The following is a 142,136-nucleotide window of genomic DNA, read 5'->3' as shown; positions in this document are numbered from 1 at the left end:
AATGGTTTGCATTGGATGGGACTCTTGTCCCCCTCGCCCATTTGTGCTGGACCCTGAGAGTTTGCTCTGTCTCTGCATAGACTGGGCTGATCGGTTTGTTATATTTGTGGAGAGAAAAAAAGCCGTTAGAGGAACCAGAAAGCAGCTCCCCCGGCACGCTCGCCGGGCAGCAGGTAGAGGGAGTCTAAAGGCTGGGCTTTTCAAGGAATCTATGAGAGTTAGATGCCCTGTTGTGAAGGGATTTGGGTACTGAAAACCATTTGGGGTTTACCGCTCCCAGTGTCTTTCATTCCCTGTGGGCCATTCTTAGTGCATTCTTGTGTAGCTGGGGCAGGGCCAAGCCTATTGTTTTTAATAGAGACAAATGGCTGATATTCGATCTGCTCATTTGTCTAGAATCCAGAAAGGGTCTCAGGTCTTGTGTAAACTAACCTCTTGGCTATAAGCACAAACACCAACCTGTGCTTTCAGTGCTCGCTCAGATGACTCACAAGTGCCTCTGCCAAACACCAAGGAGTGGGAAACAATTCATTCATTCATTTGATCCAGAGGAATGTGTCTTGGTGTCATTGGTCCCTCTGGAAATCAATTTCCCTGCTCCCAGAAGAGACGGAGGGTGGATTTCTGGGTTTGAGGAATGGGCAGGGGAAGGGAGGGATTGTGCATGTGTGTAAACAACATAGGACTGGAAGGGACCTCGAGAGGTCATCTAGTCCAGTCCCCTGCACTCAAGGCAGGACTAAGTATTATCTAGCCCATCCCTGACAGGTGTTTGTCTAACCTGCTCTCAGAAATCTCCAGTGGTGAAGATTCCACAACCTCCCTAGGCAACTTATCTACCAATCTAGGGCTGCAAGAGTTACAAGAATATAAATGGTTAGTTTCAGAGTAGCAGCCGTGTTAGTCTGTATCCGCAAAAAGAAAAGGAGGACTTGTGGCACCTTAGAGACTAACAAATTTGTTTGAACATAAGCTTTCGTGAGCTACAGCTCACTTCATTGGATGCATGCAGTGGAAAATACAGTGGGGAGATTTTATATACACAGAGAACATGAAACAATGGGTGTTACCATACACACTGTAACGAGAGTGATCAGGTAAGGTGAGCTATTACCAGCAGGAGAGCGGGGGTGGAGGGGGAACATTTGTAGTGATAATCAAGGTGGGCCATTTCCAGCAGTTGACAAGAACGTGTGAGGAACAGTAGTGGGGGGGGGGGGGAATAAACATGGGGAAATAGTTTTACTTTGTGTAATGACACATCCACTCCCAGTCTTTATTCAAGCCTAAGTTAATTGTATCCAGTTTGCAAATTATAAATGTATTCCATCTGGGCTTTAGCTCTGGGGGTGCAGTGTGGTCTCGTGGTTAGGACACTGGCCTCAGGCTCTCTGGGATCTGTTCCTGGGTCTGCCACTAATGATCTTAGGCAATTCGCCGTTCCGTAGCTTTCCCCCATAAAATGAGGGCTAATGATACTGACTTGTCTTTATAAAGTGCTCTGTGGTCGGCAGGTGAAAAGTACTAGACTGTAAGCTGGACAGCGCCAAGCACAGATGGCTTGTTCCTAGCAGTCCCCACTGCATAAATGTTATTTTGTCCCCTCAAAAGGTTGCTATGTCACTGGTACAAACAGCAGAAGAGTGTGTGCATGGTAAACCCAAAAAGGGACTCCTTGTAATGGAGGGATCTGTTTAAAGCCCACCCATTACCACAGTGTCCGAGCATCTCACAATACCCTGGGAGGTAGGGCAGTATCATTATCCCCCTTTGATAGATGGGGAAACTGAGGCACGGAAAGGCTAAGTGACTTGCCCAAGAGCCCAGCGGAAGTCAGTGGTAGATCAGGACCAGTGATCTTAAGTCCCAGGAAAGGGCCCTCACCACTGGCCCGCTGTTGTTTCTCCTCCTGTACTGGGGGTGGAGGACAGAGGGGTTTCCACTTTGCAATTATCCATCAAAGCCTAGAGTTAGTTCTAATCCTACTTGATACTTATGGGCACTAACAGGCTTATTCTGAAGGCAGGGGCTGTGGGGTGAGGTCACTTCTTGTGCTCTGTTCCCATGCCTCACCTATATGTTTCTGAAATCCCTGGACCCGGAGGTAGCTCTGGGGTTGGGAGAGGGTCATGAATCTAATCTCTCCACATTTAGCAGCTTCATTTGGGTGCATATGAGAGGATCATGCCACAGGCTCAGGGAGGCTGTTTTCCCTTCCCACCAAAGCTCAGGGTTGACGGAGGGCCTGGAACATGGGCTGTGAAGTGCTGCAGTCTGCATCCAGTCCTCCAAATCCTCTTAGGTGCACTTGCACTGACCACACCTGGCCACTAGGGGGAGCCTGATGCTCACACGTAGACGCACCTTTGCACCCAGAGATAGCATTGCCCAGGAATGCAGCTATAGCTTAGATGTGGTCCGGTGTACTGACTCTCCCATGCCTGAAAACATGGGCCGATTCCTGACATTTCCACTCGGATCTGCCTCGGCACATCCTCCAGATTCCTTCCCAGATGGTGCTATTCAGAGATGAATATTTTCCCGATGATCTCCCCCAGGAGTGGAGTTTTATTTGTCTCTCGGTTGAGCCACAACACCCTGCCCAGTGTGTCTTCCAGAAGCCGGGGCAGTGTCCCTGGCCTTGGGAGATCCCCATCCCTTGCACTGGGAAGATGCCTGTCTTTGCCTCTAGCCAAGGTCTTCAGGGAGAGAAACCTTTCCCAGCTGAGACTGAAGTGGCTTCTACAGCGGAGTAGCGGGGTTTGAAATGTCAGTAAAGGGAAGTTTGCAGTGTTGTGATTGCCAGGTTGGTCCCAGGATGTTAAAGAGACAAGGTGGGTGAGGAAGCCAAGCTTTCAAATTTACACAGAGCTCTTTCCGGCCCAAAGTTTGTCTCTTTCACCAACAGAAGCTGGCCCCATACCAGACATTACCACACCCAGGTTGCCTCTTTGGTAAATAGAAGGCAATTTACAGATGCCAGCAGGCCAAACAAAGTCCCCTCCTAGGAGTTAGACCCGTATGCTCCTCAGGAGCCAAGCTGGGGCAGGGCCGACCCTTCAGTCTGTTCTCCAGAGCTGCGTCAATATCCCTAGCTGACACAGTGCTTGACTGGACAATCAAAAAGATACGGTCTGCATCCTCAAAAGGCATTTAGGCGCCGAACTCCCATTGAAACAAATTGAAATCTGGTCCCCATCATGGAGCGCTTAAGAGCTAAATTTCAGGCCAGATCCTCAGCTGGTGTAAGAGGAGCTATGCTGATTTACTCCAGCTGAGGCTGTCTGGCCCTTAGAGTTGGCAGAAGAAGCAGGGATAATGGCATGGAGGGGGAAGGGCAAGAATCAGAGCAGTAAAGTCAGAGTGACTCCCTCTAGGCTTGGGCACATCACAGCGGAGCCATCAGCTGTTATTCCTTCTGTCTGAAGAGGCCAAAGATGAATTAAACTGCCCCCCCACACCCAATAAGGTCTGTTTTATTCTTCCGATTGCAGATGGGGGAAACTGAGGCACAATTAGTGCCGAGACCTGCCAAAGGTCACCCTCTGAGTCACTGGAAGACATGGGAACCCGGGAGTCCTAATTTCCAGTCCCCTTCCTGGTCTCTTCCAGACCTAAGAATAGAACCCGGGAGTCCTGACTTCCCTGTTGCAGCCACTAGACATCACTCCCCTCTCACACCTAGGAATAAAACACAGAAATCCTGAGGTCCAATCCTCTCTTTCAGCCCTGTTCCCCTCCCACAGCTGAGACTAGAACCCAGGCAGCTTGTCTCCCAATCCCCTGCTCTCACTCCTAGACCCCTGTCTCCTCTCCACCGTCCACGCTCCCAGGAGACTGAGATACAAAGGGGTGTCAAGTATCAGAGGGGTAGCCATGTTAGTCTGGATCTGTAAAAGTGGCAAAGAGTCCTGTGGCACCTTATAGACTAACAGACGTATTGGAGCATAAGCTTCGTCGGATGCATGTAGTGGACATTCCCAGAGGCGGGTATAAATATGCAAGCAACAATCAGGCTAGCAAGGGAGGCTGGCCTTAGGAGCAGACCCTGTCTTACAACACAGAGCCGTGGCTGCTGGCAGAGACTGGGATGCTTACAACCCTCCCATGATCTCACGTCTCAAACTGCCCCCATTTCGCCCAGAGTCAAATGTGCAAATCCACCCCCCAGCCCCGCACCCCACCCTTGCCCTCCAAACAATTAGCTATTTGGAAATATGACCTTTTTTGGAAATATGACCTTCCTTTTTTTGGAAATATGACCTTTTTCATTCCATCTCTCTCTGTCTCTCTGCAGCACCTCAGCCCCACCCTGCCCTCGAGAGAGGTCGGTGCTATTCAGAGCTTGGTCATTAATCCTCCGGCTTTCATGCACCCTTCCTTTCAGGACACTTCACACAAGCCCTGCTTTGTTCTCGGCTGGCTGGGCTGGAGGCGAAGGGCTTTGCCAGATTCCGCCTCTAGGGGGAGCCCTGCACCCAGGTACAATCTCCCTCCTGACTGTTTCGCAATTTGTAAAGCCAGAGGGACTCCACCCAAGTCAGGGTTGTGGCAGCCGGGGAACTGACAGCTGGATCCCCTTGCAAATCCCTCAGGTCTAAAATGTGGGGAGCTGCTTCTCCTAGCCAGCATTGTTTTCTCCTCCTCTTCCTCCTCCAGTCCTGGTCCTGGCCGGGTAGGGGGAACTCAGAGGATAGTAGTGGGTTCACCCAGAATTATGCAGGTTCTTCCGTGGCCTCCACCTCCACAGCAAGACGAGCCCCTTGCAATTGTTGATGGGCCTGATTCTGAAGTCACTTTATGCCAGTGTAAATCAGGAGATGTTTCACTCATGTGCTAGGGAGGCAGCATGACCTAGTAAATACAACACTGATCTGTGACTCAGGAGAGTTGGGCTCCCTTCCTGGCTCTGCTGACGGGTGATCTTGGGCAAGTCATGTCACCTTTCTGTGCCTTAGTTTCCCCCGCTGTAAAAGGGGGATAATGATACTGATCTGCTTTGTGAAGTGCTTTGAGAACAACAGATGGAAAGCGCTGTATGAGAGGTGTTATTGTGGTTATCTTGGGAGGAGAATCAGGCCCAGTGAATCCCTGGGAGATCAGGAAGTATGACGATCTTATTGGTTCCATGTGCTACCCTATCTGGTGTCCCTTGTCTTATACTTAGCTTATAAACTCTTTGGTTCAGGGACCATCTTTTTGTTCTGTTTGTACAGCGTCTTGCACAATGGGATCCTGGCCGTGACTAGGGCTCCCAGATGTTACCACCATACAAATAAAGACATAATTGTTCTCACCCTCATTTGACAGATTGGAAACGAAGGTACAGAGAGATTCAAGAGCTAGATTATCATGTTTAAGGAGTCCTTGTGGCACTTTAGAGACTAACAAATTTATCTGGGCATAAGCTTTCGTGGGCTATAACCCACTTCATCAGATGCATGGAGTGGAAAATACAGTAGGCAGGTATGAATATACAGCACATGAAAAGATGAGAGTTGCCTTACCGAGTGGGGGTGGGGTCAGTGCTAACAAGGCCAATTCAATCAAGGTGGATGTGGCCTATTCCCAACAGTTGACAAGAAGGGGTGAATATCAACAGAGGTAAAATTACTTTTTGTAGTGCTAACGAGGCCAATTGAATCAGGGTGGATGTGGCCCATTCCCAGCAGCTGACAAGAAGGTGTGAGTATCAACAGAGGGAAAATTACTTTTTGTAGTGACCCAGCCACTCCCAGTCTTTATTCAGGCCTAATTTGATGGTGTCAAGTTTGCAAATTAATTCCAGTTCTGCAGTTTCTTGTTGAAGTCTGTTTTAAGTTTTTTTTGTTGATGAATGGCCACTTTTAAGTCTGTTATTGAGTGTCCAGGGAGATTGAAGTGCTCTCTTACTGGTTTTTGAATGTTACAATTCTTGAGGTCTGATTTGTGTCCATTTATTCTTTTGCAAAGAAATCAGACCTCAAGAATTGTAATACAAGGACTCCTTATTGATTTTGCTAATTCAGAGTAACACAGCTTCCCCTCTGAAACCTATTATCACATTTATTATCCATTTGCCACCCAGTGTGCTGAAACCTCCAAGTGCCACTTTGAGACCTAACGGGGGTGGAATGGTGATTTTTCGTAAAGCCCCAGATGCCGGAATGAGTTTATTACCTGAGAACAGCTGCTTTCACTTAAAAATAGAAAGAAATTTCGAATCCTCTTGATTACAGAGGAAAGCAGAGAGAAGCAACTGACCCCCTCAATGCTCCAGAAGTAGGAGGCAAATAATAAAAAAAAATCCCTCCGTGCATTTTAAAAAAAAAAAATCTCCTGATTTTTAAGCCCATCTCCTGGTTTATTGGGGAGAAGGTGGAGACGAGACGCATCACTTTTGAGTGCTTATGTTGGCAATATTGCATCTGGGCCCAATTGCAGGTGCTCAGCTCTTGAATCCAGCCACAGGTGACTTGTCCAAGGTCACACGGGAAGCTTATAATGAAGCAAGGAATGGAACAGGGGACACCAATGTCTCTTAGCCACAAGGTCATCTTCACACTCTCCGTGTTGTGCTTAAGCAGCCCATAGCCAGTGCCCTGTAGCCAGTTTCTCTTTGGGACTCTTTCTCAGATGGTCCCTGAACCAAAGAGCTCTTTGGGACCCAGACATAGCTACGGATGGACCTGCCATGTAGCTCCAGATCCACACTTGCCTGGACTTTGACAACATTTGGGCAAGAACTTTGCAGCGTGAGCTCATCCCTAGACACCGTGCAAGGTGCTCCTCACTTGCACAATCCCTTCTTTGAGGGCCTTCTCTCTCCACTTCCTACCTCCTAAGAATGTGCAGCCCAAACTGAAGCTCATGGGATATCTCCATGTTCCATGGAGAAGTTTCATGCCCAGCATTCCCATGCTGTGAGCACTTCTACCACAATCCCAGAGATTTGCTCACTTTCAGAGCTGCTTCTTTTTGGCTGGGAGAGTCTGATCGAGGTGGCTGAGTGGAGCGGGGGAAGATGGGTAGGGCAGATTGGCCTGAGCTGCTAAGTTCTTTGGCGTTTGTCAAGTGCCCATCACCATAGTCTCTAGACTCTGGGACTGAATTATCCATCTGATGCCCTTTCAATGCCAATGCCTCTCAGCTGGATACCTGTTTCCCGTGGGGAGACATTCACAATCAATTCCACGCTCCCAGAATATGGGGACAAATGGCCAGAACCAGATGTCAGCTAGTTTGCTGGGTTTAGTCATATCAGGAGAGTCTGAGCTTAAGGAACTCACGCTGGTTATGTCTACACTACGGGGACTATCATGATATAGTTACGGCACTGTGGCTATGCCGGCATAACTCCCGTAGTGGAGATGCAGCAGTGATGGAAGGGTTTTTTCCACCACTATAGGAACTCTGCCCTAGCTACCATCACTCAGAGTGGTAAAGGAAGTGTTCTTCCATAGACTTAGCTGCGTCTACATTGGGGATTAGGTCGGCACTGAACGCCGTAACTGTGTCGACCTAAATTTTAAGTGCAAACCTTAGCTGATCAAGGAGACAATCCCGAGACAATAATTCCCAGAGGGGCTTTGCAGTATCAAAACAGGACCCAGGCACATGTGTTAATGAGCAGAGGAAAAGTCATGCTGCCTAGCAATGGTCTGAAAGAGATCCAAGGGCATCCAATCCCATGCTCCAGGCATCCCTTAACCTCCAATTGACAGAGGCAGGGACTGGATGACAGGGGATGGATCACTCGAAACTACCCTGTTCCCCCTGAAACATCTGGCCCTGGTCACTGTCAGAAGCCAGGATACTGGGCTATGTGGACCATTGGTCTGACCCAGTATGGCTGTTCTGAGGACTGCTGCTGTAAAACTGTGTCCAGTTTTGGAGTGTACAGTTCAGGAAGGATGTTGATAAATAGGAGATGGTTCAGAGAAGAGATTAGAAAACCTGCATTACAATCATTAATTCAAAAAAATCTATCTATTTAGTTTAACAATGAGAAGGTTAAGGGGTGACATGATCACAGTCTGTAAGTACCTTCATGAGGAACAAATATTTAGGAATGGGCTCTTCAGTCTAGCAGAGAAAAGTCTAACATGATCCAATGGCTGGAAGTTGAAGCCGGACAAATTCAGACCAGAAAGAAAGTGTAATTTTTTTAATGATGAGAGTAATTAACCATTGGAACCATTTACCCAGGGTCGTGGTGGTTTCTCCATCCCGGATCATTTTAAAATCAAGACTGGGTGTTTTTTGGATAGATCCATTCTAGAAATTATTTCGGGGAAGTCCTGTGACTTATGTTATGCAGGAGGTCAGACTAGATGATCTGAGTGGTCTCTTCTGGCCTTGGAAGCGATGAAATTTGGGTGGTTTTGCCCCGTCCCCTCAAAAGTTTCAGCTGATAAATATCACCCACCAGCTTTAGTTGCAAACTTGCAAGGCTCAACCCTATAGCCCTTATGGCTGCTGGACGGCACTCATTCAGTACAACTGCTTGCAAAATTAAGTGCAACTGACCACAAATAAGGGTTGCGGAATCACACCTGTGTTGCTCAGGTGGGCTAGGCAGCACAATGGCAATGCAGTCTATCAGCAGGTACCTTATGCAACAAGCGAGCTACCACCAGTGACCAGGGCAGCATGGGACTAGCAATCAGGAGTGTGGGTCCCATTTCCATCTCCACTACTGACTCGTGGGGTGACCTCGGTTGAGTCATGCTACCTCTGTGCCTCATTTCCCCCATGTGCAAAACAGGGAAAATAATAACTAGCTTCCCGGGACATTGCTAGTTAATTAATGTTAGTAAGGTTCTTTGAGATCCTCAGCTGAAAGGAGCTATATATAGTGCCAGGAGTCTATTATTAACCCCCTGGCACAACCACTGGTGACAAAGGAAAATTCAGGGAGGCATCCTCTGCCCTGCAGTAGTTGGGGGGGGGGGTGAAAGGATTATTTTACCGTATTGCATTTTAATTTTGCATGTGCCACAGGCTTCTCTTGGCCCTGTGCATGCAGTGCTGGCATGAGGACCTTCCCCTGGATTCTGTGGATCTATATCCTATCTTTGCCTGAATAGCCCACATATCTTACCACGAATGTCCCATGTACCTTGACATTAACAGCTCACGTACCCTTCAGAGACCACCCCATGTAGAACATCCCATGGAAACCCCATGTACCCTGCCACAAACATCCAGTGTACCTTCCAATGAAAATCCTTTCGATCTTACCATGAAAATCCCTTGTAACGTGTCATGAAAAACCTACAAGTGCCGCTAGCTAATTGAGGTAGTTACTGTTTTGCCTAGGGAGGTTGTGGAATCTCCATCGTTGGGGATTTTTAAGTGCAGGTTAGACAAACACCTGTCACGGATGGTCTAGATAATACTTAGTCCTGCCATGAGTGCAGGGGACTGGACTAGATGATCTGTTGAGGTCCCTTCCAGGTCTATGATTCTATGAACATTTCATTAACATCCCATGTACCTTACCAGGAACTTCCATTGTACCTTGCCATAACTATCCCATATATCTTCTCATTAACATCCATGAACTTTCCACTGAACATCCCATGCACCTTCTCATGAACATCCCATATACCATGAGAGAGGAGAGCAAAGAATCTTGAGCAACGTGGAGCCGGAGCCAGAGCCAGAGCCAGGATGGGGAGATGAAGGTTTTCTAGCAGTGATGGAGAAAGGAGGCTTGGAAGGCAAGTTGGGTTGGCAAGTTGGGAGGACATCCCCAAAGGAGACATGTGGAAGAGGCTCAGAATGTGTGAGTGAGCGTTTGGAAGGAGTTCAGTCATGGGGAGGTAGATTTTGGATTCATCTGCATAGAATGGCAGTGGAAGCCACAAAAGGTTACCCAGGTAGAGAGGCAAGGGTGGTGGTGGTGGGGGGGAGTCAAGGACAAAACCCTGAAAGCTGCTGAGAGACAGAAGGAAGAGCTTGAGAGGAGTGGTGAATTGGAGGCAGGAGAAGAATCAGCAGAGAGGGAATCATGAAAACTAGAATGGTAGGGAGAGGGGGGTTGGATAATATTGTGAAATTTCCAAATATATATATATATATATATTCCAAATTTCCAAATATATATCTATTTGACCAGTCCAGTGAAAATTTCACAAAACTCTCCATGAAAAATGTTCTTCTTCCCATTCTGGTGAAATTTCTAAACTCAAAGCAACTCTTAAGAAGGAGGAGAAAGTGATCAAAGGAGGAGAGCAGCCAAGGGGCCCATCGTGAACAATTGCCCTTAGCTTGGTGCAAATCAGGTGAGGACAAAGGAGACTCCTAGATGTTATGGCCAGAAGGTGCCACCAGATTATCTAATCTGATCTCCTGCATAGCACAGGCCCGAGATGCTCACCCGGTAATTCCTGCATCCAGGCCACCAGGATGAAACAGGTGTGAGATCAGCATTAGACCCTGTGTCTGCAGGGAGCCCAGCACACTCCAGATGGCTGGGGATGTTCCAAGAAGTAAATACAAATTGCTGAAATTCTGGCATGACTGGCACAGGGGCTGCTCATTAGTAGCTCAGAAATGTGCCTTTGTGCCAGCCTTTCAGTTGACTTGCAGTACTGCCAGCTCATTAATGACTGGGTTATGGTGAGCATCTGGGGCAGGGAGACAGCCTGACCTGCCAGCAGCTTGTAATGCCTTGTAATGTAATTATCTCAGCGCTAGTTAAGCTTCCTCCCGTGCAGAACAATCCTCCAGTGTCACTTGCAGGCAGTTTGTTTCCAGTCAGGCTCTGGATTTAGATTCCTACACCACCTTTGGCAAGTCACTTAGGTGCAGATTCGCAGAGGTATTTAGGGTCTGGGCCTTGCCATCCCTGGGTAAATCTATGCTGCAATGACACCTGAAGCTGGTCTGTGTCAGCTGACTCAGGGTCACGGGGCTCAGGTTACGGGGCTGTACATTTGCGGTGTAGACATTTGGGCTCTGGCTGGAGCCCAGGCTCTGGGACCCACCCCATCATGAAATCCCAAACATCTACATTGCAATTAAATGGCCCCCTAGCCTGAGTCAGCTGACATGGGCCAGCCATGGGTGTTTCATTGCAGTCTAGATATACTCTCAGTGCCCTGTCTGTAAAATGGGATCAGTTGCCTTGCTTGTCTCTTCAGACTGCATGCGCATCAGGGCAGGGCTTTTCTCTCTCTCCCTTGATGTGTTCATACAGCACCCAGTACTGCCAGCCCAGAGCGTTCAAAAATTATGAGTCAGGTCTCCAAAACAAATCACGAGATTGGCTTAAAAATCATGGTATTTTGAAAATAATAATACATTTTGGGTGCTTTTCATTTGCTTTCCAGTGTCGGAGCCTTTAGTGGTAGTCTTTTCTAGCTTTTCTCTGCCATAACAAGGGCTAGAAATGGACTCTTTTTTAAAAATGTAATTCTTACGTCATCACCTGACTCCAGAAGCTGGGGCTTTATGAAAAACACTCAGTATTGTGAGACTCATGCTAAATTGCCCTTCAGCCGCTGTAAATCATGCTAAATTGCTAGAGTGGGCCACACTGAGAAGTAGATTCACAAAGAAACGTAGGCAGGATGACGGTTGCTGGGCATCACCATGTCTAACTTTTAAGCCCCTAGAAAATCATTGGGAGAGATTAAAAAGAGTGGGACTGTTCATCTTAGGAACCAGGTGCTTAATGGGGGAGAGGGGATATGATAGAGATCTATACATCATGAAGAAAGTAACTCAGGAAGTGTTATTTACTCCTTCTCATAACACAAGAACCAGGAGTGACCCCATGAAATCAATAGGCAGCAGGTTTAAAACAAACAGAAGAAAGTATTTCTTCACACAATGCACAACCTGTGGAACTCACTGCTTTGGGATGTTGTGAAGGCCAAAAGTATAGCTGGCTTTAAAAAAAAAAAAAAAACTAGATAAAGTCATGGAGGATCGGTCCATCAATGGCTATTGACCAAGATGGTCCGGGATACAACCCTGTGCCGCGGGTCATTCATTCCCGTGTAGATGTACCTTGGATCTCCTATCTCCCAGGTGAATCCACAAGGCTAGGTCTCATGTTTGCTTTCTCTCCCTTTCTCCAGCCTAATTATTCTATTTATTAAAATAGAGCAGGTGGGGAACTTCTTCTACAAAACATTGGTTTCATTGGAAAGTGCCGATTCATTAAAACTAATTTTTTTGTGTGCCTATCAGTGATTTCTCCTCCCAGTGGAAGCAACCTGGAAAGGCTCCGAATAATGGCTAACCCCACAGGCCAAAACAGACAGCAAGTATTCATGGGCCTGATTCCAACCCCACTGGAATGAATGAGGGGGGTCTTTCTATTGCTTTCAAAGGGCTTTAGACCAGGTCTTACATCTTTTCATGATATTTTTCATCCCATCTCATGTAACGCCGAGTGATCCAGCCAAGAGGAGGGAAGTCCTCCAGCGGGCAGTCAGAGCAGAGATGTGCGGGGCAGGTGTTTTCCAAGGCCGGTGGCCTGGCTTTTCCAGGAAGGAATGCGATCATTCCAGTAAAAGCTCCATGCTCTGATCACAGCTAGGCTGCTGGTATTGTGCAAGGGAGAGTTGCCATGACAGCTGCTCCCCGTGTCGGGAGACATTCTAAAATCGAATAAACGGGATGTCAGCAGATGCATAAAAAACCCTACCTGTGAAGGTAACTCTCAGGTGAGTCAGTGCTGGTGGGAGACCCTCCTTACCCCTCTGAGTCTTCCTGGCCCAGCTCCCCTGTTAAAATCAACGTCTCATTTTCTGTTTGGGATGATGGTATGTTGTAGACATTTGGGTGGCTAAAGTTAGGCACTTAATTCCACAGTAAGGCGCCTCGATCAACACGGCCTGACTTTCAGACTGTCATTTAGATTCCTTACATATGGATTTTGGTGCCTCGCTTCAGGCACCCACGTCTGAAAACGTTGCCCTGAGCTTCTCCAGAGCCTGAAAAAGACTTTGCATGGTATTAATAAACGAGCCAAAGAGATATACCGGGATCTCACCGCCTGTCTGTGAAATGCAGTTGCCTCTGGGGTGGAACACAGCAGCTATTTAACAGCAAACAGCAACACGGCATTACAGGTTAGAGCATAATATAAAGAAGGAGATTATATCCCAGGAGACAGAATTTGCTTTCCCAAGTTAGGATTGAGCCAGCACAGCAGGGCCAATACCCCAAGGGCGGGGCTATATGTAAAGTTATATTGGTCTAATTTACGGTACTAAACCAGTGCAACAGTTCTCTAAGTGTGGACACTTACTTTGGTTGGAGCATAGATTCATTTGGTTGAGTGGAAATAAGGACCAGGCTTAAGCTAAGTCTTAATAAGCCACTCCTAAATGGAACTGAGAGTGTCCACACAGGGGTTGGCGCTGCTTCATTAAACTGGTTCAAGTTTGTGTGTAGGGAAGTCTCTACTCTTATGAAAAGTTCCGTGGCATCTCGAATGAGAGCTAAGTAGTGTCCCGTGGGAGTCCAGGTTGCTACACCCTACATCCACTTCCAGCCACCACCCGTGTTTGGTATACCTTTCCCATATGGTTTCTTGATTTCTCTGTGTGTGTATTTCTTCAGGATGCAGCAGGCTGCTTCCTTGCCAAGGTTGTTCCCAAACTTACTCTTGGCAAAGGAGGGCGATTTTATTATTTGTGGGGAGATGCTGGTGCAGTTTGCAGGGAGGAGGAGTGGGTTGGAGAAGAGATGTCCCACAGTTGTTTCCGAAGAGGTAGCACAGGCCCACCAGGCTCAAAAGCCACATTGCATTTCTTCACGTGTCTCAGGGAAACACAAACTTCAGGGAGGTGTGAAATCCAGAGCTGGCCAAAATAAGGACTTTCTGTCCCATGGGAAATTCTGCGATTTCAGAATTTGGATTCATAGCAACTTGGGGGGGGGAGGTCAGATTTTTTTCACAAAACAAATTCATGTTGATCTTATTGAAATGTTTCCGTTTGATTAGTGTGTTCAACTGTAATCTATGGTACAGAGCAACAAGTCGAAACATTTCAATCTTGTCGGAACAAAACGTTTTGAGACTTTAGACAAAAGTGATACCTTCCCATGCAATGTTTCGATTTTATGGAATCAGCATTTTCTGATGGCAAATTTTCCACCAGTTCTGGTCAGATCCCTGGGTCTCTCCAGGAGACACATTTCATACCAGCGAATGCCAGAGCAATGGTAAGGTTCCCTCCCGTCTAAACTGGTCTCTAGATCGGCACACTGGTGGTGGATGGATTGAGAACACCCGTGCTACTGTTGTTGGGTAGCCCATCAAATACATGGACCATGAAGTCCTGAATCTTCAAGGGTCTAGCATCACTTTATGACATGATCAGAGGCTCAGGGTTGAACTGGACGAATAACATTTATTATGATTGTTATTGGTTCAGAGCAGCAGCCGTGTTCGTCTGTATTCGCAAAAAGAAAAGGAGGACTTGTGGCACCTTAGAGACTAACCAATTTATTTGCGCATAAGCTTTCGTGAGCTACAGCTCACTTCATCGGATGCATTATTTGCATTACAGCAGTGTCTAGCTCGATAAAGCCCCTATTGTGCCAGGTGCAGTACATACCCATAGGAAGAGACAATCCCTGCCCCAAAGAGCTTACAGTCTAAATAGCTGACACAAAGGGTGGGAGGGGAAAAGGTGGGGAAACTTGTGCTAGCCGGGGGCAATGTCTGGACTTAAACCCACCTCTCCTGAGTTCCAGCCCATTGGTCTAGCCACTGGACCCTACTGCCACTCGGAGCAAAGGCCGTATTCTCTTCTCCCCTTCCAAGGAGAGGGCAGTCTCCTCTGAGCTTCCTTTTTACCCCAAGCAAAGGGGTGTCCATCAAGGGCAGAGATAAAGGCTATTGGTGTTGGTCAAGGTGGGGGAGGCTCTTCGTTGAATGAGCAGGAAGGCTAAGGTGGGAATGAAACCCAACTGATTTCTGACAGAGCTGGCTCGATCTTAGCTCCGCATCTGGTCCCTTTTCCCATAGTACCTGACCATCTCCAATGTATTTGCCTTCACCACACCCCAGCCAGGGTAGGAAAGTGGGATGATCCCCATTTTACAGAGGGGGACCTGAAGCCCAGAGAGATAGAGAGACTAAGCGACTTGCTGCAGGTCACACACAAGAAGCCAACGGCAGAGCAGAGATCTCTGCCAATTTGCAGCCTAGCCCCCAGGCCAGCTTTCCTCTCCAGCCACTGACGTGAGTCGATACCCAAGGAACTGTTTCTAGCAGGTGTTGGAATTGGCTTCTGAGAGCAGGATTGTGCCTTAGCTGTCAGCACGCTGTAAGGAAATAATTGACACGCCCCCGCCTTTCCCCTCTTCCGCGCCTCTCAATACTTTATGAAAGAGATGAAGCAGGTCAGAAAGAGACAAACTTTGGAGTTTCTGATGAGCTCTTCTTCAGCTCTGAGTATGCTCGAAAGCCTGTCTCTCCCCTTCCACCAACAAAAGCTGGTCCATTGCAGGATCTGACCTCACTCCCCTGGTCTCGCTAATATCCTAGGACCCACACGGCTATGCTCACTCGGAATCATACTTTAATAACACAGCCAGAGCGTGGAGCAGACGACATGCTGGTTCCACGGGTGCCATAGCAGGTGGCGACCCTACAGAAACATGTGGAAATATTGCAACACGCGTAACAGAACCATAAAAAAAGGGCCTTGCAATTGACTCATTGCCACCAGAGCAAGCCCATTGGCTTTGGCCCTCGGTGGAATGCAGGGTATACTTGAGTCTGTGCAAGAGGGAATCAAATATATACACTAGGCCAGATCCTCAGCTGGTGTAAATTTGGCGTGCCCCCACTGACTTCAATGGGACAATGCTGATGTATGCCAGCTGGGGATCTAGCTAATTAAGTGTAAAGCGACATCATAAGTTATGAAATATATATATATATATATATAATGCTGATTATTCTCTTTAAATGACAACCAATAAACATCCCAGAACAAATAACAACTAACCCCCCACCCCCCGTCGATGCTTGTCTTTTACAGTCGCTTTGGGTTTTTCATAGCCTCCAGGAGCTCTGAGGATGACGTTCTCCCTCATGCACTGTGTCTAATTCAGCATGCTAACGTGAACTTCGAATGGTGTCGCGCCTTGTGCTGCTTCTCTGAAGGGTGCAGAGGTCAGCCCTGAAAGGCTACGTTAACAGCCAGCATGCAGTGAGATTTCCTATGGCAACTGCATGAGCACCCAGCCATACAAGGGGCTGGGTTGAGGCATCTAATAGAGGAGAATTCGGCACCTGGCCGAATTGGGCTCCTCGACCCACCACGAGCCGCAAGTAAAACTGACCCATCTAGCTTTACTGTCCAATTGAGAAGAGTGCACCTGTCCCACCTCCCCCAAACCAGGAGGGATGGCCATTATCAAGCAACACAGAGAAGGACACTTACAAACGTATGGGTTTCTTTTAAAATCTCTGTTACACTAGGATAAACCTGCTGTTTAAATTATTGGAGTCATTCTGGGTTTATGCGAGTGGAAATGAGATTAAAGACAGGCCCTCACGCCATTGACCCAGCTGAAGTAAACCTGTTTTTACAGCACTGTAATTCAGATCAGAATCTGGGCCAAACTCCTTTGAAGTCAGCAGAGTTGCTCCGGATTTACACCAGCATACCTGCGGTCACGATTATTTTATTTTATTTTTAAAGGACACCATCAAGATAAAGTTCCCGCCGGCAACAGGAAAAAACCCTTTGATTGAGGATTCTGGGACTACACAACCATTTCCCCTGAGCAGCCAGAATGGCAGTGGTGAAACGTCACCAAACACAGCCTCTGCCAAGTCATGTGGCTGAGAACGTTCATACGCACCACTTCATCAGCTGGTGAAAGAGACCCTAACGCAAATCCGCACAAACCAAAGAACGAAAGCAAGAAGGAAAGCGAGAAACCTTTTGGTAATACTGGTAAAATAACTAATAATACTTAGCTCTTAGCTAGCACTGTGATCTCAAACCGCTCTGCAAAGGAGGTCAATAGCATTATCCTCATTTCACAGATGGGGAAACTGAGGCATATGGAGGGACATAGCTCACCCAGCAGAATCAGGAATAGAACCCAGGTTTCCTGAGTCCAGCTCTACCCACTAGGCTCCCACGTGCTACCTTCCGCTATGCTGCTACTATCCTTCAGTTTACCATCGTTGGAGCCTAAGTAATAACACTTTCTCCTTCTGCGGAGCTTTCTGTTTGAAGATCTCAAAGCACATCAATGAATTAAGCCTTACAAGCCCCACCTCAGGGAGGTAGGATCAGGATGAGTTTGTCAGCACTGGCTTGAGAATTGGGCACGTTCAAAGAGCGTTCTGCCAGGATGGGGGTCCCGCTTCTAACCAGTTGGAGATGGGAAGACGTAAACGCTGGGAAGAGCTGGTTTGAAGTTGATTCCCATTCTTGGCCCCGCAGACGTTGGCAAGAATTGGGCTTCAGGAGAAAGCATTCTGGTCTCGTTCAGGCGCAGCTGCCAACCTGTCCAGCATCTATTCCGCAGGGATTGACTCCTCATGGCTGTGTTCTTCATCAGACAGCAAGCGATGCTTCGGACGTGCCCCACTGGGCCGTCCTTCTGCATCCCAACTTGCTGAGCCGCTGCTCTGGCTCCTGGTGGGGACGGCTTCTGCCACTGCTCCATTTCGGGTCACCCCATCGGTAGAATTGCCCCTCACTAGAGAAGCCAGCTGGGAAGACCCCGAGAAGCTGGAGATGGATGAAACTGCAGGGAAAGGAGATGAGAGTAGTGGCTTGGCATTTATTTTTCCTACAGCTGCTGCTTTCATCAAGCTATAGTAATAAATGCTTACAGTGCCTTGGGCTGGAGTGGATGCTGCTGACGACAGGGCACGTCAGTGACTCCATGCTGGGAAGTAAAGACAGACGTTAAGAGGCTATGGAACACAGACAGTTTCAGACCCTTGTGCAAAGTGCCGCCCTCCCAAACAATGTTATACCCAGACACAGTGACCCAACTGTCCTCAGGGAGGTTAGATAGGTGGAAATGGATGTAGGACATGATCCTGTGTACTGTCCCCACTTGAATGGGGTTACGTGGGTGGAGGTGAAGACAGAATTTGACACTCTACATAACAGAGTATTGCACATCCCCTTCCAGATCTACGAGCTGACCCGCGTACCCCCTTCTAGATCTACCAGCTGAGTTAGACTTGACAGTTGCTGGGCAACTGAACCCGCGCTGTACGGTGATTGGAGGTGAGGGCTCTGTACGTTAGTGTCTCTGTCTATCTGTGTTCTCATTGGTACATTTTGAAGTGAATTAATTCCCGCATTTTATATAACAAGTTCCCACAGAGTTTTAACGCTTTGTCTGAGTAGCCTATTTTGGAAATGCAACAAATTAATTAATAAAATCCACCACTGCACAATTTCTCCCGTGTGCCCTCCTCCCCACCCCGAGATGTCCCAGTTTGGGACCCCCTGCTCCGTGCTCCAATGGGTTTTCACAGGTGTAGCTGACTGCACAGCTTGGTCCCTTTGTGTTACCCCGCCACCTTCAGTGTTATGTCTGGAGATGCCTCCAAGCCAAAGAGTTCAGGTCCGGATGTGAACACGCCCACATCTGGGGCAGGAGGTTTCAGGCCCAGTGGTTTGGTTCGGCTGGCAGCCGAGACAAGGATGAGGCTCAGGATCTGCTTCTCCATTGACATGAAAGGACATTGGACCCGGCCTTCAAAGAGCCAGACGCACGTGCTAAGTGCCTGGTTTTCTCCTGGGAGGCTCACGCACGTCCTTTCCCCTGCACACGTCCGCCTGACCCACCTGCTCTCCTCGCCTTCCACCAGCTTCCTGTAGGTGAGGATCTCCACGTCCAGGGCCAGCTTGATGTTCATCAGCTCGTGATACTCCTTCACCAAGCCGGCCATATCCACCTTGCCTTTCCGCAGGGCTTCCTGGAGCTCGGCCAGCTTGGCTTCAGCATCCTGGAGGGCGAGCTGGCCGTTTCCCCCGGCCTCTTTGATGCCACCTTCCAAATGCAGGCACTGGGGCAGCGAAGGGGAAGGGAAGCGCCGTTAGGTGGGCAGCGGGTGCTGAGCCAGATGGGCAGCTCCCGCCCCCCAGCCCGTGACTAGGGTTCCTCACCCCTGGTTTTCTGCACAGGCTTTCTTGGCCTCAGTTGATCTCTGGGTGCTTTTCAGCCGGGAGCATAAATGAAGAGGTCTGGGGACTGCTGCTGCTGCAGTGGGTCTATCGGGGGGGTGAGGTGGGGGTCTGAAGTGCTTGAGTTCCTACTTCTGCGAGACTCCCCACATTTTAGAAACAGCCAGATGGGCCAGCAGCTGTTTTCTCCAAGTGCTTTTTGCCTCCATCAACCTCCCTCCACCCGTAATATATCTTCCCCCCTCCCCCAATAAGCGTTCTCCACCGACTTCCCCTCATATCACATCTGCCCCCACCTCCACCCGATCTTCCCCCATCACCTTCTCCCCAGCCCCACTCCCCCTCCAAAGCTCTTCCCCTCCACCCCCATAACACACATACCCCCTCCCACTCACCCTCTATACCTCTCCCGCAACCCAACCCCCATGGCACCCCTTCCCTCACTCTCCCTCCATGATCCTCCCCCATGTCCACCCGATGACATCCCGCACCCGCACTCTCCCCCCATAACCCCCCACCCCAGAACATCCCCACCCCCTCCCTCCATAGCCCTCTCCCACCCCACCCCATAACATCCCCACCCCACTCCCTTCATAGCCCTCTCCCACCCCCATCCCATGACATCCCCACCCCCGCTCAATAGCCCTCTCCCACCCCCACCCTCCCTCCATAATCCTCTCCTATGACACTGCCCCCCAAAGCCCTCTCCCACCTCCATCCCCATGCTCCCCATCACACAAATCACTGGCAAATCACAGCCTCTCTCTCTGTCTCAGTTTCCCCTCCCACCCTTAGGCTATTTAGACTGTGAGCTCTTTGGGGCAGGGACTGTCTCCCTCTGTGTGTCTGTGCAATGCCTGGCACGACAAGGCCCTGATCTCACTTGAGGCCTGTAAGTGCCGGAGTAACACAGAGAATAACAAGAGACTCCCCTGGCAGACTCATCCCAAGTGGGGAGTGATGGGTGTGCGTGGGCACCTGGCTCGGACCTGGGGGCGGCTGCCGTTTCTCTTGTGTTTCCAATGCCCGAGGCTCCCACTCTCCCAAGACCCCGGCCTTACCTGGCTCTTCAGGGACACGATGCAGGACCTCAGCTTCTGAATGTGTATGGTCAGCTCCGCAATCTCCCGCCGGCTGCTGAAGAGCTGGTCCCTGTACGTGGCGGAGTGGGTGGCTCCTTCGTTCAGCTGCAGGGAAGAGTTGAGATGGAGTCACCCCTTCCCCACCTTGCAGCCATGCCTGGGATTCTGCAGGGAGCTGGTCCCTCACGGGTGCCGGGTTCATAGAATATCAGGGTTGGAAGGGACCTCAGGAGGTCATCTAATCCAACCCCCTGCTCACCAATCCCCAGTTTTTGCCCATGACCCCTAAATGGCCCGCTCAAGGATTGAACTCACAGCCCTGGGTTTAGCAGGCCAATGCTCAAACCACTGAACTATCCCTCCTCCCAACCCTCTTGCCAGTTCAGAAACTGTCTAGCTCTTCCTTCTCTCTCACTTCCCCTTGCCCCCCCTTCTTTCTCCACCACCTCGCTGTTTATCTACCGCTCACCGATCACCATGATTCCTAGGCTGGCTCTCTCCTGCTCCCCCGCACCAATGGCTTTGCGGCATGTCTCCCATGAGAGAGAGACGAGTACCTTGCTCCAGGTAAGGGCTTCTGCCTCCTCCCAGCTCCTGAAAGCGAGGGCTTCATACTGCGCCCTCACTTCCTCCACGATGTGGCTCAGGTCAAGGTTGCATCTGTTATCGATCCCCATGACGACTGAGATGTCCTTGATTTCCGCCAGCACCTCCTGAAGCTCCTGGATCGCAGGGAGGAGAGGAGAACTGAGCGGATACGTAGGAAGCAAGGTCACAGTCAGCTGTGCGTGGCCAGCCCAGTCCCTCCTGTACACCGCTGGGAGGTGGGAAGTTTTCATAAGTCAAGGCTCAGGTTTGCAAACCCCACCATGGAGTGGTTTGGCTCTGGTGTCCTGCTTAATTCAACCAGCCCCCCTCAGGGTTTGGGCTGGGGCTCAGAGCAGTGGCTGTGGGTTTGGCCATTGCTGGGATTTCAAATTCCCCCCGATCCTGGGCAAAATTATATGCAGCACGATGTGCGTGTTGGTTGATTTAGCAAGAGTTTGTGGTCATGTCAATACCCAGACACCATGCTCATATGCAGTGAGCACGTGGGGTAGGGCCAAGGGGGTGTGAATTAATCTGAGGGCTGTGGAACTCATTGCCAGGGGATGCTGTGAAGGCCCCAAGTATATAAAAAGCTCACGGAGGATAGGTCCATCGATGGCTATTAGCCAAGATGGTCAGGGACCCAACCCCATGCTCTCTAAGCCTCTGACTGCCAGAAGATGGGACTGGATGACAGGGGGTGGATCACTCGATAATTGCCCTGTTCTGTTCATTCCCTCTGAAACATCTGGTTCTGGCCACTGTCGGAAGACAGGTGTAGCGGGGCAGTCACCCCGCTCCGGCCCTGAAAGGGTTAAAAGCCAGCCCTTGGAGAGGGCTGGGGCTGAGAGCCAATAAGAAGAGGTGGGGAGGCAGCCAATCAGGGCCAGGCTGGGTCCTATAAAAGAACTGCAGGGCCAGAAGGTAGTCAGTCTCTCTCTAGCTTTGGAGTGAGAAGGACCTGGGAGCAGAGCAGAGCAGAGCAGAGCAGAGCAGAGCAGAGCAGAGCAGAGCAGAGCAGAGCAGAGCAGAGCAGAGCAGAGCTCAGCTCAGCTCAGCTCAGCTCAGCTCAGCTCAGCTCAGCTCCAGCCTTGCAACTCCCCAGACTGAGGCCTTGGTAAAGGCCTAAGGAGGTACTGGGGCTGCAGAGTTGCAGCCCAGGGATAGGCAGAGGCAGCTGGTCCAACCCCCTTGCCAGTGATGAGGGGCCATTACAGGCTGCAGTTTGCCCCAGAGAAAGGGGGCTAGATGACAACAAACCACTGAGGTAAGGTGGGCATAGAGGGTGTGGATTCCCCTGGGAGGGGAGACCCAGAGAGTGGGGGGTGCTGCTGTGGGGCAGCATCCCAAGATAAGAGGGCAACGGGGTCCGGGAGGGTTGCAGGGCCTGTGGCAGGCAAGACTCTGGCCAGCAGGGGGTGCTCTGAGGCTGAGGAGCTAATTCCTGGTTGACCAGCAGGAGGTGTCATGCCAGTGAGTCTGCGATCTGCTACAACAGGATATTGGGCTAGATGGACCATTGGTTTGACCCAGTATGGCCATTCTTATGTTCTTTGTTACCTAGTTTGTGCCAGATACTTGCTGACATACTGTGGCTGCCCACAGACTTCAGGGCTGACTCTGGACTGTACAACCCAGCCCCCTGGGACTCCAAATCAATGCTATAGAGAGAACGTGGGTCCACATGTTGCGGCAAAGGCCCCGGAGCACTTAAGAAGAATCGCAACTAACTCCTGAAAATATACAGCCTATGACACACGCCTGCCATCCAGTAGAGGGCAGTGTGGTGCCTGCACCCATTGCAAAGCTAAGGTGGCCATGTGTCCTTGGTGATATATGCTCTCCGTGAGGAAACGGTCAGTGGTGTGGGGTTGCTACCGTCTCATGATTACAGTGTCTAGCAGGTGGACACAGGACTAAGACACTCTTCTCTGGGCATACAGCCGAACTAAAGGGGGATCTCCATTGTCCACCACCCAAAGGATAAATGGGGACTCTGTCTTATGCCTTCTCCCGCATGTGAGAAGGTGTGACTCCATCCAACACTGGGCAGTAGTGGTAGGCACACCTCAGCCAGCATACACATGTTGCAACTCCTGACTCTGTGGTGTTTGTTCTTGATGACTAAGGGGAAGTGAGAACAGATACAGACATGGCTCAGCAAATCAAAAAAGACACCCTAATCGATGCTAGGAAACCACACTCCTGTGCCATTGGTACTCAGACAAGACCAAACCTGAAGGGATTGTAAACTAATGGAATGCCTGATAATCCTCTTTCACGCTGCATCTCGCTGTAGGTCTCATTCCCCTTTTATGCTGGTGTAACATGACTGACTTCAATGGGATTACTCCTGATTTACCCCTTTACAATAAGACTCTGCATTTTTGGCCTTTTGTCTCCGTCAGCGTTCTTTTATTCCACGCTTTTGTGGCCCTTTGTATGGAAGGCTTTGCAAGAAGGTAGGGTACTTATGGCTTTGTTTGCGTTACCTCTCCCTGACTGGGGGAACAATGATTGGGACTGGATGGATGATTTATCTGTTACCGATGACAAATCTTTCCATTAAACAGGTTTTTAAATGTATTTCTTCCCCTTTGAGACTTGATCCCCAGGTAAATTTATAGGGGTTGTTAGAGGAAAGGTTAATGTGGAAGAATACATGTAAATTTCATATGCTGGAGCAGTTTCCATGCATAGAGGGCCTTTTCACATTCATGCCAGTATAAATCAGGAGTAACTCAGCGGTGTTACTTGTGATTGCCACTGTTATAAGGATGAGCAGAATCAGGTACGTGGAGTTACAAGTCTGTGAAACAGACATGAGAGCAGAATCGTGCCCAAGAACTTTTCTTCTAGTGCGGCTGTCGTTACGGAATAATGGAGGAAACCAATTCAAACTAGGAGCTAGGTTGTGTATCAGTTACCTCAGGGAGGACTAGGGGTGGTTCAAAAAAGGGGATTATTTCATGTTCAATTTTTTGTGTAGATTTTCCTGACCTTTTGACAAATCAATTGCAAAGGAAAGTTTTTCATTTAGAAGAGAACCAAGTTTTTCTCTTCCAGTAAAGTACACTCCCGGAGGCTGAAATAGAACGCAGGAATCTTGCCTCCCAAGTCCCACTCACTCTAGGCTGTATTCCCACGGCTGGGGAAAGAATCCAGAAATCCTGACTTCCCCTTGCTCTAACCAGTAATCCAGATTTACCAGAACAGCAAGACCAACAAAAAACCTCTGTAAATTATGATGGAAGTCCCAGAAAACGTTATGATGTTAAAGGGACCTTTCACTATCAATTTTGAATTGTACCAGGGAAAAACTATGCACAACAGATGTATAATATGGTTAGGGTATGTCTAAACCACACACTAAGCCCAAGTTCTCCTGTAGGTGTGAGCCCAAGTCCTCCTCCTGTCCACACACAAATCAGTCTGACTTGCGTCAGCAAGCACTTATGACCCATGTCCTATGACCCTGCTAGGGGTATAGATCAGAGCCCAAGTCCTGTCATTCTTCAGTGTGGACACAACTCTAGCTGAAGACTCAAGGCAGAAGGTCTACGCAGAGTAGTGTGGATGTGTTAACATGACTGAGAGCTGGATCCAGCAATTGTAAACCCAGGTTTACAATTCATTGTGGACACTCAAGCGTGGGCTTGGAAACACAATCCCGGTCCTCCAGACCCAAGTTTACAATGCAGTGTAGACATACCCTTAGAGACCTTCCCCCATATCTCTTGCCATAGAAGAAGAAAGACTAGTTCCCTTGGCCCCTGTAGCTTTGGAAAAGAGGAGACAAAGCGAGGGATCCAGGAAACAAAATCCTTGATGTCAAATAGATTCATAGATTCATAGATATTTAGGCCAGAAGGGACCATTATGATCATCTAGTCTGACCTCCTGCACAATGCAGGCCACAGAATTTCACCCACCACTCCTAAAAAAAGACCTCACACCTATATCTGTGCTATTGAGGTCCTCAAATTGTAGTTTGAAGACCTCAAGGAGCAGAGAATCCTCCAGCAAGTGACCCGTGCCCCATGCTACAGAGGAAGGCGAAAAACCTCCAGGGCCTTCCAATCTGCCCTGGAGGAAAATTCCTTCCCGACCCCAAATATGGCGATCAGCTAAACCCTGAGCATATGGGCAAGATTCATCAGCCAGATACTACAGAAAATTCTTTCCCGGGTAACTTGGATCTTACCCCATCTAAAAACCCATCACAGGCCATTGGGCCTATTTACCATGAATATTTAATTACCAAAACCATGTTATCCCATCATACCATCTCCTCCATAAACTTATCGAGTTTAATCTTAAAGCAAGATAGATCTTTTGCCCCCACTACTTCCCTCGGAAGGCTATTCCAAAACTTCACTCCTCTGATGGTTAGAAACCTTCGTCTAATTTCTAATCTAAATTTCCTAGTGGCCAGTTTATATCCATTTGTTCTTGTGTCCACATTGGTACTGAGTTTAAATAATTCCTCTCCCTCTCTGGTATTTATCCCTCTGATATATTTATAGAGAGCAATCATATCTCCCCTCAACCTTCTTTTAGTTAGGCTAAACAAGCCAAGCTCCCTGAGTCTCCTTTCATAAGACAAGTTTTCCATTCCTCGGATCATCCTAGTAGCCCTTCTCTGTACCTGTTCCAGTTTGAATTCATCTTCCAGTTTATATAAATAGCTCTATAAGGGTTGCTAGGAAAGTGGCTTAAGCTGAATACAGGCTCAGTCTGAGGAATAGCCGGGGCAGGTATAATTTCTTTGCGCGAAGGATGGATTAAAGAATACAACAGGTTGCCAAAGTCAACAGTGTGAATCCCAACAGAAACTAATCCAAGAGGAAGCTGGGAACATAGCGAGGGGCACATACAGCCAGGCCAGTAGGTGCTGCAGTGCATAGGGATGGCTTCCTCCCATCTCTAGTGCATCCTTTTCCAGCAGTGCAGTCCGCACAGGGAGACAGCCTGGCAGCTTATAAAGTCATTCAGAAGGCAGTACGGTCTAGTGGCTAGGACACAGGTCTAACCCTCCGGAAACCTGGGTTTTAGTCCCAGTGCACCCCACCTATAAAACAGGGATAATTATACTGGCCTGCTTTGTAAAGCACTTGGAGCTTTACTGTTGAAAAGCATGGCCTTTTTCAGTTGCATGGTGCCTGATGCACCACTGGAAATCGGCTGCATTCTCTGGGTCAATTCATTGATATTACGGTGCTGACTTTCTTCTTTGTGGGTGGGTGCTCCACCCCTGCTCTGCCCCGAGGCCTCGTCCCCACTCCATCTTTTCCGCCCTTGCTCCGCCTCTTCCCGCCCTGCCCTTCCTTCCCTGCACATGCCCTGCCCTTGCTCCGCCTCCCACCCGCTGCCGAGCAGCTGTTTCGGCAGGTGGCTGATGGGTGCCTCGCGCCCGGTGTGAGTCTGAAGGCGACCGTCGCTCAGCTTGCTTCCGAAACGGAACGGCCGGGCCCGTTCCTTGGAGAGCGGCCTGTTCCGGGTGTTTCGGAGGAAGGTAGAACAGGGTTAGAGGGCACCTGTTCTGTTAAAATATACCATAGAGGAGCGGCAGATAAGGGTGCTGGTTGAGGATTCCATCCCGATCCCAGCTGGAGACAAGTGTATGCCTTGTAGCACTGAGCTTGTAAAATCATCCTAGCTAGCTCAACTGCTGATGCCGTTCTTTTGATCCTAATATGCCTTAATCCCCTTCCTTTGAATCTCGCTAAGCTATTTCCCTTAACAAAACCCTGTTACGAAAATGACACAGGCTACATCTACACTGTGATAAGAGACCCATGGGATGGCCGGGGCTGGCCCGGGGCAGCTGCCTTGGGCTGCGGGGCTATAGAATTGCAGTGTAGACCACTGTTCCCTCTAAGCTGTGTACACAGATCCTAAACCCCATGCACACGGCAAAACACCGCGTGCACAAAAATTTGCACAGCAGAAATTTTTTGCGCACACGGCCTGTCAAAAAGTAGAGGGAATACTGGTGTAGACTTTTGGGCTTGGGCTGGAGCCCGGGCTCTCAGACCCTGGGAGTGTGGAGGGTCTCAGACCCCCAGCTCCAACCTGAGGCCGAACATCTACACTGCAACTGGTAGCCCCTGGAGCCTGAGTCAGCTCTCCCGGGTTCTAAGACTTAGTGCCATGAGTTTTTTATTGCAAACGTATGCACAGAGGTAGTTTGTTCTATTCAGTGGACCCTGAAAACATCAAACGAAAGGAAATTTTGAAAGAAAGTAATTTCAAACGGGGAAAATCCCAATGAGTTCACAAACACAGCCGTGAAATCTGTCAAATTTTTTCAGAATTCTTTTTTTTTGCATTTCCCCCTCCCGCCCAAACCAAACAATTTGGCACAATGGACACAAATTCACCTGACTCTTTGGTGCTGCCAAAACTGCATTTTTCCCCAGAAAGAAAGTATTTAGCTGAAACATTTAGCCCAGCTCCACCAGCCTCATTGCACACGCTTAGGCATCTGGTCTTATTATTGCTTCTTACCTGCTCGTATACGGCTTTCTTTAACTCCATCAACTCTTGAAGCCCGTGCAGTTTGACCTCAAGCTCAGTTCTATGCATGCAACCAGCGTCTAAATCCTGTGGGGCAAAGAAGACATATCAGCACTGCTAACAAATGGTCTGTACGTTGGGCTCTGTTGGGGCTAGAGATCTTCTCCATTGTGCACTGATTACCCAGTCCCAGGAGAAAGCAGTGTCCTTTGGGGATACTATCCATCCATTCTGCAGGATGGTGGATGTTGCTGGTGGGACCCTGTTTTGCTGTTCCCATTGAGGTTGGGTGATATGAGAAGAAGACCTCTAGATAGAATTTCTTTTTGTTAGAGCTTGAGTGCATGAAAGAAAGTGGGGCATAGAACATAAGAATGACCATATTGGGGCAGACCAAAGGTCTGTCTAGCCCAGGATCCTGTATTCTGACAGTGACCAATGCCATGAACAGAACAGGGAATCATCAAGTGATCCATCCCCTGTTGCCCATTCCCAGCTGCTGGCAAACAGAGACTAGAGACGCCATCTCTGCCCATCCTGGCTAATAACCATTCCATAAAAGGAAACAAGCAGGACTGGCCCATAAACAGTCATCTTTTAATCATAAGGAAAAGCAGAGATTGTTGAAAACACTGATGCAATAAACACAAATCGCACAAACTGCCCTTACCAGGCCATGAGCATGCTTGGGAACAACTTGTAATTAACCATAACAATCATTTATGGTGAGCATTCCCCACAGCTCATGACACCCTAGCTTTCCTTGCCAAAGATTCCAAACCCACATACACAACAACTGATTTCCATTCACTCATCACAAGTGCCGCTTCCTCTGGGGTGGAACAAGGTGGCTGTTTAACAGAGCCTGCCTGCACTACATTTCACAGGGAGTGAAGGAGAATACTGTCTGCCACTGGTTTTCAACCTTGGCATACTGTGACCGCATGTAGAGAAATGTTTCAGGGCGCCCCTGAAGGGAAGGTGGTTACGACCCGTCCTTGTGACCCTACTGGATCATGACCCCAGGCTGAGACCCCATGGTGTATGCAACTGAAACTGAATAGGAATCTTGCCTGATAGAACTTGGCCAAGACCTGGCAGGTAATACTCCACAGCATTTGGTGCAAAAGCACAGGATCTTTAGCAACCACAGGTGCTCAGGTCCTCATTTGTCTATGGTTCATTTCAAAATACATCACCTCCACCAGTCTGTGGTCCTCCTGGCCCAGGTTGCCATCTACTGAGCCTATAACCCCCCTGCCTTTAGCACTGTAGGGGAATGGCTACACAGCAAGAGAGCCCAGGTCAACTGGCTAGGGCTTGTGGGGCTCAGGCTGTGGGGCTAAAAACGGCCATGTAGATATTCAGGTTTGGGCTGGAGCCTGGGCCCTGAGTCCCTCCCCCGTTTCCAGGTTTCAGAGCCGAGCCTTGAACGTCTGTTTTAGCTCTGCAGACAGTTGACCTGGGCTCTGCAACTCGTGGCTGCTGGTCTCTTTGTGCTGGGTAGCCATGCTCTAGATTTCCTATAGGGGCAGGTCTCTCATACGAATACAGAGCCAACCCAACCCTCTTCTTGGTGCTTACCTGACCCCGTGAACGTAGTATCTCTGCACCTCACCATGCTTCTACTATTCCCATTTCACAGAGATCTGAGGCCCAGGTCCTCAAAGAAATCTGGCCATCTAACACCCACTGATATCAAAGGAAGTTAAGCACCTAAATACAGTACCTTTGAGGCCCTGCACGAGAAAGACGATGTGACTTGCTCAAGGCCACTCAGCAAGTCTGTGGCAGAGCAGAGATGCAAATCCAGATCTCCTGAGCCCAGGCTAGGACCCTAACCACTAGACACTCCTTCCACTGCAGGTGCATCTTCTCCATAGATGGGCACGCAGCCCTTTATACCGCTGTGAAGATGAATGGCCTCTTACCCTTTTCAGCTCCGTGAAGGTGAATTCCATGCCACTCCGTTTATGTATTTCATCCTCATATCTACGGAGAGAGAAGCAGGTTGGTGTGAAACCCGGCAAGGCTTAGCTAAATCCTGTACTGGAGATCTTGCAGGTCACTTTGTTTAACACCGCTTGTACCAATATATCAATAAGAGTCACAGTGATCCCCAGACAGTTTTTATAATTGGAACAGACAAACTGTGGGAGGGGAAGTTGCTGGTCCAGCTAGAAATAGAACCAAGGTCTTCTGAACCCAAGGCCAATGGTCTCCTCATTGGACCACCCTGCATCCAGGGGACCAAATTCCCCATTTGCCGCTCTCAAAAGGGAACAACCCAACCCAGCCCAACAGTGGCAGCCTTCCTTCAACTTCCATCAGAGTGGGAAAGGGCCATTTTAAAGGAAAAGATGGTAACCCTTTTTTGAAGTTATTGACGTGAACAGTGACTGTATAGATCATTGGTGCAACCAAGGTTATGATTTGCTGGTTATGATTATGCTATCTGAATGCACGTATCATGTTGTATTTAAAGTTATAAGTGTTGGCTCTGTACTGTCTGTATTTCAAACTTGTGCAATGCTTCTGGGTGACACCCCAGACAATGGGGCGTCACCAGTGCCTAGCCTGCTTGATGGCCCATTAAGGACCATCAGCTATACAATTGATCCATTGAGAGAAGGCAGATACACCTTGTGACTCAGCAAGGTGTGCAGGGATGTGCCTATGGACCAAACTCTAAAGTTTTTTTTCATGCCATGTGCTGGGTGGCTTGTGTTTGGAACAAAGGAAGCACAAGCCACATGGCAAAAGGACTAGAAAAGGTAGCTGCAGCACCTCCATTTTGTCTTCAATCCTGCTTCTTACCTCTGGAGAAACCTTGCGACAAACTGAAGCTCTAAACAAAGGACTGAATGACCCAGCTGTGGGTGTATTCTAGAGACTTGATTTGAACCTGCAGTTTATTCCATCACTGCTACAAGCCTGAACCAAGAACTTTGCCATTCCTGTATGTGATTGACTCCATGTAACCAATCCTAGCTCTCATCTATATTTCTTTCTTTTTATGAATAAAAACCTTTAGATTTTAGAGTCTAAAGGATTGGCAACAGTGTGATTTGTGGTAAGATTTGTGTGGGGAGGGATAGCTCAGTGGTTTGAGCATTGAGCCCGCTAAACCCAGGGTTGTGAGCTCAATCCTTGAGGGGGCCATTTAGGGATCTGGGGCAGAAAAAATTGGGGATTGTGCCTGCTTTGAGCAGGGGGCTGGACAAGATGACCTCCTGAGGTCCCTTCCAACCCTGATAGTCTAATGAGTATATTGACCTGGGTCTGGGGCTTGGGCCTTTGGGACCGAGAGAACCTTTTTTGTTTTACTGGGGTATTGGTTTTCATAACCATTCCTCCCCGTAACGAGTGGCGTTGGTGGTGATACTGGGAAACTGGACTGTCTAAGGCAGTGGTCCCCAACCTTTCTGTTGCAGTAGCATATTCATCTTCCCAGAAGAGCATGGCAGGTGCCGGATGACCAGCCGCCGAGAAGGGGTGTCGTCAAGAAGCGTCGCTGCCATAATGCCGCTGAATGCAGTGGCGTTGCCAATCCTCGGCGGCGGGTTGTCTGGCGGCCGCACTCCCTTGTCAGTAGGCGGGTGCACAGAAATGCCCCGGCGGGCATGGCATGGCGCCTGCGGGCACCGCGTTGGGAACCACTGGTCTAAGGGAATTGCTTGTATGACTTCTGGTTAGCCAGTGGGGTGAGACCGAAGCCCTCTCTGTATGGCTGGTTTGATGTGCCTTAATAGTAAAGGACCCCAGCCTTGGGCTGTGACTGCCCTGCTCTAAGCAATTTGTCCTGAACTGATACTCTCAGTTGTGTCCCTCCAGAGGCAGCATCGTTACACCTTTATATTGAGGGTTACCTGCATAAAGAGTTTGCAAAGGGTTAATAAACGCTTCCTAGCGGTTTTAAGACCTGGCTAATCAATTGTTACGGAGTCAATCAGTCGCTCTTAACCCTGGCTCATTACCAGGCTTCCACACCTGTAGTGATGTGCTTTATGGGGAGTGCGCGGGACGTGCTACTCTCGCTTGTGACTTGCTTGGCCACTAACCCTTTATAACCTGCATATAAATGTAGCCTCCATCTGACAACTAACTGAAACGTGCCGGATCCCAAGTGAGCGTAACCCTTGCAAAGGAGACCAATCTACATGGGAATAGAGAACCCAAACTCATCCCACAGTTACTGTGGCTCCTCTTAATCATTGATCGTTCGTAATAATCATTTGCGTTGCGGTCAGAGCGCCAGTTACCACCCAGGAAGATGATCCCTGTCCCGGAGAGCTTACAATCTGAGTGCTAAAGTAGCCGGGTCTAGGGGAAGGGCACAAGGGAGGAGAACAGGGGAAAAAATGACAATGACAGGTGATGCCATTGTTTCTGCCTCGCCCTGGTATTTAACTGTTTCATAAGCCCTGATCGGGAGGCGAATGGGAGAAGTGGTTGGTTCTTCTGGTTTTTCTGCTTCTTAACTGGAATGTCTGACTTGATGCCAGCACACGTATGTTGTTCTTAATTACAGCCTGCCTCTCTCCTGCGCCATCCTCCCCCCCCGAATCCCTGCTGAAAACGCTTCCCTCATTGCAGGGCATTGACATCATGTCACCTACTGCGCAAACAACAATCCTGACAGGATGGCAGCCGGGCTTGTCCGCAACCGATGCTCATCCCCCAACCCCCCCCCATCCGGCTTAGCCAGCTTTTGGCTGGAGAAGGGTGGCAGAGACGCGCCTTCAGATGTGGCGGGCCTGGGAGCAGGGAGGTGACTCGTGAGGGGGTTGAGCGACCCTTTCAGAGCACGGCTCACTTTCTCCGTCAGGACGACCCTGAGGACCTGTGGGGTAGTGTGTAGCTTTAAGGGTAACTGGTCTGGCTATTGAGTAGCAATGCAGCAGGGTGCAGAAGAGCAAAAACGCACTGTACCAAGGTCCTCCTGTCTGAGTCAGTGGACTGGGAGCTAGCTAGGGACTGCTCGACTAATTTCAAATCAGGCATTTTCCAATCAGCAAATTCTCTGTGGGGAAAAGTTGGTTTTGATGGAGTTTTCTGTTGGGAAAAGCAAAACAAAATATTTCGTTGTTTGTTTGATTTGACATTGATCGCTGAGTCCGCCTGAGCACCATGGTGCCAGATGGGAGTCGTACTTTTGGACCCCTCATGCCTCTATTGTCCCGTATGGGACCTGCTACCTGGCCAGACTACATTTCCCATGATGCACCCCTCTCTATCTCTCTCTATATCTCGGTCATGAAACGTTACAATATTTCTAAATTGAAATTCTTTGGACATTTTTGGTCCATGAAAAGTTTCAACATTTTATTCCAATGCAGGACCGAGCAAAATGTCAAAACATCAGAATTTCCCAGAGGACAAAAAGAAAAGGAGTACTTCTAAGGTGCCACAAGTCCTCCTTTTCTTTTTGCGAATACAGACTAACACGGCTGCTACTCTGAAACCTCCCAGAGGACAGAAATTCTGTTTTACAAGCAGCTTCCGCATCAGGAAACCTAGGTTCTAATCCCTGCTCTGCTGCTGTCTAGTGATACCTCTGTAAAATGGGGATCATGATATTTACCCATCTTTGTAAAGGGTGCCCTGAGATCTCTGGATGATAAAAGGTAAGTATTATTATAGCAGCCTGGGGAAATATGAGATAAAGAATAACATTTTCTAAATGCTTGAGGAAAAAAACCTTCTGTGCAAAATCAAGTGCTGGTTGAAGAGTAAAGGAAAGTCCAGGCTTTGAGGCCAGATCCTCAGCTGGTGAATCATCCAGGAGCTACATTTGTTTTCATCTGCTGAGGAACCCGCCCGGAATAAAAGCAGGGAGCTGGCTTCACTATGACTTGTTGGGTCAAATAGCTAAGCACAAATTTGCATGATTACCATTCATTCAAGAAACTTTTCACGAATGCCCCAAAATGCCATGAATTTTTACTCCAGTGGTTTGTTTGGTCTGAATTTGCTCTGCGAAGCACATTCACTGTTAATTATTCACCAGTTCCATGAACCATCCCAATGAGGGAACAGATCAAATTAAGCAAGGTGAGCGGTCAGGCCATTGTGTGAAAATGGTTTGTTCACAGTGTCGGCTGAAAAGGTACAAATAACCAATATGTTCAAAACCCATAATGGTTGGGGATGATTTGTCAATTAACAAAGGGGCTGAATTCAGAGGGGCATGACTCTAACTGAAACTAAGGCTCCTTTGCACCACTCTGACAGTGTGGGCTTAAATTCTACGTAAATTAGATTAAATAATTACAACCACTTAAGTAATACTAATTTTTACATCTGTGCTCTTCTATAGCACTTATCAGTAGATCTCAAAATGCTTTACAGACAAACAGCATTGTTATTGCCATTGCACAGATGGGGAAACTGAGGCACAAGGTGGTAAAGTGACTTGGTCAAGGTTATCAGATAGGCCACTGGCAGAGCCAAGGATAGACCCTAGGACTGCTGAGTCTCTGTCCCATACTGTAACCACTAGGCAACACTACCTCAACTGCCAAAGTGGTGTAAAGGGTTTAAGAGTCAGACTCATAATGAATATTATACCTGATTCTTCTTCAGTCTACACTAGTGTAAATCAGAAGTAACTCCGCTGTAGTTCATGCAGTTACACTGGTGTAAAATTTGCATAAGTGAAAGAAGAATCAGGCTCATTAATAGTTGTAAACCCATAATAACTGGACAATACAACAGTTAAGCCAGGGGTAAAGTCACACTTTCTAAAGTCACAGATTGGGAGAACATGACAGAAGGGGGCACATTTCATAGGGGCTCAGAGCACTCTCTTGAAATGAGTGTATTTTGACACCGAAATGAATACCTCACTCATTGACTTGTGCAAACAGGGCACTTGTGCATTCAAAAATCCCACCACTGTTCATGCAAATGTGATTTTGTGCATGTAAATTGGGTAGACAAGCCCTTAGAATCTCTCTCTCTCTCTCTCTCTCTCACACTCTCCATGGATTTCTATTTGTCTACTTGTCTAAGTTCATTAAGCATGAAAAAAGTGTGAGCCTTATTTTCAGAACCTGCAGTTCTTGTTGAAAGCTCATCATCCCCCCCCGCCCCCCGCCAAATCAGACCCTTGAGGGTTTTGAGTATGGACAACAAGAGAAGAACTCCATGTTATTATCTTAGTTATCCACAGTCCATACTTTTGAAATGGTACCTAACAATAGGCTGAAATTAATCCCTTTATTTCCAAAGACCCCCAACAAACTAGGACAACTGGCACCTGCTTCGTATGTTATCCATGGACTTCAACACCTCAGTCAACTCCGACTCCAGCTGTTCTCTCTCGTGGCCGATAGCCCTTATCTCTTGCTTCAGTTTGCTCATGTACTGGTCGTAGAGGAGTTTGATGTCTGATTCAGAACGGGAATTGTCCTGATCTTTCAGGAAGCTCCACTTGATCGTGAGAATCTTGTTCTGCCGCTCCAGGCATTGGACCTGCAGAATGGAATCCGGAGACATTAGGAAGGTTGATGGTGGAAGGCTGATGTCCACCCCTCAGCCAACACACTAGATGGGGAACCCCAGAAATAAATGCATGAACCTTTATATCTTGGGGGACCCAACTAGGCTCTCAAGCAAGGAGCGGTAAAAAAATTCCATCCCACGCAGATCAGGCACAGAAGGGCATTACATTGACATATGGAGGCTTTGCTTTACATACTCAGTGGTTTCTCAACAGACCATCACTCAAGTCAAATCACAGCTGATTAGCGCATCCTATTGGACATGGCATCAAAACCTGACAACTTAAAGACCAAGCTATGAAGCTCCAACTCAAAGGTTATTTCCGTCTTCACATATGGATGTGAAAAGCTGGAGATCTACCAAGGGGACGGACAATCATCTCAATGCCGTCAAGAACAAAAGCCTTAGAAAAATACTAGTTATTAAATGGAATGACTTTACAATGAATGCTGAGATTTGTCAGAGTTCGACCCCTAAGTGCCAAAGCTTTATACAAAAGCAGTGGAAAATATCTAGGACGTGCATAAAGACTGAAGCCAGAGCTTCTACCATGCCATTGGGCAGCTGAAGGAACACACAAAAGGCCAACCAATAGAACCCCTCCATTGAACGTTAAAGAGGGTAAACTTATGGGAATGAACAACATAGAGGACATGCAAAGAGCGGCCCAGGATAGAGGGGAGCAAGTGTGGATGGCTGCTGAGAGCACCCTCTAGAGAATGTGGCAGATCAGGGTTCAACTAGCAAAACCAACCCCTGGAAATGAATAGGAGTGGAGAGAAGAGGCTGGTAGGAGAATCCCAAGGCAAGGTCTCATGGACAGAATAATACTAATCTGTATTGGAATCTTTCCCACACCATCAGATGTGATTAGGGCATAAACAATACAGGGCACTATCTCCTCTGTGTAAACACCCCTTCTCAATATGAATCTGAAGCATGGATAACATTCCTGTGAGCTAACAGAGATACACTCTTCATCGGCCCATGCATTGAATCTATCCATCCACCCATTTATAGGCGCCATCCCTATTTGATTGCCTGATCCTTCTGTTCTCTGTCCATCTTTGCAGTCTTTCTTTACAAGTAACAACTTCCCTTTTCATCTGCTAGGGCTTCCACACACACACCCCCCACCCCCATTTCAGCCTGCAGTCTGTCTGGCAGCATCTCTGTTACATATGCTGGCAGTGCTTTGATTTCTGTATGGGCTGCGTCCATCCGGCTTCATGCAGCTGGGGATTGGTTTGAGGGAACATGGTCCAGCGAGTAGCACACCACCCTGGGCTGCAGAAGACCTGAGCTCTGCCAGTGACTCACCTCTCTGTGCCTCAGTTTCCCCTCTATTTAAAGTACTTATTTGGCCCCCCATTACTGTAGTATCTGAGTACGCCTCAATCTCTGATGCATTTATTCTCACGACACCCCTGTGAGGTAGGGTGCTGCTATTAAACCCATTTTACAGTCAGGGGAGTGAGGCACTGCGAGAAGTGTCTTGCCCAAGGTCACAGAGGAAATCCAAGGTAGAGCAGGGAAATGAACTGGGATCTCCTGAGCGTCAGACTCATGTCCTAGCCACTGGACCATCCTTCCCGCCCCCCCGCCCCCCCCCCCCCCGCCAGCCTCTTCCCCTTAAGACTGTACGCTCTTTAGGAGCGGAACTGTCTCTTGCTATGTGTTTGTGCAGCTCCTGGCACAAGAGGGGCCTCCATCTTGCTACAATACTACAAATGATAACACTATGATGAGACAATTCCTCAGCCCAGTTGGGCCAGCATGATATTCACTTCCCTGCAGGTATCAGTAATAACTGTTGGTCCTAAAACATAAATATGGGCCTGATTCGCTGCTGCGTCCTTGCAGCGTATTCCAGTGTCACTCCACTGAAATCAGAAGGGTGACTTAGATTATTAGCCCCTCAGGGAAGGGACTGTCTTTTTGATCTGTGTTTGTACAACTAGAGCTGTACTGGGCTGTGACTATTGCTGCTCGGGACTACAGCCATACAATAAATAAATAATTGTAGGCCGACGCTGGGGCAAAACTGGAGTAACGTCGTGTGAATCAGGTTCCAACGTTTGCACTGCCAAGGGCCGTGCACCCCTCTGGAACGACATACAATCACCGCAAGAATTACAGACGCTGTATCCTGTCAGTATGTGTGTGTGTGTGCGGGCATGTTTTTTTTTTGGTACATGCAGGAGGTCGTCCACCCTCCAGTCTAACTTGGCACACTCCCATATTCGCAGCGATAGCCATACGGCTCAGCCTCAAAGTGCTTCCAGTAATGATTTAATTGCCAGCTCTCCTCTCCACGCACAAAACAAATTGCTTTAATTGCACTTAATTTGGCAGGTGACAGCTGCCAAATGCTGTAAAGCGGCCATAAGTCAACTGAGGGGATGGCTCACTCATGAGACACCGTGCGTCCTCTCTGAAGGATAGTAACAGCATCACCTGTGCAAAGCTGCCTGCTCCTGCCCATCCAAGACGTTGAGCAGGTGAGGACTGATCTAACTTCCTTTGCCCAGGGGTAGAAAATTGCACTGGTCCCTGGGAGAAGACCCTCTAATAGAGTGTGTTTTATCGGCTTAGTTTGTCTCTGGTCTGGCGTCTGTCAGCAGTCACAGAACGACCCTCCTGATCTGCCTTCTTCTTTAGGTTACAGTAGTGCCTCGAGGCTCCAGCTGTGATCAGGACCCCATTGTGCGAAGCACTGTTCACACAAGGAGAACCATCCTGCCTTCTCCCATGATGCCCCCTTCCCCCCCCCCCAGGCTTTGGAGGAACTCCCTGTGAACGTCTGCAAAGCCCCCTCGTGACCCACCTTCCAACCCCCAGCTTAAAACTCTCCTTTGCCATGCAGCCTACAAGGAAGGCTGGACAATGGTTAGGCAGTTGCTTTGCTGACATCTCTGCCTCTGACCGATATTAGCTTATTGTTTCCTAGTGTCCCTCCCCAGCCCTGTCTGCATCCATCTGCTATCTCTTGTCATATGCTTAGATTGTAAGTGGCTAGCTGCTAACATAGTACACCTAATCAATAAAATACAACACCTAGCACAACAGGGGTCACTACCTAGCGCAATGGGGTCCTGCTCCATGACTAGGGCCCGTAGGTGCTACCGTAATACAAATAATAAATAAAATAAGAGGCAACCCCTACCCTGATGTGCCTACACCTAAACAGAGAAGCTTACAGAGGCACCACTGGAAACGGCCGGCACAAACACTGAGCCAAGTCCACCCCGGGCCTGTGTGAAAGATCCTCCAGGATGCACTAGGAAAGGCCCTGTTTCAGAGGTACAAGGCAGCAGGGCATGGAGAGCCAACCTGCAAAGTGCCACCGAACAAGTGCTCAGTGGCAGTGCTCAGTGAGGAGGGGTCATGGACAGGGGGGTGGCTCGTGGGCTAGGGAAGTGGCTACCAGGTCCCTGCACAACACAGGGACCCCAAACACCAGTGTGAAAGGGGCATAGCTGGTGGTTGCTGCTACTCCTGTTCAGAGGCTGCAGGGATGGCTGAGACCTTGCAGCCTGGGTGTTCTGGTCCCTAAGCCTTGATTGAGGGGAGAGCATGCCACTCCCCTCCTTCCAAAGTTACTGGGGCTATTCATAGGGGGACCCAAGATTTGACCTATGGGCCTTAGATAATCACCACTGAGCACAGAATGGGAGAACCTGCCATACACGTTATCCCTGGAGGTCTCTTGTTTCTAGTTTGCTAAGTATGAACAGGATGAGAAGCCAGGGTTGCCTGAGATAGCAGGGACTGGTCTCGATGACCCAGGAGATCTCTTCCAGTCCAGCGTCCTGTGTTCCTGCATTCATTAGACTGCAGAAGAGGTCAGAACTGAGAACCCACTAGCCAGCCGTTTCTGCCTCCTCTCCAAACACATGTGAGCCACATCAAAAAGAAACCCAGAGTCAGTAAGAGCTTGATCAGGACTCCTCATCCTCAGCCGCGTGGCAGATCCCAAAGGTGTGTGGCCTTCTGACTGGGAATGGTCAACCCCCACCTCCCAGCTATGGCCACAGCTACTTCCCTGGGGGTTTATGGCTTGTGTGGCATTTGACTGAGGTCATGTGAATTCCTGATAAAAAGACACACTCCCTGTCCAGTGGCACATTCGCAAGTGTCTGTTACGTTTCTCTGCCAATGGGTTGAAATTCACCCCTGTGTAGGAGGCCAGTGGGAGATGGGCGCCATCTTGGCTGACACACCTGAGATCTCCAGAGCTAGAAGCCCTTGAGCTAAAGAGCCAACCCACCCTAGCTAGGGTTGTACCAGACGCTTTGTGGATCAGACACAGAAGAGGCCCTGTAATACACACTCACCAGTGGGATTCGTATGCGCCACTTAAGGCCAGTTTTGAGGGTTTAAGTGGGGCCTGGGTCTCATGTTGGCCTCTGCCCGGGGGTGAATTTCATACACCCTAGATTTCATTCTCAGGGCTGGTATCTGAAAAAGTGCAATGCACAGATGGTCACATTTGCACACTCCAGGGGGCAGCTGGGCCTGCCTGGATGCTTGTTTATGCACGCAGAAACGCGGAACCCTGTGTAGGTGCAGTTTGGGCAGATGCTGTTGAAAACAGAGCCCCACGGTACTAGTTCAGACCCATATTAGCACTGTGGTTTTTTTTTTTTATTTTAAATAATAGTAGCTTGGCATTAACTGCCTACATAATATACTTCAGTGAAGCAACCCTTTCGGGAGATTACCATCTGATTACAGAGTATAAGAGCTTTGCAGGAACCTGCCTCAAGTAGGCGAACTGTTTTGCTTTGAGAAATCTTCTACCTTCCCCTGGATCTTAGCAGATGAAAGACTCTCTGCAGGAGAGCTTTGCTTAGCGGATCCAGCCACCCTTCCTCCCAACCCCCCATCACCCGCCACATTGTTGGCTGGTTAGTTTTCTCTCATTTTAGCCATTAGACAACAAGACGAGCAGGAACCATAGGCTAGTTTACTGATTGCAGCTTCTGTGCTGGTTCTCTGCCCAGCTATAGGTATGAAACTCCTTCTGCTCTATCCTTTGTCCTCACAGCCCCTGTCTTTGCTGCTTACCCCATACCTACTTCTGTCAGTGGCCGAGTTTCCCTTTTCCCAGGGAGATTACTAGCCGATGGGGATGGGCAGGGTCTTGGAAGCGGTGGACTGGGCTACTTACCATAGTTAGCTAATAATCATGCAAACTTTTGGTAAAATAGACAGCACAGGAGGAAAGAACTATCCCCCCAACTGGGGAAATTAGCTAATATTTAGCACCAGGGAATGGCTATCCTTGCGAATCTCTCCTCAAATAAATTGGTTAGTCTCTAAGGTGCCACAAGTCCTCCTTTTCTCCTGCCACAGGCACTTCACAGCCCATCCCCTGCTGGCCTCTGTGGTCACTAGAACCTGGCGCTCCTCTTACCTTCCCGATTAAGGATGCAAATTGGTCGTTGAGGATCTTCATCTCCTCTTTCTCCTGCTTCCTCCTCTGCTGGAATGTGGGGTCCATGTCTAGGTGCAGTGGGGTCCAGAGCTTCTCCTTGCTGAAGACGGATGGGCAAGAGGAAGACGTGTGTCCACCAAGACTCGAGGTGCTGAAGCTTCTGCTGGCTGGATCGCCAGGACTGCTGCAGCCGTAGTATTCGGAGGACGTCACGACTGAGCTCCCCCTGGTCTGATTCCATGATGCCTGCCAAGATGAGAGGGAACTGCTGCTGAGGCTGCTGAATTCATTGGAGTGGCTGGTCATCCTGGCTTGGCAGGTGGTGGGGAGGTAGGGGAAGGTGTATGAACTAAGCCACCCGCTGCTGCCGGGAAAGAGAAGTGTCACCTTGGGGAATATGGTCTGTTTAATTCCTGCCTCCACTGAGCTGGGGTTAGCTAATGCATTACAAACACCTGCGCTGCTATGTTCATAAAATGAGAAGGGCGTGACCGTTGAGGTAATCCAGATCAACCTGTTGGCCTCTTTTTTGTTTGTTTACGTTCCCGCCTTTCATGTGCAGCTTGTTTGATTGGGGAGCGAGCACACAGGCCCTGATACTCACAGGGAAATGAAATCGCTCGCACCCACGTGCCCCGAGCAGCCGACTTCCTCATCCTTAAATGGTGAAGAAACGAGCCAGTGGCACAAGGATCTGCCTCCCTCATACAAAGTGGATAGGTATGTCATTAAGGTAATGGGCAATGATTCACAAGGTGGTGATTCAATTCCTGACTCTACCCTGGGCTTTCAGAGGAGACCAGCAATTTTGGGTGGCTGGCTGGCTGTATCATAGAATACCACGGTTGGAAGGGGCCTCAGGAGGTCATCTAGTCCAACCCCCTGCTCAAAGCAGGACCAATCCCCAATTTTTGCCCCAGATCCCTAAATGGCCCCCTCAAGGATTGAACTCACAACCCTGGATTTAGCAGGCCAATGTTCAAACCACTGAGCTATCGCTCCCTACAAGGGTCTGGTTTTCAGAGGGCAGGTGCTGAGCACTTTCTAAAAATGAGGCCCTTTTAAGTCATCTTAGGTCAGGCACCTAAAATTTAAGGCATGCAAAATCACTAGTCATCAGAGAAAGTCATAGCCCCCTCTGTGACGCTGGGTATGAATACAATTTTCAGAATCATCTAAGGATATATCTGCACACTATGCCCTCGCTCTCACTCGGGTTTGAGCCCCAGCCCTGTTTCCATCCTCACACAGATCACTGTGACTTGGATCAGCAAACGCTCAGGATCTAGGTCCTAGGACTTTGCGAAGGGGATGGGTCAGAGCCCAAGTCCTGCTGTCACGCCGGCCCAAGCCCTGTCATTTTGCAGTGGGGAGGCAACTGAAGCTGCAGACAAATAGACCATCTGGGTAGCACAGTGTGGACACGTTAGCACAGCTGTGAGAGCCGGGTTCAGGTTAACAATGCAGTGTGGATGCTTAAGTGCGTGCTCAGCAATACTGAGTCCACAGACCAGGGTCCCACAGATGTGGGCTTATGATGCAGTGTAGATGTACCCTAAGTGACTTAGGAATTTCAGTCCCATTTACAAAAGTGGCTTGAGCCCTTATGGCCAAATTATTAAAGGTGTTTAGGCACCTGAATACACAGAGAGGTGCCTAGTGGGATTTTTGAAAGCACCAAAGCACCCAGTAGGAGTTTGTCACCCAGGTACTTTTGAAAACCCCACTAGGCATGTCCCTGCATCGTTAGGTGCCTAAAAATCTTTTAAAATCTGGCCCCAAGAGCCTAAGTCCCATTGTCTTTCAATGAAACGTAAGCGCCTAAGTCACTGTGAGTCATTTTTGACAATTTTACCATCTATGTTCTTAGTTCCTCATGAGGCTAAAGTGCTATAGCCTGTCTTCCGCCCTTTGTCTATTTAGATGAGAAACTCTTGGGGGAAGAGATTAGCCCTTACGCTGAGGTGGTTCGAGTTGGCTGAAGCTCACAATGTCCATTCTGCGGGAAATGTTGACATTTTGAAATTTGTTTTCATTCCAAACTGGAACAAAACCAAAAACATTCCAAATTTCCGACTCAACAAAAAGTTTGAAAATTTTTGGTCCATCTGAACGTGTCATTCCTATTTTTTAAATGTCTATTATAATTTACAATTAATACCAAATCAAAGAACCTTTGAAAGGAAAAATCAAAAGGTTCCATTGCGAGAAGTCTGTGACTTTTTTTTAAAAAAAAAAACGAACTTTTATCGAAAGCGACACCGTTCTGCGGCCAGTTTCAATTTTCCGTTTTGCTTTTGATGAAACGGCATTTTCAAAGGGCGACAAACGTTTCGTTGAACAACTTTCAACCATTGTGAGCGTTTTTACGGTGCCTCGCACGATGGGTCAACAAGTTCACACGAGGGCTTTTCGGAATACAAATAATTAAAAAAATAACACAAAGGTTCAAAGCAAAATCCAGACGTAGGAAATGGAGAAACTCATGTCTCTTGAAAGACGAGGCAAGATTACCCAGCCTGCATTGTGGGCTGCTCATTCATGGTTTAATTATAGCGAGAGCATCAATATTGGTGAGGAGAATTAACTACTGAAACATTTTGCCAAGACATCATGGTGGATTCTCCCTCACTGACAATTTTTAAATCAAGACTGGAGTTTGTTTGTTTTTTACAAGCTTTGCTCTAGTTCAAAAGGAATTATTTTAGGGAAGTTCTCGGGCCTGTGTTATACAGGAGGTCAGCCTAGGTGATCACAATGATGATGGGGGCCTTGGACCCTGCCCAGCCTGGGTGAATGGACTTGCATTAGAATGCTCGAGCCCGTGTCCTAAAAACGGCACGTGTGGACACTGCGGCTTGGGCTCCCGAGCCGAAGGGGGCAGGCGGGCTTCAGACCCCGCGCTCCATCTCGAGCTGCTGTGTCCGCCCTATTTTTAGCACGCTAGCTTGAACCCCGCTAGCGGCTGTGTCTGCTCAGGCCGGAAGGCTCACTTCCAGCTGCAGAGTAGACACGTCCCCTAGAGCTCTCTGGTTGCGCCGGGCAGAGAGGTATAGCCCTTTAAGGAGTGCCAGAATGCTCTGCTACCCCCTGTTTCCCTCTGCAGCACCTGTGAGCTCTGTCCACCCCCCGACCCCCTCCCAGCTTCATGTGGGGCAAACAGGGGGTCGGAGGGAGGAGATGCAATTTGGTAAGGGCCTCTTCTCTCCAGCTTGGGCAGGGAGTGCTGTTCTGAGCAGGAACTGCAAGGTACAGGCTCCTTCCTCCCTTCACTCTGCCCTATATGGCTGTGTAAGAGGGGGCCCAGTCTGGCCCTTTAAGAGACGGCACTGCTGTAGGAGAGCTCACACCGCTGGTGTCCTCTCTGGTGGAGCTATTTGCAAGGCTGATACGGGGAGCATCCAGCCAGGGCACTGCTATGGGGAAGCGCCTGCCAGTCTGACCCGGCATTGGCATGGCACTGCCGCTGGGAAGCCCGCAGCAGGAATTGGCATCACTGTGTGATCTTACTGCAGGGATGGAGGGAGCGGGTACCCTGAGTGCCACCAGCATGAATCCTGCTTTGTGTTTGTGTCTCTCCCCTGCCCTCTGGGAGAGGCAGCCGTTCTGTCTCAGGGTGTTCCTTCCCTTCCAGCCGGTGGTATTTGGAGCAATTGAAAATACCTGCCTGGGCAAGGTATTTGGAGCAAGTGAAAATGGGCTGGTCTCTGAAGGCTGCAATCTGCAGTTCCCGTCTATAACACTTGGCACTTTCTGGGCCGTGGAGTCGGGGGTGGGGGAAGGTTGACAAACAAAAACCCAGCCCCTGTGTCACTGCAAGACGTGACAATCCAGCTAGTTCAGACGAACCACGGGTTTCCTAGAAACCTTGCCGTGATTCACCCCCACCACCCCAAAACTGACCTCCTCCGGTTATTGACACAGGTTTCTCCTGCCTAGTGGGGTTATTTCTTAGTTCATTCAACGCTGTTTATTGGGCTATAGGCAGGTTCCCTGCGTGTCACAAATAAAGAAGCCAGCCCTGCCCCATGGAGTCTGAACAACAAAGGGCAGGCAAGAGAGGAATGGGAGACCCAGAGAGGGGAATGGGCATGAACATAACATAAGAACGGCCAGACTGGGTCAGACCAAAGGTCCATCTAGCCCAGTATCCTGTCTTCCAACAATGGCCAATGCCAGGTGCCCCAGAGGTTATGAACAGAGCAGGTCATCATCAAGTGATCCATCCCCTGGCTCCCATTCCCTGATTCTGGCAAACAGAGGCTAGGGACACCATCCCTGCACATCCTGGCTAATAGCCATTGATGGACCTATCCTCCATGAATGTATCTAGTTCTTTTTTGAATGCTATTGTAGTCTTGGCTTTATAATGGCCTGGGTCAACAGGGTTCATTGAAACCAGTTCAGGCCTGTGAGGCGTATGTGAAGTGGGACCGCAGGAGGTTAATCAACGCAGGCATACGGGAATGGCTCGATATCACAGATCTATCTCGGGGCGGGCAAATGCGACTAGGATGGGTGGTGGATAGGGCATTGGGATCAGACCCAGGTCCATGCCATGCAGTAGCCTGTCTGTGACACAGGTGGGGGCCGGGAGGCGCAGAGGAAGGTTTAGAACCCCCCAGCGGGCAGATGTGGGACAACCGACCCTCCCTCTCCCCCCGGGGAGGTCTCATGTAAAGCTCAAATTGTTCCTGTGGGTTAAGCCCTGACTTGGGCTGTGTAAGTGTTTAGCTCTCCCTCCCAGAGATGGCAGACGCCACCATAATAAGGACAGAGGTCCAAGCTGTGTCCTCACTAACACCCCTGAGACCCCACTGTATTGGAGAAGGCTGCACGGGTGTGTGCAAAAGCAAACACTGGTGTGCTTTGGAGGCCAATTCTCTCCCTAAGGACCTGTCTACACAGGGCTGGCCCATGTCAGCTGACTCAGGCTCGTGGGGCTTGGGCTATGGGGCTGTTTAATTGCTGTGTAGACCTTCGGGCTCGGGCCGGAGCCTGGGCTCTGGGACTCCTCGAGGGGGTGAGGGGGAAGGTCCCAGAAGGGAAGCCTGGGGGAAGTCTGGCTGGGCTACTTTTTTCAACCCCACCTTTCCAAGTATGTGAGACAATCAATCCCTTTATTCAGCTCTCCCTCACAGCAGCATAAAACAGGAATAACTCCCCCGGCCTCATTCCTGATTTTCAGCTGTGTAAATACCAGGGGAGCAGTTCCTTTCTCTTTCCTCTATTTGGGTCTTTGTCCAGTCCTGCTCTTTGGATGCTGTCACGCTGTTACTTATCTGGCCCCCTTCCCTGGAGTATCTGGGCACCTCATAATCTTTAATTCTCACAAGTGCTATTAGCCTCCTTTTACAGGTGGGGAACTGAGGCAGAGAGAGACTAAGGCCCAGAGCCTCCGAGATAGTTAGGCTGCTAACTCCTAGCGAAACTAAATGGACGCTAGAAGGCTAAAAACCTCCCAGGATCAGGGCCTAAGTGACTAGCCCAAGGTCACATAGAAAATCTGTGGCAGAGCAGGGAATGGATGCTGGGTTTCCCAACTCCCAGGCTAGTGCTTTAACTAGCCTTCCTGTCTTAGTTCTCTCCTTTCCCTTCTGTCATTCTGTTCAGCTTATCCCTCTAGTACAGCATTTCTCAAACTGGGGACCATGGACCCCTGCGGGCCCCACTGATCAACTCCTCCCCTTTCCTACCTCAGCTCCTCCCCCGCCCTACCAGCGCCTCCTGCACGCTGGGGAACAGCTGTTCAGCGGTGTGCAGGAGGCGCTGGCAGGGAGGGGGAGGAGCGGGGAGGGGGTACGCTTGGGGGAGGGGGGCGGAAAGAGGTGGGGAAAAGGAGGGGCAGGGTTGGAGCAGGGGTGGGAAGAGGTGGGTCCTTGGGGGAAGGGATGGAGTGGGTGCGGTGCCTGGGGCTGAGTGGGGTGGGGGGTGTGGGTCCGTGAACATTTTAAAATCAAAACGGGGGTCCTCGGGTTGCTAAAGTTTGAAAACCGCTGCTCTAGTCCAAGGGTTCTCAACCTGGAAGCTCACATACGGGTGTCCGGCGGGTTGCATATTGCTTCCCATATTGCTAAATGGGAGGGGGAATCTGGCCTGACCTCAGCAAGCTGGGGCTGGGGAGCATCGGAGTAGGGGTTGCTCTGTATGGAAAAAAAAGGGTCCCAGTCTGGGTCCCACTGCTCCAGTTTTCTTCCCTGGCTCCTTCCCCATCCCAGCTCTCTTCCAACACTATTCTGCTCCCCTGTTATTTATTCATCTATTCCCTCTTTTTTCTCATTTATTCCTGGTCCTTCCCCCTTTCTGTCTCAGTTCATTCTTCCTTTCTCTCTTCCCTTTGTTATCTGCTCCCCCAAATCCATCCCCACCCCACCACTCCTCCTAGCACCCCACTGCCCCCTTCCTTCCTTTCCCCTCTCACCCAGATTTCTGCTGCCAAATCTAACAGCGATGCTAAAAATAAATAAATAAAGACATCACCCAAAGAGAATTTTACAGAGTTGTAAAAGGCAGGACGGGACAGGCCAGCACGATACTTCCAATTTCACACACAAGGATGATTTCAACCCATTCACTGCCCACGTAAGCTCCTGGGAATTTCAGGCACTAAATAATAAGTAACAACAACATCAATTAAGTGGTGACAGAATCATTTGTCTCTTCCTGTTCTCCTGCCCGCCTTCCTTGGTGGACACCAGGTCTCTTTCCCTCTGCCCTGCAGGGGAAGGCCGAGAGAAACTCCCACACTCCCCAGCACCTCTGGAACGACCCCCCCGCTGGCTCTGGTTGCAAATTTTCCGACTAAACCATTTTTCATCTGAAAATGCCAGTTCATCGAAATCAAAAGTCATGTTAGCCAGGAGCAGTTTATCAGGTTCAGGATGGAATTTTTCTGCTCAGATCCAGAGAGACCCACACCCCAGTGGTTAGGTCACTCCCCTGCAATCAGCGCTCTAACAGACTGAAGTGTCTGGTCTGAATTAGGGAGAGCAAGGCGTTGAACCGGAGTCACCAGTCTACAAGGTGAGCACCCTAACTACCGGCCCATTGACTATCAGGGCTGTGGGGCACTCCCTTATTTTTTCACAAAGAACTTTGAGTGGTATCAGTTTAGTCCCAATGCAAAACAGGATTGGGGGGGGGGGCGGGAAACGTATTCCACACCCATTTCTACTCCCTGTCTTGTTGTTCTGGTCTACTCTAAAAGAATTTCAAAGGAGTTATTTGACTTTTAATGGGATTTGCGTGCCTAACTCCTTTGGTCTCTTTTAAAAATCCCAGTTAAAGGCTCAGACTGTGATGGAACGCTTTGTATTCACACGCACACACAAATGCTGGTCCAATAGCTACCTAGAATAGCGGTTAAATTGGTTCAAAGTTAAACTGGCTCAGTCCAAACTTGTTTAGTACCAGTGTGGACGCAGATAAGCTAAAACAGGTCAACTTGTCCTAGTCACTGCTGCACTGGTGGTCTTGCAAAAATCTCCCAAAATGCACTGCTTCTTGGAGCTGTGCTGAGAATTGTGGGATAGGTATCCAGAAAGCACTGCAGCTGAAATGGTTTAGGGTCTGTCTTCACTGCCAAGTTAACTCAGGCTTGTACCTGCCCCTAACCCCAACACCTGGCCACACACAAAACCCTCTCTCCCCAGTTTAGTGGTGCTTTCAACTTGGGCTAGCTGGCCTGGCTGGGGGGTGGGTTAGAGACTCGTTCTTCTGTTGCTCTGGTATCCTGCCCACTTAAACCACTTTGCAGTGAAGGCTAAATCACTCTGATGCTGATAACCCTCCAATGCCTTCCCACAAGACGCTCCAAGGACCCATGGGACATAACCCTGGAAAGTCCAAGGGGGACACACCCCCATGTAGCACGGCACCAGTGAGGACACATTACTATGGAGAGGGCTTTCCAGTGTGGTGGCTCAGACCTGGGCTTGGTAGACCCAGGTGCCGATCACCCAAGTTATCTTCACTGCAGAGTTAGACCCTTAGAATAACGCCTATGAGGCAAAACTCAAACCAGTTCAGCATTGCTATTGTGGACGTATTGAGGCATGTCACTGAGATTGTCAAGCCACCTAAGAGCTTTAGATGCAAACTGAAATTAAGAGGGCTGTGTGTCTAAATCCACTAAACCACTTGGAAAATTTCAGCCCATTTGTGTTTAAATGGGTTCACCTGAAGCTGGTTCAGTTCTCTAGTGTAAACACAGTGTCTGTGCCAGCTCCCTGAATATGCCTCTCTGGTCTCCACATGCCACCCTGCCTTTGGTTCAGCGTCTGCTTCTTTGCACTTCTGACCATCACAAGTTTGTGACTGTGAGCTCAGGAGAGAGGGTTTTGTGTGTGGACGGGTGTTGGGGTTAGGGGCAGGTACAAGCCTGACTTTGGCTTGTGTGGCTTAGCTTGCTCTTGCATGCTGTTATTTTTTTTAATGATGTATTTATTAGTTGTATTGCAGTGACAATAATAGTAGCTCCCTCTTGCATAACACTTTCACCAGTAGATCATGAAGCACTTTACAAAGGAAGTCAGTCTCATTATCTGCATTTTATAGACAGGGAAACTGAGGCATGGGGAGGTGAAGTAACTTGCTCAAGGTCAACTAGTAGGATAGTAGCAGAGCTGGGAATAGAACGCAGGTCTCCTGAATCCCAACCCAGTGCTCTAACCACTAAATCACACTGCCTACCAGTAGTTATGGACCAGGAGGTCCCCATTATGTTAGGTGCCTACCTCAAAGAGCTTCCAATCTAAGTATAAGACAAGAGGCAACAGAGGGACACAGACAGACTCACTTATCCAAAGGGCAAAGTTCACATCAGCTTCTGGCTTATGCTTAGGCTGGAATGAGGAAGTTCAAGGCACCCCAGGGGCTAATTTCCAACTCGGCAATGCTAAAATCTCATGAGCTGCTCCAGTGCAATGTTGGGTGAGATGAGAATACCTGGCTCTTACATAGCCCTGATCATCAGTAGCTCTCAAAGTCCTTGACAGAGGAGGGCTGTATCATTATCTGCATTTTACAGATGGGGAAACTGAGGCACAACACAAGGAGCCCAGCTCTTCTTAGTCCTAATTTAATATCCACCAGGCCACATTAACTGCATCAGACTAAGGGCTTAGCTACCCAGGGAAATCTCTCTGTGTGTTTTACTCCGTGCTGCTCTCGGCTCTGTTTTCAAACCTGGCATTGGTTGGTTTCTTTTTATTTCTCTCCCTCTCTGTTCCTTTTTTGGTTTTCAGTCTCTCCTCATCCAAGCGTAACAAGAAGCTGATACTGTTTGAGGTCTTTCAAACCTGCAGTGTACAAATGGTTCCAAATTAGGCGTAATTGTGGATAATTCCCTTCTATCCTGGGCCAGCTTCGACCCTGATTTAACATCAGTGACCTCAACGGAGTTTCAGCAGTGGTGAACATAGGCCAGGATAGACAACTTCAGTAATAACTGTGGTGCATTGAAAACCATATTCAAATTGTGTGCTATTACTTTAAACAATCAGGGTTCTTTTCTTGACTGCTTGTAGGCTATGTGGGCTCCATAGGGATGCATGAGCTCTGGGTCATCTATCACAGCCAACCTTCTAAGAGCCAGCCTTGAATAAGGCCGGGTGAGCTGTCTGAGTTGAATTAGTGAGCAGCCTGCTTTTTCTCTCTCTGTTTTCGGGTCTTGTGTGTTTACATTCAATAGCTCAGACATAGGTGAGAGGTTTATCGCAGGAGTGGGTGGGTGAGATTCGGTGGCCTGCATTGTGCAGGAGGTCAGACTAGATGATCGTAATGGTCTCTTCTGACCTTAGTATCTACGAATCTACATTCCGGATTTGAAGACATAAAGTAGGGTTAATGTTGCAATCTTCGACAAAGAATTGTTTGTGTTCTTATCTAACATCTGTTTGCATGTCACGAACACAGCAATAACAAAAAACACAGCCAAATTAGAACATAATGTAAGAACGTAAGAACAGCCATACTGGGTCAGACCAAAGGTCCATTTAGCCCAATATCCTGTCTTCCGACAGTGGCCAATGCCAGGTGCCCCAGAGGGAATGAACAGAACAGGTAAATCATCAAGGATCCATCCCCTGTTGCCCATTCCCAGCTTCTGGCAAACAGAGGCTAGGGACACCATCCCTGCCCATCCTGGCTAATAGTCATTGATGGACCTATCCTCCATGAATTTATCTAGTTCTTTTTTGATCCCTGTTTTTTAGCTTGGCCTTCACAACATCCTCCGGCAAAGAGTTCCACAGGTTGACTGTGCATTGTGTGAAGACATACTTCCTTTTGTTTGTTTTAAACCTGCTGCCTAGTGTGAACTTTCAGTTACCCTTATGCACAGGGAAACTGCATGGTTCTGTGGCTAACATGCTACCATGGGACCCCCAAAATCTTGGTTTTTGTTCTCAGCCCTGTGGGTTGTATGTAGCCCCTCAGTTCCCTAGCTGTAAATTTTGGATAATACTTCTCTACCTGGTAGGGGTGTTGTGAGGCTAAAAATATTAAAGATTGTTAAGTGGCTTGAGATCTCCTGATGAAAAGTGCTATATAAGAGCTAGGTATTACTGTTATTCCCTGTTGTGTTACTTTGAGCAAGTGAAATGGCTGTTTAGTGCCTTAGTTTCCCCATTGGGCATAAGTGATACATACCTGTCTTTGCAAAGTGCTCTGACATATGCTGCTAAATATAATCCAATCCACAATAAAGTAATTCAATGCAGTTACAGTACACCATATTACACCGCTGTAAATGAGATTAGGATCTGGCTTGCTTTGTTGCATCATCTTTTTTAACGATGCCCTGTGGTTTTATATTATGTCTCATTAACTCATTGTTTATGGCATCAGTCATGGTGTATTCTGTTACAGTGGGCGCTGCAAACATTTCAAAGCTAGCGGTTTATGAAGCAATGTGGGTATTTATACGATTGCGTACCTGCTTGCACTAGATGGATCGTGAGGTTAGAATGCCCTGCAACCTTTGTTTCAAAACAAAACAAAACAAAACAACCACCTCCTTATTTTCTGGTAAAGGGCAGTTTTGTTCCAGGGTGGTACTGGAAAACAACTGTAGCGATATGCTGAGCCCGAGCAGGGCTAAGAAGGGAGCCTTGTGTTGGAAAGAGAAATCAGAGGAAGGAGGAGTCATAAAGAGGGAGGAAGACACTAGACAGAGTGGCTAGCTAGAGCCATTACTTGAAAATGATGAAAAATAAAGGTTTGTCGAGTGTGGAATTTTTCATAGGAAAAGGTTTTCAACTAAATTTTTCAGCGGGACGCTGTGAAACCGAATGTTCCGTTTAGTTTTGCTTCGAATTGAAATTTGTTTCACTTCAGTTTTCAGGTCTCCCCGCCCCACTTTTTACCACAGAATGTAACCACACGAATGAAGCCCCGTTTTGTTTTGTCGCCCCCCCCCCCACACACACACACACCACCTTTTCCTTTTTCCACGCACCAGGAAAAATGAAATTCTGTTATTCTCCACTCGGTAACGTTTTCCAAATTGGTGAAGTCTAAGAAAGGTACAGAGTGGGAAAAGTGATTGAGGAGAAAGGACCCCAGAAATTATTCATTTCATGGCACTCAGTGGCAAAAAAGGAAGAGAAAAAGGGGAAAAAGGGGTGGCGGGGATAAAAACTGAAATTTTTGAACATTACAAAAGTCACAAATTAGAAAATCCAACATTTCAAATATCTGAAAGTTCAAACAGTCAAAAATTTGATTTTTAAAAAGATATTTTATAAGGCAAAGGGCCTGATTTCCTGCCACTTACGGCTGAGGTACTTTCGTTGGACCTGATTCTCCGCTACCGTGTTCCATTGATAGCAGCTGCTCAGAATGAGCGCGAAGCAGGGGTTAGATGCCTCCCAAAGCTGTGAACCACCTTGTAAATGATACAACCCAGCCAGCTGCAGAGCTGGTTGGGTTATGCAACTCGCGCACTATCTGTTGGTCAGTGTTGAGGTCAAGCGTTTAATGGGTTCTTGTCAGTGGTGCTGTAGGCATGAGCTAATGCTGTTTGGGCAACTAACTCCTAGTGTCACCTGTTTTGGAACAGGTTTCAGAGGAGCAGCCGTGTTAGTCTGTATCCGCAAAAAGAAAAGGAGGACTTGTGGCACCTTAGAGACTAAGAAATTTATTTGAGCATAAGCTTTCGTGAAGTGAGCTGTAGCTCACGAAAGCTCATGCTCAAATAAATTTCTTAGTCTCTAAGGTGCCACAAGTCCTCCTGTTCTTTTTGTTTTGGAACAGTGCACCTGCTGTCCTAGTTGGTCTGGATGGGAAACTTTGGCAGCAAATCGCATGCCCTGTAGCGCATTGCACAAGTTTACACCAGGCAGTAACTTTTGCTCTGAGTCAGTGCACTTCCCCTTGAGGGGGACAGAGGAATTATCTTCTTGCTTGCAGAGTTTACATGTGTGTGTCTGAGAGAGAGAGAGAGAAAGAGAAAATTCCAAACAAAAGCTCTCAGGAGAGTATTTAATCCTCTTTGTTTGTGATACATAATCTGATTCATCCTAGTTTTAATTCCCAGGGCCAAATTCCATGCTGGTGTTTCACACCCTAGGCAGCGCTGGTGAATCTGGTTCTTCCAGGGCAATTTTGATGGTGTTAACACCTCCATGCACACATAGGATCTCGTGCCGTCGCTTACCCCTGTGGAAAGCACGAACACTTTGCCCAGGTCGGAATGACTAACACCAGGTGCAGTGGAAAATTGGGCCCCGCACACTCAAGGACCTGATTGTGATCTTACACTGTTCTCACACTCACATAACCCCCATAGACATGGTTGGAGTAACTGAATTCCTGATGACATTGGTGTAAGAAAGATTGTCATTATTAACCCTGTGCCTGTCAGAGATCAAATCCACCCTACGCTGCTGCCAACATCAGCCCTTCAATTTGATACAAGGATGCAGGCTGGGAACGGAGCAGTATGAAGGAATTTTGCCTCTTTCCTTCCTGCTTTGAAAAAGTCTCCTTTCTTAGATAATATCCTAGAATCATAGAAATGCAGGGCTGGAAGGGACCTTGAGAGGTCGTCCAGTCCAGTCCCCTGCACTGAGGCAGGACCAAGCATACCTAGATCACCCCGACAGCCAACCTATTCTTCAAAATCTCCAATGACAGGGATTACATAACCTCCCTTGGAAACCTGTTCTAGGACTTAACTACTGGTACAGTTGGAAAGTTTTCCCTAATATCTAATTTACATTTCCCTTGCTGCAGATTAAGTCCACTACTTCTTTATGGGTGCTCCACCCCCCGGCTCCGCCCCTACTTCGCCCTTCGCCCAAGGTCCCACCCTCGCTCCACCTCTTCCCATCCCAGCTCCGTCCCCTCTACCAAGCACCTCCAGCCCACCGTCGGACAGCTGATCGGCAGGTGGCTGGTGAGTGTTGAGCCTATGGAATAATTGATCACTGTCTGCTGTATAACAACCCTTGAAATATTTGAAGGCTGTTATCAGGTCCCGTCTCAGTTTTCTCTTCTCAAGACTAAACTTGCCCAGTTTTTTTTAACCTTTCCTCACGGGTCAGGTTTTCTAAACCTTTCACCATTTTTGTGGCTCTGCTCTGGAGTCTCTCCAATTTGTCTACATCGTTCCTAAAGAGCAGTGCCAAGAACTGGACTCAGGACTCCAGCTAAGGCATCCTCGGTGCTGAGTTACCAGGGCAAACGCAGCAAATTGTCTCTCCCTTCCCCCTGCAACTTGCCCATGAACATTCCTTCAGACTTTTAAGCAAAAAATTTGCGTTGACGGTTTTGATCTGCAAAAGATCTCGGCGCTCACAATTGGGCCGAGATTTTCAGGAGAGCTCAGCTCCCGTTTAGGCAGCAGAATGGGTATAGTTATCATTCCTATTGCTGTTGGACCTCCTAAGGGGCTAAATCCTGGACCAGGACACCGATGTGCCAGGCACTGTACAAACACAAACACTACTGTAAATGGTGGAGTCTCTGTAACTTGAAGTCTTTAAACCATGATTTGAGGACTTCAGTAATTCAGCCAGAGGTGAGCGGTCTATTCCAGGCGTGGGTGGGTGAGGTTCTGTGGCCTGTGATACACAGGAAGTCAGAGTAGATGATCATGATGGTCCCTTCTGACCTTAAGGTCTATGAGATTCTCTAAAGTGTCCCACATGTTGGGGGCTAAGTCTTTTTGAAACTCAAGTTTCAAATGCCTTTACACCGCTTTAAACGTGCGGGGTCAATTGGTGTAAACTGGCACAGCGCCATTGAGTTCAGTGGAGCTACACCCGTTTACACCAGATGAAGATAAGGCAGATTGGTTCTGGTTACCTATTGTGTTAGCTTCGTATTTATCCTGGTGTAACTCCATTCATTTCAACTGAGCCTGGAGTAACACTAGAGTAACACAGTGTTGTATCACGCCCATAAAGTACCATAGAAATGCAATTATCCTCAGCTGGTGTAAAGCAGTGTTACTTTCTTGACTTCAATGGAGCAATGCCAATTTAGACCAGCTTTGGATCTGGCACATTATGCAATCTGATTAATTAATTAAAACATATATGCATTGGGCTGGACCCTCAGCTGGTATAAATCAACATGGATTCACTGAAGACAGTGGGTCAGATTCCCAACTGGTGTAATTTGCCGTAGATCCACTGACGTCAATAATTAAAGATCTTTATTTTCAGAAAGACTAGTAATTTTTGGGTGCCTTGAATTTTCAGCTCTCTTCTCGAGACACCTGATTTTCAGAAAGCACCAAACCAAGGGTGCCCAACTTTCAAGACCTCATCACAAGTCTTGTGATTTTTAGCATTTTTCTTAAAGCTTCAGCTGCCGGAATCATGATATTGCATGAAAAATCGCAGCTTTCATTTGAAAAAGAAAACCCCATATTTTTAAGCCCGTCTCGTGTTTTCTGGAGACCTGACTCGTGATTTTTGAATGTTTGGGGTTGGCAAAAAAGGAAGGCCCTTTAAGGTGTCTTGTGTTAGGCATCCAAAAATAGAGGAACCCTAAATCGCTAGGGGAACCTATGGTAAAGTCTTCCAGGAGATAGTCTGCACTGAAATGAACTCAAAATGACTGCCTGTCTCTGCACCCTTCATGGAGATTTAAAGGTGTAGGACACAGAAGGAAATATATAATTAGTTACACCCAAGAGAGTCACTCACAAAAAGGAAGGAAAACCCAGGAAGGGAAAACTCACTGCTTACAAACAGATGTTTAAGGATCTTGCGACATGCAGCACCTTGCTGGGTCCCAAGGTGGACTCCTTAATGAGTCACTTCAGTGAGCACCATTCAGCTGCACCGTTCATCTGCACATACCGGACAAACAGTTACCGAGGCAGCAGCCACAACACAAGGTATAAACAGCCGGTGAGGATCTGGCCCAGAGACAATATTCACTGGTAGCTTCGTAGGGTGACATTTTCAAAGGCACCAGTAGCACTTGAGTGCCTAACGCCCACTGGCGTTGTGTCATTGAGACGCTCCTTGTTTATTTAGAGGCTTTGCTGTGGCGTTGTTCAGTGTAATATCCAGGAATCCCAGAAACTTTAATGGATGAAGCCTCCTGAGCTTCCTTGTTTCACGATGCCCATTCTACAGAAGGGGGAAACCGAGGCAGGGAGGTACTTGCCCGAGGTCACACAGTATCGTGATCTGCTGGCTAGTCGTGTGCCCCAATTGGATGACTCTCCTACCTCACCCATGCGCCACTGTATACATGCAATCATATTACACTGTTTATATAAACACTTTATGCTCTACGCACCCTGGCATCCACCCAGCTGTGCAGGTGTATTCTACAGGACGTATCTGGACTTGCACAATTGCACATTACTTCAGAGCCAGACCGGAGGCCTTTCTGGAAGAGACGCTGTAGCCAAACACAAGTTACTGGGCTCAACACAGGGGTGAAATTTTGTGACCTGTGATTCACAAGAGGTCAGACTGACTCAGTGGTCACCAACCGGTCAATCACAATCGACTGGGAGATCCTAGAGGATCTCCCAGTTGATCGCAATCTCTGGTGGTGCAGTGGGGCTGCTGCTAAGTCAGGCTCCCTGCCTACCCCGGCCCCACACCACTCCCAGAAGGGGCTGACATGCCCCTGGGCAAGTGGCTATGTGTGCTGCCATCTCTGCAAGCACCACCCCTCAGCTCCCATTGGCCACAGCTCCCCGTTCCCGGCCAATGGGAGCTGCGGGGGTGGTGCTTGCAGAGATGGCAGCAGACGGAGCCACGTGCCCCCCGTCCCGTCCAGGGGCCGCAGGGGCACGTCGGCCCCTTCTGGGAGTGGTGTGGGGCCGGGGTAGGCAGGGAGCCTAACTTAGCAGCAGCCACGCTCCACCACCAACCGGGAGCCGCCAGAGGTAAGTGGTGGGAGGACTCACCCCAACCCTCATCCCTGACCCCATTCCCAGAGCCAGCACCCTGTACCCCCTCCTGCACCCCAACCCCCTGCCCCAGCCTGGAGCCCCCTGCTGCACCCAAACTCCCTCCCAGAGCTTGCGCCTCTCCCCCCCCCGCACCCCAACCCCCTGCCCCAGGCTCAGCCTAGAGCCCCCTCCCACACCGCGAACCCCTTGCCCAGCCCAGAGCCCACAACCCCTCCCAAATCCCAACCCCCTACCAAAGCCTGGTGAAAGTGAGTGAGGGTGGGGGAGAGCGAGCGACAGAGAGAGGTGGGGATGGAGTGAGTGGGGCAGGGCTTTGGGGAAGGGGCGGGGCCTCAGGGAAGAGGCGGGGTAGATCCTGGGTTGCCCTTACATTCAAAAAGTGATCTTGGGTGTGAAAAGGTTGGAGACCACTGGTGATCCAATGGTCACGTCTGGCCTTAAAATCTATTTCCAGCATGCTGTGGCGTAGACCTCGCAGAGAGTCTGTGCCCCCTTGCATGGATCTGGCCCCATCACTGCATGCGCCTGTTCAAACTGTAGTGCAGACAGTTGCAGATGAGCTGTTGCAGCTGTTCCCCATAACCCATCTGTAGCATCCCCCCAGGGCAAGAAGGCCATCGGCCCCTGAAGGTATGTCTACATTGCCATGAAAGCCCTGGGTTAGTAGAACTCGAGTTAGCAGGCCCTGGGTTTGTTACACTAGGGCTTGAGTGTCTACACTCATTTGTAAACCTAGGTTAGGAATTTATAGAATCATAGAAGATCAGGGTTGGAAGAGACCTCAGGAGGTCATCTAGTCCAACCCTCTGCTCAAAGCAGGACCAACCCCAACTAAATAATCCCAGCCAGGGCTTTCTCAAGCCAGGCCTTAAAAACCTCGAAGGAATTGTTGCATTCTGAGTCCCAACCTGGGACTGCAGCATCTACACTGCATTATGTGGGCCTAAATCCAACCACCCCAATCCCAGACTTCCTAGCGCCCTCCCAAAACATGGCCTCTCTAGCCCTTGGCTCATGGTGCAATGTGGGAAAACTCAACCAACCAGAGGACAAAGGAAGTCGGCTTGTGGGGTACTCATGGTGGACTCCCAAAGCATGAGTCCAGCGAGGCTGTGTCTACACTGCAAAGCAACAGGGTTTGAAGCCTGCATCCCGGCTTGACTCAGGCTCAGACTCTGCACCCCAGATCTGAGCCCTAGGTTAGCGTGATTTGTGTGTAGATGGTAGGGGGGATTAGGTTTGAGTTCAAATCCTGGGTTTACACTGCAGTGTAGACATGCCCTGAGTCATTTGCTGTTGGGTTGTTTATTGTACACAGGGATTGTGGGTAATACCAGGAGGGGAGCTGCTTGTGTTAGCCATGTCATGATTAGCGCCTATTTTCAGACGCCTTTGGGAAGGCTGTGATTAATTACATGTTTTGTCTTTCGTTAAGGAAAGGCCTGGGTGTTGGTATATTAAAACTCCTTATGTATTATTACTGGCCCCCTTCTCATCCCACTCACACAGCCTAATTTTCCACTGTAAGGTGGTGTCATTGGCACCCGCGATCGGGTGGCACATCACCCCTCCCTTTACACAGCTGTAAATAGCATCACAAAGTGCAGAGCAGTGGATACTCAGACCCATGCGGCCAAATGTAAGGGAGCAGTATGACTGCTCAGAGCTCCGGTACGAAACTGCAGAAAAACATGAGTGTCTCTGGATTAAGTTTAGAAGTGTGAGCATCAAGAGTGATGTAGTGGTGGGAGTCTGCTATAGACCACCGGACCAGGGGGATGAGGTGGATGAGGCTTTCTTCCGGCAGCTCGCAGAAGCTACTAGATCGCACGCCCTGGTTCTCATGGGTGACTTTAATTTTCCTAATATCTGCTGGGAGAGCAATACAGCGGTGCATAGACAATCCAGGAAGTTTTTGGAAAGCGTAGGGGACAATTTCCTGGTGCAAGTGCTAGAGGAGCCAACTGGGGGGAGCTTTTCTTGACCTGCTGCTCACAAACCGGGTAGAATTAGTGGGGGAAGCAAAAGTGGATGGGAATCTGGGAGGCAGTGACCATGAGTTGGTTGAGTTCAGGATCCTGACACAGGGAAGAAAGGTAAGCAGCAGGATACGGATCCTGGACTTCAGGAAAGCAGACTTCGACTCCCTCAGGGAATGGATGGGTAGGATCCCCTGGGGCACTAACATGAAGGGGAAAGGAGTCCAGGAGAGCTGGCTGTATTTCAAGGAATCCCTGTTGAGGTGACAGGGACAAACCATCCCGATGTGTCGAAAGAATAGTAAATATGGCAGGCAACCAGCTTGGCTTAACGGTGAAATCCTAGCGGATCTTAAACATAAAAAAGAAGCTTACAAGAAGTGGAAGGTTGGACATATGACCAGGGAAGAGTATAAAAATATTGCTCGGGCATGTAGGAATGAAATCAGGAAGGCCAAATCGCACCTGGAGCTGCAGCTAGCGAGAGATGTCAAGAGTAACAAGAAGGGTTTCTTCAGGTATGTTGGCAACAAGAAGAAAGCCAAGGAAAGTGTGGGCCCCTTAATGAATGAGGGAGGCAACCTAGTGACAGAGGATGTGGAAAAAGCTAATGTACTCAATGCTTTTTTTGCCTCTGTCTTCACTAACAAGGTCAGCTCCCAGACTGCTGCGCTGGGCATCACAACATGGGGAATAGATGGCCAGCCCTCTGTGGAGAAAGAGGTGGTTCGGGACTATTTAGAAAAGCTGGACGTGCACAAGTCCATGGGGCCGGACGAGTTGCATCCAAGAGTGCTAAAGGAATTGGCGGCTGTGATTGCAGAGCCATTGGCCATTATCTTTGAAAACTCGTGGCGAATGGGGGAAGTCCCAGATGACTGGAAAAAGGCTAATGTAGTGCCAATCTTTAAAAAAGGGAAGAAGGAGGATCCTGGGAACTACAGGCCAGTCAGCCTCACCTCAGTCCCTGGAAAAATCATGGAGCAGGTCCTCAAAGAATCAATCCTGAAGCACTTACATGAGAGGAAAGTGATCAGGAACAGTCAGCATGGATTCACCAAGGGAAAGTCATGCCTGACTAATCTAATCGCCTTCTATGATGAGATTACTGGTTCTGTGGATGAAGGGAAAGCAGTGGATGTATTGTTTCTTGACTTTAGCAAAGCTTTTGACACGGTCTCCCACAGTATTCTTGTCAGCAAGTTAAAGAAGTATGGGCTGGATGAATGCACTATAAGGTGGGTAGAAAGTTGGCTAGATTGTCGGGCTCAACGGGTAGTGATCAATGGCTCCATGTCTAGTTGGCAGCCGGTGTCAAGTGGAGTGCCCCAGGGGTCGGTCCTGGGGCCGGTTTTGTTCAATATCTTCATAAATGATCTGGAGGATGGTGTGGATTGCACTCTCAGCAAATTTGCGGATGATACTAAACTGGGAGGAGTGGTAGATACGCTTGGAGGGCAGGGATAGGATACAGAGGGACCTAGACAAATTGGAGGATTGGGCCAAAAGAAATCTGATGAGGTTCAATAAGGATAAGTGCAGGGTCCTGCACTTAGGACGGAAGAACCCAATGGACAGCTACAGACTAGGGACCGAATGGCTAGGCAGCAGTTCTGCGGAAAAGGACCTAGGGGTGACAGTGAACGAGAAGCTGGATATGAGTCAGCAGTGTGTCCTTGTAGCCAAGAAGGCCAATGGCATTTTGGGATGTATAAGTAGGGGCATTGGCAGCAGATCGAGGGACGTGATCGTTCCCCTCTATTCGACATTGGTGAGGCCTCATCTGGAGTACTGTGTCCAGTTTTGGGCCCCACACTACAAGAAGGATGTGGATAAATTGGAGAGAGTCCAGAGAAGGGCAACAAAAATGATTAGGGGTCTGGAACACATGACTTATGAGGAGAGGATGAGGGAACTGGGATTGTTTAGGCTGCAGAAGAGAAGAATGAGGGGGGATTTGATAGCTGCTTTCAACTACCTGAGAGGTGGTTCCAGAGAGGATGGTTCTAGACTATTCTCAGTGGTAGAAGAGGACAGGGCAAGGAGTAATGGTCTCAAGTTGCAGTGGGGGAGGCTTAGGTTGGATATTAGGAAAAACTTTTTCACTAGGAGGGTGGTGAAACACTGGAATGCGTTACCTAGGGAGGTGGTAGAATCTCCTTCCTTAGAAGTTTTTAAGGTCAGGCTTGACAAAGCCCTGGCTGGGATGATTTAATTGGGGATCGGTCCTGCTTTGAGCAGGGGGTTGGACTCTATGACCGCCTGAGGTCCCTTCCAACCCTGATATTCTATGATTCTATGATTCAAATCGTTGCTTAGAAAATGAATTCAGCTAACCTGAATTAAAGCCACTTTTATTCAGAGTAAGACTGTCCACAAAGGAGTTTAATGTGCTCTACATATTCCACTTTAAATTCACACCTTTAGTTAATTTGGATTAATTTTCCTGAGCGTCCCCATGTAGACAAGCCCTAAGAGTCTGCCGGAGATAGGGACCATTTTGTGCACAGCTCCACTGCAGCCTGTTGCAGAGGCAAACACACTGTGCTCTCTCCCACAGACTTTAATCTCTTCTTTATTATTTTTCTTACTCTAAAATAGAAGCCATCTGTATTGAAAGTGTAAGGTTTGCTCAAAACATAAGAATTCTGGCCATATGGATGGGATCTAAAAGATGGCAAATGAGAAAAAACAAAGTTTCCAGGAGAGAGCATGGGTGGTGTCTTGTGTACCCAGTCTGCATCAGAACTGTATGCAGCTGCAAATCCAGAGGCAATCTACGAATCAAACACAAGAGAAGAAAGCTGCCTCTGAAGTGTTCTTTGAATGAATGGAGCCACAAGAACCCTATGGTGTGCTCTGTTGATGTTTGTAGTAACTGAAGTCATGGTGCAATGAGGGTCTGTTACATATGCCCACTCTGCAGAGCCTGGATTTGCTCAAACTGTAGTAAGCCATTTTTTTTTTTTTTAATCTCTGGGGGTCCCTGGTTCAAGCCCCAGTGTGTTCTGATCTGAGCCAACTCCCACTGAATTCAAAGGGAGTCAGTTCTTTGCCTGGATCAGGCCCTCAATGACAAGGTGGTGATGTACTGCTGGTCTCTCTTTTAAAGTACGCTGTCTTGATGTACACAACTGCGAGGCTGCTAGATGCAAGAGGCAGAGGAGGGAGAGGTGCCTATTTCAAGGTGACCAAGAGAAGATGGAACTGACCCAAACAAGTTTCTCACTTACTGACAATCGTGGAGAATTTGTGGATCAAAACAGCCCCCAGCCTCCGCCCCGAGCAGGCTTAACCTGCACAACCAGCGCTTCTGCAAGAGATTCTCAGTCACGCGGAGGCTGGCCGGGGTCAAGTTACTGCAGAGCTTGCTGCTTTACAATTGGGTCTGCAGTGCGGATCTTCTCTTTCCTCCTGGCTCCGTCATCAGACACACTTATGACTGCTCTTCCTCAGCTCCATATTCACCAGCACAGCCTACTAACGGGGGCACCGGGGAACCTCCATAGGAGGGCAAACTCTAACCCATGCCTGTGTTTAATCACTAGCCAGATACTGCTCAGATGCACCATTTGGGGAAGGGATCATCATCCTACCCAGGCTATTCTGGGTATGTCTACACTGCAAAGGGTTGCAGGTAAATGCTGATTTCACCGCAGCACACGGAAACTGATCAAAAGACAGTTCCACTGGGAATAATCAAAACTCACAGATAGGCAAAATACGAGAAATGCTGCTTGAGAACGTATTAAAGTTTGATCAAAGGCTATTTGCACCTGACGTTGGCAATCGGTGTTTCAACGGCGATAACGCTTTCACTTTCCGAATCTCAGTGTCGCCTGTCATGAAATAATTGTCGTCTGACCCCTCCTATTGTCCGAGCCTCCTATCATGTCCCGAAATGGTGAAAATTTAAATCAATAAAAAAAATTGCTTAAACCCCATAATTTTGTGCAGCTGTGAAAAATGCTTAAAAATAAGAATCAATATTATCCACCGAAATGAAGAAAAAATAGAAATTTATTTCTGCCAAACCTAAACGTAAATTACTGGGCTCAATGGAGGGGTAGCTGGCTGAACTTCTATGGCCTACGCTATACAAGAGGCCAGATTAGATGACCTAATGGTCCCGTCTGGCTGTAAAATGGGCTTAAATTGCAGCAAGGGCGGTTTAGGTTGGACATTAGGAAAATCTTCCTAACTGTCAGGGTGGCTAAGCACTGGACTAAATTGCCTAGGAAGGTTGTGGAATCTCCATCATTGGGGATGTTTAAGAGCAGGTTGGACGAACACCTGTCAGGGATGGTCTAGATAATACTTAGTCCTGCCTTGAGTGCAGGGGACTGGATTAGATGACCTCTCGAGGTCCCTTCCAGTTCTATGATTCTATGAAAATTTACGAATCTGTGGTACATAAGCACCTTGTTTTCATGATGAGAATCATGTCCGTTTCCTGCCAACGCAGCCTCTCTTTCCTGCCCCCCACTCTCGACATTAACAACTCAGGTTCACACGGGGCTAGATTCACTGCTGCTTAATGCAGAGGGTTGTGTTTAGACACCAGAGTGCAGCAGCTAGCTCTTGCTGTGCAAGGACCTGCAGAAATGAGGCCGCACCTCCTTGTGCATGCCCATGTGTTTATATAAGGACTTCGTATTTACTTTGTATTTTCTCTGTTATGACTCATTCCATTTCTTCCTCTGTGTGCACGCAGAAAAGGGACTGCTCTCAGACTTGCATCGGATGGGTGGCGTGACTCAACAAAGAGAAAGATTAAGCTTGGAAACAAACAACCTGAACCTGGGCTGTTCAAATAACTGAACCATTTATGGCTGAACCATAAAATCAGGGGAAATAGTTTTGCGTCGATCTGAAACGAACATTTTTTGAAAATTTCAGCAAACCGAAAAAGGTGGGGGTTTTTTGTTTCCGGTCAAATGCAACATTGTTTCATTTGGAAGGTTCTCCACCACCACCTTTAAAAATGTTTTAAAAACAAAATTTAAATCAAATTCAAAACGAAAATTCAGTTTGAATCAAAAAGTCCAAACTTTTTGTTTTGAAAAAAGGTGAAATGAAACATTTTGACTTTTTGGGGAAATGTTGCCCCAGCTCTATCCAGAACTCCAACGCTTTTGCTTCCCAAAGGGAAGGTGTTTAACAGGTTCATACTGTGTCTTGTTGCAGAGTCACTAAGGGCCATTCACATTGATTTGTAAGTATTCATTAGTCCATCCAGGTGCAAAACTATGCAGAGTTACCATGGTGTCCACAACAACAAAAAGAAACTTTGCTTCTAATCTGCTGGGACTGCCAGAGAAAACATGCAGAGCCAAACCCTGCTCTCACTTTCCCTGGTCTAAATCCGGAGTTAACTTGGTTGAAATCAGTGAAGTTATTTGAGTGTAAATGAGAGTAGAAACTGGTTTTTAATGGACCTGATTCTTCTCTCTTGCTGATGTAAATCAGGACTAAGTCCACTGTGATAAATAGAGTTACCGGGGGTTAGAACTGGTATAAGTGCCATCTGAATTAGGGCGGGCCATTGGCTTCATTAGCGTAAGTCTGGATTTATATGGATTTAACTGAGATCAAGGTTACCTTTTAATGGGTCTGATTCCCTCCTGCCTTGCAATTTATGTTGTCCTTTTCTCTTTGTGCAAACTGAATGTGAAACACACCCAGATTTTCTTGGCTGCATTTTATCCCCATTTTGCACTCATGTAAATGACAATACAAAGAAGTCAACGGTCAAGCTCAATCAGCTAAAAACCAAGAGCCAGTTGTATGCTAGGCAAAAGGTTATGCTGGGGCTGGGCTTTGCTAGCATGTGTTAACTGAATCCAACCTGAGCACTGGTGCAAAGAAAGAAAGCAGCAGATCCAATGTGTTTGTCAGTCAATAAAGTTCATGGCTATTTCTTCTACATGGTTAACATAGAGGATCCTGCTTGGAACGGCTGAGATCCACTCCAGCTGCCTGCCACTTTGCCCACGCAGGGGAGGGCAAATATTTTGAAAGTGATTTAGCCAGAACATTGTACCATCATTCTCTGCCTCCCCCTCGCCCCCCCCCCCCACCCCATTCTGCCCTGCAGAAGAGCACAGGGGGTTAAATATCCATGCACGATTTTCAAATATCAGGGCAGGGCTTAAAGAGCCTAGCAGGGATATACGCTTTCTTGTTGCAGACATTCAGAAGTGGGAGAGGCTTTCAAAAATATTTTTACTTTGTGCATCCTTCTGTGCGGGAGTCAGATGGATTACCCCAGGAGCTGACCTTCCTTGTTTTGACCACAGAGCTACACAGGTGCACATTTCCTTGCCCAGAGTGCAAAACACGCACTTCCAGGCTCAGCTGGCTTTTATTTTAGATCAAGAAGGGAAACAAGTCAGAAGAAACGGAAAGATGCCAGGCACACTGCGTGGCTCGTCTATAATATAGGCTGCAGCTCCGTTCAGAGGAGCGCTCACTGAGAGCCTTTCCTTATTTCTCCTGCTCTGTGAAGTTTAACTGGGATCTGCCATATACAGTAGAACCTGAGCATTACAAACACCAGAGTTAGGAACTGACCAGTCAACCACACCCCGCATTTGGAACCAGAAATGCACAATCAGGCAGCAGCAGAGAAAAACAAGCAAAAACAAACACAAATACGGGACCGTACCGTGTTAAATGTAAACTAATAAATATCAAGGGAAAGTGGCATTTTTTCCTGCATAATAAAGTCTCAAAGCTGTATTAAGTCAATATTCAGCTGTAAACGTTTGAAAGAACCACCCTAATGTTTTGTTCAGAGTTACGAATATTTCAGAGTTCTGAACAACTTCTGTTATCAAGGTGTTTGTAACTCTGAGGTTCTACTGTATTGTTTCTTGTGGAGGAAGTAAGGTGGTTGCTATAGATTTCTTGATTTATGTCAGATTGTCTGGGCTTGATTCTCAAAAGGCCCCTTCCCCCCATTCTGGCTGTGTCATGGAGAACAGCCCTGGCAACGTCATGTGCATTTGCTCCTTTTTAAGGCTCCTGTGCAGAGCCAGAGCAGTGTAAAGGGGCTTTGTGTAAATGAGAATCAGGTCCCCCTATGTTTGAAATTACTGCTAAGGGATGGCTGCCTTTTATTTTTGCTTGTGTGAACCTAGAGGAAATATCCAAAATAATGCCAATGTCTCGAGGCTGTGAAAGTTCTCTCTAAGCCGCAAGGAAACAAAGGAAGGTTCAGGAGTAAAAGAACCCTCTGCTAACATCTGTGAGAGGAGAGCAGAGATACTATGTCAACGGTCCGCCTTCAGCAGATTGAAAGAGGTAGGACAGCTGCCAGACACACCCACCCCTCCGTAAAATGATCCTTTCTCTGCCCTCAAACCAAGCCCTGCTCTTCTAACGGATAAAAGGAGAGGGAGGCTCAGAGGGACGCACTTGATCTCTCCTGATCTCCCCTGTAGCCTGCCTGAGTTTTCTCGGGAGGGGAAGGACAGAACCCAGCCCAGTAACCATGTCGAGGGCTGTAAGTTTCAGTTCTCGCTCGGCTGCTCCCCCAGGGGGCTTTAGACAGGTCCGAGTCAGCACTGTCTCCTCGACCCGTGCCTTGGGCGGGGGTGCCAGCTTGGGAAGGGCAGGTGGCTTTGGCAGCTCCAGTCTCTATAGCCTAGGCTCTGCCAACAAGAGGATTTCGCTGGGCGCTGGAGGAGGCAGCTCCTACAGCGTCCACTCTGGATATGGGCTGGGCACTGGGTTTGGCGCAGGAGCCGGTGGTGGGTTCACACCTGCCAGCATCCAAGAGGTGACCATCAACCAGAGCCTCCTGACGCCCCTCAACGTGCAGATCGACCCCACCCTCCAGATGGTCCGTAAAGAGGAGAAGGAGCAGATCAAGACCCTCAACAACAAATTCGCCTCCTTCATCGACAAGGTGAGATGCAGGAACGGGTGGCAACTCAGGAGATGATCCAAACCCCAGTGAAACCAGCGGGGGACTTTCCCTAGACTTTGGATCAGGCCCCGTAGTTCTAAAGATGGATGGTAAAATTATCCTGTAGCCCTTATTGAATTCTTAGTCATGTTGACTTCCACAACAATTTTTGCTTCAGTGAAGGCCTTGGTGCTTGCTCCCTGTTGATTAAGCTGGGGCCATTCAGGGAACCTAGGCTACGCTGTAAAAATCCCAGAGATTTCAGAAGCCCCAAAAGGTCAGATCTGGGTGCCAATCCAACGCCACCAAATTCAAGGCAGTGCTTGGATCTGGGGCTTTGAGTTGACCTGTTCTCAAGGCTTGCTGTAAATCGGTGTGGCTCTACTGAAGTTAATTGACACCCATTTAGCTCCGCTGTTTTACCCCAGTTGGGCAACTGACCCATTTGTAAAATTTGGATGGGAATCCAGGCTGGGAATTTTTAAATCCCCTCGAAGGGTGACGGGCGTTCAGCTCTATGATCCAGTTACCCTCAAAGTCATTAGGCAGATTCCCAGGGGAAGCCAAATCTGTCCCTCTCTAACAAGAAAAAGCTGCATTTGCCTAGTGAACCAGTAGTAAGAAATCTGGGGTGTTATCTCGTTTCAGAATCTCAAACTCTCTCCCTGAATAGTTCAGATGCCTTTCCCTTCCCCCACATCTCATACAACATGCATGTCCTTGCAGTGATAGACTATTCTCCTAGCTTTGTGCCGTTATAGCTGGCTCGCTAACAAGGTCTGGTTCCCCTCCTGGCTTGCAGGTCCGCTTCCTGGAGCAGCAAAACAAAATACTGGAGACCAAATGGAGCCTCCTGCAGGACCAAAAGACCACCCGCAGCAACATTGCTCCCATGTTTGAGGCCTACATCAACAACCTGCGGAGGCAGCTCGACGGGTGGCTGAATGACAAAGGGCGCCTGGAGGGCGAGCTGAAGAACATGCAGGATCTTGTGGAGGATTTCAGGAACAAGTAATGTATCATCTAGTTGTCTAACGGTATGCTGAGCCCAGGAGAGCTGTCTGACATCCTTGCAAAGGTGGCTCAGGCTCTTCAATGGGGGATCCTTTTTAAGGCAGGGGACTATGACCCCCTGCAGAAAATAGCTTACACGCCAGCACAGTAATTGCTTGCTATTGCTTGGTGTGGTGTTCTGTCCCATCTGGTTGCACCGAGACGTGTGTGTGTGTGTGTGTGTGTGTGTGTGTTATATTAATGAGTCTGCTCTACAACCTTAGCTAAGGGCCATATGGGGGTGTGTTTGTGTGTGTCCCCAAATAGCTTTTAGTTCATGCAGTAGAGGCTCATGCACTGAGGTCCCAGGTTCGATCCCGCCCACCGACGACCAGGGTCTGCCAGTGTTACATTTGTACACACGCGCTTCTAGCAACACAGTTCTGTAGAATCTATCTAAACTTCTAAGGGACGTGATCTGTATGTGCTAAGGCAATTTAGATGGCTCATTCAGAAGAGATTTCCAACCCTGTAGTCAGTGGCTGACCTTTGGCTGACTTACAGTTACAGTATTGGAAGAGGGAACGGAAACCCTCTCCAGAAGGAAAGACAGATCGATTGCAGCCAGGGAGAAAGCTTTGTTTGCAAACAGAGACTTTGTACTAGAGACGGCTGGGAAACAGCATTTCCACTCCCGGGGGGAAATGCTGACATTTCAGAATGTGTTTTGGTTCTGAATTGTAACAGACAAAAGGAATTTTTTCAATTTTTTGTGTGTGGAATGGCGCTTTCAAAATAGTTCTTCCTGAAAACATCACCATGTTCTGCTTTGGTAATGTCACAACATCATCGTATAAAATGCTAAATTACATATATCACAGCTATTAAAAATAATAACACCTAGCTCTTATACAGCACAGTTTGTCAGTAGGTCTCAATGCACTTTACAATGCTTTTACCGGTGGGGAAACTGAGGCACAGGGCAGTGAAATGACTTGCTTAAGGTCACTCAGCAGGCCAGTGGCAGAGACAGGTCTCCCAAAGCTGTGTCCACACTGCCACTTTCAGTGCTAAAACTATTCAGTAGGCAACGCTGCCTATAGTGTAGGTCCCTATGATTCATAATGCTGCCTACCTGTCGTTGACATAGACCCATGGAAACAATGGGGGGGGGAAATGACTTGTGATCTAACAAGGGGCTTCTCAATCTTAACCAACTCCTTTGGGAAAGTCCAACTCAAACCACTCCTCACTCCTTTCATCCCAGGCCGCGCCCATCTGAGTTGGCAAACTGGAGCAGACAGGAACTGTAAATAGCGCAGATAAACCCCAGGGAGTGTCAGGAGAAAAGTCAATAACCGGTAATCCCTGCACAGGTGCAGCTGAGAGGCGTGTAGATGAAACAAAACAAAGACTGTTGGGGGCTGCATTATCTCCTGCCTAATGGATGTCCGCCATTGCTTGGGTTATTAATATCTCACCTATGGAGCAGTGCTTTACACCTGTGCGAAGAGGGTTTAAAAAGCTTCCATTCCTCAGCCCAGGATCCTCAGCTGGCGTAAGTGTAGCTTCTCTGGTGCCGAGCAAAGTGGGTGTAAATGCCTGCCCAGGTGCAAAGGCAGTAGAGAATCAAGCACAGGGACTTCAAAGCTCTGGCAAGGTGAAGGGGTCTTAAATTGAGTGTGCCTGTAATTAACCCCCACTGCAAGGCCCCTTTACAAAGGCAGAGCAGTGTAAAAAAGGGTCAAAGTGTAAATAAGAATCGGGCCCTAAGCATTTTGAAGCATGAAGCTAATCAAGATGGTTGTGATTCTTCTCTCACTCATATCAGTTTTACACTAGTAACATCAGTGGAGTTGCTCCTGATTTACACCACTTTACATCCGATCAGGTGCGAGTCATACTGAATTCGGTACCTGGATTGACACCGATAACGGGCATGCCAAGACTGCATTGTAAACCCGGGTCTGTGGGACCCAGACTTGTGGACTTGGTGTTTCCACGTCTGCGCTTGACCATCCACACTGCATTGTAAACTGGGGCTTACAATTGCTGGACCCGGGTCTCCCAGCTGTGCTAATACATTCATAGTGTACGACTCAGTCCTTCTGACTCGGGTCTGTGCTTGAGCTGCATCCACACTGCAAAATGACAGGGCTTGGACCCATCCACTGAGCGGGACTCGGCCTCTGACCCTCTGGCCAAGCAAGGTTCTGGGACCGGGATGCTTGCTGACCCAAGTCAGAACGATTTGTATGGGGATGGAAGGGGCTTGGGCTCAGACCTACGTGCACCGAAGACATACCCTTATTTGGGGTGAGGCAGGTAACTCCTTTGACATCTGTTCACTTATTTCATTCCCTTTCTCTCCATACTACAGGTTCTGTGTGCAGAGCATGCCAGTGTCAATGTCAGGGTATGCAATTTGCTCACGAATGCCAGATCCTCAGCTCCTATAAATTCGTGCAGCTCCATTGATTTCAATGGAGTCGCATTGAGTTTTACGAGCTGAAGACCTGACTCTGTATATGCAACGCACCGTTCTGCTGCAGGCAACATAAACCAGAACTGCAGCCTACAGGGTGCCTGTTGAACTCAAGGTTCCTCAAAGCACTTTGGAAAGCAACAGGTTTCGTACCAGCTGTGCAGCAGCCGTGTAAGCAAACAGAGCAGCTATTATGATCCCAACAATAGTATCTCACAGACAGCTCTGCTCAGCTAGAATGAAAAACACGGAGTTGCTGTGCTGGGGATTTCAGGGGCTGTTGTACTGGGTTTCAGGTTGTTCCAGGTTGCATTTTCCACTCTGCTGTGGATTCACTTGGGCAAGTGACTTACGTGCAGGCCTGCATTTCAGAGGTGCCGCTGGGCTCCGATAGTGCCTGTTAATTTCAGCTGGAGTTATGAATGTTCAGCATTCTTAAAAATCAGGGTTTATGAGCCAGATCCTTGGGGGTGTAAATTAGTGTGGCTCCAGTTAAGACTGTGGAAGGATGTAAAGGATCTAGCCCATTGCATCTAAAGATGGGTCTTTTTGCTCTGTGATTGTACAGTGCGTCGCATAATGGGATCCTGGTCCGTCACCCGGGCTCCTAGATGCAACTGTAGTACAAACAGCTCGTGATAAAAATGGATAACCAGAAACTGATGTAGCCCAAATTAGAGAGCACTGGAAAATTTGAGCCATACCCTCTCTGTGACTCAGTTTCCCCATTTGTGAAAGGGGCTAATTAGACTTGATTACCTTCTACTGGTATATTGAGGCTTAATCAATGCCTGCAAAATGCTTTGAAATCCTGGTATAAAGATATGCATAACAATAGCAATGATAACGAGGAGGAGGAAATACTACCAGACAAGTTTGGAAGATGTTTGAATGAATTTGCTGTAACTGTTCACACCCTTTTTGGACCAGCATTCGCTTTTGGTGGGTATCCTGGGGAGGAAGTTGTGACTCTTTGCACCAGGAATCTGATTCCATGAGTTACCGCTCATCCAAACAGGCAGCCTAAACAATAGCATGTGACTTATGTGTCCAATCAAAGACAAATAACACAGCATGAATTTCAAATATTAGACACTTGCAATGAGCTGTTTGGGCAGACCAAGGGTCAGGCCCTCAGCTGATGTAAATAGGAGTAGTACCATTACTGATTTACACCAGCTGAGGATCTAGGACTAAGGATTATTTTCTTAAATTTGGAGGGTGTGAGTGTAGGGGCTGCTCATAGGCTGGGAGCTCAGGCGGCTCGGGGGAGCCCTAAGAAGGGAAAAGGAGGGTAAGATGAGGGAAGGGGCAAATCTATGTGGCCCCCCCACTTTAAATAGCACTCTGCAGAACCTGCAGCAAACAATTTCAAATGACAAACACATCGTGGGAAATCATACGCTGACTGGAGATGATTCTCAAATGGATCAAGAGGTTAAATTGATCAGCTAAGTTATTCATTGTGAATTTTTGGCTGGGGTCTAGCTAGAGGTGGGTGCTTTCCCATTCCATGAGAGTTTCTGAGATTTGACTTTTTCCCCACCCCATATCAAAACAAAAAGTCAAAATCCCCCAGATATGTGTAAACTGATAATCTGGGAAAAGATCAGATTGGGCCCAACTGAAATGTTGTGTTTCAATTTCAACGTTTTAACATTTTTAAGGCTATTTTTAAGGTCAAGAAAATGAAGTGAAAGTTCAAAACAAAAAAGTCACTTGGAACCGAAAAACAAAGCTTTGTGTCTAAAACGTAAAACAGTCCTGTTTGTACAATTTCAAAATGAAAAAAAAAAAAACCCATTTCTCAAATCGGGAGATTTATCCAAACCGACAGTGTCCGTTTCCACAAACGGGCGTTTTACGACGAGAAAATGTTTTGTCTAAAAACTCCTGACCAGCTTTCACTCTCACGCACGCCGCTTCCTTTCCTCCCATCAGGTATGAAGATGAAATCAACAAGCGCACGACAGCAGAGAATGAGTTTGTCGTTCTCAAAAAGGTGAGTGGCACGATCTTTGAACGAAATCGCAGAAGTTGAGTTTCAAAGGGGCGGAGGCGCGGTAATGTTTCTAGTATAGACTAGCCCTGGACGTAGGCAACACCCGAATCCTTATCTGGGAACCTGAATAAACACCCTGATTTTCAGAGACAGTGAGCACCCCTGACCTCCACAGAAGCCAAACTTGGTGTCTTGATTATTCTTCAGGATGTCGATGCTTCCTACATGAACAAGGTGGAGCTGGAGGCCAAGGTAGATGCCTTGACCGATGAGATCAACTTCCTGAGGTCTCTCTACGAAGCAGTAAGTGCCCTTTCCCTCTATCATAGACAGACTGATGATGTGTAACTCCATCAGTGATTGACGTTTCCAAGGAGATGCTTCGTGATTTGTGGCTATGGTATGTAAATATTATGGATGGTTGGATGGATAGACCTTGATTTTTCTCTCACTTAAACAAGTGAGAATCAGGAATAGCTTCCGGAAAGATTATAGAGTTATACTTTTGTAAGGAGGAGAATCAGGTCCTATGCATATGAGCAAGAGGTTCAGACTGTGAGGATCTGTTCAGTGATGCTCAAAAATGAAGCCCTAAAGTGCTATATTTGTCCCAGTCCCCCGGTGTCATAAAATACAGCCCATGGCCACCCAAGCAACAGCTTGAGGGTAAAACAGATCAAATGAAGTTTGCAGTCCCTGTGATCTCATGCAATGATTTCTTGTCATCCGTGATGAAAGACACAAGAGCTGAAGAAGAACTCTAGTGTTGTGAATTTATTTTGTGACTGCATTTCTAATAGAGCTGATTGGAAAACGCATGTGTGTGTGTGTGTTTTAGACAAAATATTTTGGCGAAAACTCCACATATTTTGATTATGAAATGCCATCCTTGTGCCTCCTGTGAGTTGTACTTCCAGGACCTCATTCTCTTCTATAGACCAGACTCCCTAGTCAGACTACGTCTCCCATGATGCACCACAGTCCTTCCTTACGGTAGGGGAAAGCAGTGTAGTACGGCACTCACAAAGCAGTGGTGCACTATGGAAGATGAAGTCCAACTGGGGACCCTGGTCTATACAGGAGAATGGGGGCACAAGGCACTTCAATTACTCATGAGGCACCACCGTGGCATTTAATCATCAAAATATTTTCGTTTTCAGACTTTCCATTTTCTGGCCAAAAATTGAAATTTGCCCTGGAAAGCAGACACTTCTCACAAAATTTTATTTTGCTTAGTCAAAAATCCAATTTTAAGTTTCAGTGGAAAATTTTCAACTAGCCTTAATTTATACTCCACTTCGAAATTTTCCCTTTGGGTCCTGGACAGTTGACAATAGAGCTCTTCCTGTGGCAACACGTGTAGGCCCCCTGGTTGATCGTAATTTGCATAGACGACTCAAATCACCGTTTAGCAAATCCGGCTCTTTGTTCCATGTGAGCTTTGTATTTAAACAGACTCGGGAGCCAGGGGATCACAGGTTTCCTTCTGAAGCGAGTTTACTGCAGAAGATGCAAGTGGTGCAAGCTAAAAAAAAATTAATATTGATTTTCTGGTGGCAAAAGAAGTTCACTGAGTCCTGGTCATGATGCCTGAAGACTCCACCTTGGGTCTCCCTCCAGTTCCGATTGGAAAGCCTCCAATACCCTTTCCATCAGGGTCTGAGTCCCCACCGTAGTCTGCTGCCCTTCTGTGGTCGTTCCTACGTTCACCTGGGCCCTCTCTGTCCCAATTGTTCTATCTCATAACCCCTTTTTTCCTGCCTCACTGGGACCCATACTTCCCCTTTGCTACCACACCCTCTCTTAAGTGGGCAATGCCTTTTTACATGGCCAGCCTCATGGCACCCAAAGCAAACCCTTTTCTTTGCCTTGTCAGCAAGGCTTCCTTTTGGCCTTCTCTTGCGCAGCCCCTTCCCCTGGGCTTGCCTTCACCTCACAGCTCATGTATGGGCATCTCCTCCAAAGGTGCTCCCACTGACCACAGGCAAAACATGCCCCTCCTTTTCCTGTTCTCCCCACAGGACGCACTCTTTGGGGCTTTCCTCTCTTCCCCATCCTAGCAGGGGCATTCCCTTTTCTGGTGTTCTCCTCACTCACAGGCGTAACACTCCTGGTGCCCAGGCCTCCAGCCTCCTAGCTCTGATATCTTCCTTCCTATCTTGCTCCCTGAGGCCTCTACTAATTTCTTCCTGCAGGAGCTTATAACTAGAGCCTGCTGCAGTTTGGCCAGCTGTGCCAAATAATTCTGCACATACCAACGTGTCTCCCACTGTCTCTGCTGGTTCTCCAGCACCTGCTGCAGCAGGGCCTGGATCCATCCCTGCTGTTTGTCATCCCCCCAACTTCTGCAGGGGGTGGGGGGATTCTGGAGTCCTTCCTGGGAGGGTCTAAATGCCTTCTGCAAAGAAAGCTTCCGCGCACTGCGGCTCCATTGCCACTTTGCCTCAAGTGTCTCTATTATAGTCTGTCCTGCTCCCCTTGCATCAGGGTAACTGCCTTATACAGTCTTTCACAGTCCACCACAGTCTCTCAACCTCCCCTTGTAGCAGGAGCAACCATGTGCCTGCGTTCTCCACCAAATTGTCACAGAGGGCACCACTCCCCTCTGGTCTGGCGCCTCCTCCTGGTCACTCTGGGGATTAGCTCTTGAGGTTGACGCCCCTTCTGCAATTTGCATGCCATTGCTCTGCTTCTCCCTCTGGTCTGCAGCCACACTCTCACTCCAGGAACCACAGCGTCTTCTTCCTTCCGGCTAGATCACTCAGCACTTTCCCCCTTCCAGTCTTTCCTGTCCAGCCGTCCTAGGCAGTCTTCCCATTCACTCCCTCAGTGGCTGGCAGGGGAATCCAGGCCTGCCCTCAATTCCAGGTTCCAGTCCAGGGACCCCCCACAGCTCAGCCATTCTGGGCTTTCCTGTCTCCGTCCTCACTGCTCCTTCCCTAGACTGCTTCCTACCACACCTGGTTCCCCTTCTCTCTCTGGGTGTACCAGCTCCAAACCTTCTCCCGCTTCCCAGGGAGTGACTGCTGCCTGCCTTCCTGCAGCCTTTCCCAGCACTCCTCAACTTTTGCCAGCTACCTGGCTTTCTACAGGCCCCACCTGTTCCTGCCCAGCTGAACCTGCTTCCAATTAGTTCCCTGCTCCTGGCTCTTCCTCCAGCCTCTGGAGTTCATTGGCCTGCCTCGCCACCTTAACCCTTTCAGTCCCGTGTGGGGTGGTCACCCCACTGCAGGAGCTCTCACCTGCCTTTGCTAGGGAGAGTAGGAGCAGCCATCTCTAATTTATCCCTCCCTGCCCTCTTACTTTAAACCTGGCTTGCTCAGATGGCGAGATAGTCTCTTTACATCCTTGGCTAAGAGTGGTAGAATCTGGCCCTAACTTTGTAGTAAAGTTGGGCCTGATCCAAAACTCTGGATCCAAACTTTGAATGAATTTGGATCTGGCCCTTCACATCACAGCTGGGCTCCTTTCTCTACAGAGGGGCAAAGCTCCTTGACCCCCCTTAAACTTTGGGTGAGTTTGGATACAGGTGTCAGGTACATCTCTGCTTTTTTTCTTCACCTTGCAGCATCAGAATGATCTGTTTTGGCAGCTACTGTATTGCGACACTTAGTTGGATTCCTTCCTGGCTAATGATTTATTTGACAAGTTTCTTCTTATCTCCTTTCCTTTCCTTTGCTTCTCTTTTCTGATCTTAATTGGTTTCTACAAGTAACACCTTAGAACAGAAGAGAGAGATCAAACAGTTCAGCTAGGGTTGTCAGGTGTCTGGTTTTGGAACCCAGAGACCCTGGCAGCTGCGGGTCAGCACCACTGACGTTAAAAGTCAAGCTCCTGTGTGACTCCCGGAAAGCTGCCGGCATCTCCCTCTGGCTCCTAGGCAGAGGGATGGCCACGGGGGCTCTGTGCGCTGCCCCCGCCCCCAGCACCAGCTCAGCTGCTTCCATTGGCCAGGAACCCTGGACAGTGGGAGCTGAGGGGGCGGTGCCTGCAGGTGCAGGCAGTGCAGAGAGACACGTGGTCGTGCCTCCGCTTAGGAGCCGGAGGGAGATGCTGGCAGCTTCCCAGGAGCCCCCTGAGGTAAGCACCGCTCAGAGCCCGCATCCCATCCTGCTCCCCAGCCCCCTCCCCCAGCCCAGAGCCCCTTCTTGCACCTCAAACCCCGGCCCCACCCCAGAGCCCACACCCCCAGCCAGAACTCTCACTCCCCCCACACCCCAACCCCCTGTTCCAGCCCGGATCTCTCTCCTGCACCCTGAACCCCTCATTTATGCCCCACCCCAGAGCCTGCACCCCCCAGACCATAGGCCATACCCCCTCCCACACCCCAACCCCCTGCCTCAGCCCGGAGCCCTCTCCTGCACCCCAAACCCCTGGTCCCACCCCAGAGCCTGTACCTGCAGCTGGAGCCCTTACCCCCCCACACCCCAACCCCCTGCCCCATCCTGGATCCCCCTCCTGCACTCTGAACCCCTCATTTATGGCCCACCCCAGAGCCCACACCCCCCAGCCTAGATCCCATACCCCCTCCCATACCCCAACCCCCTGCCTCAGCCCAGCGCCCTCTCTTGCACCTCAAACCCCTCATCCCCAGCCCCACCCCAGAGCCCATACCCATAGCCCTCACCACCACTCGCCACCCCCCGCACCCCAAACACCTCCCCCAGCCCGATGAAAATGAGTGAGTGAGTGAGGGTGGGGGAGAGCGAGCGACAGAGGGAGGGACATGGCGTGAGCAGGGGCGCGTGGCCTTGGAAAAGGAGTGGGGCAGGGAGCGGGGCAAGGGTATTCGATTTTCTGCAAATAGAAAGTTGGCAACCCTGAAGCTCAGCTGAGATAGAAAATTAGCCAATTGAGATTATAATGTGTTTAATGTAATTCGCAGGAACTTCGTGAGCTGCAGGCACAGGTCTCTGACACCTCTGTGGTCCTCACGATGGACAACAGCCGAAACCTGGATATGGACAGCATCATCGCTGAGGTCAAAGCGCAGTACGAGGAAATGGCCAACAAGAGCCGAATGGAAGCTGAGTCCTGGTACCAAACCAAGGTGAGCGATGATGGAAATAGGGGAACTCGGAGTTTCTGCTATTCAATATGTGTCTGGAGAGGCTAGTCTGTGAGGGGCCATTGAGAGCTACCATGATGACTGTCCTTTACGGAGCTGTTGTTGTGTACCACAGTTTGAGACGCTGCAGGCCACTGCGGGGAAACACGGTGATGAACTGCGCAACACCAAGACCGAGATCACGGAGATTAACCGCATGATCCACAGACTGCAGGCTGAAATTGACAACGTGAAAAGCCAGGTGAGGCGTTGGCCTGGTTTTCCTGCTGCTTCTTCCAGAGTGTGTTGAGTCATGAGTTTAATAGAAAGAAGGTTCATAAATACAGTAAGAGGTCTTAAGGTCAGTGCCTATTAAAAGCACTTGGAGAAAGCTGCAGTTATAATGTCAGAAGAGGAAGATCTTGCGAGGGAAGGCAACATGTCCAGGTGTCCGTTGTTATATTGATCCCAGTACTGCCACCATGACTTCCACTGGCCAGTGCTTTACTCTGGGAGTACTTCCATTACAGTCATGGTCTAGTGGATAGGGCACTATTGTAGGAGTCGGGAAACGTGGTTTCTATTCCTGGCTCTATGTCATGATGGCTCAGCCACAGCGAGGCACTCCAGTGCATCATGGAGGATGGAGTCTGACTGGCGAGCCGGGCCCATAAAAAAGAATGGGGCCATGAGGAACATGGGACTACAACTCCCATGAAGCACTGCAGCAGATGCGCTTGACACACAGGTTAATAGCGAGACAATGCAGGGGAGATAATATCTTTTATTGGACCAACTTCTGTTGGTGAGAGAAACAACACAGAGCTCTTCTTCAGGTCTGGGAAAAGAACTTTGAGCGTCACAGCTAAATTCAAGGTGGAACACATTGTTTAGCATAGGTAGTTAGTATGTACTCTAAGGGACAATTCAAGGTGGGTTCCGCGATGGGGGAGGATCTCAGATTCCAGGCTCCAACCTGAGCCTCAATGTAGGGTGACCATATTTCCCAAAGGGAAAAAGAGACACTGTGTGGGGCTAGCCTGAGACCTTCCCCTGCCTCCCCCCACACAGGGTTGTCCTGAGCTGCTCGCCCGAGCCCCCCCATGCAGGGCTGGCATCGCTGGTCCCCCGAGCCCTGCCTGCCCCCCACGCAAGGCTGGGGCTGGCGTAGCTGTTTGCTTAAGCCCTGTCTGCCCTCTGCCTGAGCCCTGCCTCCCACTCTGCACGGGGCTGGCATCCCCACTCACCCCCCGCATGTTCTTTCACTCCCCACTTTTTTGACAAATGCCCACCTTTGCCACAAAGGGACTGTCCCAGCCAAAACGGGACAAATGGCCACTCTACCCCAAGGTCTACAATGCAGTTTTACAGCCCCACAGCCTGAGACCCACAAGCCCAAGTCAGCTGCCACGAGCCATCCAGGGTTTTTAATTTCAGTGCAATAGGGAGCAATCCTGCATGGGTTACGGAGAGGGACATGACACTTCAATTCTTTGCCATCTCTGACTTGTATGATCCATCCACCTAACTTCTCCACTCCCTTTCTGTATCAGGGAAGAGCCAGATGTGCACACAATCTGCTCATTCAGCCAGGCTGGGGTTTTTCTTCACTTTATCCTGCCGCTTTAATCAGTGCATCAAAGGGATGTTTAAAACTCCTGCAAAGTTGATGGCTCACTGCCTGCAAGGCATGGATATTTGCAATGAATAACCAGAGTGCACAAAAAGTGGGGAGATAAGCTATTGTAAATCACTCAGCGGTGTTTATTTGGTTTCAGGGCAGGGTGGCTGGAACACACATTCATAAGCAAATAGTGTGAGCCAGTAAAGCTGCTTTTGAATAATGAATGGCAGTTTAAAACCAAGCCTTCCATCCCAACAGTTGTATTATTCTACAGATGTATGTAATGTTGATCCTACAGTAAAGGGTGCACTAGAAATACAATCCATCTGTAGACAGGCAGATTGCACTGGGAGTCTTTTGTCCTCCTCTGGAAGGTCAGGTCTTGCTCATTGCCCAACTACCATAGATGGACCCAAGGTCCAATCTAGAATGGCAGCTCCAGCTGGAGTGACTTCTAAGAAGAAGTCAACTAACTCATTGTGCATTGGGAATGCCTAGATTAGATACATAGATAAATAGATAGATAGTCCATCTCTGTGTATATCTCTCTCTGATACAAAGATGTCATCAACAGATAGATGGATGGATAGATAGATGGATAGGTCTAGCTATTTGTGTGTCTGTCCATCCAGTACAAAGATGGATGGATGAATACCATAGATGGCATAGAGGGATGGATGGTTACTATAGATGTCATGCATGGATGAATACCGTAGATGGCATAGAGGGATGGATGGATACCATAGAGGGCATAGCTAGATAGTAGAACAGAAATACCACACCAAGGGGCTGAAACACACACTGAAGTCCCGTGTTGTGCACTTGTAGCGTGCCAAGCTGGAGGCAGCCATTGCTGAGGCCGAGGAACGTGGCGAGAGGGCCATCAAAGACGCCATGGCAAAACAGGAGGAGCTGGAGGCTGCCCTGAATAAAGCCAAGCAGGACATGGCCCGCCAGCTGCGGGAGTACCAAGATCTGATGAACGTCAAGCTGGCCCTGGATATCGAGATCGCCACCTACAGAAAGCTGCTGGAGGGAGAAGAGAGCAGGTGGGTGCAATATACAGGCCTAAAATCATTGGCATAGTTCATCAGAACTAGGCCAATTTACCCCAGAGGGTCTGACCCATGGTGTGCGCAGCACGCAAAATCGTTTCTAGAAAGAAGGACCCATTTCTCCGTTGTCCTACACTTTGAATGGTTATTTACACCTGTGCAAAGAAGAGGTGTGATGCTCCCACATCAGATCGGGGGCATTACACCGGTTTTGCACGTGGGGGTGAATGGTGACAGGCACCAGGCAGTGAGGAATCAGATCCAGTGTTGTTCACAGTTTCCCATGAGACATCATTTGCTGTATCCGGGGCTCAGTCCTACTTCCTTTGATGTCAACGAGTTTTACCACTGTCTTAACTGGAGCAGGATTCAGGGCTTTAAAACTGCTCCATAAAGGTAAATGACTTACAGGACCTGATCCTGAGAGATGGGATTCAATGACCGTCATCATCAATGGGAGAGGCAAGTTCTCAGCTCCTCTCTGAATTGGGGCATTAATGCAACGGTGTGTCTGTTGATTGGGAATATTCGTGGAGGTGGGAGAAAAGTTAACCCCAGAGGCAGGGAAAAGCGAATGCACCACATCAGTCCCACGCGAGCCCAGAACAGATTTCAGTGCCCTGCTGCGTTCTCATGGACATCAATGGCAAAAATCCCGTTTCGAGCTGATTTTTTCCCCGGTGAAAAATTTCAATGAAAATGAATTTTTTTTTTTAGTTTTGATGGGATTTTTCTTCAAAACATTTCATTTTTTTAAATAAATCATAGAATCGTAGAATCTCAGGGTTGGAAGGGACCTCAGGAGGTCATCTAGTCCCACCCCCTGCTCAAAGCATGTTCTGTTTTCTCTTGCTGGCAAAAAAAAATTCAGTGTAGAAACAGATTATTGGGCATGGGAAAATTTTCATTTTTTGAACCCAAATTCCAAAATTGTTTTGACCAAAGTGACATTTTCCATGGAAACACCCATTTTGTCAACAAAAAAAAAAAAACAACAAAATGGTTTTCTATTAAAAATAACTCATGTAGATGGAAAATTTCCAACCAGATTTACCCCATCAGCTCCTGTCAGAGTCGGACGTGCCATTAACAATGCATGTCTTGAAGGGATGAAGCACGTTTGTTAGTAAAGGACAAAGTACCTGATGATACAGCTGTCTCATATTCATTATTTATAATAGCAATCATAATACATTCCCATTGTGCTGGTCTTCAAAGCCAAAAGCCTCTGGGTACCATATCTGATGAGAAGTCTAACCAAACTTCTTCTTTCTTGCCTTTGTTTTCCTCCCTCCACAGGTTGGCTGGGGACCACGTTGGCAGTGTCAGCATCTGTGAGTTGGCTTTACAATTAATTCCTTCCCTAGAGAGGTTGGAGAAAACGTGCTTCAGAGTTCACAGGCCATTGATTTTATTTTATTGGATCCCTAGAGAAAATGAATGAGGAAGACCCCAATGGTATCCTATAGACCAGGGGTGGGGAACCTTTCTTCTATCAAGGGCCACTGACCCACCGAAAAAATCAGTCATGGGCCACACAAAGCCCCACGGGGGAGAGGAGGGGGAAAGGTTCAGGGCTTCCCTAGGCTCCGGGGTGGGGCCATAAATGAGGGGTTCAGGGTGCAGGAGGGGGCTCCAAGCTGGGGCAGGGGTTTGGGGTGCAGGAGGTGGTGAGGGCTCCAGCTGGGGGTGCGGGTGTGGGGCTGGGGATGAGGAGTCTAGGGTGCAGGAGTGGTCTCCGGGCTGGGGCCAAGTGGTTTGGAGTGCGGGAGGTGGCTCAGGGCTGGGTCAGGGGATTGGGGTGCGGGAGGAGGGTTGGGGTGTGGGCTCTGGGAGGGAGTTTGGGTGTGGGAGGTGGCTCAGGGCTGGGGCAGGGGTGTGGGTGGGGGAGTGGGTTCTGACCTGGGGCAGGGGGTTCAGGGTGTGGGCTCTGTTTGAGTGGCGCTTACCTCAGGTGGCTCCCAGTCAGCTGCGCAGCGGGACTAAGGCAGGCTTCCTGCCTGCCCTGGCTCTGCGCTGCTCCCAGAAGCGGCCGCCATGTCCGGCCCCCAGGCAGAGGGGCCAGGAGGCTCTGCGCGGCGCGTGCTGCCCGTACCTGCAGGCGCTGCTCCCGGAGCTCCCATTGGCTGCGGTTCCCCCGGCCAATGGGAGCTGCGAAGCCGGCACAGGGGGCGGGGGCAGTGCGTGGAGCTTCCCTGATTGCCCCTGCTCCTAGGGGCTGCAGGGACCTGCCGGTCGCTGCTGGTCACTGCGCAGAGCCGACCGGACTTCTGGTGAGCCAGCGCTCACAGCTCCAGCTCCACGGGCCGGGGAGTGCCGAGGCTCGGGGCTTCCGGCCCACGGCACAGAGACTTGCCCCGGGCGGTATGAAATGAAGCAGCAGGCCGGATCCGGCCCGCCAGCTGTAGGATCCCCACCCCTGCTATAGACCTTTCACGCGCCCTCCAAACCTACAGAGCCTGATTCTCATTGACATGGCTAGGAGCTAGGGGTGTGATTCCCAGCTTGAGTAGCCATACTCACGCCAACGCTCACTTGAGTTAGGGCTTTAAAATCACGAGCGCAGCCATGGTAGCTGCCCCACGTACAAACCTTCCTGAACCCCAGCGCCAGAGCTGCCGCATGTGACATGCTTCTAGTACCTATTGATCATTTATTGAACCCTTTATAAACGGCAGCTTAATATGAGAGTGTGTATGAAAACGGATAACTTTCTATCAAATTTGACAGGATTTTTCCATAATGGTTATTCATGTATTTATTTATTTTGAATATTCTAGCCCCAGCAAATCACTTTAGCCCATGCTTAAATTTAAGTACATCAATAATCCCATTGAAGTCAAAAATACTCATCCACCAGATGTTCTGTCTGTGCGATGTTAGCACTAAACCTGGTCAGAAATTTTCTGACTGAACATTTCTCCATCGGAAAATGCCATTTTGTTGAAACCAAAGGGTTTTGCAGAAATGTGTCGATTTCAATGAAATGTCATTTAAAAAATCTGAATGGAGCGTTCCAATTGTACATTTCAAAAAGACTTTTCGCTTAATTTCTTTTATTTGATAATATGCAAGTTAATTCTTTTTCAAAAACCAAAACTGAAAAGAAACGTTTCGATCAATCTGAAACAGTTGTTTTTAAAAATTATTTCAACTAAAATTTCAAATTTGTTTTTCATTCTATTCTGGAACAGAATGTTTTTTTGGATGCATGGAATTTCCTGTGAAAAGGAAAAATCCAGTTGCCACACAGCTCTAGCTAGCACCAAAAATGCACCATTTGCCATGCACTGGCCACTCTTAGACCCTGATCCTGCAATGAGATACACTGGTGCAGACTCCTGCTTCCTTGTGGGAGTCCCATTGTGAATGGGAGTCTGCATGGGTACAGGGGTGGGCAGAAGTGCTTCTTAATGCAGGACTGGGGCCTCGTTGCCAGGTCATGCTCCTGTTCCCATGACACCATCTTGGCCTGATTCTTCATTGTTCTGCACCCTTTGTTGTGATTTACACCAGTGCAAAATCAGTGCAAAGTACACACAAAATGGCTGCTTTGTACACTTGGCAGTCTCTTTGAACTGGGGTGAATCATGACACAAGGTGCAGGGCGATGGAGAATCAGGCCCTCTCTGCACCAGCTGGGCACAGCTGCAATTGCATTGTGCTCTCCTGACTGGAGTGGATCTGCAAACCCAGGCATTTATGATGGTTTTGTTTTTGCACCATAGCTGTGGTCAATTCTAGTGCTGGAGGCGGATACAGCAGCGCGAGTGGGTATGGCTTTGGAGGAGGAACTGGCCTGGGAAGCGGAATGGGCAGCGGGGGACTCTCCTTTTCCTCCGGAGGGAGCCCTGGTGGTATGAAAGCGTACTCTCTGAGGACGACCTCTTTCAGAAGAAGAAGTGACAGGAACTAAGCTCCAAACACCAAGCTCATCACTGCCAGAATATGAGTACAAAAATAAATAAATGGCATAGAAAGACAAAGGTTTTATTGTCTCCTGACAGCCAAACTGGTTGCAAAATTGTGCAGTGATGAATGAAATGCCAGTAAGATACATCACAGTGCATGACCCCACCGCAGACAGCCCAGGGCTTGACTTTGCCCCATTGAGCTTTGCCACCAAAAGCAGGATCTAGCGTGAAATTCACCGCTGTGCAGAGGGCAGGATAATGCCTACACGTGACTTAAGTCCTACTATAGCCCTTTGTCTGGCTCTTTGCATGAAGGTGAATTTCACCCACCCAAAGGCAAAACCATTTGAACATCAAGTTTTTCTAAATTTCTGCTGGGATTTTTCAAATGAGCCCAAGCGAATAAGGTGCTGAACTCCCTCTGAATAGGATTTGGGCACCTAAACCCCCTAGGCTGTTTTGAAAACCCCAGCTCTTAGTTAAGAATCCAAAAATGTTTTGTTAGAAAAAGAAGTTGGCTTTTCTTTCTTTCTTTCTTTCTTTCTTTCTTTCTTTCTTTCTTTCTTTCTTTCTTTCTACAGAAAAAAATGCAGACATTTAAATTTGGCTTTTTAGAATGCAGAAATTCACGCACACACAGTGAAGTTTGAAGGGCATAAAATTGCCCAAAACTAAATGGCCAAAAAATTACTTTAAATTTTGCAGTACATTCTTCAGCCTTGGGCCTCTCTTCTGGCCACTCTTTTTTCAATCTGGTATGCTGGATCAAAAATAAATAGCTTCCATTTATTTCCACCATTCCAAGAGAATACATGGTGCCATGGCCCATAAGAGTTTACTTTGTTATTTCAGTACAAACTGCATTGACAATCTTCTTTTAAAAGCGTGCAGAGAGTGGGAATTAATTTGTTTCACCACAAAATGTAAGCAATATGGTTACTACATTCTGTTCTCACTTACACTGGTGCAAATCAGGAGCGACTCCATAAAAGCCTCTGGAATTGTATAGACATAAAAGTGAGGCAAGTGAGAGGAGAACCAAGCCCAAAGAGTTTATCTATGGTAGAAATATTTAGGGACTCTTGAAGCTTGTATTGTCATTTATATGGGTGCAAAGTGCTGTCAATCAGACAGGTGGTGTTTGACACTCTGCAACTCCTTTGCTTAATTGTAAATGATGACATAAGTCGCAAACACTGGGATCTTACTCCATACACCTTTAATATCACATGCAGCAGACAATGGACCAGATACACTTCTGGTGTAAATCAGCATAGCATTGGCTTCAGTGGAGTTATACACATTTATACCGGCTGAAATTCTGGCCCAAGGAGGGCTTCAGATTCCTCTCACACACAAAGTGCTAGTCTGTTGACTTCAGCAGAGATACGCTTGATTTTCCTAAGTCTGACTGAATTCATTTTCATCCAAGCACCCAACCCATCAGCTGGTATAAATCGATGTCACTTTATTAACTTCAGAGGAGGTGTGCTACTTACTCCAGCTGAGGATCTGCCACTAAAAGTCTAGTTGTCGTCGCTTTCCGATGCAGATTTTTCCCACGCTCTTCCTCTTTTGTTACCCTGTAGTTTATACAGCGAATGCCTTGTCTTCCCAGTTCTTTTGTGGTTTTGCTACAACATGGGTGATGTCATTTGGCCTAGAGGGCTTTGTGGCTGCAGTGTAAGAAAGAATGAATAAAAAGCTTATGGGTTGGGAATTGTAATGAAGAACAGAGACCTACTTGACTGTCCCTGATTGCCATAAAAGAAGCCGGAGTGCGGCTAGAAATTGCTCAGATATCTTTAGGTTACTATCAGTGCTATACTTATTCTATCTTTGGGTTCAGATGCTTAAGATAGTAATAGGGCTGGTATTGATCTCATTGACACCAATACAATACCACAATGCCTCCACCAAAGCATTAGAAAGTATTAAAAAACTGGCCCCGAGGAGTGAGAATTGTTTCCTTGATTCTGAGGTCTCTGCCAGAGCTAAGGAAGATCATGCTCTGCCCTTGTTTAAGAGGGGGGATATGATAGACTATAAAATCATGAATGGTGCGGGAAAAGTGAGTAGGGGCGTGTTTTTTGCCCCTTCCCATAATACAAAAACTCAGGATCACCCAGTGAAATGAATTGGCAGAAGGTTTAACGCAAACAAGAGCAAATAGTTTTTCACCCAATGCACAATTATCCTGCACATTGTAGGGAGAGTGGTCACTTTGGATAAGCTATTACCAGCAGGAGAGTGAGTTTGTGTGTGTGGTTTTTGGAGGGGGGTGATGGAGTGAGAGATCCTGGATTTGTGCAGGAAATGGCCCACCTTGATTATCATACACATTGTGAAGAGAGTGGTCACTTTGGATGGGCTATTACCAGCAGGAGAGTGAGTTTGTGTGTGGGGCAGTGGAGGGTGAGAAAACCTGGATTTGTGCTGGAAATGGCCCAACTTGATCACTTTAGATAAGCTATTACCAGCAGGACAGTGGGGTGGGAGGAGGTATTGTTTCATGGTCTCTGTGTGTATATAATGTCTTCTGCAGTTTCCACGGTATGCATCCGATGAAGTGAGCTGTAGCTCACGAAAGCTCATGCTCAAATAAATTGGTTAGTCTCTAAGGTGCCACAAGTCCTCCTTTTCTTTTTGCGAATACAGACTAACACGGCTGTTACTCTGAAACCTGTGGAACTTGTTGCCAGGAGATGTTGTGATGGCCAAAAGTGTAACTGGGTTCAACAAAGAGCTAAAGAAGTTAACGGAGGATAGGTCCATCCATGGCTTTTAGCCAAGATGGTCAGGGATGCAATTCCATGCTTGAGGCAATCCTAAACCTCTGACTGCCAGAAGCTGGGAGAAGAAAAAGAAAGAGGTGGATCTGTCCACGTCTGTTCTGTACACTCCCCCTGAAGCTCTGGTACTGATCACTGTTGCAGACAGGATAGTGGGCTAGGTGTGTTCTTATTTCATTACAATAACTGGCTATGCCAGTCAAGACAGGTCTTTAGGTTTAAATGTCTCATGGAAATAACTAATTACCCCATTCACATTTGTTGTTGTTGTTGTGACTGTATGAGAGACAAAACAAAAATCCCTGCAAATAATTTTGTGTTGCATTATCAACCATATCTTCTCTGCAATGTAGCTGCGGTTGAAGTTTCCTGAGTTTGTGATATGGGAGTGTGCATCATGCCTTTAATAAAGTTAACCCATTGTAGTCATTTGCAATCACAGTTGGTTTTCTTGCCTGTGGAATTCTGCATACTGAAGTTGGGGGCAGGAAAGCCTGGGAGCTTCTAAAAAATGGCATGTCTTATTATCTATTTGGGCTCCCTTTATAGCATCCTTGTGTTGGATCATATTAAAGAAGTTCTGTATTAAAATCACAAATGAGTTTGATTCCCCAGAGTTTAAATTCCAGGGTATTACTAATTAAGAGGTCTCTTGGTTTTTGGTGCTGTTTCTCTCCCTCTATGTGTGAAACTTGCAAGCTGCTAATTGTGTTAGTACATCCTAGACAGAGTCTGTTCTCAAAGCAATTCACAGAGAGAGAGACTCAAAGCAATACTCGAACAACAGAAACAGCACCCAGAGACTCCCCGCCCTTTTGTTGTATTAACAATTGTGATTAAAATAGAGATAGAGGATGTATGTGGATGGATGCTTGGTGTGGATAATAACTGAATGATCAGGGAGGTGCCAGCCTAAGAATCCCGTGTCCATCGGCTGAAGAAGGCGTCAAGTGGAAATAACCAGAGGACCCCCCGGAGGGCAGACTGGAATCCACCCAACAGCCTCAAGAATGGGAGAACCAAAGAACAAGATAACATCTTGGAGCCGTCAGGAATGTGCTATCTGCTGATTGATTCAGCAACAGCATGATGAAGCAATTCCCATAGACTGCCATAGGAAGAAATTCCTATAAAAATAGACTCTAAAAAGTGAGAACTTTGGGGTCTGATTCTGCAAACCAACTTCCAGGAGCATCAGATGAGCATCTGACAAAGCCCTGCTCCCTCCTCATGTCCAGACCACCTGGCCAGTGGCTTGGCATGAGCAACTCTAAGGCTGGTAACTATGATAACAACCTTGCAGAACCTGTGTGTGTGTGTGTGTGTATGTTTGTATGAATGAATGTGAGAATAAATTTGAGATTGAATGGAATGTTATAACTATAACTAACTGCTTACTATGATTCTTTCTGTATTCACAATAAATGTGGTATTTTGCCTTTTTCCCTTTAATAAGATCCTGCTGGTTTTTATTTTATTGGTACAACACTTGTCCCTGGAGTATTAGAGCACTGGATTCATAGTCACTGACTAGGGGAGGCAGTGTCGTGTAGTGGATGGAGCACTAGACTGGGACTCAGGAGACACATGTGTTATTATTGGCTCTAACACTGGCCAGCTGGCAAGTCACTTCACCTCAGCGAATCTCAGTTTCTTCATATGCAAACTATGGATCTTGATAAAGTGCTTTTGTAAAGCACTCTGAGATGGATAGATAAAAGCGGCTATATAAGAACTAGGCACGGTTATTCTCAAACTAAACTATAGCCCTGAGAGTGATATAAAAGATGGTAAATGATATATTTTTAAAAGCTTGAAATCTAAATGAAACATTTTGGTTCCAGCCAACTGAGACAGACCCCCACACAGGGTTTCTCCCCAACTTTTTGATTCACCAAAAGGTTTGAAAAAATTTATTATTGGGTCAACTCAAAATGCTTCCCCCCTGCCCCAATTTTTCAGAATTGCCACAGAACTGAAAAATCGGTCATTCCCCCAGCTCTAATAGAGAGCAGCTTTCCCATGTGCACGTTAACTACTCAGTATAGGCCTGATCCGGAGAGGTGATGAGTTCTTGTTTTTGCGTGCCTGGCTGAAAGTTGTAGGCGTTCAGTTGCTGAAAACACACCGACCAGCCAACCAAAAACCAAAACAAAAATTGCATACTGGGTGTTTTTAGTTTTTTTGACAAACTCCTGAAATAAGTTTTGTAGAAAAATGTTGGCAAAAACGGAGAAAACGTTTTTGTCGAAACTTTTTGCAAGAGATGGAAAAAAACTTTGTTGTACGCAACGGCGGTCGCGCAACTTCCTGTGTCTGGGTGCACTGTACGTTCCTGGGTGCACTGTACGTGTACGTTCCTGCTTCCTCCTGTGGCGAGCAAGATGCTGGAAAGGGGCCAAAAAGGAGGTGGGACCAGACCCATCCACACACGGCTGGACAACCCTGGAGAGCAATCTACTTATCCTTAAAGATTGTTCACTCCCCATGGGGAGGAGGCAATTCCAGGAGAGACAATGCCTGAAATACACTCCGCCACCCAGTGCTTCTTCTGGGGCAGTGTGACTGTAGGCAGGGGTGTGGCATAAGAGACCCAGTCTAGCCCAGAAAATGAGAAACTGCTCCCTTTGCAGGCCATGGGAGCAGGGCAAGGCTGATACATTCCTGACACTGGCAAGGGCCTGTTCTCAGGTGGCTTATTGGTGGATTATGGTTCAGAGAGATGTTGGGTGCACAAAGACCTAGATTTAGACATGACCCTTCCCAAAGTCCCGTTTCTGTAGCTGCCACATGGAAATAATCCAGGGACTCTTCTACCACACACAGCATGGCCCCAAGGCCTTACTGTTCTATAGCCTCATAATTGCTGGATACGGTGGGGTGTATTTAATCTGCTTGGCATGGCGATGTTATTATAGCGCTGTGGCACCCGGCCTGCTTCTTTATACCTCTACCAACAAAGCATGAAAAATGCAGAGTTAAATGAGGCTGAGAATTCATAGGAAAGATTCCTCCCACGCGGTGTTTACAATAAGGCTTCATTGTGCGAAATCAGCCTCCAGGTTCTGGTTGACCTGGCCAAATGGCAGGTATCATTTACCAATAGAAAAGTTAAGAATAGATGAACCCTTGCCTACGTGAGGCTGCTATTTGAATTTATGAAGTGCCATCATTGCAGCAAACATCCATTCCGTTCGTGGTTGGAAGAAAAGTGTATCACATGCAAAACAATGGGCAATTTGCAAAACGTTTCCGGTGTGGCTGAATCTGCGTTTTTCACCAGAAAAAAAGTTTTGGTTGAAAATTTTCCCTGAGCTCTACTTAAGATCATAAGAATGGTCATACCGGGTCAGACCAAAGATCCATCTAGCCCAGTATCCTGTCTTCCAACAGTGGCCAATGCCAGGTGCCCCAGAGGGAATGAACAGAACAGGGAATCATCAAGCGATCCATCCCCTGTCACCCATTCCCAGCTTATGGCAAACAGAGGCTAGGTACACCATCCCTGCCCATCCTGGCAAATAGCCATTGATGGACCTGTCCTCCATGAACTTATCGAGTTCTTTTTTGAACCCTGTTATAGTCTTGGCCTTCACAACTTCCTCTGGCAAAGAGTTCCACAGGTTGACTGTGTGTTGTGTGAAGAAATATTTCCTTTTGTGACTTATCGCCAGGCGCAAGCTTATTATTTGTATTATGCGGTGTTGCCAACCCAAAATGTTCAAGGTGTCTGGCTCCCCCAAAACCATTTGATTGGCTTAAAAATCATGAGTTTAAAAATAATAATAAACGTGGGGTTCTTTTTGTTTCCCTGCCGGGTTGTTTGCAACAGTAGGGTGCACTGAGGTCACATTGTCAAGCTTTCCAAGCAACCACGTGGGCTAGAAACTTGATTTTTGCTTTGTTTTTGTTTAAGGAAAAGCCAAGATTTTCATATAATCATTTGATTCTAGGAGTTGGGAGCTTTAAGAAAAAACAAACTATTCCAAGATTCACAATCAAATCTTTAGAACTAGCAACGCTGATTTAAAGGCCCCTGTCCGGATCAGGACTGTATTTTGGTAGGCTTGGTAGAAACACATAATAGGCTATGGGCCTTGCTCTGTAGCACTGATAGCCTAATCAGGCAAGGTGAAGGAAGGGATGCAAAATCACAGAGAAGTGAAGTGTCCAAGATCATACAGCAGGCCAGTGGCAGAGCTGGGAACAGATCGCAGGGGTCCAGACCCAAATCTAGCACTCTATCCACTGGATCACCACTGCCTTTCTGAAGGACATCTATTTTTTTAGCCAGGTGCCTGGTTCTTGCTGTCCCGCTCATTCGCCGCTTTGTTGCCAGGTATAACCTAGACCAGAATAGCAGCTGGGAACTCGAGGGTGCTTATGTGAGGAATAGGCCTCATTCAGGGCACCTGTTTAGCAAAAATGGCACTGGAATTACAAGCATCCAGGTGGGCTGCTGCATGCAGCCAATGTGGAGACCAGGCCTCTCAGCTTCCCCTCTTGCTGCTCCCTTTGCTGGCTTGAAGGAGCAACAGAGCTACAGGGAAGGAGGTGAGGAGACGGTGACTCTTCCTTCCCTAGATTTCTACAGGCTTCTCAGACTCCACCCCACATACCCAGCAGTCCCATCCCCTCCCTGCCCAGACTCCTGCTCATACAGCCTCGTGAAGGGGTCTTGAACATTCCCAAGGGGACACAGCCAACCGCCCTCCCCAGGGAAATCAGCACCCCCCTCAGAGACCCTCCCTTCCTAGGGGACACAACACCCTCTCAGGAACCCTCCCTCCCCAGAGGACACAACACCGCCTTGGGTACCCTCCCTTCCTAGGGGACACAACCTGCTCTCCTCAGGGGACACAACACCCCCTTAGACATCTCATACACCTGACACCCTAGACCCACCCCAGGGACATAATACCCTATCAGACACAGCCAACACCCCCCAGAGGACTCCACCCCCTCAACTCTCCCCCAATAGCCCCCCAACCAACACCCAGGAGACTCAACACCCCTTTGAACACAGCCAGCCACTACTCCCTAAGGGAATCAATACCCCGTCCGGTGTACCTTACACTCCATGGGGGACTCATAACTCTCCTCAGGCACACCCCACCCCCTGCCCTGCCCCAGGACACCCAATATTCCTCAAACACACCCAACCCTCCTCAATCCCCCCTTTTTCAGTCATGCCCAACACCTCCCAGGGCAACAAATGCCCCTGGAGGAGCATCTCAAAGCTTGGTAGCCACATGTAGACTCCGGACAGATAATATACATATCAGCTGGAAATAATGTAATACTATTTAATTTGATTAGCTTTTACTAAGGAGGCTGCCAACCCTGCCTTCAGTCCTGCTACCCTACATTCCCCATGTTCATTTCAGCACGCACTGTAGCCATTCATTATAACCACTAGGGGTCAGACCTTTCCAGCCTGAAACAGACCGTCACCACACTCTTGCATGAACTCACGCAGGAAAATGTTAAGAGAGAGGAACACTGTGTCACGTATGGGCAAACACTTTCACAGACTGATCACTCCATAGCTAACCTTTCAGTCCTTGTCCTCAAAGGAAACCTGCACAACATCCTCAAAAGATGAACTTGGGAGCTTAGATTCATAATTTTGCGAGACACGAAAAATCATGATCTTAATACAAAAAGAAAAGGAGTTCTTGTGGCACCTTAGAGACTAACCAATTTATTTGAGCATAAGCTTTCGTGAGCAACAGCTCACTTCATCCGATGAAGTGAGCTGTAGCTCACGAAAGCTTATGCTCAAATAAACTGGTTAGTCTCTAAGGTGCCACAAGTACTCCTTTTCTTTTTGCGAATACAGACTAACACGGCTGTTACTCTGAAACCTGATCTTAATACAGACATTTACATCTTATTACAACAATCTGTAATCCACTAACCACCTTCCCCCCTTTTTTGTCCTGTGATCCGGAGGTGTTAATGGGCCACTTCACCTTGACTAGTCCCTTAGAATATGTTAATTATTTATGCTGAATAATCAGTTCCACCTTGTATTTAGCTGTGACACTTTGAGTACCGCTTTGCTTCAGGTACCCTGAGCGCCCGGGCAGCCAGGTCCTTCTCACTCCAAAGCTGGAGTGAGACTGACCCAGTTCCTCCCTGAACCCTTATATCAGGGCCAGCTGTGGCCTGATTGGGTGTGGACACAGCTGTGGCCGCTTCCCCAATCAGCCTACCTTTTCCCCCAGGAGCGGGGTAACTGCCCCACTACACCCCCCCCTCAAAATCCCCACCCCTGGAGGGGGGACTCCTCCCTTGGGCTCCCCGAAGCTGTACCTCCAGGGCAGCCTGCTTCTTTTCTGCCGCCTCCCATCCTTTGGCCATTTCCCGGGGGTTTGTCTCCGCCTTTCGGTGGGCCTGCTCCACTGCCTCCAGCTTCACACGTAGGTCAGCATCCCCCAGACCCTCCACCTTTAGGGTCTGGGTCCATTTTGTGGCCTGCTCCATGATCACCCAGGTCCCGGCCTCTTGCTGGGCCCACTCTGTTCCGGTTCCCTTGTCTGAGACCTGCCCGGTGATGGTCTGGGTCCCGACCTCCCGCTGGGTCCCCTCCGTCCCCGTCGCTGCCTCCACCCCCTCCCGGTGGTGGCCTGACGGCCAATGTGCCATTATCACTGCGGCATCGACCCTGTTCATTTTTGACCCTTCCAGGCCCCCAGGCACCTCCTTCTGTGGCCCCTCTCTTCCCGTGAGAGGGCTGTGCCTCTTAATGTGGCCTGGTTCATGGCAGCCCCAACAGGCTCCCCGCCTCTTCGCTGCCTTGGGCCTCTTGTGGTCTTCCTTGAGTCCAGCTTTCTCGCCGGGGCTGACCGGGACCCTCCACCTCGAGCTTTGACAAAAGCGGTCTTGACTCTGCCCCAACATATCATGTTCATCTAGGTATCTGACAGTTCTGTTCTTTGCTATCGTTTCAACCAATTTGCCTGGTACTGAAGTTAGGCGCACTGGCCTGTAATTGCCAGATCGCCTGTGGACAGACTATGGTGTGCCCTGCAGTGACTCTTTCCCACCACTGCGCGGGGGCGGGGGGGATTGCTGTGAATCTGGCACTGGGGCATTTCCAGTGCTCCCCCTGCTGGTTCCTAGCCAGTAGGGAACTCCTAGCAGAAGAGGTATCGGCCAGAGCTGCAGGCGTTGAGACCTTGCTGGCAGGGACGCGAGGGGGCAGGATGGAGGGCTCCAGGGGTGACTGACTGAGGTGGTGCAATGAGGGACGCTGGGACTCCTTTGCCTGCCGGCCTGCCTCCCCTTTAGTGCCTGTTCCCTTAGTTTTATTTCCCCATCATCTTCCCCTTGTCCCTTTCAGAACTGGGGGAACAGGAGTCCGATGGGAGTCCCACTCTCCCCAGCCAACTTCCCTAGGCCCCTTCAACCTGCTCTCCCTGGAACTCTTGCCCCCCTCCCTTGTCTTGAGTGCCCCTCCTCCCTTGAACACCCGTCGCCTTTGGGGACCCCCGCCACACTTGGGGGACTGGCAGGCCACTGCACTGCAATTTGGCTCAGCCTTTGCCTGACTGGATACGCCATCTGTGTGCAGAAACAAGGTCACTGGGACATGTCACAGTAAGTCAATTACTACAACTGCCTGTATTTCAAGTATTCTCGTATTTCATTAGTTGCTGATCTCTAGGAATGTGATCAGCACATGGGATGGAGGTTGCCAGAGGCCATTTGCTTGGATAAAAATGGGGGATGATGGTGAAATATTTGAGAGTCCCTCTCTTAGAACAACTGTATTTATCATTTTTATTCACTGCTGTATACTGGATCCAGTTTCACATTTGCTGTCTCTGGTTGATTTTATTGTTCACGATCTATCTATCTATCTATCTTTGTAGGGATCTCTCTGTATTTATCTGGCACTTCTCAAGGTGCTATCAATGTGCTTCTCAGCACCTGATGAGTTTTCCATCTTTTCTTACCGCTATTAGAAGATTACCCGTACATTTTCCAAAGGCCAGTGAGTTCTGGGAGCAATTCACTCGTTAGAACTGAATTTTTTTTAAGTGTCTCGATAAGGAGACGTGCCTTGTTGCCTAATTAAATGCCTAATTAAAACTTCAAAACTGGAAATCACCCGACTGCAAGTGTTGTTCTGCTGTGTCAGTTTATTGGAAAAATGGAATAAAACAAAGAAAAATGGAACAAAACAGGCATGGTGGCAGGAAATTATGAACAAGATACTATCTGCACATCAGTGGTTTGCTCTTTGCAAACCATCCTGTCGTGGTGAACTGGTGCAGTTAGCTAATAATATGGAATACACTGTAGGAGCTGCAAAATGATAGATCTTCATTTTCGTATTTGGTTCATACTCGTTTGAGGAAAGGCATTGAACAGTGAGACTCTGAATTTCCCTCTATCACTGAGACCTCCTTTTGAGCCACATATCTTCACAAATGATTCGATTCCTTAGTACATACAGCGCCCTAACAATATACCCTAATTACATGGTGTTATAATGCCAGACAAGCTAGACCTCAGTAACCCAGGAGGAAAAGGAAAATTTCAGAAGAGCAGCTTTGTAAAACTAAAGGTCAGGCAGCTGCCTCGTAACAGTAGCTACTCCAGAAATTAAAGATGCTTCATGTAGCAAGCAATGTAGAATGGGCTGTAATTTTTAAAATCCCCTAATGACGTTAGTGCTGGTAGCAGGTATTGCTGTCACTAGGCAGTGAAGGGAGGACTTTCTAAAGTTCTCCTTTAATATTTTGTTCTGTAGGAGCTGGTAGTTGATACGCATTTGACATTAGAACTCCTTCCGCTGCTAGTGCTGTACCCGCCGGTAGGACTGCACGGTGCGCATACGTCTCCCAAGTTTGTGACGATGCTTCTTCCACTTCTAGCGTCGCATAGACCTCCGCTGCTAAGAACACCTCCCGTTTTGAGTAGCGTTCTGCTGCTGGAAGAATAGTTGCCTCCGAAGCAGGGGTCGCCGTCACACACAACCCCACCTTGGGATCTGCACACAGCTGCAAATAAAAAAAGCAAGTGATTGCAGCTCAGGTTATGACTTTTGCTGTAAAAGATGAATCACATAGGACTTCTAAGAAGGAGAACACTCCTGGTACTTACAAATATTGACAGGGCAGACACCTTCTCCACACAACCTATTAGAAGGGGAAAATGAAGAAAGGTTTAAAATGTAAGAAACAGGGTTTGCCAGAAGCTGGGAATTGGGCGACAGGGGATGGATCACTTGATGATGACCTGTTCTGTTCATTCCCTCTGAAGCACGTGACACTGGCCACTGTCAGAAGACAGGATACTGGGCTAGATGGACCTTTGGTCTGACCCAGTCTAGCCATTCTTATGTTCTTATGTTTTAGCTACCTGCTTATTATCATTACCTATATAATTAATTAGCTGTAAGCCTTGAGATCAGGTGATGTTCGCAGCAGACTCGGACTGTGGTTTGGAAATATGTGATTTGACTGTCCAATACACACAAACATTGTTAATTTTTTTTCCGATAGGCCCCGATCCTGCACATGGGCAGTACTTACTCATTCCAGTAGACCTATTGGGTAAATTTATCAAAAGTGCATAGGTGCATTGGGCTCCTAAGTGCTATTAAGGTGACCAGAGAGCAAGTGTGAAAAATCAGGGCAGGGGATCATGGGTAATAGGCGCCTATATAAGAAAAACCCACAAATATCGGGAGAGTGCCTATAAAATTGGGACATCTGGTCACCCTAAGTGCTATCGACTTCAAAAGGGATTTAATATCGTAAGTAGAGCTGTGCAAATAACTGATTTTCTGAGACAATGACCGAACTGAAGAAACAAAAATATTTTGGGTCTACCTGAAACAAAATTTTTCAGAGTACCAAAAGAAATATATATATATCAGGGGAAAAAATCCTTTTAGGTTGAACAAAATGTCTCATTCATCTTTAGTTTCATTTGTCTTGTTCTGTTCTAATTTTTTTAAAGTTTGTTTTAATGAAAGTGAACTAAATTTTGAAGTGAAAAGTCATTTCAGATGGAAAAAAAAATCAAACCCTTTCGTTTAAAAGGAACCAAAATGAGACTTTTTATTTTTGGTCCATGGGGGGTTTTTAAGTGTAATAATTCAGTGAATTCAGCAATAATTGGGTGAATTCAGCATGAATTCATAAAATGCTTCAATTGACCTGCATCTGCATTTTTTCATTGTAAAAACGTTTCAGCTGAATTTCACTCAGCTTTACTTCTACATCAGTTATGTGCTTCTGATAATTTCCCCCACTGTTTGCAATGAGCTGACTTGCAAGTACATGGACTATAACTTGAAGAAAGGGTTGCAGGATTGGACCCTCTGTTTTGATGGGCATTTTAAATTAATCGTTATTCTTCCCTGAGCAGTGATTTGCAGGATTGTGCTATGAACCCACCTGCTCTCCTCTCCTTCCAGCAGCTTCCTGTAGGTGGCGATCTCGATATCCAAGGCCAGCTTGACGTTCATCAGCTCCTGGTACTCCCGCAGCTGGCAAGCCAGGTCCTGCTTGGCTTTTGTTAGTGCAGCCTCCAGGTCGGCCAGTTTACACTTGGCATCTTTGAGAGCCATCTCTCCCTGTTCCTCGGCTTCTGCTATGGCTCCTTCCAGTTTGCATCGCTGCAGAGACAGGAGATAAATGCACTCCGTGTGACTCACTTTAAGAGACTCTTTTTCTGATAGCCTCTCATTTGTTATAAATTGAATGCTCACATTTTGGATTCGGTCTGAAAAACTGATCAGGCTGAGGTATGCTCCTTGGAGTAAATTCACGACCACTTTGCCATCTGAGGGATGGAGGATGCCTTCCCATTGAGGTACCCAGCACACAGCCTGGGGCACTGAGTCCCTAGATTTAGATCTTACAGACTAGCTGCCATGACATGGGCCTCTGGTGACAGACCAGCTATTCTAGTTATCTTGTTTTGCTTTATAAACGGCTTACCAGAGATAGGGCCACTGGTTGAGAGTTTCAAAGCTGACTAGAAGATTTAGGCACACAACTCACTAATTTGAATGGGCTTTGAAAAACCCAACCATTGATTCTGCTAGTGTCTTTCTTTCTTTCTTTCTTTCTTTCTTTCTTTCTTTCTTTCTTTCTTTCTTTCTTTCTTTCTTTCTTTCTTTCTTTCTTTCTTTCTTGTTGGTTATACATCCAAAACTGTTAACTCTTTTTGCTTAACTTTAGACTTCTGCTGAGTGTGTCACCTTCACAATACAGGCCTCTACCACTTGAGTTAAGGAGTAACTCTGTTAGCTGGTAGCAGTAGTAAACTATTACCCTCTCATGGCTTGGTCACTAGTCTAGGCACCAGCAGTTCTTCAGAATGGTCAAGGGGTGCAACCTAATTTTTAATTAAGACTTTTTTTTACTGCTGAGCTGTTATAATGGGACAGTTTTTAGTTATCACGTAGCACTGGATCCTATACATAGCATTTGTGTGTTGTTATTGATACATTATACACATTATGCCAGTGTGTCACACTCACCTGGGCTTTAACATTTTCAAGTTCTCCATGCAGTCTTTGAATCACCCGGTTCAGCTCCATAATCTCATTCCTTGTGCTGTGCAGGTTGTCGCAGTGTTTGCTAGCGGTTACCTTCAGCTCCTCATACTTAGGTGAGAGAGAAGATGCAAATATAATAAACAGACCAATAACAAAGTACCAAAAGCTGCAGTGTAACTATGATGAGCTACTCATGGGTCTCTGGCAGAGTTTGAATGCTATATCTTGAGCACTAAAGCACAGATCTCTACTACTTGAGCTGAAAGAGGAGCTCCTTAAGAGGTCAGCTGTAGGAGACTATTGTCCTCTATGTGGGTAATGGCTGAAGGTGCAACACAGATTGTGAAAACATGTTTCATAGCATTCTTGTCTAGCCAAGACTGGCCTATGGAGCAGGCACTGGGCTGGGCCTCAGAAAAACAGGGTTCAATTTTTGGCTCTGCCACTGCTTTGGGTGACCTTGGGCAAGTCCCTTCCTTCTCTGTGCCTTTATTTCCCCATCTGTCAAATGGGGTAATGCTACTGACCCCTTTTGTAAAACACTTTGAGATATATCAAAGAAAATGATATGCTATAGAAGAAGTTGGTATTATTAACATGCATGTCACATGCATCGTCACATGCATCCCACGAAAGCTTATGCTCCAATACCTCTGTTAGTCTATAAGGTGCCAAAGGACTCTTTGCTGCTTTTATTATTATTATTATTATTATTTATTATTATTATTAAGAGAAGGAACCCGAGTTTTAAAAAGTGCCTTAAATCTGAATGGGAAGATATAACATTTCCGTAAAACCAGATCCTCTGCAGAAATAAACTGGTGTAACTCCAGTGAAGTTAAGTGTGAACAGCTGAGGATATAGCCTATATCTTGATAATTTTTCACTGAGACTAAATCCTAACACAGTTTTGGGAGATTTCATACACTGTGGGCAGGTTTTCACTACAGCCAGGATCAACGTTTTGAGATCGATCCACCGGGGTCGATTTAGTGGGTCTAGTGAAGACCCGCCCAATCGACAGCAGATCGCTCTCCAGTCGACCCCTGTACTCCACCCCTGACGAGAAGAGTAAGGTAAGTTGACGGGAGAAACTCCTGCTGTGTGGACCCCGCGGTAACTCGACCTAAGGTATGTCGACTCCAACTATGTTATTCACGTAGCTGGAGTTGCGTAGCGTAGGTCGACTTACCACAGTAGTGTAGACATAGCCTGTCTGTCATTTCATGCATCTCTTGAATTACGGAAAGTGTCCTGTCTGTATGCGCTCTCATTCATGTGGATTGAACTATTTCTTTGATGAGATCAGTGTCAGAGCCATCCATAATCTCTTTCTCACCTTGCACTGGTACCAGGACTCTGCCTCAGCTCGGCTCCTGTTAGCGATGTCCTCGTACTGAGCTTTGACATCAGCGATGATGTCATCCATGTTCAGTCCTCGGCTGTTGTCCATTTGCACAATAATGGAGGTGTCCAAAATGGACGCTTGGAGGTAAGCAATTTCCTGCAGGAGACATTACATTCATCAGTCATTTGCTTCTAGGTGCTTTCCTGGCTTTGGTCCTCTGTTCACAGGTAACAAGATACTTCCTACATATTTTGCAGATTCACATTTAATCCAAAATGGAGGAGAGGGATTTTTGATTGGAATGCACCTGGTTTTCAGTTAAATGTGTCCATTAATCTCTTTTTCCAGCAAGGTTGGTTGAGGCCATGTCTATATGGTGGGCGCTACAGCACTGTAGCTATGTCCCTGTAAGCCCAAAATGTAAGTCTGTGCGTCACTGTGGGAACTCCTCTGGCTGGTGTGATGGGAGCTAGGTTGGTGGAAGTTTTCTTCTGTACCAGGCTGTGGTGGCAGGGGTCTGGATTTTCACATCCCTGAACACTGTAGCTATGGCAACCCAAATTTTAAAGCATAGACCAGGCCTGAGGCAGACATCTTCGTCTTTCACAAAGAAGGAGCCCTCTGAAATCAGTAGAGCTAAGCTGGTGTCAGCACAGAGCAAGTGAAAGAAAAAACTGGCCCTAAGGGCTTAGCAGTGGAAAGAGGCCTTAAACCAAGTGCAAATGTCGCCCCACGGTAAATTACTGTCAGGCCCCTTTACACTGCCAGAGTGGTGTAAGAAAGACCAGAGTGTAAATGAAAATCAGGCCTTAAGGCCCTGATCTTCAAAGGTAGCTAGGCACCTAATTCCCATTGATTTCAATCAGAGTTAGGCACTAAAATACCTTTGAGGATCTGGGCCTGTGGGTCTTACCAAGGATCGCGCCATGGAACTAGTCCCTTCGGCTCGATATGGATTCATCTGACTAACAGGGCCAGATCCTCCTCTGAGGTAAATGGGCACATTCAAATGTGCCCATTTACACCAACCAGGCCTTTGTCTCCTTCCTTCCTCTAACAGATCATCTGCCACCAGGCGTTATTATTCGCTTCAGGTAGGGGTTTTAAAAGGGATTTCCAAATTTCAATTCTCTGCCATTGAAGGGGTCTCAGGCACTGGTGCATCTTGGTCCCTGCTGTCCCCTGCTTGTGGCACACAGTAGTTTAGTCTCCTCAGGTCTGTAATACTTTAGCCTTATCCAGATTATTGGGCTCAATACAGGGGAAGCTGGGTAGAGTTTAGTGGCCTGTGTTACATAGGAGGTCCCACTAGATGACCTGGTGGTCCCTTCTGGCTGCAAACTCTCTGATTCTTAGACTAAAGGAGTCTGGCACCAAACACCTCATGAATTTCGCCAGCGGGAGTTGGGGAGGTTAACTCCCATAAAGCCCTTTGGAAAATACCAGCATTCATTGTATTCTTCTCCTCATAAAAGCCTGACTGGAGTAGGAAATGTAATTACCTCTTCATACACGTGTCTCAGGAAGGTGATCTCATCTATGAGGGATTTCACTTTGACGTCTAGTTCTGCCTTGTTCATGTAAGCGCAGTCCACATCCTGCAGAGAATCAGAAATACAGTGAAAGCACTTCTAATTGATTATAAGACATTTCTGTTAATGCTAGAACAAAATTGGGTTAATAACTTCATCACCTGGATTGTCACTTCTAAGCAGTTTAATTTTTCCATATTATTTCATTCTTTCCATCTTTATAGTTTCACATGCAAAATAATTAATATACAGGAGAAAGGAAGATAAATAGGTCATCTCCATAGACCAGCCTAATGGTCTGTTGTATCAACAGCCAGAAGGACCAAACCAGGGTAAGGCTAGGTGGCTACTGGGAGATTTTAAAAGGCTCAAAGGGCATCTAACTCCCATTGGAGTTTTCAGAATTGCCAATGAATCAACAATTCTGTTATTCATACAAGTCTAGTTCTGAGTACTTTGGAAAATCTGGCCCTAAATGTCTCTGATAAGAGGAATTAGAGTTTCCAGGAAGCACGCATCCTCAAAAGCTCTAATGGACAAAGACCACAGGATAATATTTTCAAAACACTTGAGTGATTTAGAAGCACATGCGTCATTTTCAAAAGTAACTCAGGCACTTAGAAATCTAAATCCTGCTGACTTTCAGTGAGACCAAAGGCTAGATTTACAAATGTATTTAGATACCTGGAGATACAGATAGATGCCTAGTTGTATTTTCAAAAGCATCTAGGTGAGTTTCATGGGAGCAATACCCAAATATCTTTAAAAATATTACTGCCTAAATATTAGTGCCTAAATATCTTTAAAAATATTCGTCTCTAACGTCACATATGTATGTTGGAATTTTTTCACCTCTAACCATCATTTCACAAATTATTATTTCAAGTGGTTAAAATGGCAAAATAAAGTGATTTTTTTTTTTACATTTTTCAGGAAAAAGTGGTTGGCATTTCAAATAATTTCAGCCTGTTCTATTTATGTAAGTATGAACTTTGCATTATTTTTCCTTCAGATGAGTTTAAAATCACTATATCCCATCAGCGTTCTATTAACATCTGGGCAGCAGGTGTTTGATAAGGTTGTAGCCTATCTGCGCGTTGCTCACCTTCTTAAGTACTACAAACTCGTTCTCGGCACAGGTTCGACGATTGCATTCCTCTTCATACCTGATGGGGAATAGAGGATTATTTTTTGTTTAACTGTTCAGCTGAGAAAAAAATATGGATCTCACACACACTCCCCTGCCAAGGAACAAAAATTGTGGTGCATTTTGGAATTCCAGAACAACTGTACACTCAGTCAGTTGATGTACCATATGTTGTATGAGCTATATGTTTTCAGAATTTGATATTTTTGTCATTTCAACAGAGAATGTTGACATTTATTTGAGGATATTTTGAAATTTGTATTGACTTAAATATTCACAATTGTGCACCATTATAGGTTTTAAGCAGGTTTTTTTATTGTTATCTATTTACATTTTCACAGTTGCAGGAAATTATGCGGGGGGCTCAGAGAATGGGGCGAGGGTCAGACAGAAATTATTTCATGACAGTAGATGTTGTGGTTCAAAACCGTAAAGATTTATAATCACTAGAAAGAAATTGTCACCATCACAAGTCAAAAGGCACAAAATAAATATAATTAAATCAACCTCTAATGAGGTCTCAAGCAGCATTTCTCTTACTTTGCCAACCTGTAAATCGAGGGGAATATTTTTTCATCTGTTCGTGTGTGTATGGTGAAATTGACATTTACTGACGTTTACTGATAAAAATCGAATCCTTCCAAGCCTGGTTGTACGTATTCACATTCACAGTATCTGCCAAGAGCTCTACTTAACTAAAATGTTGTAAAGTTCTCTTCAAGCAGATTATTTAATGAATAGTGTAAACCCATAACTGGTGTAATGTATAGCTCTCCCAAAGTGATAATGTCCTAGTATATTATTATTTATTACTTATATCCCAGTAGCACCCAGCAGGCCTATGGAGAAAGATTACATTGTACCAGGAGCTGTAGTAGGGTTGCCAACCTCCCAGGATTGTCCTGGAGTCTTCAGGAATTGAAGATTAATCTTTAATTAAAGATTATGTCATGTGATGAAACCTCCAGGAATATGTCCAACCAAAATTGGCAACCCTATGCTGTAGCTATAGTATATTTGTGGAATAAATAACACATTTACAAACTTGGCTGCCTAGAGGTAGCACCCAAGGCCAAGATCAGTAGTGATGAGGGATAGATAATAAAACAGAGAATATCATAATGCCAATATATAAATCCATGGTATTCCCACACCTTGAATACTGTGTTCTGTTCTGGTTGCCAGGTCTCAAAAAAGATATATTAAAATTGGAAAAAGTATGGAGAAGAGCAACAAAAATGATTAGGGGTATGGAACAGCTTCTATATGAGGAGGGAGTAAAAGGACTGGGACTTTTTAGCTTACTAAGTGGGGTTATGAAGAGGTGTATAAAATCATGAATGGTGAGGAGAAAGTGAATAAGGAGGAGTTATTTACCCCTTCCCATAACACAAGAACCTATGGTCACCCAGTGAAATTAATAGGCAAACAAAAACAAACAAAAGGAAGTACTTCCTCACACAGTCAACCTGTGGAACTCATTGCCAGGGGATGTTGTGAACGCCAAAAGTATAACAGAGTTCAAAAAAGAATTAGCTAAGTTGACGGAGGATAGGTCCATCAACGGCTATTAACCAAGATGGTCAGGGACACAACGCCATGCTCTGAGTGTCCCTAAACCTCTGACTGCCAGGAGCTGGCACTGGATGATGGAATGGATCACTCAATAATTACCCTGGTCTGTTCTTTCCCTCTGAAGCATCTGGTACCAGCCACTGTTGGAAGACAGGATACTGGGCTAGATGGACCATTGGTTTGACCAAGTGTGGCCATTCTGATGTTCTTATGATTTTTGAGCACTCAGCATCTTTGAAAAGCCGGGCGGTTATTTAGTTAGTCAAGATATATCTGAAACTGCCTACCTATAATTAGAAGCTTCTCTACCCTCTTGAATAGTGGTGAGTCAACAATGCATGCAGCTATGTACATGTTTGGAGACATTTTGTTTAACAACCTATTATTAAACTGCATCTTTTCACACTTACTTTCTCTTGTAATCCTCCAAAATGTCCTGCATGTTGTTCAGTTCTGTCTCCAGATTAGCTCGGTCACATCCCAGGTTCTCCAGCTGCCTCTTCAAGTTACTGATATAAGCTTCAAACATGGGCTCCATGTTATTCCGGTAGAGTTTTTGTTCCCGCAAAAGGCTCCATTTGGTCTCCAGCACCTTGTTCTCCTGCTCCAGGAATCGGACCTGAATCCCAAGAGGAAGAAAGTTCACTTTTGAAGCTTTCAAAACGTATCAATGCATTAGACTTGTAACAAATAGGAGCAATAGTTCAAACAAGGAATTAATTCAGGGAAGTCCTATGGCTTGGATTGTACAGAGGTCAGGCTAGATGATCACAGTGGTCCCTTCTGGCTTTATAATCTATGAAATCTCTACTGCCAGAAGGGATTCCCCAGAATCGGCAAAATTAGAAACAAAAGACACAAGTCATACATGTATTTTCAGAAGAATGGAGATAACAGAAATGTAAAATTCTGATCTCATCTCTTTATAATGAGGTTATTCAGAAACATACTGGTATACATGAGAAATGGATCAATCAGTTACAGAGAAAGCGAAGCGTTCCTCTGGTTTATACTATTTATGGTTGAAACAGTGCAGATCCTAGACAGTCTCTCACACCCATGTAAATCAGAAGTAACTCCACTGAAATCAGCACTTATGCTGGCGTGGGAGGAAAACAAGGAGCTCTCTGAATATAACATTAGAAACTTGGAGCCTGATTCTCATTTACATTAAAACCACTTTACCGCACTCTGATAGTGTATTTATACCCCCCATTAAGGCCCTTTTGCACTGCTGGAGTGCCATAAAGTGGCCTTAGGGTGTATGAGAATCAGACCTTCACTGTAATTTTAGGCTATTTGGGAACTCCAAATCCCTTAGACATTTTGAACCTCTAAAAACTATAGAAAATCTCAGGCTTCATCTCTGAAGTGTCTGTGCGAGTTGTGTCTGACATTCCCATGGTGAACCGCTAGTGAAGATTGCGATCGCCCATCTCACCTGGTCAATGAAAGAAGCAAATTTGTTGTTGAGGCACTTGATCTGCTCCTTCTCCTGGTATTTCACCGACTGAACATTGGGGTCGATCTCCAGGTTGAGAGGTTGGAGCAGGAGCGGGTTGACTTGGACATTTGTGATAGTGGGTGGACAAGGCCCACCGATCCCACCCACTTTGTAGCCAAAGCCAGCACCGCCGTAGCCATATGCAAGATCAGCATTCCCATACCCATATCTTGCAGAATGACAGCTACCAACAGCCATTCTGGGTTTGCCAGAGGCTACGCCGCTGAGACTTCTGCTGCCAAAGTATCCTAGCCCTCTATAGCCCACGCCACCGCCTCCCCGAGATGAGACAGTGCTGAAACTGTATTGCTTCATGCTTCTTGGTATGAGAGCCGAGCAAGAACTGAAATTCCGGACACCACCGCCTCCAGAGCTAATGTGATAGGATCGGCAAGACATTGTAGCTGATTAGAGGAGGAATGAAGGCAGATGGCGAAGTTAAGAAATGCTTGAGCAGGGCAGCAGAGTGAAAAGTAGCCAAGCGTGGATCCCTCTGAAATCAGAACTGATGCTTTCACCTTTTTATCTGTTAGGAGAACAGGCCTTGGCTGGATAATGATGAGGTTTATGAGCTTGGGGTGTTAGCCCCACTGCACATTTTGCTGAGCAGCAACTTGAGCTATACTTAAACACACCTATCATAAGTTATAGGAGACGGTCTAGTTTCATTGCAGGGAATCCCAGCTCTATAAAAAGTGTGCTTGTAAAACTCCCTTTTTTTATAATAGGGATTAAAGAGAAGCAAAAACCATCTTTTGATGGGCTTAGCATACAGCGAATTAGGAAAGGAGTAATTGTCTTGTGGGAAAAAAAGTATCTTGTTTATTAAGTTGCCCGCACAGGCTTGGGAACACTCTGGTGATTTGATCATATGGTCCGATTCTGATCTCAATTAGATGAGAGTAAATCTGGTGTAACTCCACCAGTAGGCCCGATTGTCCTCTCCTTTGCGCTGGTTTTATACAGCTGTAACTCCCTTGGAATCTGTGGAGCTGTTCACCGTTTACATTAGTATAAGAGAGCAAATTCAGGCCCAGAGGGAATACACCAGGGTAAACCTGGGGTGTGTGAGAGGAGAATTGGGTCCATAATTTGCTTTCTCATGGATTTCTTTAAACAAACCTTTGTAACATTAATGTTGAATCATCCTTGTGCTTGGGATGGCTTGTCTGCACTGAGATCTGAATTTAAGAGCGTGAGAGAACAAGAAAGTTTGGTCAAGTCTTCACAAGTAAAATGGACAGATCTTTTTGTGTTGGGTCTTTGTTTCAGTATCGACTGTGCTGGATTATCAGCAGGTGAAAAATCTCCATTGACTTCAGTGATTCACACCTGCTGAGGATCTGGCCATGGAAGTCTCAGGCTTTTATGTATCTGCAGCTGCTGGTTCAACCCTGGCCTGATTCTTCTGACATTCACAGGAGGTCTCAATTATTGGCAGGCAGGGTCACAGTTTTGACTCCTGAAACTGACGTGCACAAACTAGGGAACTGTTCCACACCTTCCTACTCAGCACCTTTGCTGGCTGAGGTTGAATGGGAGGTACATGTGATTAACATCTCTGGTGATTTAGCCCAACAGGAATCGTGAGAGCTCAGCATCTCTCAGGTTTGGACCCAAGATACTGAGAAACATCTGAGACACGTATTAGTCTGTTGGCATCTGCTGTAAAACTAAAGACATGAAATTAACTTTCTTTCTTTCTTTCTTTCTTTCTTTCTTTCTTTCTTTCTTTCTTTCTTTCTTTCTTTCTTTTTCAGGTTTATAACTGTAGACATGGAAAGAGCTCAGGCTAATCAGCTTGTGTGAACCAGCCTTGTTCAAGTCTGCTGAACCAACACAAACTTGTGAGCTCTGTTCTTAGCAGACTTGGCATCATGATGGCACGCTAGGATGCCACCCGTCAGCATGAGTTTGCCCATCTTGGCCTGAAGCTCCATTGGCTAGTGAGGATAGGGACAGAAATTTGGTCCCACCTCCGTTCTCCCCTTGCCTACCCCTTATGGGGGCGTTAGCAGGGAGCAGTCCCTGTGCTCAGGTACAGGAGCTGTGTCTGGAAGCTGTGCGATGGGTGGTGTGGAAGCCTCCTTGTTCCACATGGTGTACCCATGCAGTGATAAAGCACAGGCTGACACAGAGTACAGATCTCCGGATTTGAGCCTTAAAGAGGAAAATGTTATGTGGACTTTACCTCTCAACACAAGCTATAGAGCTGGGATTTAGGGGTCAGATCTAGAGACATGTTTTCCCAATGTTGGGAGGTTTTCCGATTTGCTCTGTTCAGTGGTAAAGTTTGGAAACTAGATTGAATCTCTCCAAAGTGATAAAATATTCCAGATCCTGGGCTCTGGAGACAATATTGAAATGTTCCATTTTGACATTTACAAAGGGACATGTTTTGATTTTTTAGTTTTTAAGTGACTTTCGCATTTTGAAATTTAAAACTTTTTGCACTCTGTATTATGATATAAAATTAAAAGGCGGAAACCTTTTGATTGATCCAGGGTTTTCCCCCACAATTTTGCTTTAGTGGCAAATTTAGAAATGTTCCAGTTTCATTCCTAATTGAATCAAAGACAAATTTTGAAATCTCGAAATTCTCCCTGAAATGGAATTTCCATCCTCTGCTCAGCTCTAATTAATTATTTTCAGATCAGTCCATGTGGGACATAGGAACAAGAGATCAGGCTTCTTTTGTCTCACTTATACAGTGTTTAAAATGGGCCCCCAATATTTTCATTCCCCCCCTTTTTCCCCAGTCAGGGGCTGGGCGGCTGGGAGGGCTGGGGGTTCTGCAACTGTTTTCTCTCGCTTCATCCCTATTTCTTTCTTATTTGTCATTTCCCCACATTGCTCCTGCTTCCTTCCATTTTTCTTGTGTGCTCTCATTTCCTCTCTTTCACAAATGAGTGAACCCAAATAGGGACCATCTACATAGACATTTATATCAAGGCAGGGATCGTGTTGTCACACCATAGTCCCCAGACCACACTGTAACATCGTTTGATTTTGCTCTCTGTGTTAACCACACAACCCACGTTTCGCATTTGTGTACAGGTAGCGAGTCCTGCTACTGAACTCACTAATGTAAATCAGGAGTAACTCCAGTGAAGTCATAGCCCATTTACACGTATGTGAACCAAGAGTGACTCCATGAAAGTCAGTGGAGTGACACTGATACATGACACTGATTTGCCTCAGGAATAACTCTGTTGAAGTCAATGGAGATAGACTGGTGTAAAACTAATGTGAGATCAGAATCAGGACCTTCATTGTTGCAGCTGGGATTTTAGGGACTCCTGCAGGACCCCTTCCTCTTCTGCTAGAAGGCAAACTATTGAAGGAGTCCTTCTGGGTAATTAACTCTTATGCAGATCAGAACATTCATGAAGCTGAACACAGCCAGGGAGCAAAGATGATCATCACTAAAAGTGCTCAATGTGAATTTAATGGCACGTTAAAAAAAAATCGAAAAGAAAAAAGCAAACAGCTGTGTGGCCTTGAATTGAGAAGTAGACAAGGCAGCATATGCAGAGAGGGAAAATTCCCACCAAATATTTTAAATGCTACCTTCGACTTAACTCTGTCTCTCAGACTGCAATAACTAGGAGGAAAATATGGGAAGTAATGAATAATTCCATCTGTGCATAGGGCCAGTCTTATAAAACGTGTTATAAAGTTAGGCTTTTGAGTAAATTGCATAACAGACCATAAGGCCACATTGCAGACAGATAGGTTGATTGCAGTTTACTGAAGAAGTTTCATGAAATCAGGATACTTCAACACAAGCATAAAGTAATAGGAACTGTGGTAATGGGGATCGTGGTACATAAAAGCTCGGAACCTCCCCGCCCCCTCGGCTCCCCCAGATAAAAACACAAGCGAAGAACACAGGCAATGAGATACAGACATTTTTTACATGTGATACGGCTCGTAACGGTCACCAAAGCATAATGTTCACCCTTTCGTTTCTGTGTATTTGTTACTGTGCACATATAAGCCATAGATCTTGTGTTATCTCTACTTCATGTTCGTGCTCTCCTGGCTGACAGAGAGGAGCTTGGTTCAATTGTAAGGTTTGCACAGGATCTAGAAACCTGTGGCTATGTGGGTGCTAATGCCCCATTGGATATAGGCGTGAGTTACGAGGGTCTGAGTAGCGAATCCACTGACTATTAAGCAAGCGGTAGTCTAGTATAGAAGACGAACCAGTGGCAACGAAGACTATATTATATGACGCAGGTAGTGTGAGAAAAATACCCCAGAGAGAAAGGGGATATGGTAGGACCAAGATGAATTCAGAAATATTAAGGCCGCCTCTTATTGGATGTAACACACCTGTTCGCCAAACCCGCTGGTGAGAGATATTGCACCTCCCAAGCACTAGGGGGAGAGAGAGGCCTCTGTTAGTTGACTAATGTGGAACACAAAGATGGGAACATGACTCACTAGGCAAGCCTGATGTTTATTTAGAGAAAAAACATTTACATGTAGCCATGCATAGGGCCAGCTTCAGCTCTCGGTTACGCTGGTGTAAATCTGGATTTGGCGTTACTCCGGATTTACACTGATCCAAGCAAGAGCAGCGAGAAGATCAAAATCTGTTAATTTCGATGAGCCAAGTTCTGCCACCCCGGAACTCGTTAACCAGCAGGGCCAATTATTCATTCAGGATTCGCATGAAGCCGTTAAGGCGCCGGCTGGGGTTTGATGCGCTACGCCTGCGAGTTAAGCGGGGTGGAGAAAAGGCTTGTCTTCCTTAAGCCAATAAATGCCTCACCTAATGGGAAGGTGATTCATGCAGCTTTTAAATGGTATTTACTGGGAGCTTTTCCTCCCCTGCAAGCCTGTGCCTTGGAGATGGTTTGGGCTGTGCTGCCACAAGGAGGCCGTGTCATATTTCTTCTCTTCAGGCTGGGGTGAATTGCGGGCTTGGTTGGTGCTTTAGCTGCGGATGCTCTTTTTGGTCGAGGTGGTTTTCGAGACGATCTTCATGCTGGAGCTGCTTCCCCGTCCAGCTCCGAATCCTCCCATCAGACCTCTCCCGCTGCTGGCGCTGAAGCTGCTTCCTCCAATGCCGTAGCCGAGTCCAGCCGCATTTCCCAGCCCGACCCCCAGGCCCAGCCCACCCCCAGCGCCATAGCTGCTTCCACCGGCCGAGCTGACCACAGCTGTGAAGCGGAAGAAAGCAGAGGTTTAGATGGCACGGAGCAGCAGCCTGCCAGTCACAGAAGGAAAGGCAAACCTTTTGTTTCAAATGGCTGAACCTGGAGATTCAAACGGTTTCCACCAGGTCCCTTGGAGATCCTCCTGCTGTCTAGTATATTTCATCACCATGCAGTTGCCTAATACTCATGCAGAGTTTCTATTCTTCCCCTGCAGGGGGCAGGTTACTAAATCCCATTGAAATCAGGCTGCCTAATTTTGGCTTCCCTTAAAGTTTCCCCTTTGCTCATTTAATTTAACCCTTCTCCTTTCCTGGTCTACAAGTACCTGTCTCTCAGAGATGGACCCATATGCTTTTTCTCCTTATCATTTATTGGGCCAAACTATGTAGTACGGCCCCAATTCTTCCCATTTATACTGATTTTATGACTTTGCCAACCTCAATGGCGTTACTCCCGCTGTCACTGAGAGCAGAATAGGACCCATTTAGGTCTTTCAATCTTTACCCTCCAGACCTTGGGTTTAATTCTGGATTCTTGTTGGTTTGTTGATGTCTTTCTGGTCACAAAAGGTGCTCTCGGGGCAAGACCCTTGCATTCCATTCCACTGACAATAGCCCTTTCTCACACGAGTATTCTCACTGCCTTCCGTAGGCCCAAGGGTGGAAATCACTATTGTTCAGACTCCGACACACAGAGACTCTGCGCCACTTTTGTGGGATTTAGGAGGTTCACATGCCTTGTGCTTGCCCCTTTTCACAAGGGTGATTTGCATCCCAAATACATGATGAGACGTTCTCATGTTCAAGATCTGACCTAAGAGAAATATTCGGGGTACTGCTGTCTCAACTGTGCCATACAGAGCTTCAAAACCCCAAATGCATTACATATCTGCTACCTTGCATGGTACTAAGTATCAGAGGGGTATACACAAAAACAACGAATTCACAAAAACAATTTGTTTTTGTGAATTCTAACACGGTTACCCCTCTGATATCTACTACCATAATTTATTGCAGCCTCATATAGCATCATAAAAATGTAGGGCGGGAAGGGACCTCGAGAGGTTATCAAGTCCAGCCCCCCGCGCTGAGGCAGGACCAAAGAAACCCCAGACCATCCCTGACAGGGGTTTGTCCAACTTGTTCTTCAAAACTTCCAATGACGGGGGTTCCACATCCTCCCTTGGAAAGCTATTCCAGAGCTTAACTACCCTTATAATCAGAAAGTTTTTCCTAATGTCTAACCTCAATCTCTCTTGCTGTAAATTAAGCCCGTTAATTCTTGTCCTACTTTCAGTGGACATGGAGAACAATTGATCGCTATCCCTTTGTATTTCAGTTGCTCTGCAGTATCAGCAAACCCTAGCTCTTCCTAGGAATAATGACTCTCTTTGAGTTGTCATCTCATTGAGCATCTAGCATTTGGGAGCCAGAATACTTACAGATGTTCACTGCACCAACACCTTCTCCAGCTAGCCTGTTAGAGGGGGAAAAAAAGGAAGGTGTTGTTATGATTGTTATAAGCAATTTGCCGCCCAGGATTGTGGTACTGAGTAATTTAGAAGGCTAAAACATTTAGCACTACAGTAAGACCAGTCTTCCTTGGTGAAGTTCAGATGCGAAATTGAAACAATACCCATTAACTTGTAGGAAGATCAATACGTTCTATGTTTGAAATTTGAAATACAGTTTTAGGACCCGAACCTCAGCTGATTTACACTAGCCTAGCCCTGTCAATGTCAGTGGAGTGATACCAACGTTTACATCAGTGGAAGATCTGTCCCTGAAATTCACCACTGGGCAGAAGGCCAGTGCAAAAGACCTATGTAACACCTAAGGGTACGTCTACATAGCAAAGAAAAACTTGTGGCCAGCCCAGGCCAGCTGACTTGGGTTCACGGGGCTTGGGCTGCGGGGCTGTTTCATTGCCTCCCACCTCGCAGGGTCCTAAAGCCCGGGCTTCAGCCTGAACCCAGATGTCTACACAGCAACAAAACAGTCCCACAGCCCGAGCCCCATGAGCCTGAGTCAACTGGCATGGGCCAGCCACAGGTGCCTAGTTGCTGTGTAGACATACCCTGAGTCTCTTAAGTGGTGCACATGTAATATTTTTGGCCATCTGATCTGGATTCAATTTCATCCTCTGAGCATCGAATTGTGTCCCATATTCACAGGCCTTAATAACTCCAATTTCTGTGTATTTCTTTTTCCCTGCACAAAATTCAACTAAAACGAACCCTTTTCCCATTTTATTAAAAAATGTCTTTGAAACTCTTCAAGCTTTCGCTTACTTCACCCCCAGATCAATCTTCCTCCCCTCAACCCCTCCCCCTGGCTGAATATTTTTGGAGTTTTCAGTGGGAATGTGAAAATATTTCCTTTTCGGCAATTGAAATTTTTGGACTTTGGGGTTTTTTTTGACAAAAACTGATTTTTTTTTTTTTTTGCAACAATTTAAACCGAGAAGCCATTTTTTGTCCAGAACTGTTTTAAGGTATTTTTTTCAGCCAGCTCTAATGTATAGCCCACCCACCTGCTCTCCTCTCCTTCCAGCAGCTTCCTGTAGGTGGCGATCTCGATATCCAGCGCCAGCTTGACGTTCATCAGCTCCTGGTACTCCCGCAGCTGGCGCGCCATGTCTGCCTTGGCCTTCTGCAGGGCTTCCTCCAGCTCAGCTAGTTTTGCCTGGGCATCTTTAAGGGCTAGTTCGCCGCGCTGCTCAGCATCGGCAATGGCTGTCTGCAGATTGGCACACTGCGAAGGCAGGAAATGAGTATGATGAATGAATCCCATTGGGAGCGCATGTGCATTTGCAATCTACTAGACTGAGCATTTCAGTAGGACCAATCAGGGGTGGCAAGGATGCTAGCAGAAAGGTTGCAAGCTTGTGGCCCGTATCACTGAACTGTGTGTACAGACACTCCCCGGGTTACGCAAGACCTGTCTTACACAAATTTGCACTTACGGAAAAAGTTCTATAAGCCAGAAATAGGATTTTCGAGTTGCGTAAATTTTTGCACAATGTACGGGTATATGTTTCCGACTTATGCAAAATTTGAGTCATGCAAGGCTTTCCAGAACGGAACGATTGTGTAAGTCGGGGGGGAGTCTGTATGTATTTCTTGACTCAATATGAAACTCAGGGTTATAGAGATTGGCCCAGATCTCCATTTGGTGCCTTTAAGCCACCTCTGCACTCCCTAGATCTCTAAGCTTGACACCCCCTCCAGCCCCTGCCCCCTAAAACAACCTCAGGGCTGTGTAACTTATTCAGCCCTCTCGGCACCATCATCATAATAATCCCTACCTCTTATATTGTGCTTTTTCTCAGTAGTTCTCAAAGTTCTTTACAACAGGAGCTCAGTGTAGTTATCTCCGTTTTACAGAAGGGGAAAGTGAAGCAGAAAGGTGACGTGACTTGCCCAAGGTCATCCGCAGGCCAGTGGCAGAACCAGGATTTGAACCCATCTCTCCACACTGCCCGTTATTGCTGGAGTACAGCATGCTCCAGCCATTGCCTCTCATACTTTTGGTAGCATGGAGCTGCTGCTAAGGCAGTCCTGAATTCCTAGGGGGTTTCCAGTCCTGAAATTCTGAGATCCCTCCTTCCCCTTCGCCCACGTCCCAGCATGTAACTTGCCTGCTTCTTCACATTGTCAATTTCAGAGTGGAGCCTCTGAATCATGCGGTTCATCTCAGAGAGCTCGATCTTGGTGTTGTGCAGGTCGACCCCATGTTTGCCAGCGGTCAGCTGTAGCTCCTCATACTGTGATAGAAGGGAGGGGTGGGATAGAGGTGACACAGTCAGACATGGAGAGGAGGGTGAAATGGGCAACATAGGGGATCACAGTGAGCCACGGGAAACTATTAAAGGGAACTGATTTCTTCCACCTCTTCCTTTGTGGGTAGCTACATTGATGCTTAGAGCTAGGGGTGTGATTCCCATCTTGCATAGACATACTTGCGCTAGCTCTCCTTGAGCTGGTGTGCTAAAAATAGGAGTGTAGTTGTGATCACATGGGCAGTGGCAACGGTGGCACGGGCTAGCTGCCCCGAATATGGACCAACAGGTTCGAGGTGGGTTAGTATGTCTACATGAGCTGGGAATCACAACCCAGACCCAAATGTAGACATATCCTAAAATTCAGTCTTGCTTAGAAACTATAACGCATTTCACTGTTCCCCTGCCTCAGTAAGAAATTCAAGGTCCATATGGCAAGGAGGTGAAATGCATTTCTAAGGGTGTATCTACACTGGGGGTGTAGTTTCCAGCTCAGGTAGACATACCTGCTCTAGCTCTGATCAAGTTAGCATACTGAAAATATCAGTATAACGGTGACGGTATGAAAGGCAGTATGGGATAGCCTTCATGTGTACAACCCCATGTGAAACTCTAGGTCTGTTCTTGGGGCGTACTTTTCCATCCTGCAAAAACTTTTGAGATAAAAAACAACCACAACAAAATTGTCCTGAATTGGGGCAAAGAGTCAAAATTTCAAAAATTTTCATAAACTGAAATTCTCCCCCCTCCCCGCAAATTGTGTTTCGGTTCAGCTTCGATGAATTCAATGTTTTGTTTCCATTTTGACCCCTTTTAAAATTATTTTTAAAGAAATAAAATGAAATAAATTTGAAACAACAAGTCATTTCAAAAGCAAAACATGTTCTGATAATGTTGAAACTTTCCCCTCCAATTCTTTTTTTAAAATGTTGTCTGGATCGATAACAATTCTGCGGAAATTTTCGCTTTGGTTGGAACGACACTTTTCCACAGAAAACTGGTTTGACGAACTTCTCTCCACCAAACCTAGTGATGAATATCCTAGTTCAAACTCTCAGAACTCCAGTGCCACTCACCTTGGTTTGGTACCAAGACTCCGCCTCAGTTCGGCTCCTGTTAGCAATATCCTCGTACTGAGCTTTGACCTCTGCGATGATGCCGTCCAGGTTCAGATTTCGGCTGTTGTCCATTGAAAGGACGACAGACGTGTCTGAGATTTGTGACTGCAAATGAGCTAATTCCTGGAAATCAAAGAAAAATGACATTTTGGGATCTGGATCTCTCCTCCTCTCCTGTTTTGAGCCTTCTTCACAGAAACGTTGCATGGTAAAACACCAACATAAAGGGAACCACAGCCCTGTAAACTCCATGCATGGCTATGAGCATGTATCTCTGAGTGGTTTGATTCTCTCTGATGTAAAGTTGGCTTCTGGGGTGGGTGGGGTGAAAAATGGCATTAGGTTTGCCCCAGGAGACTTGGGAAAATTAGAATGGTCCTTACTGCTTCATAGAGAGCTCTCAGGAAGTTGATCTCGTCAGTTAGGGCATCCACTTTAGCCTCCAGCTCCACCTTGTTCATGTAGGCAATGTCCACATCCTGAAAACATAGGAACAGAGACTGTCTAGCCAAACACTGCACAGCTGTGTTCCCCTATGAGGGCCAGCATGGCCAAACACAAGCTGCCGGAGAACAACCCAGATGTATGGGCTATCTGATCTCTGTGGTTTTTGGATGAAAAAGCTTTCGGTGGACAAAATGTAGAGTGGCTCTAAACAGTCTCTTTCCCCCATGATCATCCCTGTAGCTATTGAATGGAATTTCCAAAGCAATCTGAGGGCGTTAGACACCCAAATCCCATGGGCACTGGGCACTGAACTTCCTTACACACCTTTGTCTATTGCCCCCTGGATTGTTCAGGACCTAAGGGACTTACATGGCCACCGTTACCAAGGTTACGGAGCACCTCGCAGTCTTTGAATGGAGTTATCCTCACAGTGTCCCTATGAGATGGGGAAGCACTATACCCATTTCACAGCTGGAAAATTGAGGCACAGAGCCACTAAGGCCTGAAGGCACAAAAGGAGTTAGCCATTGTGGTGCTCAGATGACTCTGCCCCGGCTGACTCTTTGAAGGTGTATTTACACTGCATCCTACTTTAGGCGGCTCTTAGAGTACGTACACGCCACATCCCATCTGCCCCCCTCTCCCCCAGCACAGGTATAAATTGCAAGGTAGATGACTCTAGCCTGCTGGGTAGAGGACTCACCTGGGAGGTGAGTGCCCCAGGAGCCAGTTGCCCTGCTCCCATGACTCTAATTATTTAATCCAGTGTGCAAGAGCTTCACCAGGAGAGAGTAAGGGAGTCCTAGGTCAGAATATCCTGTAACTCAGTGGTTATGGCACTCACCTCAGAGGCAGCAGTTCCCTCTTCAAATCACTTCTCCCCCTCAGATGAGAGAGGACCTGAACTGGGGATCTCCCACATCCCTTAACCAGTGGGCTAAAAGCTAGGAGGGAGGTCTCCCTTCCCAGCTATTTGGTAATGAACTGTGAATTGCTCTGGGTCTTAGGCGGGAGATAGGCGGCCAGCGGGAGTGAACATCTGTTAACTTTCACGGCAAACGTTTCGGTGCAGAGTGAGTTTCGGCACCTACGGGGCTCGGTGGGAGTTTTGTCGTCCCCAAACTGGTCCTAAGACACCTTACTCCTTTTGCACATTTGGGCCTAGGGGACTTACCCAAGCAACAGAGCAGGGAATTGAAGCTGGGTCTCCCAGCTCCTGGGCTAACTTCTAGCTATTGCTGGGCAGGGGCTGTGTAAGATGGGGAGCGCATGGCAGGCTGGATGGGAGTGGGTAAATGCTCTAAATATGCATGGAGAGATGAGAGTAGTGTCAACCTGAGAAGTGGCAGAACAGCCAGGGTAGAGGTTAACAGCTGGGGCTGACTCAGTGTCCCTTGGGAGCTGGTCCCCTGGGCTTTGGGCCAGGCCCTAGGAGAGGAAGTTCAGGTGCTGCTGGCTGATCCAGAGGCCCATCATTATCCTGGCTGGATGGCAGAAGGAGAGGCAGACCGGTCCGCCAGCTCTACCTACAAGAAGGGTTCCAGCGAGGATTGGGGGGAGAGCTGCGCCCTTTGATCTCTCAGGCTTGAAAGTGTAAAACAAATACAAACAATTCTTTTTTAAAAAATTAAGTCCCCTGTTCCTTTTTTATCGGGATCACTTGCCTTCTTGAGCACCACAAACTCATTCTCTGCAGCCGTGCGCTTGCTGATCTCATCTTCGTACCTGGGCAGGAAGAAGGGTAGACAGGAGCCTTGTTACGGCTGGTGTAAGTATAACTGTTTAGTAGCCATTACCTGCACTCTCCGAGCCCTTGCCATGTGGTTTTCCTTGCATACCCTGGGCTGTTGCTACTAATGGCCAAGATATTTACAGTGGCTATCAAGGAAATTGACAGAGCCTGTTCTGATAGACCATTTACCAGCTGGGCACAGGCCTCCTTGGACATCAGAAGGAGCAGCAGGATGATGTTGTGTATCTTCTGCCTGTATTGTGGCAGGCATATGTGACCAGTCTAGTTACAAATACGGTACCCCGGGGCCAGACAATGGAAGGATGTCATCAGAGAACCTACAAGCCTTCATTAAAGGCATGTTTTATCCTCCTCTAATTTTCCATCCTGCATGAAAGAAGTCTTGTAATCCCTGTAACTTTTCTCAGGCTGGAAGGGGTGGGAGGAGACCTGGTTGAGCTCATCCGTGCCACACCTGCGTTAGTCAGTAGGGGCTGGATTCTGCACTGATGCCTTTCGTCCTGTTGACTTCAGTGGAGCCGCAAATGCAGGGGGTCTGAGGGCAGACTCTGGCCCAGTGCTTGTTTCTGGTACATGAAGAATCCAGAGTCTGAGTCCAGGATTTGACTCTCCTGCTTGGTAGTACATAGCGATACCACTGAGCACTTGCGGGAGTATAAAGGCTAACACTAAACACAGACTGCTGCCCAGCCCATCATAAATTAATTCATTGAGGGGGAGATTAAGGGCTACAATTTAAAGAGAGATTTTGTGCAGCTAATAAAACAAGTCAGGCCGGCCTGACTCTTCATGGAAGGAAAGATTTCAGACACCTCCGCCTCGGGAATACAACAGCCATTAGAGGCGTTATGATGGAACAAAGTGGCAGCCTGCATAGGTTTGTATGTATCTTAGCTGCTACAGAGGGAAAATTCATTCAGCGTGTGCCTATTTCTGTAAAAGCCAAACTGAGTATGTATTTCTTGTTGTGGGACAAATTTGTTTAAAAAGTCAACGGAACAACGCCCCCCCCAAAACCCACTAAAATAAAATCGACAAGGAGAGCAAGCATCTCCCATGCTCCTTTCAACTCCCCGCCTCCATGTACAGCCATGAAACAAGCCACAGGCTTTTCCCATTAGCCAATTAGAGATTCTGGGGGATAATTTCAGGACAGCGGCTCCAATTCATCCCTGTTCAGCAGAGCACTTATGCACGTGCTTTCCTCAGAGACAACCCGTGCCTGCCGATACGGGGGGCATGAGGGCAGCTGGGTTCAGCAGAAGCACTGAGCGTGCTTGAGGCCAGAGTGAACCCTTGGGGCTGTGCGGTCCATCCCTGGAAACAGATCCCGAGAGTCATAGATTTCAAGGCTTGAAGGGATCATGGTGATGATTAAGTTAAACTTTCTGAGTCACACAAACCATAGAATTTCACACAGGAATTCCTGCATTGACCCCAGCAGACTTCATAACAACACGCTCTCAGTCCCTGATTCAGAAAAGCATCATGATTCAGAAAGAGAGCTTAACTTCAAGCATGTTCTTAAGTGCTTTTCTGCATTGGGTCCCTAAACTGGAATTTTGGGGACTTCTGAAAGTCAGGGGAAAAACCCTGCCCCATTGAAATCGGTGAGAGTTTTGCCACTGACCTGCTGAGGGTATAACAGTCAGGGTGCATGAATACGCAGTTCTGCACATTGTGTCATTTTATTTCCTCTTGGCTTGTCTTCATGTACAGCACTGCAGCAGTGTAGCTGCTCCAGGGCAGGTGTGTCGGGCTTCTCCCGTCTGCATGGATAATCCACCTCTGCAAGAGGTGGTAGCTGTGTGGACGGGAGAAGCTCTCCTGTTGACATAGCGCTGTCCACACCGGGGATTAGGTCGGTATAACTACATCGCTCAGGGATGGATTTTCACGCCCCTGAATGACGTACTGATGCCGATGTAAGTTTGTAGTGCAGACCTGGCCTTCGTTTTCCAGTACTACACCGATGGGTATGGCATAAGAATTTGAGTACAATAGCAGAGCATTGCGTAGCAGAATAGAATTCCTTCCAGTTTTGCTTACCTGATCCTGAAATCTTCTACTGTGTTCTGCATGTTCTTCAGCTCTCCATCCAGCTGAAGCCTTTCACCTCCAAGAGCTTCTAGTTGCCTCCTCAAGTTATTGATGTAAGCCTCAAACATGGGTTCAATATTACTTTTCGTGGTTTTTTGCTCCTGCAACAGGCACCATTTGGTCTCCAGCACCTTATTCTGCTGCTCCAGGAACCGGACCTAAATCCCATCAGACAAAATACTGAAGCATTTGAAGTAGCCTCATCAACTTACCAGGAAAAAGACAACACCTCAGCCGCACTTCTTATGAACTAGATGTGAAGGTCTTCTGGTCCGGGACTTTGTCTTACGTGCATTATGGCTTTAAATGGGCATGTACATCTAATACACAACCACACAAGTCAGAAAAACGGGGGCTAATAGTCAATTGCTTCCATCTGTCTAGATAAACGCGTGTATATTCTGGTGCCAGCAGAGAGACAAGGTGGGTGAGGTAATATCCTGGGACCGACACAGCGACAACAACACTGTAGCATCAGCAAACATTTTACATTTTAAGCTCTTGGGACTGAGACCATATCTTCCTTTACATCTTATTCACATTGTTGGGTGCTTAATAAGTGATAAACAGATGTTATTTGAGGTGGGACTTAAAAGAGAGGCACTACAATTTGTTTTAAACTTCATGTTCAACCAATACTCTTATGCAAATTGTTAGACAATCTATTTTTTTTTTTGGCAAGAAAACAGGCTCAGAGAGCTGCTCATGCAAATGCATAATGGAAATTGACCAGCCATGGCACAAAATCTCCTTGCCTACTTTCACAAAGAGGGTAACGCTATTTTAACTTGTCTGTTTTCAAGAACAAAAGTATTTTCCCCAGCTAATTGTGCGAGTAAAAAACATCAGGAATCTTGCACTTCATATGCAAATGTTACAGAACTCTGAGAGACGGGATGATGAAGGATTGAAATCCATATTTCGTGGCTGGACTGTATCATTGTAGCAGATGGAACTAACGCCCTGGATCTGACCAGGGTGCAGAGTGAAAACCCAGATATGAACTGACTGTGAAGATTTTGTCACTCATAATGGAGAACAATATGAATCATAGAACATTTAACACATCTTGACTAGCCAGTGGCATGCATGCCAGGGATAGGCTTCATGGATGAAGCTGATCATGCCTTACCTTGTCGATGAAGGAGGCAAATTTATTGTTGAGGGTCTTGATCTGCTCCTTCTCCTCCTTCCGCACCTTCTGGATGGTGGGGTCGATCTCCAGGTTGAGGGGCGCCAGGAGGTTCTGGTTGACAGTGACTTCATGGATGCCACCAGCTCCGGGTGCGAATCCACCACCGAACCCATATTCAGCTCCACCAATCCTATACCCAGCCCCACCGTAACCTAATCCATAACCATATCCAGATCTAACAGCGTGATAGCCTCCGCTAACGGAAATTCTGTTGCTTCCACCTAGACCATGGAAGCTCCTGCTGCCGAAACCACCAGCACTGACCCGTCCCAGACCTCCGCTACCTCCCCGGGAAACAGAAATGGAGCTGAAGCTGGTTCGGCTACCTGGGATAACGGCAGAGGAGGCACTAAAATTCCTAGTGGCTCCACCTGACCTAATGCTGACGGTTTTCTGAGCCATGGCTTCCAATCGCAAGGCGTGAGGAGCTGTTGGGATGAGATGCAAAGGAGGAGAGAGATCCTTCTGTGCTCTGTGCTCGGGTCTGGAGTGTTCCCCCTTTTTATCTGTTTGAAGAGCTGGGCTTGGTCACAGAAGATCTCAGATCATTTGGCTGAATGAATCAGTTTGGTATGCCTGGCAGTGGCCCATCTTTCCCAACCCGCTAATCACTGGGCTGACCTGGAACATAATATCCTCGCAACCTATAAACTCATAAGCTAACCAGAATTTTCCAACCTGTACTTTTCACCACAGAGATTATTAATTTTTTTTTCCAAAGGCTCCCTCAGGGTTTGCTTTTAACTTTGCACAAACAGCCTTTCATTTTCCAAGCTGAGGGGAATTAAGTAGGAAAGTTGTAGCTGCTGAGACAGCACCATTAGCATTTTTTGCTTCAGAACGGACCGGCTTTGCCACCCTTCTGCTTCCAGGGATCACCGTCCTTGTCCAGTCCTTAGGCATCGCTACCACCATGAAGTCAAAGTGTGTCGTGCCTGAGTAGGGTCAGATGAATGGTGTTCTTAAGTTTTGAAAGACGAGTTGTTCATAATGTTCAGATTCTGACCCTGTTTACACTTGGGTATAAATCTGAAGCAACTCCAGTGAATTCAACAGCTTGTAGCTTCGGATATTTTAAGGGCCAAAGGGACAACTGCAGTAGTGGATCACAAGCTAACTATGAATCAACAGTGTAATACTGTTGCAAAAAAAGCAAACATCATTCTGGGCTGTATTAGGAGGAGTCTTGTAAGCAAGGTACGAAAAGTAATTCTTCCGCTCTACTCCATGCTGATTAGGCCTCAGCTGGAGTATTGTGTCCAGTTGTGGGCACCACATTTCAGGAAAGATGTGGACAAATTGGAGGAAGTTCAGAGAAGAGCAACAAAAATGATGAAAGGTCTCGAAAACATGACCTATGAGGGAAGATTGAAAAAATTGGGTTTGTTTGGAGAAGAGAAGACTGAGAGGGGACATGATAGCGGTTTTCAAGTACATAAAAGGTTGTTACAAAGAGGAAGGAGAAAAATTGTTCTTCTTAACCTCTGAAGATAGGACACGAAGCAATGGGCTTAAATTGTAGCAAGGGCGGTTTAGGTTGGACATTAGGAAAAACTTCCTGTCAGGGTGGTTAAGAACTGGAATAAATTACCGAGGGAGGTTGTGGAATCTCCATCACTGGGGATTTTTAAGAGCAGATTAGACAAACGCCGGTCAGGGATGGTCTAGATAATATTTAGTCCTGCCCTGAGTGCAGGGGACTGCACTAGATAACCTCTCGAGGTCCCTTCCAGTCCTATGATTCTATGATTCCATGATAATCTAGGCTGACATCTTGCATAACACAGGCCGTAGAACTTCACTCAACAATTTTGTTCATAAGATCTCTTGGTATGATATTGTACAACCGTTCCCCAACTACTATTAGGGCACAGCTTTTCACGACCTTGTACAATAAAGGCAAATATGCCAGTAAATATCCTAGTGCATTGAGGTGAAAGGGCATCTTAAGCCTTTTCAGAAGCAAGGACAGTGGCTTCCCACACACACTTCAATTCTCCTTAGTAGTAACATGAACTCCTCTTAATTATGGTGCACTTCATTGGAATGTCTATATTTTGGGGAAATCTCCCAGAGAACCAATTTAGCTCGTTTAGGTGTCCATAAAGCTTCATAATCCTAAATAATGACGACTGTGGATATGCCAGGAGGGAATGATCATACATTCGGCTTAATGGTGAGCTGTTCAGATAGTGTTAATAATAATTGGTCATACTTGGCATTTTGCATCAATATATTTAAAAGGGAAATGATAAGAGGCACTGATGTTATGCTTATTTTTCAGAGGGGCCCGATGAAGGACAGAGAGTTTGCAACTTGTCCAAAATCTCGCAGCCAGAGCTGGGGAACAGAACCTAGATCATCTGACTCCAAGCGGAATGTGTAATTTACTGAGCCCTGCTGCCAGCCAATAACTGGTATTTAACTAGGTTTTAAATAAGTGGGAAATTCTGAGTTCCTGCGTTTTTGTTAAGGGCTGAATCTTGGAGTTTGGGCCTTGACTTCAAGTCGCAACAGAGTTTGGCCCTCCAGTGCCAAACAAAGAAGAAATACAACTGAGAAGTAAAGAGTGTTATTTCAGTTCTTGCCCTTTAATTCAGGCCAGCATGTAATTTTCATTTAAATTTGGGGGATTCAATATACCTCTTTAAATGGTGTCTTCTCTTAGGCCCCAATTCTGCAAAACACTTAACACGCTTAGCTTTAAGCATATGCTTAAGCCCTATTGAGGGACTTAAGTGCATATTTAAGTGTTTGAATGAATCAGGGCCTTAACCAGGACAGTCCCCATGACCAGTATGATTTGCTAGGGTGTCCCTGATGTAATATCCGTTTTTAATATGGGTTTTAATATGGGCTTGATGCGCGAATTTCTGGGTGAAATTCTCTGGCCTGCGTTATGCAGGAGAGCCGCCTAGGTGACCAGAATGCTCCCTTTGAGTTTTAAAATCTTGGATTCTATGAACATCTCACACAGTCTCCATCAGGGGAGTCTCTTCTTCCTTTGCAAGAGGCTGAACTTGGTGTTTTAATAGGTCTTTTCCATTTCTAATTACTATGAGGTTAGTGAATTACATTTTTACTAACCCCTGCAGCTATTGTATCTACACGATAGGGTGAACCATAAAATCTGTTTGCACGAGGCAACTAGATTTATATCCCTGTGTTACTCATAGCATAAAATCTATAAAGGTGATACTATTTTGAAAACTGAAGCAATGAAGCGTGGTGTACCGCTGAGATGTTGACAGACGCTGCAATATTGCAGTGTAAAACACTAGACAGATAGTTTCTCCAGCTGATTGAAAATATCAGCCTCTTCTATTCCAAACATCTAAGGCTAAAATGTACTTTAAACTCGGAGATATAAATTTAGCTCCAGAAGTATACTACCTTGTCTTTGCAACATGGCCTGGTAGATAGCACCCTGGACAGGGACTCAGAGGACCTCCGTTCTATTTCTGGCCCACTGCGTGACTTTTTGGCAACTGTCTGCCTTTCTGTGCCTCAGTTTCCCCATCTGAAAAATAGGGATGGTGATCCTGACCTCCTTTGCATAGTGCTTTGCAGTGTATTGATGAAAAAGCACTGCATAAGGACTAGGTGTTGTTATTGTTATCTTACTAAGATAGCTATTTTTGACACGAGGTCCCTTTCCCCATCCTTTAAAAATAATGAATAAAAGCAGAGTTAATTATCCCAAGGGAGTCAAGCTTTTGGAATTTGGCAATTAACAGCACATGGGCCTCCTTTCTCTTGCACTGCATGTGCCAGTCAGTTTTCTCACTGAGTAGGTTTCTCATTTCATTTTGTGTCCTCACCAAATTATAAAGGAAGTTTCCCATTGCCAGTTCCTCCCATTCATCCCTAGCCGCTCTTCCAACCTGTGTTGGCTGACACTTATTTCTGTCTCAGGGCTAGATCATGTCTCTCCCTGTGGAAAAACCCATGGGAGAGGGAAACGTCTGTTGGAGACTCTTCTTCTTACTCTTCTCCTCAAACAAAGGGGAGGGATTCAGGCTCACAGAGGGTAGAATGTGGGTTGGTCAAAAAATTTCAAAATGGCTCAGCATCAGGGAAAGACTGTAGTGCCTCATGAGAGATATAGTCTGGCCAGCAAGCAAGGCCCATATAGGAGAAAGGGGGCATGAGTGGTTTGGAACCACAACTCCCATGAGGCACCACAATGGTTCAAGTGGACACAGAGATTAATGTTGACCTGACCGGAAACTAAATGTTTTTATTGAAAATATTGAATGGAAACGTTTTCAAATTGAAACGTTTTCAGAACTTTTAGTTCCATGAAAAGTTCCTACATTTGGACTGTTGGGGCATGAAAACAAATATGGAAATGCCAGAATTTCCCGCAGGATGGTAATTCTCTTTGTCTGACCATTCTCGTTGACAGAGGAAGAGCACGAGACCTATTATGAAGGGGATTTAAATTGCTCGTGGGCTTTTTGCTGGGCCTTTGCACCAGGGTGAATGTAAATCAGATAGAGCAGGGAGCTCTGATTCTTCACCCAAATTCTTCACCCTGATTCTTCACCCAAACTTGCAAAATACTAGAGAATAAACATTTTTAATCTGATTCACTAAAAAAAACCAAAACAAAACCCAAAACATGAAACTGGACTGGAGCGTGGACATGCTGAGTTGAAATTCCTCAGGAAAACAGTTGGTTATTTGAAAATCTGGTCTTAAGTTTTTTCAGACCCGTGAGAACCAATTGGGAGGGAAGCTCCATTGGCAGAAGATGAAATGAAGAGAAAGATTAGAAATCTTTACCACCCTGACACCTCGCCCTTCCCTGGCAAATCAAGCCTTTCAGCTTCAAACTACTTAATACCCAATGAGAGGAATCCTGAACAAATAGAAGTCAGTAGCAAAATTCCCTTGACTTCAATGAGGCCAAGATTTTACCCAGCATCTGGACGGATTTGGAGATCACTCAATATAGCTCCAATGCTGAAAGAGATTTGTATCTTACCTAAACCAAGCAAAGCCCTCCAGGGCTGGGAACTCACTTTCACACCAAAGGAACTCAAAGTTCTTTTTCCTGTCCAATTCTTAGTTTTCCTCCTCACCCAACGGTTTGAACGAAATCACCCTCGGTTACATTCATGCTGCTCCACTGCGGCGGGAGGGGGGGGGTGTCCTTTGTTAACGGGCTTCAGGTGGCTTCAAAACCATAGAACACAGTGAGTGCCACTAGAGGACTCCCAAGGTAATTAAAAGGAGACGACTCTGTTGCTATACACAAAACATTGGCGTCAATGGAATTTCACAGAGTGTAAATGGAGAGCAAAATTTGGCCCTGATGTGTATGCCCCTCAGCAAACTGCCTTACAAATGTGTGTCCATTTCCCTTAAACCAGGGGGGGCCAACCTGGGGCTCCAGAGCCACATGCGGCTCTTCAGAAGTTAATATGCGGCTCCTTGTCTAGGCCCCGACTCGGGGGCTGGAGCTACAGGTGCCAAGTTTCCAATGTGCCGGGGGGTGCTCACTGCTCAACCCCTGGCTCTGCCATAGGCCCTGTCCCCACTCCACCCCTTCCTGCCCCTGAGTCTGCCATGCCCTCGCTCCTCCCCTCCATCCCAGAGCCTCATGCATGCCACGAACCAGCTGATCAGGAGGCACGGGTGGGGGGCACTGATCAGCTGGGCTGCTGGTGGTTGGGAGGCGCTGGGAGCGGGGGGATGGAGCTGATGGGGGGCTGCTGATGTATTACTGTGGCTCTTTGGCAATGTACATTGGTAAATTCTGGCTCAGGTTGGCCACCCTTGCCTTAAACATTAATTAAAGGTCTGGACAGCAGAATAAGTTACATATGCATTTTATTAGACAAACACTGGAAAGTGACGAGAAGTTTCCAACAATACGAGCTCCTGAGCCCAAAGAACAAACAATAGTGCGACACATTTTATATACAACATAAGGCCAGATAACTTTCAATTCTAAGTCCATTGGAAATAAAACAGTGGGAATTATGTGCAATGTGAAATACAAATGTGGCAAATGCCGAACAAGTTGGGAACACCCGTTGCACACAGAACTCAATACAATTTGGATGAGCTAAAGCACATTGTGTTGTAAATTTCTAGACAAGGAACTGTTTGTACAACTGAATAATGAAATAACCTGGGTAACATAAATAGGTGTCCAAGCTATGGCGAGAGAGAGCCATGTCCATTGTGTCCTGTAATGGACTCAGAGACCTCATTTTGAAATGTACATTAGATCTGGACAAGCAATAATAATCAGGTGCTTGGTTCTAACATTATTCAGAAAGTGCTTAACATAACGGTTCTCTTGCCATTCTAAAACTTACACAACTGAGCTTTGGCGTAAAAAATATCCAAATCCATGAGCTACTCCTTGGTATGGAGAAAAAGAAAAATACATGAGAAAGGGAAGGTGGTTTTATTAGTTGCACGAGGACTTGTCGAGGCTATGTAATCACCAGAGATGTTCAGAAAATGGGGACATCTTTTTATCCAGAAAAATTCAATATTTCACGGGAAAAAAGGTAGCCCCTAAACTGAACATTTTTGGAGGAAAACCAAATTTTCCGCATTTTGGGGGGAGATTTTGGCATGTTTGGCTGAAAACTTTTGGGTGAAAATTAACAGAAATGTTTGGGTTTGTCAAAAACATCATCTTTTCAGCTTTCAAAAATTCAAAGTTTTTGAGGAAAGCACACATGTCCTGCTGTTTGGAGAAATATGTACTTTCTCTTCTTGTTGGATAGAGGTGATAGGTTTCTACGTGAGAGATAATAGATAGCAAGATTGAAAAAAGAACTGATTCAAGGCAACGTTTGGAAAATTTAGATATAGGCCAACATTTTTTAAGCTTGGTTTCTAAAGTGAAGGTTAGAAAACGTTGCTCTTATTCATTATGGTGGTCCCATTCGTAGGTCAGTAATGTGTCAGCATCAGGAAACCATGGAGATATTTCATTCGCGGAGTGAGGACTTTGAATTCTGAGCTTTAGCTTTTGTAGCTTCTTCTGGTGGAAGAGGTAGTTGAGACAAATTTCACGCTAGAGCCACTTCCGCCTCCAAGGCTCAACCCGCCGATGCCTCTTCCACTTCCAGAGCTGAAGCTGCCTCCTCCAACACTGAGCCCACCTCCCATGCCAAGACCGCTTCCATCTCCAATGCAGACACCGCTTCTACCTCCAATGCTGAGACCACTTCCACCTCCAATGCAGACACCGCTTCCACCTCCAATGCCGAGACCGCTTCCACCTCCAATGCCGAGACCGCTTCCACCTCCAATGCAGACACCACTTCTGTTTCCAGACCCACCACCAACAGTTGAGGTGACCACAGCTGCAAAAAGAAAGCACCGTGTGTTTAGATCTCACGGAATGGTGGCCACCGAGTGGCAAATGGAGACTGTAGCGGGGTGGTCAGCCGCTCCGGCCCTGAAAGGGTCAAAAGACAGCCCTTGGGGAGGGCTGGGGCTGAGAGCTAGTAAGCTGGCTGATTGGGGAGGCAGCTACAGCTGGGGCACGCCTCAACCAGGCCACAGCTGGCCTGTATAAAGGGGCTGTGAACCAGGCGCTCAGGCAGTCTCCCTCTAGCTGAGGAGGGAGATGGGCCTAGCTGCCAGGGAAGCCTAAGGGTACCTAGAGTGAGGCAGGGCTGGGGAAAGGCCAGAGGGGCTGCGGAGCTCCAGACCAGCAACTCCCCAGGCTGCATGCCTTTGTTCAAGGCCCCACAGAGGTACTGGGTTGCAGAGGAAGGCAGCAGGTCCAAACCTCCCTTGCCTATGATGACTGGCTTGTACAGACTGCAGTTGGTCTCAGTGAAAGGGGGCTAGATGGTGACTGGAAGTAGCCCATAGGCTGAGGCAAGGTGGGGATAGAGGGTGGGGGTTCCCCAGGGAGGGGAGACCCAGGAAGCGTGTGGGGGTATTGCAAGGGGGCAACACCCCTGGTAAAACGGCACCAGGGTCCAGGAGGGACACGGGGGTGAGCGGGATGGCGACCAGCAGAGGGCGCTCCAATGGCTGGAGAGCTAATTGCCTGAGGGACCAGCAGGAGGCACCGCTGGGTGAGTCCCGCACTGTTACAGAGTCTAAAGCAATGAAGTTTGTACAATATGTGCATTCAAGTGACTTACAGATATTCATTGCACCAACACCTTCTCCACACAGCCTGTTGGGGAAGAGAAGAGAGGAAAGTAAGAATTCAGGTGATGTCCACTGACAAAAGACAGTCTTGAAATAAGCAGAAAAATGTCCATGAAATTTTTCCTCAAGTAGTTGAATTTTTGTGTGGAAAGCAGACACTTTCTAGGAAAATTTTCAGTTAGCCAAAACCCCCAGTTTTCCAACTAAACAAAAAAGTTTTGACAGAAGCCTTTTGACCAGCCTTCAGGGTTTTTTAAATTTTTTTTTGACATTTCAAAATAATCAAAACCTCTCTACACACTGGCTGACAAAGAGAAAACTAATTTCATAAAATATTCCCCCAAAAAATCGCAAATATATTTCATCCAGATTTCAAAACTTTTTGACCAAGTTTTTCGTTAACATTTAAATTGATTCCAGCATAAAGACAAGTTGCTCCAGGGGGGAGTTTTCAGAAATGCTGAGCACCTGGAGTTCCCATTGACCTCAGTTGGACAATTGGGCGCTCAGCATCTGTTAAAATCCGGACATGAATGTGCTGCATTTCACCCACCTGCTCTCCTCTCCTTCCAGCAACTTCCTGTAGGTGGCGATCTCGATATCCAGGGCCAGCTTGACGTTCATCAGCTCCTGGTACTCCCGCAGCTGAAGTGCCAAATCTCCCTTGGCCTTCTGCAGGGCATCCTCCAGCTCAGCCAGTTTGCCCTTGGCATCCTTGAGGGCCAGTTCGCCGCGCTCCTCCGCCTCAGCAATGGCCGCTTGCAGGTTGGCGCACTACGGTAGAGAAGAACAGCGATCCGTAGGAAACATCAAACTGTTCTGCCTTCCTAGTATGCAGTTGCCTGATCCAGCCTGGGTGCAGATCAAGCTGGAATAATCTATGAGCATCTCATCTCTTCCCATCAGCTTTTCTACAGTTTGGGACAGATCATCAACTGGTGTAAATCTTCCTAGCTCCATTAACTTTAGCAGAACGTGGCTGATGGACACCTCTGAAAATTTGGCTCTCTGTGTTTCAATCTAACATGTTTGCAATCATTTCCAGGGGAAACATTAGGGATAGTATCATGCAGCTTAACCCTTTGAAGTCCAGATTGCCAGCTGGTGTAAAGTGCATCAACTTCATTGACACTGAGGTTCTGACCCTATATTATTGATTCATTTTATTTATGAGCAGAAAAGTCTGGTCAAATTCTAGTGACATTTTTACTTTGAGACCAAAGGGGCCACATTCAGTCCTGGTACAGCAGAAATTAATGGGGTTGCATTTGCATCCATCTTAGGAGTTAGGTTGGCCTAAGGCTTGGTACTGCCATAATGAAGCACCCGCACACAAAATACCCTCCTGTGTTTTCCGCAGTGCCCTACCTGTCTTTTCACATTGTCAATTTCATTCCTCAGTCTCTGGATGACTCGGTTCAGCTCTGAGATTTCATGCTTGGTGTTGCGGAGGTCATCCCCGTGTCTGCCAGCAGTAACCTGCAGCTCTTCATACTGCCATATACAAAGGGACACACAAATCACGTTAAAGTCCATGCTCTTTGGGGGCAGGCGTTGCATGCTATTACGTGTGTGCACAATCAGTCGCCACTTCACCCCTGATTGGTACCTCTGAATGCTCAGCGACACAAGTCAAGAAGCACAACAATAGTGGTAGACAGCCGAATGTGCAGCTAATTGGAACTCAACCCTCTGTTGTTGTATGGTGACTCACCTTAGTTTGGTACCAAGATTCAGCCTCAGCTCGGCTCCTGTTAGCAATCTCCTCGTACTGCGCTTTGACTTCAGCAATGATGCCATCCAGGTCCAGGTCTCGGTTGTTGTCCATAGACAGAATGACGGAGGTGTTGGAGACCTGCTGCTGCATCTGAGCCAGTTCCTGCAATTCATGCCAATATTCGGGTGAACTGTCAGTCAAAGAGACTTTTCCTCATGAGTAGACAACTGAACTTTTCACTGTGTACCATAAGCAGAGGCTCCAGCCTATGGTAAGGGGCTGTCACTCAAACAACTGTCAGGAACGGTCAAGACAGACCATGTCATTGCCAAAAAAAAAAGCTTCAGAATTTTGCACATCGCTGGGAAAACTAATTTGAAACCCACTGAAAGAGACCTCAGGTTGCTAGCACTTACCATTTCGTACAGGGCTCTCAGGAAATTGATCTCATCAGTCAGGGAGTCCACCTTGGCATCCAGCTCCACCTTGTTCATGTAGGCACTGTCCACATCCTGAAAGACAGTAATGGATTGCAATGAGCGAAGCACTTTCATTAGCAGGCCGGCAACATGATTGGCTCCAAACTCATTTTCTAGAGGAGAAAAAATGTAAAGGATTTTCTAATGGCTGTTAATAGTGTTGTGGCTGAATGGCTGACCTGAGAGGTTTTGTGGTTAAAGCATTGGACTGATGCTTTGAAGAGCTAGGCTCAGTTCCCAGGTGTGCCACAGATTCCCTATGTAATGGTGGGCAAGTCCCTCAGATCTGACTAAGTTCCATAGGGCTAATAATCGTCCCTTTCTCCCACCCTTTTTCTGTCTTCTCTATTGCAAGCTCTCTGGGGGAAAGGTCTGCCTCTCTCTCTGTGTCTGTACAGCGTCTAGCACAATGATCTCTAGGTGTTGCTGAAAGACAAACAATAATAACGCTTGCATTATACAAACACCACTAACCTTCTTGAGTGTCACAAAGTCATTCTCGGCAGTTGTGCGCCTGTTGATTTCATCTTCATACCTAATGGAATGGGGCAGAGGGAATGTTTGTGTAGGCAAGTAACTGATGGAGATAATTGCAGCCTGATAGAATACACTTCCCCAAGAGCATTTTGTGTGCGTGCTAAGCATGAATGTTAGTTTTCAGGATAACTCAGGCAATGATCCGCATGTCTATGCTAAACCAGTTAAAACGTGCAAACTGATGTCTATAGAAAAGTACTCTAGATCGGTGGCTCTCAACCTTTCCAGATGACTGTAGCCCTTTCGGGAGTCTGATTTGTCTTGCGAACCCCCAAGTTTCACCTCACTTAAAAACCACTTGCTTACAAAATCAGACATAAACCCACAAAAGAGTCCCAGCGCAGTAGTACTGAAAAATTGATGACTGTCTCATTTTTCCTATATAATTATAAAACAAATCGATTGAAATATAAATATTGTACTTACATTTCAGTGTATGGTATATAGAGTGGTATAAACAAATCATTGTCTGTATGAAATTTTAGCTTGTTCCGACTTCGCTAGTGCTTTTTATGTAGCCTGGTGTGAAACTAGGCACATATTTAGATGAATTGATGTCCCCCCTGGAAGACCTCTGCATGCCCCCAGGAGTACATGTACCCCTGGCTGAGAACTACTGCTCTCGATAAAACCTTCTGTTCTCTTTCTCTCTTCCTGGCAGTCAGTCCTTCTCACTGCTTCTTCCCTTACAGTTTCAGGATGCAGTCTCCCGAAGTCTAATTCACGTGAGTTATTTTACTCAGACCAATAATTGCATTCATAAATCTTTGTAGATTCTGCACCTAATGTGTCATCCACAAAATACTTTTTTACCTGGTTTCAGAGTAACAGCCGTGTTAGTCTGTATTTGCAAAAAGAAAAGGAGTACTTGTGGCACCTTAGAGACTAACCAATTTATTTGAGCATGAGCTTTTGTGAGCTGTAGCACAAGTGTGCCACAAGTCCTCCTTTTCTTTTTTTACCTGGGCCTCTTGTCCCTTCACTCTGTAGAGAGATTTTTACCTGTCAATTTAACCATGGGAAAGTGATAGCATCCACACATTATAAGATGTATCTCTCTAGTGAACTTGCAGTTGGTGATTTATTAGTCTTGTCCCTTCCTTATCGGATTGATATTACAGTGCAAATGTACTTTTTTTTTTAAGCATCCCTGACCCTGTGGTGATGGGGAGCAGCTAGAGAGATGGACTTACTTGTTCTTGAAATCCTCCACCACATTCTGCATGTTGTTCAGGTCCCCTTCAAGTCTTCCTCTCTCATTCATCAGGTTGTTCAGCTGCCTCCTGAGATTACCAATGTAATTTTCAAAGAGGGGTTCAATGTTGTTTTTCACGGTTTTTTGTTCCTGTTCCTGCAGCAGGCTCCATTTGGTTTCCAGCACCCTATTTTGCTGCTCGAGGAATTGGACCTGAAAATCACAAGGATCCAGAAGATGCTTAAATGGTTCCATAAAAGTATTACAATAATATGGATCATCCAGATTAGGATGACCAGATGTCCCATTTTTAAAGGGACAGTCCTGTTTTTTTGGCACTTTTTCTTATATAGGCGCTTATTACCCCCCACCCCCGTCCCGTTTTTTCACAGTTGCCATCTGGTAACCCTAATCCAGGTTAATTCCCATGCATGTTTAGGGTCCAATTCTGCAAGGTACTGAGCATTTGCTGAGAGATGCTGAGTACCCTCCGCTCTCACTGAGCTCTTACGAACTAGTGAGCAAGACTGGCAGTCGCAAGGAAGATAGTCAGGGCCAGATCCTCAGCTGGTGTAAATGGGTGTAGCAAATTTGACTTCAAGGATCTTGCCCATATTGCAATCTAATTAGAAGCCGATTCCCCTGTTCCTTATACCATATTCCTGCCTACCGAACAATCAGGACAAGATAGCTATGAAATCTTATATTCTCAGGAGAGATGAGTTGCATTTTGCACATATTTTGCATAGGTGCAAATGATGACACATGGGACAAGGCAGGGGAAAATTAATGCCTTAAGTGGAAAATAAATCTAAAATATTTATTATTTCCCTTCCCTGGGCTGAGTACAAAAAGGTCCCCAAGACAGTTTAACATTTGCTTTGACCACAGATGCATGCTGATTGGTCAACAAAAACGTAAAGGTTGTTGTTATAGCCCTCTTCTGCTTGTTCTGGCAAATCTGATGCAATCAACAAAGAGCTGAACAGGATGCTGTCAGGTAAGTAAGTCCCCAAAATACCTTGACTTTAAAAGAACCACCTACATGTAATTGCATTGTTTCAATGTTACCTTTCCAACTTAATAGGAAAATTCAAGTCTGGAGGTCTGGTTCCCTGATAGCTTAAATGGGCAGTGATTGGCCATTTGACAGCTCATTGATTAACAACACGAGATGATAGTCAGTAACAGCCTCTACAGGCCAGATGCTGATATCAACTGCCGTGGACTGATAGATCTGCCCCAAATGAGTGGGGTTATGCCAGATTCGCGCCCCGGCTCTGTTTGTGGATGAACAGACAATGCCGATAAGGAAATGCAATTGTTTTTCCTCCCCACTGAACAATCAGGACAAGATATCTATGAAATCTTATAGCTCACCTTGTCAATGAAGGAGGCGAATTGGTTGTTGAGAGTCTTGATTTGCTCCTTCTCCTCTTTACGCACCCTCTGGATGGTGGGGTCGACTTCCAAGTTGAGAGGTGTTAGAAGGCTCTGGTTGATGGTCACTTCTTGGATCCCGCCGGGTGGGTAAACAGGGAACCCGAGGCCAACTCTTCCTCCACCAAACCCAGCTCCAGCTAACCCATAGCCCCTGCCTATTCCACCACCGAAACCGAATCCGTAGCCAGCGCCGCCAGCAAAACCAACTGGGCCTGGAGCGCCACACAGAAAGCCACCACTGCTGCCAGCCATGGAGATTCTTTTAGATCCACCCACGTTGTAGAGGCTTCTGCTGCCAAAGCAATTGCCACCACCACCAACCCTTCCAGCACCAGAGCCGCAACCTCCGGCCCGGGATACAGAATGTGAGCTGTAGCTGGTGCGGCAGCTGTTTGGGATGATGGCAGAAGAGGCACTAAAGCCCAGTTTCCCACTCTGGCACCTTACAGTGGATTGGCGAGACATTATAGCTGGCCTGGGTAAAATGGAAGTAGTGGAAGGAAGGAAGGAGTGAGGTTTCTGGAGAAGAGAACAGAACACAGAAGAGAAGGATGAACCTCTGTTCTTCAAGGGCTGAGGTGACCTCTTTTATGTGCTTGAGGAACTGGGATTGGCTTCCTGATGTGAATGATCTTCCTGATTAATTGGGCTTGGTGTGCCCTGCAGCGTTCTGTACAGTGAGCTCACTCCACCGACACACCCCTGTGCAATGGAATAGTTGCATTTCTGAGCAACATTCCTGTTGTTTGGAAATAACTGTCGCCTTTTGGCCTCTGCGTAGGCAACAAGAAAGGCAGTGTCAAAGAGTTCACGGCATGTGCTAGTCATTTGGGGCCCAGAGAGCAAACTGCTGACATGCCTTGCTCTAATACTACTGGTTCAGCCCTTATGCTTTGCCATTTCTAAGCCTAGACCCTGCACTCCCGTCTCTACCTTAAAAGCAAGGTGTTTTCACCTGTATTATTCAAGGCACAAAGCTAGCATTTTATAAGATAAATTTATAAGATTTAAATTTATTTATAAGATAAACAATATGTTCCATATGCAAAATGGATTTCCTCCATTCACTGCAGCAGAGAGAGAGAGAATAAAACGTTCTGTTCTAGATTTTTTAATCCTGTCATTTTACATGAGACTTACATGTTACCCTGGTGCTTGGCACCATGGAACTAGATTTTCAAATGCGCTCATTCCCACGGACGGCCTAAATAAAAGCCAGAGTTCCAAAAAGACTGAGTACCCATAATGCTGAGCTCTTTTGAAAATGTGTCCATATATAAAAACCATAAAACCGAGGGATATGGTGGAAGGGTAGACGTGGCAGGTACCGCTGGTGGAGAATTTGTCACCGAAAGGGTTTGTGCCCCAACATTGTTGACTTGTCAAAATTATAATAATGGCTTTTTTTAAAAAAGGGTCAACGTGTGGAAATGGCCCTTTTGGACAGTGTGGAAAATAAATGTTTTCTGGAGGGGGAGGTTTCCTTTCAAATTTCACTTAAATTCTACTCAAAAGAAAAGGACAAAATGTCAAAAATCAAAACAAAAAGATTCAAAATTTTCAAATGAAATGAATGGACCTGAATGGATAACCTGCCCCCCAATGCCCCCCCCCCCCCAGTTCACAAACATTGTTGGGACTTGGGCTTTTTGGTTTCGCTTTGGGAAGAGAAAATGTTTCAAAAGCTGGGAAAACTGTATGGGATTGAAAACCCCCAGCCCTACTGGCAGGTAGATAACATTGGTGCAATGTTCGGGGTGCTAAATCAAGCAACTGAAAAGAAGTCAGGGAATTCCAGAAGGTAATGCCACTCCAGCAATGGTAACCCAGCATTACAGTGTATTTTATAGTATGCGTTCAAAACAGAGACGAATAATACACGAAGGGGCTCTATGTCTCAATGCTTTCCATGGGGTCACAGTGCAAGAACTTCCTCCCGTATAGCAAAGATTGAACCAGGAGCTCTCTCCCTTTTAGGAGGATGAGAATAGTAGGATGGTGTCAATCGTTGACACAAGTGTTCGCCATCTCCCTGGGAGTCATGACATCCCCACCCCCCCCCCCTGCACCCATCCCAGGTTGCGAGCCGCTGCATTATGTTATTTCTCTGATGTGCAAAAAATAAAGAAATAAAAGGAATAGAAAATACTACACATGCCAGAACCCCAGCTGATGTAAACTGGTGTTGCACCACTGGCATCAATGGGCCACACCCCTCCACTGGTGTAAATCAGTGTAGCCCCCGCTGAAATCAGTGGGTCACAACTTCAGCGGGGGAAAATTGGCGCAGCTTCCCTGAAGTCAGTGGAGCTACGGTGATTTGCACTAGCCGCCCATCTGGGCCCATAAGTGGAGAATGGTTGAGATAATGTTGCTGAGACAGCCTTGAATGCCCTGAGTTTTGAGTGACAAGGCAGGTGAAGTAATGTATGACCTCACCCACCTTGCCTCGCTAATATCCTGGGACCCATACGGCTACAACTACACTGCATTTTGATCTCGCCGCTTGGTTACTCCATTCGGGATATTTTATATGTATTTAGGCTGAGATTTTCCACAGCTGCCATTAAAATCAATGGAAACCGGGTGCACATGTCCCCTAGCTTGCTTTGAAATAGTACAGTCTTCGTTTCTTTAGCGGGAACAAAGAAGGAGAAACTCGCCTGGCAATTGACGCTGCTTTGACACTTTGCTGGCTCTGTGGAACTCAGAAAACTCTCTTATCTGCTGCTATTCTCATTGCACAGGGTATAAACTCTGATGGGTTTTCCAGAAGAATTTGTAAACCCTTTAAACCAGGTGCTACACACATAGATCGGGGTGGCCAACCTGAGCCTGAGAAGCAGCCAGAATTTACCAATGTACATTGCCAAAGAGCCACAGTATCACGTCAGCAACCCCGCATCAGCTCCCTGCGCCTCTCACCCACCGGCAGCCCTGCCGATCAGTGCCCCCCCCCACTCCCTCCCCGCACCTCCCGATCAGCTGTTTCCTGGCGTGCAGGAGGCTCTGGCGGGGAGCGGGGAGAAGCAAGGGCATGGCAGGCTCAGAGGAGGGGGTGGGAAGGGGTGTAGTGGAGGCAGAGCCAGGGGTTGAGCAGTGAGCACCCCTCGGCACACTGGAAAGTTGGCGCCTGCAGCTCCAGCCCCGGAGTTGGGGCCTAGACAAGGAGCCGCATGTTAACTTCTGAAGAGCCCCAGGTTGGCCACCCCGATGCTTGAACTTGCATGGCGTTGACTAAGCACCTTCCTCTTCCATTGACTTTAATGGGAGTTGTGGCTGCTCAGCGTTTTACAGGGTTGGGCCATAACGAGCTATGCCTATGTGTTAAGTGCACCTGTATTGCATTGCCATACCTGTAAAATTAAGGAAATCGTCTATTGAGTGTGTTTAATAGGCCATTTTCAACTAGTCATGTCCCTGTTAAATTAAAACCATTACTCCGCCACGCAATCAATCAAAGACACTAGTCCTTAATTAGGACAAACGCCTTTCCTAATTTTGCCATTCAAACTGCAGCCAGTTTTGCTGTAGCTTTGCCTAATTGGGATATTTTTAATCTCAAAAAACAACTGAAGACCTTTAATTGGCATTTTCTGGGATGTAGCTGGGGCATCACCATGCAGCAGAAAGCGAAAAAGGGGCTCATTTTGGAAGGCGGTGAATGCTTTGTGAAGACAAGGGGGTTGGAACTGAAATCGGTTTGCAACATTATTTATGGCAGCTGCTAGAATGCAACCTGCTGATATTTTATACTTGGGTGTAGTCAATTGTTACCAGTTCTCTTTGGCTCTTTTAATCTAGATTTTCAGTGCACATGATAAGGAGGTTTAGCAATGGAAAACCTCTTTCTCAGCTTTTTGCTCCAGGCTCCTCTTCCTGCAAGCCACCTGCTTTGCTTTTGGATTCACAGTGGATTCAGCTGGTAAATTGAAAAAATAATTAATCTGGGTTTTGTCCAGTTTCATGCTGACATTCATGGGGGGCGGGGGGCAGTGGTTTTAGACAGTATGTGCATTCCAGCTAATTCAAGAAGTATATGATTCATGCCAAATCTGTTTATACAGGCAGAGTGATCTCACAAGCACATACCCCTGGGAAACCTCCAGTCCTATTGTTAACATGGCTAAGTATCTGCAGACTGTAATAATGGGATTGTGCAACAATTAGGGATGAGTCCTGAATGGTAGTGAAAACCCTGATCTCCCACTAACTTGCAGTGGGGGGACACCTGTAGTCCCAGAAAGAGTTTGTGTTCTATATTGATGTATGTTCATCTTTGTTTATCTGAAACCTATTGCGTGAAATATTATTTGAAAAATGAAATGAAATGCTAAATGTTTAATTTTTTTTTTATGAGAGACAAGGTGGGTGAGGTAATATCTTTTATTGGACCAGTTTCTGTTGGTGGAAGAGACAAGATTTTGAGCTATACAGAGCTCTTCTTCGGGTCTGGGAAAGGTAATCACAGCTAAATACAAGGTGGAGCAGACTGTTAAGTATAAGGAGTTAACATATGTTGCAAGAAACCATTCAAAATGAACTGGGCAATTAACAGCTCTGCAGTCATAGGGCAAAGAGTAAGGCAATGTCTACACTTGCCATTTAAAGCGCAAAAAGTCCCTTTTTTGCACTAAAACCATGGGAGCGTCTACACTTGTTAACGACTTTTTTGCGGTGAAACACAGAAGTTTCACCACAAAAAGAAAACCACCTTCACGAGAGGCATACAGCTCTTTCCGCTGTTCTTTTTGCGCTGTTGTGAAAGTGAAGATACGTTCTACCTGTGTAAACACCTTTTGGCCTTCGGAGGATATCCCACAGTTCCAAAAGTGACCACTCTGCCCAGCATCTCTGCTGCTCTGACGCCAGGTAAAGGGATGTCCGCCCCTCCCCCTGTAAGCCCCAGGAAGTTTGAAACTCCCTTTTCCTTTGCTGGTAGATGTGGCGGGGAAAGCAGCCAGACAGCAGGGTTTTCTTTTTTAAAAATGCCACGAAAGAAACAAGGAAGTAATGGGGCGGCTGGGCTAGGAAGCAGTGCACCACGGGGCATTGAGCAGGGACCCAGAATGCCTTCCGCTCATCCCCTTCTTTCCACAAGACCTAGCGAGAGAGCTGCACTGTGGGGTAGCTGCCCTACAACCCTGCTCTTATCGGCGATGGAAGTGCTGCTGGTGCAAACACGCTCTGACGCCGGAGGAATTAAGTGAGTACACAAACCAGCGCTTTTCTTTCACCGGTTTCCTGTCATCGATGAAACGTAGAGTGCAAAAACGCTGCAAGTGTAGCCATACCCTTAGGCTAGAGCTACACTCCAGACCTTACAGAGCTCTCCCTCCAGCATAACTGAACTGCCCCTCGTGAGCCTGTTTTTTTTCACACTTGTGACTGACAAAAATTTTACTGACAAAAGTGCTAGACAAAAGCCTTTGTGGGTTACAAATTGTTGTAATGAGACATAAAACCAGGGTTTCTACTGAGTCCATCATTTTTGGTGTTTACCAGAATTATGAACATAAGAACATCCACACTGGGTCAGACCAATGGTCCACCAGCCCAGTATCCTGTCTTCCAACAGTGGCCAGTGCCAGGTGCCCCAGAGGGAATGAACAGAACAGGTGATCATCAAGTGATCCATCCCCTGTCGCCCATTCCCAGCTGCTGGCAAACAGAGGCTAGGGACAGCATCCTTGCCCATTCTGGCTAATAGCCATTGATGGACCGATCCTCCATGAACTTATCTAGTTCTTTTTTGAACCCTGAATTTCAGCTCCCAGGCTTGTCTTTTGAAGGTATTGGGCGGGCTTCCTTTGAGGACGAGGACTGAGAGGTCAGATATGGAGTGATCGCTTTGTGAAAAGTCGTCACCCACCAGTGACAGGGTGTTTTTGTCTTTTATCATTTTACTGTGTGAGTTCATTCGAGAGTGTAGCGACTGTCTCGTTCCACCCACATTGTCGTTGGGGCGTTTGGTGCACTGGATGAGGTCCGTTTTTTGCACCTCTTATACTATAAAAGTGGACTTTTAAGTTAAGCAAGGGACAGATTCTGCAACCTTTACTCATCTGAGCAGCCCACTGGCGCCTGATTCTTTTTACATTTACACATGATGCGCTTCTGGGCATGTGAACAAGTGCGTCTTTCAGAGGGAGATGCCTGTTTGATATTGAGTGAATCTCATTTTAAGATAGGGTCTCCCCTCCCATTCCCCTGGCCTGTTCCAGCCTCTTTGTACCAGTCAGTTGCAGTCAGTGGAGTTACAGCCATGTAAAACTGGTGTGAGAGGAGAAGCAGGCTCCTTGAGTTCCAGGACGATTGCAGGACATGGCCCCAGAGCTGTTATTCCTTTAGCCCAGATCCCGAAAGCAGCTGTAGATCAAAGCACACAACAGAACTTTAGTGCACTGTAGCAGGGTCCATGTGGCCAGTTAGTGCATGGCAAGCTAGTGCGCTGTAGATTGACACCCTAATTTGCCGTGCACTGAGTCTCCATGCAGACAAGCCCTCATATTGGTTGATTATCTCATAGACTTGCCTTTGCACTAATATCGCCAATAAGTATGCCAGGATAGCAATGCAGGTGGCTCAATCGGGCGTTGCAGCTCTGAGGCCCAGTCCTGCAAACCTTTACTCATCTGAGTAGACTCATTCATAGTCCCAGAAACCATGAGTAAGGGATAGTCCCATAAGTAAGAGAATGCAGGATCAAGCCCAAAGGATATTTGATTTGCAGACAATATTCTGGGCCAGATTCTCATCCGACTTGCACTGAGGGTCATCTGTTGCACCTGTGCAGATGTAACCCACTGGTGAGCATGTTACAGATCCCCCTCTTTGCTTGATCCACACAGGATCAAGTTGGTGTTGGTCCTGCTTTGAGCAGGGGGTTGGATCAGCTGACCTCCTGAGGTCTCTTCCAACCCTGAGATTCTATGATTCTATGATATGTCTATCATCACAGCAGCTTGTGTGCGAAACAGCTCATCCTTTTAGCTCTGTAGGGTCCCCAGTGCTTCAGCAAAGACAGCACCCATCACTTGATAGATATAGAATGATACCAGATCAGTTCTCTGTTCACTTATGCTGCTGACAGCGTATTGGTCCCTCATTGTAGTCACTTTGCACAACTGTGAATGACCACACAAACAGCACAACAGTGGAGAATCAAGACCTCAGGTTTAAATGGTTTCCTCCCCTGATGAGTGAAAAATAAGGAGCCCGAAGTAGTTTGTGACTGCATCCAGTCCCCCTGTACCTATGCATCTGTCAATCACCTACTGAAATCCCATAGACTTCTTTGAAAATCACAGCCCTCGATACCAAGCTGCACTTCAAAACTCACTGGTTACCCCCTTTTACTTTTGCAACATGTCTTTCTAGCCAAAGAACATACTAGCTGGGGTGGAGTCTGTTGCAAAAGAAAACTCTTCTAACCAACTTAAAAGGAAATAAATGAAACTTTCCATTCAGCTTTTACCATAGGGCGGGGATGGTGTGGCTGTCACTCATCAGAAAGGAATTCCAAGAAGAAGCCACAGACAAAAGGCAAAAGTAATGTGCAAGGAGCCGCAGCCACAGGTTTGGGGTGACTGATCATGACAATGCAGCCCCCACCCTAGACTGTTGTCGAAACATTGTGTTTCTTAGTAGCTGGCTGGAGAAATTTATTATGCACACCACATGAACGAATCCACCTTTCAGAAGCAGATATCTGTTTTGCCATTGAGCTCATCTGGTCTTAGAGGTGAGGTTCTCCTCACCCTCCCCTGGCCTGCTCCAACCTCTGTGGCTACATCTACACTTGGAGCTAGGGGTGTGATTCCCCACTTGTGTACACATACGCCAGCTCTCATCGAGCTAGTGTGCCGAAGATAGTAATGTAGCTGCGGTAGCAGGGAGCGGCCGCACAGGCTAGCCGCCCTGAGAGCAAACCCACCTGGATCCCTTGGGTACATACTCAGGCATCTAGCATAC

General features: G+C 47.2%; 5 protein-coding genes across 10 annotated transcripts; 1 reads left to right on the top strand and 4 right to left on the bottom strand.

Moving 5' to 3' along the window:
• Positions 1-17,494: 17,494 nt before the first annotated feature.
• On the bottom strand, positions 17,495-40,568 carry KRT80 (keratin 80). The gene is made up of 9 exons (XM_073318955.1): positions 40,242-40,568; positions 34,578-34,792; positions 29,248-29,308; positions 27,308-27,403; positions 20,767-20,931; positions 20,189-20,314; positions 18,789-19,009; positions 17,816-17,871; positions 17,495-17,727 (listed from the first exon to the last, which is right to left on the bottom strand). Exons 1-9 carry the CDS (start codon positions 40,566-40,568, stop codon positions 17,495-17,497), a joined length of 1,500 nt encoding a protein of 499 aa, XP_073175056.1.
• Positions 40,569-66,037: 25,469 nt separating this feature from the next.
• On the top strand, positions 66,038-83,735 carry LOC140900811 (keratin, type II cytoskeletal cochleal-like). The gene is made up of 9 exons (XM_073318659.1): positions 66,038-66,543; positions 67,346-67,554; positions 71,963-72,023; positions 72,231-72,326; positions 76,909-77,073; positions 77,207-77,332; positions 79,523-79,743; positions 81,049-81,083; positions 83,478-83,735. The coding sequence occupies exons 1-9, from the start codon at positions 66,127-66,129 to the stop codon at positions 83,663-83,665; spliced, it is 1,518 nt and encodes a 505-aa protein (XP_073174760.1). The 5' UTR covers positions 66,038-66,126; the 3' UTR covers positions 83,666-83,735.
• Positions 83,736-95,200: 11,465 nt separating this feature from the next.
• LOC140901014 (keratin, type II cytoskeletal cochleal-like) lies at positions 95,201-105,487 on the bottom strand. The gene is made up of 9 exons (XM_073319148.1): positions 105,026-105,487; positions 103,995-104,203; positions 101,968-102,028; positions 100,833-100,928; positions 99,322-99,486; positions 97,965-98,090; positions 96,874-97,094; positions 95,573-95,607; positions 95,201-95,469 (listed from the first exon to the last, which is right to left on the bottom strand). The coding sequence occupies exons 1-9, from the start codon at positions 105,485-105,487 to the stop codon at positions 95,201-95,203; spliced, it is 1,644 nt and encodes a 547-aa protein (XP_073175249.1).
• Positions 105,488-110,032: 4,545 nt separating this feature from the next.
• Positions 110,033-121,051, bottom strand: LOC140901015 (keratin, type II cytoskeletal cochleal-like). Its single transcript, XM_073319149.1, has 9 exons — positions 120,587-121,051; positions 119,404-119,612; positions 117,266-117,326; positions 115,538-115,633; positions 115,113-115,277; positions 113,896-114,021; positions 112,789-113,009; positions 111,698-111,732; positions 110,033-110,259 (listed from the first exon to the last, which is right to left on the bottom strand). The coding sequence occupies exons 1-9, from the start codon at positions 121,049-121,051 to the stop codon at positions 110,033-110,035; spliced, it is 1,605 nt and encodes a 534-aa protein (XP_073175250.1).
• Positions 121,052-127,642: 6,591 nt separating this feature from the next.
• On the bottom strand, positions 127,643-134,627 carry LOC140901137 (keratin, type II cytoskeletal 5-like). 6 transcript variants are annotated; one of them, XM_073319452.1, is made up of 10 exons: positions 134,100-134,627; positions 132,718-132,932; positions 131,462-131,522; positions 130,925-131,020; positions 130,506-130,670; positions 130,160-130,285; positions 129,345-129,565; positions 128,782-128,816; positions 127,855-127,986; positions 127,643-127,782 (listed from the first exon to the last, which is right to left on the bottom strand). In XM_073319452.1, the coding sequence occupies exons 1-10, from the start codon at positions 134,625-134,627 to the stop codon at positions 127,643-127,645; spliced, it is 1,719 nt and encodes a 572-aa protein (XP_073175553.1). The 6 variants fall into 6 exon arrangements, with proteins under 6 accessions (XP_073175553.1, XP_073175554.1, XP_073175556.1 ...); XM_073319453.1 differs by having other exon boundaries at positions 127,643-127,806; positions 127,879-127,986; XM_073319455.1 differs by having other exon boundaries at positions 127,879-127,986.
• Between the last annotated feature and the right edge of the window lie 7,509 nt (positions 134,628-142,136).

The sequence above is a fragment of the Lepidochelys kempii genome, chromosome 20 (genome assembly GCF_965140265.1).
Source record: "Lepidochelys kempii isolate rLepKem1 chromosome 20, rLepKem1.hap2, whole genome shotgun sequence".
In the NCBI taxonomy this organism is placed as follows: domain Eukaryota; kingdom Metazoa; phylum Chordata; order Testudines; family Cheloniidae; genus Lepidochelys; species Lepidochelys kempii.
The sequence above is the reverse complement of the archived record's forward strand: the minus strand, read 5'-3'. Positions and strand labels throughout refer to the sequence as shown.

Excerpts from the sequence above, each read along its gene's own strand:
- LOC140901015 (XM_073319149.1), bottom strand. The coding sequence starts at position 121,051 with ATGGCTCAGAAAACCGTCAGCATTAGGTCAGGTGGAGCCACTAGGAAT. Across the intron at positions 119,613-120,586 it reads TTGCCTCCTTCATCGACAAG|GTCCGGTTCCTGGAGCAGCA; the intron begins GTAAGGCATGAT and ends GATGGGATTTAG. Across the intron at positions 114,022-115,112 it reads AGTCTTGGTACCAAACCAAG|TATGAGGAGCTACAGCTGAC; the intron begins GTGAGTGGCACT and ends CTTCTATCACAG.
- LOC140900811 (XM_073318659.1), top strand. The coding sequence starts at position 66,127 with ATGTCGAGGGCTGTAAGTTTCAGTTCTCGCTCGGCTGCTCCCCCAGGG. Across the intron at positions 79,744-81,048 it reads CTGGAGGGAGAAGAGAGCAG|GTTGGCTGGGGACCACGTTG; the intron begins GTGGGTGCAATA and ends CTCCCTCCACAG. Across the intron at positions 81,084-83,477 it reads CGTTGGCAGTGTCAGCATCT|CTGTGGTCAATTCTAGTGCT; the intron begins GTGAGTTGGCTT and ends TTTGCACCATAG.
- LOC140901014 (XM_073319148.1), bottom strand. The coding sequence starts at position 105,487 with ATGTCTTGCCGATCCTATCACATTAGCTCTGGAGGCGGTGGTGTCCGG. Across the intron at positions 102,029-103,994 it reads TTGGAGGATTACAAGAGAAA|GTATGAAGAGGAATGCAATC; the intron begins GTAAGTGTGAAA and ends ATTCCCCATCAG. Across the intron at positions 100,929-101,967 it reads AGTTTGTAGTACTTAAGAAG|GATGTGGACTGCGCTTACAT; the intron begins GTGAGCAACGCG and ends GATTCTCTGCAG.
- KRT80 (XM_073318955.1), bottom strand. The coding sequence starts at position 40,568 with ATGACCAGCCACTCCAATGAATTCAGCAGCCTCAGCAGCAGTTCCCTC. Across the intron at positions 34,793-40,241 it reads TTGCATCCTTAATCGGGAAG|GTCCAATGCCTGGAGCGGCA; the intron begins GTAAGAGGAGCG and ends TCCATTCTGCAG. Across the intron at positions 20,932-27,307 it reads AGAAAGCCGTATACGAGCAG|GAGCTTCAGGAGGTGCTGGC; the intron begins GTAAGAAGCAAT and ends CCTGCGATCCAG.
- LOC140901137 (XM_073319450.1), bottom strand. The coding sequence starts at position 134,627 with ATGTCTCGCCAATCCACTGTAAGGTGCCAGAGTGGGAAACTGGGCTTT. Across the intron at positions 129,566-130,159 it reads TTGACAATGTGAAAAGACAG|TGCGCCAACCTGCAAGCGGC; the intron begins GTAGGGCACTGC and ends TCTCTACCGTAG. Across the intron at positions 128,817-129,344 it reads CTGGAAGGAGAGGAGAGCAG|GCTGTGTGGAGAAGGTGTTG; the intron begins GTGGGTGAAATG and ends CTTCCCCAACAG.